The sequence below is a fragment of the Callithrix jacchus genome, chromosome 3 (assembly GCF_049354715.1).
Source record: "Callithrix jacchus isolate 240 chromosome 3, calJac240_pri, whole genome shotgun sequence".
Classification (NCBI taxonomy): domain Eukaryota; kingdom Metazoa; phylum Chordata; class Mammalia; order Primates; family Cebidae; genus Callithrix; species Callithrix jacchus.
In genome coordinates, this window is record NC_133504.1 from 145391744 (window position 1) to 145495141 (window position 103398).

The following is a 103398-nucleotide window of genomic DNA, read 5'->3' on the forward strand; positions in this document are numbered from 1 at the left end:
TTGTAACAGCTGCCTTAAACTGTTAAGTCCAACATCTGGATTATTGGTGTTGACATCTTTTTTCTTGAGAATGTATCACGTTTTCCTGGTTCTTTGTATGCCAGGTAATTTTGGATTAAATGCTGCACATTCTGAATATAACTTTAGACTCTAGGTCTTGTTAAAATATTCTGGAGAATAATTTTTGTTTAACAACAAACCCATATAGGTTCAGACTGAAAGTTTTCTGCCATTTTCTGTGGCTGTGGTTTCCAGTTGTTTTCCAAAGGGTTTGCTACATTGGATCAATCTTATGCACTGCTCAGTAATCTGTGTCTTGGCTGGTGGTTTAAATTGTACTTTAGTTTCTAAAGCCTTTACTGTGCTGCCTTTACTGGTCTGTCCTGAGTATGTAAGCTTAATTAACACATACAATAAAGGGATTACTTCTCCAGCTTTGTTCTCTCTGGTTCCCTGCTCATGCCCTAAGACTGCCCATTTTTCCTGTCCTCTGGCAAAAAAACAGGGTTTATTTTTTTTCTTGGAATTTTAGTTCCACCACTAAACTATCAGTTCCTACAACTCAGAGCACCCTCAGAACAGAGTAGAGAAAAATGCAGATTACCTCCAGTCTTCAAGACTGCAAAGGCTCTTTTCCCACTTCCTTTGTCTAGAGAGAGTGCTTCTGTCAATTTTACCTGCTGGCACTTGCTAGCACAGCTTACTTGAGGGCTTACCCATGAGAAGCCATGAGAGAAAAGATAAAAACCTGGGATTTCCCCTGGCGTGCTCTAGCTTCAAGAACTCCCTTTTCTGACCTTTTGGGTTTTTCCTCTAAGTTTAATCTGCCAAAGGTGCCTCTGTGACAGACAGCTCTTCTGGGTGCCCTCACTTAGCTCAGGGTCAAGAAAGAAGAGGGGACAAATGAGTAGTTTACCCTTGTATGGATCTTTTCTCCAGGGTTGACTCTGTCCTCAATTCTACTGCTAACCCCTACTCCACCCCAACCCCGGTGTTCTCAGTTGCCTTTTACATTTTGTACATAATTTTTAGTAAGTGGGAGAGGCTTCAGTAGGCTTATGCCATTTTGACTATACTGAAATCCCAAACTGCATTATTTTAAGAGCTCCAAACTGGAAACAATACAACTGTCCTTGACATTAGAATGGACAAATTGTGATATATTTACACAATGGCATGTAACAGCAGCAATGAAAATGAACAGATTACAATGACGTAAGCGACATGGGTGAATCTCACATTATTTTTATTTAGTGGCTGAGAAAATAATTTTTTAGCTTTCAAAGAAAAAAATTAGTCTTCAAAGAAGAAAATATAAATTGTATGGTTCTACTTTAATATAAAGTTCTACTTACATAAAAGTAGGAAAACTGAATTAGTCATGTATCACTTGACAGGGATACATTCTGAGAAATGTATTATTAAGTGAGTTCACCCTTGTGGGAACATCAGAGTGTACTTACACAAACCTAGATGATTGCCCACTACACACCTAGGCAATATGATATAGCCCTAGGCTACAAACCTGTACAGCATGTTGCTGCACTGAATTTTGCAGGCAACTGTAACACAGAGGTAAGTATTAGCATATCTAAACATAGAAAAGGTACAGGGAAAATATCGTATAAAAGATACCCGTAAAGGGCATTTAACATGAACGAAGTTTGCAGAACTGCAAGTTGCTTTACATGGGTCAGTGAGTGGTGAATGAATGTGAACATTATTCTACTTACAAACACTGTACTTAGGCTACACTAGATTTATTTAAAATTTTTTGCTTTAACAATTAACCTTAGCTTACTGCAAAGATTTTATCATCTTACAGTTTTCACTTTTTGGCTCTTTCATAATACTTAGCTTAAAACACATTGTACAGCTGTTCAAAAATATTTTCTCTATCTCATTCTATATTTTTCCTTAAAAATTTTTTTTTTGGTAAACTAAAATGCACACACACATTAGCTTAAGCCTGTACAGGGTCAAAATCAGTATCACTGTCATCCATCTCCACATCTGTCCCATTGGAAGGTCTTCAGGGGCAATAAAACACATGGGGCAGTCATCTCCTATTGTAACAATGTCTTCTAGAATACCTCATGAAGGACCTAAGGCTGTTTTACAGTTCACTTAAAAAAAAAGGAAATAAAAAAATACATATATATATAAGGAGTGCATGCTAACAATAAAGTATGGTAAACATATAAACCAGTATCAAAGTTGTTTATTATCAAGTATTATGTGCTATACTTCTATATGGCCAGCAGTGCAGCAGGCTTGTTGATACTGGCACCACAAACATGTGAGTAATGCGTTGGGCTATGTCACTAGGTGATAGAAATATTTCAGTTCCATTACAATTTTACTGGAGTATTGACCTATAGGCAGACTATGTTGACTGAGATGTTATATAGTGCACTGACACTGTACAATGTAAAAAGAGCTGTTATCTTTTTTCTGAGAGAGCGGGATCTCGATATGTTGCCCAGGATGGTCTTTAACTCCTGGGCTAATTGACTGTGGCTAGAGGATTGGGGTTATGGCAGAACACCAGCTATGGTTTTCTGCTGTGAAAACCATATGGATGGAATGAGGAAAGACCATTTTCCTTGAGGGTGGTGCTGTCCCCAGGAAATAGGCCAGGTCTTGAGCAAACAAAACAGTAGGTGCACATCACAAATGTCTCAGTGCATATTATATAAAATGATTATGCCATGTCTGTGGTCACTGAACTGGAGGAAACATTTGTAGTAAAAAGAGAATCGTAGTATTTGAGCTCCTGGCTCAATTGTTCATGAGGCCCTGTAACTCCTGGACTCATGTGATCCTCCCACCTCAGTCTCCCAAAGTGCCAGAATTACAGGCATGAGTCACTCCACCCAGTAAGTAACTGTTATCTTTGTTGAGGAGGAAGGAAGTAGGGATTGGTAGATGACATTAGGAGAGTTTTTAGGGTGCTGTGAACATTCTATTTCTTGTCTACATGGTGGTTAGTCTTAAACATGTAATTTAGTCATAATTCTTTGGGCTGAACATTTCAGTTGAACAAACTTCTGTACATATTTTAAGTATCAATTTTAAAAACATTTGAAAAATTACCTCTTCCTTCTGTTTGCAAATGACAGAACCTTAGCTTAAATTGGCCTATGTATTAAGGCGAACGAACTTACAATGAGCATACCAAGATGCCTAGTGGAATCCACGGACGGGAGTTAATACAGGGCCTCATGAACAATTGAGCCCAGAGCTCAAATACTACGATTCTCTTCTTACTACAAATGTTTCCTCCAGGTCAGTGATCACAGACATGGTATAATCATTTTATATAATATGCACTGAGACATTTATGATGTGCACCTACTGTTTTGTTTGCTCAAGACCTGGCCTATTTCCTGGGGACAGCACCACCCTCAAGGAAAATGGTCTTTCCCCATTCCATCCATATGGTTTTCACAGCAGAAAACCATAGCTGGTGTTCTGCCATAACCCCAATCCTCTAGCCACAGTCAATTAGCCCAGCAATGTGCACCTGACCTGTGCTGGGAACCGTATCCCTAGAATTTTTGGACTTCGAAATTCTTGGGAGTATGGTGCAGAAATCTGTTTTAATAGCCCTTCAGGTGATCAAGTTTAAGAACTCTACTGGAGACTATCTTAACTCTTTATTTGGTTGTGTCTATTCCTTTAAAGGTATTTTAAAACTGGCACTGTATTCAATCAACATTGTCAATTCACAGTAGATGGGAGCGGGGGTCGTGGTGTAGGCATTCAAGTATCCATAAAGGATACAATACGAAGGACTCTAATAATATAGTTTGGTAAAGTTTTAGAATATTTGTATACATTTTTTTTTTTTAAGAGACAGGGTTTCACCATGTTGGTCAGACTGATCTGGAACTCCTGACCTAAGGTAATCCACCCACCTCAGCCTCCCAAAGTGCTGGGATTACAGGCGTGAGCCACCTCTCCCGGCATTTGTATACTCTTGATAGAACCAAATGATTTTCCTGTAGCAGCAGAATCCATCTAAATCATGGTAATTATGAATTCAGACTTAAGAAAAAGTTACTGTCAAGCATAAATGATTACAATTTTAGAAGGAAAAAGACAGTATCTTTAAATTTAAATGGCTATTAAGTACTTTTTCTTCATTATAATTTATTATGTATTTCTCAAATTTCAATATGTATAGAGGCTGGGTGTGATGGTGCAAGTCTGTAATCCCAGCACTTTGGAAGGCTGAAGTGGGAGAATCACGTGAGCCCAGTTTGAGACTATCTGGGGCCATAAAGTGAGACCCCCCCATCTCTAAAAAGTTTTTCTCTGTAGGAAACAAAGTCAATAGTCTGTGGTAGTACAGCAGCGGGTAAAAATAAAACAGCAGGTATAATAGCGGGTGGATCACATGGAGTCAGGAGTTTTGAGACCAGCCTGATGGGACAAACCCCATCTCTACTAAAAATACAAAAATTAGCTGGGCATGGTGGCATGCACCTGTAGTCCTAGCAACTTGGGAGGCTTAGAGAGAACTGCTTAAACCCGGGAGGAGAGGTTGCAATGAGCTGAGATCACGCCACTGCACTCCACCAGCCTGGGCAACAGAACAAGGCTCTGTCTAACAAAAAAAGAAGTATAAATTGTAAAAAACCAATTAATATTTTAACAACACAAATAATACATATGATTTTATCAAGAAATAGCTGCAATCAGGAATTAAAATATATGCCAAGCTTTCAATAGCAGTTAATGTATACTTCTGTGAAAAGCAAACTCACATCAACATTTTAAGTAAAAAACATTTTCTCATTGGGAAAAAAAAAAAGATAGCTTTCCACTTAACATTTTATAACCATGTTTTCAGTACTTCAATATTTCCTGATGGGACTGCAGACAACTATCACTTTTCACCTTTATGCTTTTTAATATTTGTAGTTTTTGTTGTACAGCAATGAATTTCTATTACTTGTGAAATTCGAAGAAACATTTTCTTTTCTCACTTTTGAAATCAGAAGAAATTTTCTTACTTTTAAAGAGAAAACATTAAGATGACTCAATGTAGATCATTTGTTTGAAACTGGCATTCAGTTAACATAATTTTAACTAATTTGTATTATAGTAAATAAGGCCCATGAGTATTTTCATTTTCAGCCTGGTAAGCAGAGGGCCATTTAGCTACCCTAGATTTATATTTAGGATCATTCAAAATTCATTAGTGGTTGAACCTCCATATGGGTTTTTCTGTTGTGCTGAGTATATAACAGGTTTAGACTTCTCATGTATTGATTTATAATACAAGTATAGTGACATTTAATTTTAAATGGCTGTTCAAGTTTTTAGACTGGCTTAAGAGAAAAAAAACACAAGGGTGTCTTTTTCTCCCCTCTTCAGTATTAATCTAATTGTAACATGTAATATTATTTTAACTGTAATTTTTCTAATTATAACATGTAATTGCAAAGCAAATATCCCCTAAAGGAATATGGTGATCTAATTAAACAATGTACAATCCTTGATTTTTCCATCCATAAAAGAAAAGACGCACATGATCACCTAAATATTTGCATTTGCTATGAAAATGCATTAATTGTTCTCCTGGAAACTCATAATAGCTTTTCGCTTGTTTTTTTCTAACTAGATATCATATCTAGCTATGTCCTAGTCATATGCTAGCTTTTCCTAACTAGATATTAATTCACAACAGGTGAAAAAGTTCCAAGAACAAATTAATTTATAATAAACTATAAATTTCCTCCAAGTAATCCACATATGAAATAACTGTGACAGGGAAAATATAAGATATAATCCAACCCCATGAAGGCTAAGTCTGAAAGGGCAATATGATTTGGGTTTGCATGTTTAAAGAAAAACTCAATTAAGTAATTTATTAAAACCAAGTGTAGGCAACTGAGAGGAAAAAAAGGAATCTTACCATATCCAGAGATTCAACACTTAAAAAACAAATATAAATTTAATAATAAACATTATGGTCAGGCTGTTTATTAAGGAGGCAACCACATATACAACTTCGGCTATAGAAATGTTTGCAAATCAAACGTCATGTGATCTAAAAGGACCATGCGTAACGTCAAAAATGGATACCTGTACATTCAATAAAAAGTTCAACATACATAGTCTAGATCATTCTAGAGTTATACAAACATCTGGGGCCACATCATATGTATCGAAGTTTCTTTCAAAAAAACTTTTTATAAAAGTGATGTATTGAGATAATTTTAAAAAGTATCTGACAATTATGAATGGTCCCCAGTTTTACAAAATGTGATTTCCAGGATACGAAACTGAAAAAAAAGTCAACTCTTCAGAGTGTTTTATATTATACAAACAAGTTTTGTAGAAAAATGATCCAGCAAATGCTTGAGTTAAGAATATTTATATTTTTTCCAATTCATTACACTTTTATTAACACACTTACAAAAAATAACATTCAAACACTGAGAAAATTAAATAACTTTGGAAGCAGAGCTCATTGTTTTCTGCTTACATATAAGTGACAATTCTGGGCTGTTGGCACAAAATAATCAACATTCATAAAACCCTTACTACTATATATCAAACATAAGTTAAAATCATAGGCACTAGTTTATCAAATCTACATTTCTTCTGTAAGACTAACCACAGTAAATCCTTAGATTTTCCCAAACAGAAAAACTGCGATACACAAAGGCTTTCTAGTAAAAAGGCAATTTTTCTCTTTAGGAAACTAAAAGTCAATAGTCTGTGGTAGTACAACAGCAGGTAAAATAATACTTTACCAAACTCAGATCCAAAATAAGTTTTAACAAGTGATGAAATATTTTAATAAAAAAAAATAGACATTTTTTCTGATGCAGCCATTTAAAAACAAAGTTAAATAACCTGAATACTCCTTTTGAAACTGATTATCTAACTTAAAAAATGTAATGTTTCATAATAGAGTTAAAATTCCTTTTAATTATTAGATTGCAGCATATATATTTTTTTGAAATGTTGCACTGAAAACTGAGACTTGCTCTGTTTTGTATGTGGTTAAGAGACAGTAGCTAGTTCTTTCTTTTAATTACTTAGACATGAGATACCCCCTCCCAAAAGAAGATGCTTTATCTTCCTCTGAAAAGCAACATTTTTTGAGTTCATTATCATGTAGAATTCTGGTGCCATCCTTTCCTGACCCACCCCATTACCGTCAAATTCAAGGAAAAAGTTTCTTCCTTGCGTTATACACCAAATACATAGTACTGACAGTTTAAATCTCCAGCTGCTTGTGCTAAATAAATGATTCCCCACTGGTCAAGCTGATAAGACTACCATGGTGTCAGTCATGACAGAATGGAGGTCCTGGTTTTTTCATCATTCTCTCAACCTATTATCCTTAATGCTGTTCTGAATACCAAACCTTCCATTTCTCTCTCCCAGTTTCTTTTGCCAACTTACGGAATGTCTTTGATTAACAGGAAATGAACTTATGTTCAAACCTCTAAAAGCTTTTAGATGACCTAACTGCCAATATCTTAGAGCTATTCAAATTAGGTATTTAAAAACAGACCTCATAATAAAAAAATGAGAGGCCTGCCACAGAAGGAAGTTTTACTCTGCTAATAGTCTGATAAAACTGAAATAGGCGACTTCAAGATATATTGTAATATATCTTGAGATATAATACCGTTAGAGAACGAGTATTTATCAGGTTAGAGTTATATGTAGTAGGTTTGTTACCAAAAATGCAAAAAATTGATGTAAGGCAGAATCTAAGTCAAAAGGGAAAGAATTTTCAATAGATGTTGTTTATACAGTTACTCAGTTTCAAGTGGATCAACTCAAGTAGCATTTAGCAGGCTATATTTTCCTACCACATAATAGACCGTTATGTCATGTAATAGCAACAATACAACTGTCATCACCAGAGATTCTGTAGGTTAAGTGCATAGATTTTTTCCCCCTCTCTCATTGTATGGTTTTGTTCCAGGTTGTAAGCACTGAGGTGGTGTTGTATCAAGAATAAAGACACAGATTACTTGTTCTTTCCTATCGTGAAAACCTGCTAATAGAAACAGGATCTCTTAATTCTGTAAAGATAACAGCATGTGAAGAAGTTGGCTTCAATAGCAAAGGCCATCTTTCCTGAGCCAGGAACTATAAAGTTTAGAAAGATTGTACAACTGATATTAAGCCCTTTTGGCAATCAAAACAAACACACAGAAAGTTCGATGTGTCAATGCAACAAGATGGATGCATGCTGTAACACTATCTGATGGTGGTGATATGTGAGCTACATCCAAAACTTAAGATTAAATGACAATTTTTCTAATGAATCTGAAAAAATAATTTCTGAAATTCTACCAAATTTAGGGATGTTTTAAATCTCTAGCCCAGCCTTCTTTCCTCCCACCCCCCAATCTCAATCTGTAGTTTCCTGGTGTACTAGTGAAACACTTTAGATCATTAGTCAGAATATTAGTTCTCATTAACACAAATATTTATTGATACTATTTATACAGTAAATTAGTTAAATGTGAAGTTTTGGATAGCTTGAATTCACCATTTTCTTATGCACAAATGGGCATTTCTCTTTGGCATCCATTAAGTATTTGCCCAGATATTGGCCTCTGTCAAATATTTAAAAAATCATCCTAGTTTCTACTAAACAAAACTAAAAGTGATTCTATGGAGAGTGATTGTGTGATTACCAAACACATCTGATGTTAAATGTCATTAAAGTGCTGTTTGATGATCTCTGTCAGTTTGTGCTAATTAAGACAGAGAGGGCTGGGATTTTATAAATCCCAAGAGTCTTATCTGAACAGTCTGCATATAAAAGTTGTTTTTAGCCTTGTGAAGGGTATCCATGAAGCCGTGGACTTCTGCATTCTTGTCTTTGCTGGTCAATAACAGCCATCTTTCCAACTGTCATCTTTCATGCTACCATAGGTTTTAGGAGCTGGCAAGGATCTGAAATAAAGCAATTTTGTAATTTAAATTTGATAAATGTCTTTATGAAATATTACCATACTATCTCATACATATATTAATTACTCTTTAGGTGGCATCATGATCCCATGAAGACTGTTCTGGAGGATTACCAACACAAAAGCTCTAAACAGGTACTAGTACAACCTCCCCACATGTGGCATTTTCACAACTTTACTGGACACCAGATGATTCTTCCATTGTGTTAACATAGCCACTAGATCAAAGAATGGAAAAGATGGTCTCACCTTTTCCAAGCACATGGATAACCAATCTTATTATTTACTTATTATTTTGAGAGGCAGAATAATGAATGTGATAGTAGAAGCTCAGCGTCATCACTAGAAATGCAGTATGGGATAGTGACTAAAGTCAGACTTCCTTGGAACTGACAGTTTAGTTATGTGGCTTTAGGCAAATTACTTAATTTCATTAAATTTCAATATCCTCTTTTGAAAAACATAAATAAGAAAACCTACTCATTTAATGTTATTATGAAGATTAAACAAAGCAAACATTTACTTATTTAGCACAGTGATAAATACTTCCAGTTTAATTATAGTTGACGTCAAAGTTTACTGATGATGGTAATCCCATTCTTGAAAGGTTACAGATGCAACATTCCTAACCTGTCTGATTCAGAATCATCTCAAGATCAAACAAACAAACACACAACAACAAAAAACAGCACATTGGCTGGGGGCAGTGGCTCGCACTTGTAATCCCAGCATTTTGGGAGGCCGAGGTGGGCAGATCATTTGAACTCAGGAGTTTGATACCAGCATGGGCAACATGGTGAAACCCCATCACTACAAAAATTAGCTGAGCATGGTAGTGCGCATCTGTAGTCCCCACTATATGGGGGGCTGAGGTGAAAAGATTGCTTAAGCCAAGGAGGTCAAGGCTGCAGTGAGCCAAGATTGCACCATGGCACTCCAGCCTGGGAGACAGAGCAAGATGCTGTCTCAAAAAACAACCACCACCACCATCCCAGCACAATCACAGATTCTGGGCCTCATACCAGATCCACTAAATTAGACTCTCTAAGGGTAAAACTTAAGCACCTACATTTATATAAATTTCACAGATAATTCTAAATTGTAGAATAAGGGTTTGAAAACCATGCTTAGAGATTATACTCAGACTTGGTAGCTAGAAGTTTTATCTTAAATATAACTCTATATTCTAATATACGTTTATAATATTTATTGAATATAATTATATTCTAAATGAACAAATATCACAAATTAAGTGGTTCTAGCAATATTTTCCTAGGAGTCCTCTGAGATGCTTAATCATATTAGGAAACTGGACAAATTTAATCTGAACCAAACTGGTAAATGTCTCAAATGAGGATTTCTTCAAAACAACGTAGTAATGTTTTATTCAAATTGTACTAAAACTCTGGTGGCGATCTACCATGACTTTCTGTTTACTATCAAACATAGCATGAAGCTAATTAATTCCAGTCTATCCATTTTCAGGTACTCAAGAATGCTGAAACAGAACATTTGCCACTTACCTGCGAACAGGTTGTGCAAGTTTGCTGCGAGGCACTGGTATGCCCCCAGCAGAAGGGGCACTGGGTCTGGGCAAGCCACTTCTCATTGCAGTTGTCCCTGCAGGTCTGGTTAGAGTAGTGCTGTTGATATTGCTGGGAGGATTTGCTGAGACTGTGTTCTGAACCATAGGAGGCCCAGGTGAGGAGGTGGTTTGTGCGAGCTGTGTTATTTCTTGGCTACCAGGAGAACCAGAGCCATGATTACTAAATGCTTTCACTGGTTGCCGAAGAGCCAAAGGAGATGGTGCTGCAGGGGAACGGAATTTGCCTGGAGAAGGTACTGTGAAGTGGTGAAGAAAAACCAATTTTTGAGTGGAAATCATATATAAATGAAACCATGACTTTAAATTACAACTGATGATTAGGTACTAGTATATTTTATTCAGAAAACATCACAGCAATGTAAAGAATAAAAGATATTCCTGGGCTACTATAAGAATAAAGGTAACTGTGAGCTGTAAATTACCAAGTACTTAATTAGAGGATTACAACTCTCTTTAGCAACAGTATTTTAAATCTGCTGAGCATGGTAGCATGCACCCATAATCCCAGCTACTTGAGGCTGAGGCAGAACTGCCTGAATCCAGGAGGAAAAGGCTGCAGTCAGCCCCAAAGATGCCACTGCACTCCAGCCTGGGTGACAGAGCAAGACTCTGTTTCACAAAGAAAAAAGGCCGGGCACAGTGGCTCACACCTATAATCCCAGCACTTTGGGAGGCCGACGCAGGCAGATCATCTGAGGTGAGGAGTTCTGGACCAGCCTGGCTGACATGGTAAAAACCTGTCTCTAATAAAATACAAAAATTAGCCAGGCATGGTGGTGTGCCCCTATAGTCCCAGCTACTCAGAATCTGAGGGAGGAGAATTGCTTGAATACAGGAGGTAGAGGTTGCAGTCAGCAGAGATCATGCTATTGCATTCCAGCCTGGGCGACAGAGCAAGACTCTGTCTCAAAAAAAAAATAAATAAGTAAAGGAAAACAGAAAAAAAGCTTATGTCCACACAAAGACTTGACTACAACTTTATGACAGCCAAAGATTGAACAAAGCTCAAATGTACATCAACATGTGAATGGATAAACAAATTGCGGCATAACCATACAACAGAATACCACTCAGCAATAAAAAGGAGCAAACTACTGATACATACAACAAAGATGAAACTTGGAAATTATGCTGAATGAAATGAGTATCCAACACAAAACAGCCTGTGCATGTGTATATACACATACACACATTGTAGAATGTTGTTATAAAAAATTTGAGGAAAGTCCAATCTAATTTATGGTAAAAAGAAGTAGGTCAGATGTTTGTTAGAGGTTGGGAGCAACCTTGGGAAATTCTACCAAATGTTTAAATAAAGAATGAACACAAATTCAACATAATCTCCATCACAAAATAAGAGAGAAGATGTCCCAGTTCATTTTATGAAGCTAGTATTACCCAGATACCAAAAAGGACAATGCCAAAAAAGAAAACTACAGCTCAATACTGTTTACAAACCTAGATGTAAAAACCCTTAAGAACACATTAGAAAATAGAATATAGCAATATATAGATTTATATGCCATGACAAAGTAGAATTTATTCCAAGATTCGAAGTTTGTTCAATATTTGAAAATCAGTCAGTGTAATCCACTACAGTAATAGGATAAAGAAGAAAAATCACACAATTGTTAACAGCGAACTCAAAAAAAGCATCTAACAAAATTTAACACAGTCATGAAAAAAATTCTCCAAAAAAAGAAATACGAAAAATTTCCTCAACCTCATAAAGAACATCTACAAAAGCTCTACAGTTAACATTAAACTTAATGAAGAAAGAGTGATGCTTCTCCCCTAAGACCAGGAACAAGACAAGAACATACAGTCTATCCACTGGAAATTCTAGCCAGTGCAATAAGCAAGAAAAAGGGGGGAAAAAAAGAAAAAGAAGACAGAAAAACAGAAAGAAAGAGAAGAAAACAAGAAAGAAAGAAAAGAAAGTAAAAGGCCCATAGGTTATAAAGAAACTGTCCCCATGATAGTCTACATAGAAAATCCCAATGAATACTCTCTCTCTCTCTCCTAGAAATAAGTGAACTCAGTAAGGTCACAGGACTGGATAGAAATACAAACATGGATTACATTTCTATATGCCAGCAATGAACATTAGAAATCAAGATTAAAAATATTGTAGCAATTGCACTGCTCGAAAAGAAAACCACTTATGTATAAATCTAATAAAAATCTCAGTCAATGTAAGTTTGCTGTGAAGAGAAAATGAGTAGTAAGTGTGTAAACTGTTAGTAAAATGTAAAATATTAAAAAATTGTAAGGCATTCTTATCTATGGCTTTCTTATCTAAAGAATAGGGCTCCTTCAGCCTGTCACAGATGAGTTTTCTGGAAAGATATTCAACAATGCCATTCAGAAAAGTCTCCTAGGCTTTCCTTAGAAATTAACTCAAACCTAAGTATTAAGCTATTACTCAAAATGTATTACCCAAGTTGATAATGACAAGTTACAATTTCTCTTTATATATATTTTTTGAATACCAAGAATTACACTCAAGTCAGGTATAAAATGAAGGAGAGTCATCTGCTCTGAGCAAGAATTAGAACTCTATTTATAAAAATGACATGATTAAGAATGCTAACCTTAGTGTCTAAGTTATCTCCAAAATGGAATGATGGGTAACAGAATTTGTGTTTAAAAATATCTTTTATTTTAATAAGTATTTAATAATTGTGCTAAGTTTGTTTTCTAATTAAGGTTTCTATAATTCAGGCATGGACTTAACCCTAAAATGAAAAAACTGAATAAATTATATATCTTTTTAGCTTGATATTCACTGAATATAAAATGTTTTATAAAAATATATACATTTGCCTAGCAATACAAAAGTTAGATATTCCAAGTTGTATTCACAGAACAGTCTTCCTTCAAACTACAACTTCCATTGTAAAAACTATAAATGCCCATTAAGTATATAGTAATAAAAATAAATACATTGCCAAACACTGGTCATCATGACCATGAAAGAAGTGATTTATTAAAACATATATGAATTCCATTAAAACAAATAAAATACAAAAATATCTCCTTGTCAACTATTCTTTACTATACTATCATTTCAATTATTCAATGGTCTATACACCATTAATGATAATCACAATTTTACATACTGACACAGTATGTAAAAATAAGTTCTGGCTGCTAAAGAACAAAAAGATGAACTAAATATGATTCTCTCACTAGAAAGTTAAAGAATACTTGTAAAAAGCTATTACTGATCATGTACTCTAACACCCTCACTTCACAGACAAGGGAAATTACCACAATCACAGAAGTTAATTGAGCAAATAAATAGGAAGTCAAGAACTGAACCCAGGTCTCCTGATCCCAAGATCAGTATTCTTTTCCAGGAACCAAAAGAGAAACATATCTGGGGGTGGAAATTAAAGTGCCATTATCATTTCTTTTTTTTTTTTTTTGTATTTTTTTTTTCCTTTAGAAAGGAAAGAAGAGAAAAAAAGGAGTGAGGGAGAGGAAGAAAAAGATATTCCCATATTGCTTTATTCTAAAAATGGGTATTAATAATGGCCAATCAATATTTTGTGTATTTAAAGTGAAGAATGTATATTTTGTGTATTTAAAATGGAGAGCTTTATAAATATTTATTAAGTTTACTTGTTCCAGATCTGAGTTCAAGTTCTGGCTGTCCTCATCAATTTTCTGTCTCATTGAGTCTAAATCTCTTTATGGGTCTTATGTATCTGGGTGTTAGGATCGTTAGCTCTTATTGTTGCATTGATCCTTTTACCACTATATCTTTGTTGCTTTGAAATCTATTTTATCAGATGCGAGAATCGCAACTCCTGCTTTTTATTTATTTATTTATTTTTGCTCTCCATTTGGTTGGTAAATCTTTCTCCATCCCTTTGTTTGGAGTCTTTGTGTATCCTTGGATGTGAAATGGGTCTGCTTGCAGCATACCGTTAGGTTTTGGCTGTATCTTTTGATTGGGGGATTTAGTCGACTTAAATTTAGGGTTACTGCCATTTGATGTTAACTGGCTATTTTATCCATTCATTTATATAAATTCTTTATGTTGATGCTCTTTACTTTTTGGTATATTTTTAGAAAGGCTCATAGTGATTGTTCCTTTCTATGTATAATGCTTCTTTCAGAAGCTCTTGCAAAGCAGGCTTGGTGGTAATAAAATATCTGAGTACTTGCTTGTTCATAAAATATTTTATTTTTCCTTCAATTGTGAAGCTTAGTTTGGCTGGATATGAAATTCTGGGCTGAAAGTTCTGTTCTTTATGGATGTTGAATATTGGCCCCCACTCTCTTCTGGCTTGTAGGGTTTCTGCTGAGAGATCTGCTGTAAGTCTAACAGGCTTCCCTTTGCGGGTAACCTGACCTTTCTCTCTGGCTGCCCTTAGTATTTTCTCCTTTGTTTCAACCCTGGTGAATCTGATGATTATGTGCCTTGGGGTTGTTCTTCTTGAGAAATATCTTTGCGGTGTTCTCTGTATTACCAGGAGTTGAATATTGCCCTGCTTTGCTATATTGGGAAAGTTTTCCTGAGTAATATCCTGAAGAGTATTTTCCAGCTTGGATTCATTCTCTCCATCACATTCAGGTACACCTATCAAACGTAAATTAGGTCTTTTCACATAGTCCCATATTTCTTGGAGACTTTGCTCATTTCTTATTATCCTTTTTTCTCTATTCTTGTCTTCTCATTTTATTTCATTCATTAAGTTGGTCTTCAACCTCTGATATCCTTTCTTCTGCTTGATCAATTCGGCTATTCAAACTTGTGCATATTTTGCTAAGCTCTTGTGTTGTGTTTTTCAACTCTGTTAGTTCATTTATATTCCTCTCTATATTGTCTATTCTTGTTAGCATTTCGTCAAACCTTTTTTCAAAGTTCTTAGCTTCTTATTTCTCTCTTTTATCTTTTTTTTTTTTTTTTTTTTTGAGAGAGAGTCTCACTCTATTGCCCAGGATAGAGTGCAGTGGCACAATCTTGGCTCACTGCAACCTCTGCCTCCCAGGTTCAAGCAACTCTCGTGCCTTGCCTCCCAAGTAGCTGGGACTACAGGCGCATGCCATCACATCTGTATAATTTTTTGTATTTTTGGTAGAGATAGGGTTTTGCCATGATGATCAGACTGGTCTCAAACTCCTGGCCTTAAGAGATCAGCCTTTCTTGGTTTTCCAAAGTGCTGGGGTTGTAGGCGAGCCACCACGTCCAGCCAAAGTGTCATCATCAACATTTTAACTTTCAACCAGACTCAATTTACTTGTGGGGGTCACTATCCTAGGCAGGTTTTATAAGGTATGACTCCAAAGCCTATTAAAACGGCAACTGCTGACAAGTAACCATTAAAAAAAAAAAAATGACACAGAAGCCTTTGATTTCTTCTTCCATTATTGTACATGACTATTATTTTTGTAAGCATAGAAAAATTGCTAGTTATTACAAAAGATGTATTAAACATTATAGGCAGTAAAAGCCCCAGGAATGGGGCTTCAATAGCTTTTCTTCCATAAATACAAAAATTAGAGGATTGATTAGGTATCAAAACATCTGCTATCAAGATTTGTTGAGACACATATTAATTTTAGTATACAGAATATAAACAGTTGCACATCTATACCTATATAACTTACTGTATTTTAGTTTAATAAATTATCTAACATTTAACTAACCTTAGAGTATCTAGTGAGTAAAGGGGAAAAATGTTGATGTCAAGATTAAGAAACATAATTATGGGGATTCTTGAAAGATGGTACTGGTGTAATTTACAAATTTCCTCAAATCTCTCCATAAAAACATACAGAGCAACCAGGAAGGTCAAACCAAAACCCATTTACAACAGCTACAATAAAACCAGGTGGTGAAAAGATCTTCAAGAGCCCCAAAATACAAATGGGTAGGGAGAAGCCGCTGACAAATACAAGACCACATGAATTATCAGCATCTGTGCAGAAGGAAGCAAAAGAATATCTCAACGTCCTGAAAATTCCAAAATAACCAACAAGTACTCATAGAAAAAAAATGCTAAACAGCAGCTGAAGTGGGAGGGGTTTGCACACTCCAACAGTGGGAAAGTACAAGAGGTTTACTGTAAGGTCTAGAAGGAATCTGAGTGGCTATGAATTCTTAAAACTCACCAGTCAAACCCCTCTTCTAGGTAAACACTTCATGTTAAGGAAAAAAAAAAAAAAACTCAGAAGATAATCCAAACAGAGCAGAACAGGGACATTCCACATAAAGGAAAATGAAGTCCAGATAAAAGCAGGGAATAGTTCAAAATGCTACTACAACTGGATACCCATGTATAAAAGAATGAAGTTGGACCCCTATGCTTCATACTAAAAAAAATTCAAAATGGATCACAGACTAAGTCCTATAAAGTTCTTAGAAGAAAACGTAGGAGTTAATTATTATTTTTTGCACCATAAATTTTATTCCTGTTGTGGTACAGATTTCTTCCATCCCCAAAATGAATGACATGCTGCCTTGGAAAGACCTAGGAAACTCTCCCACTATCTTTAGGGAAGTAGTGAGAAAGGCAGATGCTGAGGACTAGGAAGGCTTTGAAGTTTCCCAGCCTACTTATCCTCCCCTTCCTAAAAGAGGAGAGCAGTTCTCTATTATTCCTCTCATCCAGTCACCACACACACACACACACACACACACACACACCCCTAGTTAAAACAACAACAACAAAACACCCGCCAAACAAAACTGCTTCAAGTATTCACAGTCGGGGTTCGTAGGCTGGGACTGGGGTTATGGGTCACCAATGGAAGAGGGAAGGGAAGAGGAGGAAGAGCCATCACTGTTTCTGCTGTAGGGCATTCTTCTTTGCTGCATTCTGCAGCAACTGTGTTGACCTTGTTGGCTGGCAACTGCACATATTGGACCACTAAGCCCCGAATGAAGATGTGAGAGTATTTCTCAGGGTGACACTGATGTTAGTTAATTTGATGCTGAGATACTGATCCACAGAATGGAGGGTTCCACAGATATGCAGGTCACTCTCGAGTTCCATGACCACATCCTTGCCCACAAGGGATTGAAAAAGGAATAGAAGAGCATGGTCCTGGTGCTGTGCTGCAGGCCAGAAAGAGAGGAGGGTAGGATACCTCAAGCCCAGCTGGATTTGGGGAAGGGAAGGGCCACTGAAAGCTCCAAGTACTGAAGGGGAAAGCGCAGGATTTGTGTCTGGGAAGGGCAAGCGGGGTAGAGCAGAGGGGACAGGAGTAATAACTAGGGTTAGGCACTGGTTTCTTATGACACCAAAAGCATGATCCCTAAGATCAAAATTTGATAAATGATACTTCATCAAAATTAAAATCTTTTGTGCTTCAAAGGATACCATAAAGTAAGTGAAGAGTAAATCCACGGAATAGGAGAAAATATTTACAAATCATGGATCTGAGACTTGAATCCAGAATATACAAAGGAATGTCACAACTCAATTAAAAACTAAAAAAGCAGAGACAAAGAATTTGAATAGACATTTCTCCAAAGATAAACAAATGGCCAATAAGCACATGAAAAGATGCTCAACGTTAGTCATGCAAAATAAAAACCACAAAGAGATTCCACTTCACAACACTTCACCAGAATGGCTAAAATAAAAGACAATAAACAAGTGTTACTAAGGAGATGGAGAAACTGGAACCCTCACACAGTGCTGGTGACATTGTAAAATGTTGTAGCCACTCTGGAAAACATTTTAGCAGATTCTTAATATGTTAAACATAAAGCTACTATATGATCCAGTAATACCATTAAGTACATAACCAAGAGAACCAAAAACACATCTATGTAAACACTTGTACATGAATGTTCACAGCATTATTATCATTACTATTACTATTTGAGATGGAGTCTCGCTCTGTTGTCCAGGCTGGAGTGCAGTGCCATGATCTCAGCTCACTGTAACCTCCGCCTCGTGGGTTCAAGCAATTCTTCTACCTCAGCCTCCTGAGTAGCAGAGATTATAGGCATCCACAATCACATCCAGCTAATTTTTGTATTTTTAGTAGAGATGAGGTTTTACCATGTTGGCCAGGCTGGTCTCTAACTCCTATCCTCAGGTGATTTGCCTGCCTCAGCCTCCCAAAGTGCTGGGATTACAGGTGTGAGCCACCGTGCCCAGCCGCAGCACTATTCACAATAGGCAAAAGTATCCACCAAGTGATCAATGGATAAACAAAATGTGGTGCATCCACACAATGGAATATTTGGCAATAAAAAGGAACAAAGTACAGTTATGTATCACTTTACGATGGGGATATGTTCTCAGAAATGAACTGTTAGGCAAGTTTGTCCATGCAGGAACATCAGAGTGTACTTATGCAAACCTAGGTGACTTACACTACTACACACCTAGGATATAAGAAATACCTGATGGCAGGGTTGGGGGAGGTGGAGATGGTTAATGGGTACCAAAAAAAATTGAGAAAGCACAACCAGATGATGGTAGTCAACAGTAACTTAATTGTATATTCTAAAGTATTTTAAAGAATGTAACTGAATTGTCTGTAACACAAAGAATAAATGCTTGAGGGGCTGGGTACCTGATTCTCTATGATGTTATTTCACATTGCTTGCCTATATCAAAATATTTCATGTGCTCCATAAATACACACACCTACTATGTATCCACAAAATATTTTTAAAAACAACCTATGGCTCCTAGGCTAAAACCGATATAGCATATTACTGTACTGAATACTGTAGGCAACTGTAATAAGGGCATCTGCATATCCAAACATACCTAAACATAGAAAAAGTACAGTAAAAATGTTATAAAAGACAATATACAGTACATCTGAGGACACTTGCCCTGAATGGAGCTCATAGGACTGAAGTTCAGTGAGTGGTATGTGAATGTGAAAGTTACTGTACCCTACTGCAGACTTTATATAAACACTGTACACTTATACTGAATTTATTTTTCTTCAATAATACATTAACCTTAGCTTGCTGTAACTATTTTACTTTATATGCTTTAACTTAAAAACTTTTTGACTCTTTTGTAATAACTCATAGCTTGTAACACAAACATGTTGTCCAACTGTCCAAAACTACTTTCTTTCTTTATTCCCTTAATCTATAAGCTTTTTTTTAAATTTTTGTTTACTTTTTTTTTGTTTTGCTAAAAACAAACAGAAACACACACATAAGCCTAAGCCTATACAGAGTTAAGATCATCAATATCACCCCATCTACCACCTCCACATCTTGTCCCATTGAAAGGTCTATGACATTACTAGGTGATAGAAATTGCATCATTGTATACGTGATCCATTGTTGACTGAAATGTGGGTTTTTTTGTTTTAGATTTTTTGAGATAGGGTCTTGTTCTGTTGCCCAGGCTGGCAGTGGTACGATCACATCTCACCACAGCCTCAACCTCTCAAGTTCAAGCAATCCTCTGACCTCAGCCTCCTCAGTGGCTGGGACCACAGTTGCAAGCCACCATGTCTGGCTAATTATTTTATTTTTTCTGATCCAGTCTTACTATGTTGCCCAGGCTGGTCTCAAACTCCTGGGCTCAAATGATCCTCCTACCTCAGCCTCCCAAAGTGGCATAACAGGCATGAGCCTCTGTGCCTGGCCCTGAAACACTGTTATGCAGCAAGTAACCATACTGATATATGCTACAAAATGAACTTAGAAAACATTATGCTAAGTAGAGGCAGCCAGTAACAAAAGATCACGTATTCATTATTCCACTTATATGAAATGTCCAACACAGCAAACTAGAGACAGAGAGGGTAGATTACTGGGAGGCAGGGGCTTGAAGAAGTGAGGAATGAGGAGTTCTATTAATAAGTATGGTGTTTCTTGTGGGGGTGATAAACATCTTCTAAAATAAGATAGTGGTAATGGTTTCTCCCTCTGTGAATATACTAAAAAACACTGAATTGTACATTTTAAGAGGGTACATTTTGAAAGTGGAGGAAGGAAATAAAGGAAAGAAATCTCAGAAAATAAGCAGCCATGTTTTTGAACACTTCCAAAAACAAGAGATGGTTCGATAATTTTTGAACAATAAAATTATTAAGTTTTAAATCAAGCTAAGTGTTTAGAAAAATCAATTTCATTGAAAAAAGAGCAATAGAAAAGGACTGAAGTCAAATCACACATAAAATAATTTTAAGAAAAAAAGAATAAAAAAGGAGTAGAATAACACTTCTACAGGAAGTGAAACCTTAACAGAAATCATGGTAAGAAATCATACACACAAAGATAAAAGTATCTAGTATTTCAAATTTTAGAAACATTTTAATATTGCTACAAGATAGGAAAGAATAGCATAAATCAGAGTGAGAAACACTCAGAAATGAGTTGATGGAACTCAGGAAGGAATTAGCTATAAAATGAATCATTTTAAATGAAGTCTAAGGAGGAACATTAAGAGTCAATACACAGCAGATAATGTTCTAAGAGAAACAGACAAAGAAAATAAGTTCAGTCGGGCGCGGTGGCTCACACCTATAATTCCAGCACTTTGGGAGGCCAAGGCGGGTGGATCACGAGGTCAAGAGATCGAGACCATCCTGTCAACAAGGTGAAACCCCATCTCTACTAAAAAAATACAAAAAAATTAGCTGGGCGTGGTGGTGCGTGCCTGTAGTCCCAGCTACTCGGGAGACTGAGACAGGATAATTGTTTGAACCAAGGAGGTGGAGGTCGCGGTGAGCAGAGATCGTGCCATTGCACTCCAGTCTGGGTAACAACAGCGAAACTCCATCTCAAAAAAAAAAAAAAAAAAAAAAAAAAAGGAAATAAAATAAACTTGTATAAAAGAAAGAAAAAAATGATTCAAGAGAAGGCAACAAATATAGAAACAAGAAATGAACCTCCAATACGTGTACAACAGGAGTCCCCACAAAAAAGAAAACCAAAGCAAACGAACAGAATATGAAAAACTATAATTCAATAAAACTTTTCTGAAAAACAGAAAAAAGTTTGCTACTCTATATTGAAAGAACACACCCGAATCTGAGAAAATCGGCTCAGAATGACCAATAGATACATTCTAGTAAATTATTATAAAGAAAAGAAAAATATCCATTGTACATCCAGATAAAGACCAAATGATTATAAGGAAACAATTCTTTATTCTTGCAGAAAGTGGAGTAATATAAATTACTTAAAGAAAATGTGAGCCAAAGATTTCATATCTAGACAACGACTTTCAAGTATGAAAACAACAGACAAGCTATCATCAACATGTAACAGTTATACTGTTCCCATAACTGCTTCTTAAGGAATCTACTAGAGAATAAGCTTCAGACAAGAAAAATGACTGATGAGAGACAATGACATATAAACTGGCATTAAGCATCAAATACATATTTAAATGGAGAGCCTAAACTAAATGAGGCATATAAAAAAGAAAACAGTATCTAACAGGTATCTGATAATGTGAATATAACTTAAAGGAAAAAAAAAAAAAAGGAGCAAGCATAACCAAAAGTTTTAAAAACTGTTTTCAGTAATCATAGTGTATGTTATGTTAATGTTATCCCAAGAACACTTTGTGTGTAATATGGGACAAAACAAATTATGATATTCTAATTCTATGTGTTGCTAAGAAATAAGATTCTCAGGATGGGAGAACGCTAGAAGAGGTTAAATAATCGCTCCTCCACCTCCGAAAGAAATACTCTAACAAAGTTAATATATAAGTGGAGGGAAAACTAGAGAGGATCTGAAGAGGTATACTAAGCTGTAGTTAAGCTATTGCAAAAAATGTTTCATGGCAGCAGCATTTTGGCTCATCTATAAACATGTGGGCCAGGAAATCATAAAAATATAATGAGGTTAATTGGACATAAGTCACCTTCAAAGACCTTATAGTTGTAATTTTCACATTCTACAAGGCAGTCAGCATTTAATTAGGAAAATTAAGGCACAAATTTCAGACAGAAGAAAATTCTGACATATGACTCTTGCAGCAAAGAAAATTGATAGATGTAATTGAGATTTAACTACAGATTAAAAAAAGGTATTAGAAAACCATAAAAGCATTATTAAGTCTAATATTCAGTTATCATTCCAAAAATAGCATGAAATGGCCTAACGGGAATTTGTGTTTGGAGGGAACCTCAAGAGAACAGCGTCCATGCTTTCTTCTCTCATTCTCCCAGTTTTACATATCAAAATCATAGTAAACAACTCCTATCATTTTAATTGTTTCTAAGAAGTCTGTGTATGTCAGAAGAGATTTTGAATACAACTATACTAGAGAAGCAAATACAGGCTAGAATAGAGAAGAAAATAGGAAAGGATATAATGAGTGTTATCTTGTTTATGATACAGATTCAATATCTGTATGTCAGTTTTCAATTCAATATGTCAGCTGATAGAAAAGAACACAAATTTTTAATTTTGAATCCTACATAATCACAAAGTTCTTTGGTTCTCCATTTTCAGGTAGTCTAATATCAAAAGGCATTTTAGTCATTAGAAATGCAAAAGTTGGAGGGGTGAGCCAAGATGGTCAATTGGAAGTAGCAGTGGTCTGTGGCTCTCACAGAGAGGAATGAAAAGAGGAAAGAGTAGAGCGAGTGAACTCTGTACCTTCAACTGAGATTTCCAGGTTCTCACATTAGGACTAACTAGGCGAACAGCCTGACCCATGGAGAGTGACAAAAAGCAGCAGGGTGAGGCAATGGCCTGGGTGCAGTGTGGGGCCAGGAGAGCCCTAACTGCCAGCCAAGAAAGGCAGTGAGTGATTGTGCAACCCTGTCCTGACCTGGGAGACCACACTTCTCCCACAGATCTTTGTAACCAGTAGATCAGGAGATTCTCTCATAAGCCCACGCCACAACAGCCTAGGGTCCAAAGCACAAAGCTGTGTGGAGTCTTGGCAGAATGGCCACTCAAGCACTCATGGCGACCCAGTAGTTTTGCATACTTCAGTTCCGGGAATTTTTGCAAGGCAGGAGATCCCTCAAGCACTAAATATGAAAGGGAAACTACAAAAACACACTGAAGTACATAGACCAGTGACCCTGTGAAGCAACCACATAAATAAGTCTGCAAAATTATCAGCTAGCATCATGACAGGATCAAATTCACACCTAACAATATTAACTTTAAATGTAAATGGGCTAAATACTCCAATTAAAAGACACAGAATGGCAAGCTGGATAAAGAGGCAAGGCCCATGGGTGTACTGTCTTCAAGAGACCCATCTCACAGGCAAAGACACATATAGGCTCTAAATAAAGGGATGAAAAAATATTTACCAAGCAAATGAAAAACAGAAAAATAGCAGGAGTCACAATTCTACTTTCTGACAAAACAGACTTTAAACCAACAAAGACTGAAAAAGACAAAGAAGGGCATAAAATAATGGTAAAGGGTTTTAAATTCAACAAGAAGAGTGAACTATCCTAAATATGTATGTCCCCAATACAGGAGCACCCAGATTCATAAAGTTCTTAGAGACCTACAAAGAGACGTAGACTCCCACATGATAGTGAGAGATTTTAACACCCCTCTGACAATACTAGACAGATCATCGAGACAGAAGATTAATAAAGATATTCAGGACTTGAACTCAGCTCTGAATTAAGTGGACCTGAGAGATGTCTTCTGATCACCACACAACACTTACTCTAAAATTGATCATGTAATAGGAAGTAAAACACTCCTCAGCAAATGCAAAAGAACTGAAATCGTAACAGTCTCTCAGACCTCAGCACAATCAAATTAGAACTCAAGATTAAGAAATCCACTCAAAACCACATAACCACATGGTAACTGAACAACCTGTTTCTGAATGACTCTAGGATAAATAATGAAATTAAGACAAAAATCAACTTTCTTTGAAGCTAATGAGAACAAAGAGACAACATATCAGAATCTCTAGGATGCAGCTAAGACAGTGTTAAGAGGGAAATTTACAGTACTAAATGCCAACATCAAAAGCTAGAAAGATCTCAAATCAACAACCTATCGCGACAACTAAAAGAATTAGAACCAGAGCAAACAAAACCCAAAGCTGGCAGAAGGTAAGAAATAACCAAGATCATGAGGCTTCAGATCTTTGTGGGAAAAAAAAACAACAACAAAATAACCAAGATCAAAGAGGAATTGAAGGAGACAAGAAAAACCCTTCAATAAATAAATAAGTGAATGAATGAATGAATGAATGAATCTAGAAGCTGTTTTTTCTTTTTAATTAATAAAATAGATAGCTACCTAGAGTAGTAAAGAAGAAAAGAGGCCAGGCACAGTGGCTCACACCTGTAATCCCAACATTTTGTGAGACAAAGATAGGTGGATCACTTAAGGACAGGAGTTCGAGACAAGTGTGGCCAACATAGTAAAACTCTGTGTCTACTAAAAACACAAAAAAATTAGCTGGGTGTGGTGGCACATGCCTGTAATCCCAGCTATGTGGGTGGCTGAAGCATGAGAACTGTTTGAACCTGGGAGGCAGAAGAGCTTGCAGTGAGAGCCTGGACAACAGAGAGAACCTATGCCTCCAAAAAAAAAAAAAAAAAGAAAGAAAAAGAGAAGAATCAAATAGACACAATCAGAAATTATAAGGAGAGTATCGCCATTGACTTCACAGAAATATAAACAACCATCAGAGAATACTATAAACACTGCTATACACAGAAACTAGAAAATCGAGAAGAAACTGATAAATTCCTGAACACTGACACCATCCCAAGACTGAACCAGGAAGAATCTGAATCGCTGAACAAACCAATAATGAATTCTGAAATTGAGAAAGTAATAAATAGCCTGCCAACCAATGAAAGCCCAATACCACATGTATTCTACCAGAGGTACAAAGAACAGATAGCACAATTTCTACTGAAACTACTCCAAACAATTGAAAAGGCTACTAAAACTACTCTAAACAATTAAAAAGGAGGGAATCCTCTCTAACTTATTCTATGAGGCCAGCCACATCCTGATACCAAAACCTGGCAGAGATACAACAACAACAAAAAAAACATCAGGCCAGTATCCCTGAAGAATACTGATGCAAAAATCCTCAGTATAATACTGGCAAACCGAACCCAGCAGCACATCAAAAAGCTTATCCACCAAGATCAAGTAGGCTTTATGCCCAGGATATAAGGTTGGTTCAACATACGCAAATCAACAAATATAATTCATTACATCAACAGAACTAAAGACCAAAAATACATGATTATCTCAATAGATGCAGAAAAGGTCTTTGATAAAATTCAACATCTCCTCACATTAAAAACTCTCAATAAAGTACGTATTGAAGGAATTTACCTCAAAATAAAAAAAGCCAAATATGACAAACCCCAGCCAGTATCATAATGAATGGGCAAAAGCTGGAAGCATTACCCTTGAAAAGCAGCATGAGACCACAATGCTCTCTCTCACCACTCCTATTCAACATAGTATTGGAGGTCTGGTGAGGGCAATCAGGCAAGAGAAAGAAATAAAGAATATTCAAACAGGAAAAGAGGAAGTCAAATTATCTTGGTTTGCAGATGATGTCCAAAAAACTCCATCATTTCAGCCCAATAGCATCTTAAGCTGATAAGCAACTTTAGTAAAATCCCAAGATATAAAGTCAATGTGCAAAAATTGCTAGCATTCTTATACACCAACAATGGGCAAGCAGACAGCCAAATCATGAATGGTCTCCCATTCACAATGCTACAAAAAGAATAAAATACCTAGGAATACAGCTAACAAGGGAAAAATAAAGGGCCTCTTCAAGGAGAACTACAAACCACTGCTTAAGGAAATCAAAGAGGAAACAAACAAATGGAAAAACATTTCATGTTCATGGATAGCAAGAATCAATATCGTAATAGTGCAAAAGTGGTTGTACTGCCTAAAGTAATTTATAAATTCAATGCTATTCCTGTTAAACTACCATTGACATTCTTCACAGAAATAGAAAAAAAATATTTTAAAATTTGTATGGAACAAAAAAATAGCATAAATATCAAAGATAATCCTAAGCAAAAGAACAAAGCTGGAGGCATCATGCTACCTGACTTCAAACTATACTACAAGGCTACAGTAACCAAAATAGCACTGTACTAGTACAAGAACAGACACATAGACCAATAGAACAGATCAGAGAAATCAGAAATAAGACTGCACATCTACAACTATCTGATCTTTGACAAACATGAAAAGAGCAAAAGGGAAAGGACTCCCTATTTAATACATGGTGCTAGGAGAACTGGTTAGCCATATGCAGAATATTGAAACTAGACCCCTTCCTTATACCTTATACAAAAATTAACTCAAGATAGATTAATGACTTTAATGTAAAACCCCACTCTATAAAAACCGTAGAAGAAAACTAGGCAATATCATTCAGGACATAGGCTTGGGTAAACACTGCATGAGAAAATGCGGAAAGCAATTGCAACAAAAGCAAAAACTGACAAACGGGATCTAATTAAAAAGCTTCTGCACAGCAAAAGAAACCATTAGCATGAACAGGCAACCTACAGAATGGGAGAAAATTTTTGCAATCTATCCATCTGACAAAGGTCTAATATCCAGAGTCTACAAGGAACTTAAACAAATTTACAAGAAAAAAACAACCCTATTTAAAAAGCGAATAAAGAACATAAACAGACACTTGTCAAAGTAAGACATTCATGGGGCCAACAAACATACAAAGAGGCTAAACATTATTAATCATTAGAGAAATGCAAATCAAAACCACAGTGAGATAATGAGATAATAATGACAATTATTAAAAAGTCAAGAAACAACAGATGCTGACAAGGCTGCAGAAAAAAAGGAACACTTTAACACTGTTGGTGGGAAGACAGTGTGGTGATTCCTCAAAGACCTAAAAGCAGAAATACCATTTGAGCCAGCAAGTCCATTACTGTGTATATACTCAAAGGAATATTAATCATTCTTTTATAAAGATGTATGCATGTGAGGCCGGGCGCGGTGGCTCAAGCCTGTAATCCCAGCACTTTGGGAGGCCGAGGTGGGTGGATCACGACATCAAGAGATCGAGACCATCCTGGTCAACATGGTGAAACCCCATATCTACTAAAAATACAAAAAATTAGCTGGGCATGGTGGTGCGTGCCTGTAATCCCAGCTACTCAGGAGGCTGAGGCAGGAGAATTGCCTGAACCCAGGAGGCAGAGGTTGCGGTGAGCCGAGATCGCGCCATTGCACTCCAGCCTGGGTAACAAGAGCGAAACTGTCTCAAAAAAAAAAAAAAAGATGTATGCATGTGTATGGTCACTACAGCACTATTCACAATAGCAAGGACATAGAATCAACCCAAATACCCATTAATGATAGACTGGATAAAGAAAATGTGGTACATATACACCACAAAAAACAATGCAGCCACAAAAAACAATGAGTTCATGTCCTTTGCAGGGACACAGATGGAGTTGGAAGCCATCATCCTCAGCAAACTAATGCAGGAACAGAGAACTAAACACCACATGTTCTGACGTATAAGTGGGAATTGAACAATAAGAATATATGGACACACTGAGGAAAACAACACACACTGGGAGCTGTCAGGGGCGGCAGGGGAAGGGACAGCATCAGGAAAAATAGCTAACGAATGCTGGGTTTAACACCTAGGTGATGGGTCGATCTGTGCAGCAAACCACCATGGTACACATTTACCTATGTAACAAACATGCACATGTACCCCAAAACTTAAAATAAAAATTGAAGGAAAAAGACAAATCTTATAATTAAGGTCTTCTATAAATATGGTTTATTTCAACTTGAATATGTCAAAATATAATTAAAAAAGTATTAAACAATTACTATTATTCCTTCTTAGTTACCTCTTTCTTTCTAAATAACTATAAAACAGGCAAAATATGAATTTCCTTCAAAATACAGAAGAGGCAAGAACTTTCATATGTTTGTTGGCTGCATGAATGTCTTCTTTTGAGAAGTGTCTGTTCATGTCCTTTGCCCACTTTTTCATGGGGTATTTAGAAGGAAAGAGGCAACTAAAAGGGAATTAATATCATCATATTTCTGCATTCACTTTGTCTAGTTAGTCTTCATTTTTCCCCACGGCTTGGTGAGGTCTCTGCCCTATTTACCTCTACTTCACTCAGTGCCTAACAACAGGGAATGAATAAATGAATAAAATCTTTCCCAAAGCAGTTTAAATAGTCACTCCCATGAAATCTTAAAAAACATACACTGGATTGTTTTCCTCAGAGTAGGATGGGCTGAAGAAACAAAAAAAACTTGCAAAAAGGAAATGCAAAGAAGAACATATCCAACCTTTTACGACTTTAGCAGCATGACTATATTCGTTCAAGAAATATTTATGGAGTGACTGTGCCAAGCAACACAGTTCTGACTTTCCATCTTCAAACACCTGCTACTACTAAATGCAATTAAAATCAAAGTGACTTTATTTCCAATTGTTAAGTAATCTTTTTCCTCTTCCCATGATCCTGTTAGCCTACGATATACTAGCTCTCTAGAAAATCGTACAGGTTCACCCCCAGGATGGATGAATTGATTTGTGTGCCGATTTGTCACTTTTGGTCCATGTTTCTCAATTGGACATGTTTAATATGCCAAATATACCTGTGAACAGATGGCCTCTGTCTCCTGTGTGCCTCACATCCCTACAAGAGAAGAGAATTCTACCAGTCAATGCAGGCCCCCTCCCTCCCAAAGTCTCCATATGAGGGAAAACCAGAAAATCAATTTTGGCCTTGGATCCAAAAGATATTCTCCATTTCAGCTTCATCAATAATTAAGGTAATATCTTAAATCTTACCTTATTCCTGTGTCCATTTCTCAACTGGTTTAAAATTTATAGAGAAGAGGTAGGTAATGATAATGCCCATGTCCCAATACCAACCAGAAAATGTAAAAGTCTGGATCAAGTTAAATAAGGGATTGAACAAAACAGAACAGCATACCCTGTGCCCCGTCCCCCAACCCCCTACTTCTTTCCCTTTACTAAGTCAACAAGACAGCTACAGATACCAAGAATTCCAGGTTTGGGCTTTCCTATCATCTTATCATAGAGGTGGCTAGTTTGATGGCTTAGAGTGATAATATAACCCCTATAGGCAAATTTTTAAAGATTCAGCCAGAAGTTATGGTCTTAATCTGATCAACAGAGCAACATGAAATCTTTAGGTAAAAGTTTTAAATTATGTAAACCTACTTGATTCCAAAAACCATGATGAAGCAGCTTAAGGAGACAACCAACCAATAAAATTTATATAAACTTAAAATCTTCTACTTTTTTATTATGGTATAGTGTGATCTCTTGACCTAGTTTAGATACCACAATGTTTTCAGGTTCATGTTTTTATATGACTCTCACCCCTAGCCATGGAAGTACTCAAAAATATTGAGACATCTCAAAAAAAAAAAAAAAAAAAAAAAAGAAGCCTACGGTTCCCAAATAAGTTCATAAAAACCCCTTTCTATAATGGCCCCTATTAATTCACCGTCTTCCCCATCAAATATAATCTATCCAGTCCATTATTAATACACCTGAAAATGGCACCAAAAAACGTTCACTAAAGGCCTATGATCAACTTCTGATATTCAAAACACAAACATTCATACATCCTACTTTTTTATTTCCCTATTTGACTTTCCTTCAAATTCTATTATCTAGAACAATTCCTTAAGTTATACTTAATCCAAGAAATCACTGTGAAAACATTTACAGTAATAAATTTCCCAAAACATCTATTATAGCACTTTTGTAACCATAACCAAATCTTTTTTTTCAAAAAAATGTAATTTCTTCTTCCGGCGTAATTTTCTTTAGTGCTTTACCTCTGTTACATGCTTTTGTTATTTATTGAAGTCTGAAGCTATCAGAAAACCTACATATTCTGGATTGGAAAAATATTTTTCCACATTGTATTTGTTTCATACCATTTCCTCTAAGGCCTCTGTTCTTATTGCTGTTGGTCTATCCAATCCCACTATTTTCTCTTAATTCTACTTCCGTCTAGCTGCTCTGTCTAGCTGCCCACACATTGAGTGTCTTGGAACCAATACTGGATAGTTTTGATGTCCAACCTTCATGTATTTCTTCAACTCTCTATTATTATAAAAGCTACCACTCCATAAACATTCCAAACATATCAGTTAACCAAAACTTGTGATTTAACTTCAATTACCTTCTAATGTGGAAGTGCTCCCATTTTATCATACAGATAGATAAGTAAAACCAAAAATAGAAGTCTGCGGAAAAAACATCAGCATACAGAACGTCTGACATTTGGTTCATTTTAAAGCACTTATGAAGTTCGGTTGGCATAAAGTTGAAACAATGACCTTTCATTTAAGATGGTAAGAAAATTAAATTCTCTATATATCATTTACTCCTTTCAGAAAAGCAACCCAATACATACCTCTGCAGAAAATGTTTCTTCTGAATTTATCTAAATAACAGAATAAATCCTCATTATTTTATTTTATTTTTTTAAAAAAAGACTAAAACGTACCTTACAGACACTACTGACTCAGTATGCCAAAAGGCTTAAGATTTAACTAGATAATGTTGAAATTTTAAACTGAGTAAGAGGCTGTAGTTACCTCTTTTTGTAGATGAAGTTTGAAGCAACTGTTTGGCTTTGAGGGAAGTACGAGGCAAATTTTTCAGCCTTTGCGAAGCTGTTGAAAAATAAGGAACTGTAATATTTGCCTGGAAGTACAAGATAAAGGCTATAGCGTCTGTAAACTTGAATGTTTTCATACAAACTTGAAAATTTATCAAAGAGCAGAAGCCAAAGATACAAATATGTTAGAATCCTAGAAGCAAAAGAATTTTAAAGTGATGCTTAGTGCATTAAGTTGGAAAGAAAAGGGAATAGAACATAAACTTTAAAAAATAGTTTCTTATAGATGAGAAAATATCTAATATGTCAATGGGTCAAAATATCAAAGAGAAAACAAACCACCACAAACATGCTAGGGATACAAAGATAAAAGTGATGAACACAAGCACACAGTATAGAATAAAGTGCAGCACTTGCTCAAAGCAAAAAAAAAAAAAAAGCATTTTGGCAAAGCAGTTATTGTTAGATGAATTGCCCTAATGTCAAACCATAATCTCCATACTCAAAAAGGAGAAGAAAACTCAGAACCCAGCAGGTCCTTGGGAAGTCGTAGCTTTAATATATTCAATATCATCTTGTACAGTACAACTAATTTTTTACTTCACACTTTGGATAGTGCCATATCTACGCTGTGCACATCTGTATGTACATGGGGGGCATTGCATGCAATGTTGGTATGGGTTGAGGGGTTTGGAGGAGTCAGATTGTCTACCTTTGAAAGTTTTCAATGAGGAAAGCTAAGCTTTCTTCCAAACTCATAATCTGCTAATTGCACTGAAACTCAAAATTAGTAGGTAAGCAGGCAGCCCAGGGTCAGCCAGAGATAAAGTGGTTCCAATTTCTCCAATACACAATTACTATGGTTCTGACAGACTGATGAGTCTTGCACCTACCAGTGTATTTAAGTGGCTCTAAAATATTTTACTCTATTGATTTGAAAGTCAGACTTCCTATACCTTTAGGGTTTATGTGCAAAAAAAAAAGAGCTCTCATCACTATAAATCTAGCCAGATTGCATAAACATTACTGGGCTGATAAAGGGATACTTGATATATTATGAGAAAGAATGAAGATTTCTTGGCCAGGTGAGGTGGCTCACGCCTGTAATTCCAGCACTTACAGGCCTTTGGGAGGTCAAGGCAGGAAGATTCACTTGAGCCTAAGCGTTTAAGACCAGCCTGGGCAACACGGGGAGACTGTCTACACAAAAAATAAAAATAAAATAAAATAATAAGCCAGGGATGGTGATGTGCCTGTGGTACTAGCTACACAGGAGGCTGAAGTGAGAGGAGTGCTTGAGCCCAGGAGGTTGAGGCTGCAGGAGCTGTGACTGTACCACAGCAGTCCATTCAGCACGGTTGATGAAGCAAGGCTCTATCTTAAAAAAAATACAAAAATCTGTTCCCTGTATTGCTTAACTCTATCAAAACTGGAAAGCCATTCTTTCCTTACAGGTAATAAACTTTTAAAAAAGTAACAAATGTATTGATTTCAAATTTTATAGCACTCCAAACATTACTGTAGCTAAATAACATTTGATATCAACTTAAATATTGCTAGACAAAAAAGCAAAAACTTACCCCTATCTAAAAAAATCAATTTTATAATGGGTTAATTTTTCTTTTTTTTTTTTTTTGAGACGGAATTTTGCTCTTGTCACCCAGGCTGGAGTGCAGTGGTGTGATCTTCACTCACTGCTATCTTTGCCTCTTGGGTTCAAGTAATTCTCCTGCCTCAGCCTCCCAAGTAGTTGAGATCACAGATGCCTGCCACCACTCCTGACTAATCTTTCTAATTTTAGTAGAGACAGAGTTTCCCACATTGGCTAGGCTGGTTTGGAACTGCTGATCTCAAGTGATCCATCCACCGCAGCCTCTGCTAGAATTATAGTCAGGAGCCACTGTGCCTGGCCAATGGGTTATCTTATTTCTACTGCACAAAAATACAGGTAACTATCAGAGTACTTTTCATTTAAATTATTTACTCATACATGTTTTTAACCATTTATATTTTATTCATTCATTCACTCACTCGTTCCTATCTTTTTTTTCAATTCATTCAAATAGTTTAATATCTGCTTTATTCCAGGTACTGTTTAGGTATAATGTATTCAGGAGGCAACTAGATACAGTTCCTACTCACATAAAACTAATATTCTAGGGAAGGGGAGATAGACAATGAGGCAGTAAAATATATGGCCTGCCAGATAGTGATAGCTGCTAAGGAGAAAAGTAGAAAAGAGGGACAGGAAGGCGATTTAAGTTGCAATTATAAATAGAGTGATCAGGAAAGATTTCCCTGAGATGACATGTGCACAGAGATCTGAAAGAAGATAGGAAGTAAGCTACATAGATATGAAAGGAAACTATTCCAGATAGAGGGAAAAACAATTGTAAAAGATAACCAAGATAGGAGCATGCCTTGTATGTTTGAAGAACAGATTGTAGGCCAGTTGTTGGGTGGAATAAATGAGGGCAAAAGGTAACCTACTGAAAATACACTACAGTCCACAATATCTATTAACTACTGAAAAAAATTTTAATAAGAATTCAATGTTAAATAACATCTATAATAAACTCATCTGGAAGGATCCTATTTGAATTAACAGCTATGGTGACTCCAATGGAACCTACCCTATTATCCCTCAAGTTTCACATGTGATTGTAATAACAACAGTATCTAAAGACAAGCAAAAACTGTGCTGGGAATCTGAAGAATCAGATTACACACAGAATCAGGCAGTAAACTCTAAATTCACCTGATACAGAAATAATGAAATGAATGATTTTCCTAAAATACCAGAGTCATATAATGTAACTCCAATCACAAAATCCAGTGTTTCAGTTTTCTAAAGACAAAATCATTTTTAAATGACAAAGTGTAGTAGTTTAAGTGAAACTCCAAATCTTTTTAATAATAAGAGTTCAGTGTGTTAGCTGTTTGAAAATATTTACGGTTTAAAACTTTCCTTGGTTATTTTAATATTTATATAATTCCACTTCGCCAATACCCTACTGTGAGAAGCAAAGATGCTAGTGCAAAATAATTGTTTCACGCTACCATTATAATGTCTTCCTCCACAAACCAGCTTAAAACATCTCTGTCAAAATACCATTTTCCAAGTCATTCTAGCTCAAAGCTTTCTTACTTTAAATTCCATTTATTAATCTCTGGTCATTTCTTAAATCTATTGCTTCCTTTACATTCCTGTTGTCTCCTAAATAACCAAATTCAGGACTTCATCACATACTATTTTTGGATTCCAATCGGTGTCTTTTGTGGCCTCCTTATATTTAATTCTTTTCACTCTATTCACATACATCAAGGGAAGGGTGGTGAAAGCGCTGCCCATCTCCCCAGGTGTGTACTGTCTGTATGCAATTTACAAACAAAAATCAAATCAAGTTGGCATGCTTTCTATTATCATCATGCCCCAGCAATAATAATCAAATTTGTTAAAAAAGCACTCCTCCCTGAAAAAAGTTGGTCCAAGCGATAAACAACTGTTGAATTTTAATGACATACATGTAAGCTTTAAATTAGCACATTTTGTGACTTATCCTGTAATAAATACCATACTTCACACAACAGTTAATTATGAAAATTCCCAATTATAGTCTTCTACTTATAGTCTTCTCTGATATAGGTGGATTCAGCTATATATGTTCCTTTCAAGAGAAAGTTGGTAGCAATCTGAAATTATTCAAAATTACTTCAGCAAAGTGTGCCTCCAATTCTGTAGTACAATATATTTAAGCACATGAGAAATAACAATGGTACAGTGATTTTAAAATCAATGAAAGGATTTTAAGTTGCCTCAATTCTGTCATTATATGGGACTATGAGCTTGTGTTTAAAATATTTTAACTGGCCAGGTGCGGTGGCTCACACCTATAATCTCAGCACTTTGGGAGGCCGAGGCGGGTGGATCATGAGGTCAAGATCGAGACTATCCTGGTCAACAAGGTGAAACCCCGTCTCTACTAAAAATACAAAAACTAGCTGGGCATGGTGGTGCGTGCCTGTAGTCCCAGCTACTCGGGAGGCTGAGGCAGGAGAATAGCTTGAACCCAGGAGGCGGAGGTTGCGGTGAATTGAGATCGTGCCATTGCACTCCAGTCTGGGTAACAACAGTGAAACTCCATCTCAAAAAAAAGAAAAAAAATATTTTAACTGTGAAGACACTGAAAAATTAGACTTGATCCCTGAAAAACAAAGGCGTGGAAAGTAGGGGAATTTCTGGAATTTATTGTAAAATGAAATTTTAAGAATCTTTGCTGAACTTATTTTCTCTGTAGCAGTTGCTTCATGAAAAAACTTTCAAAATTAAAATTTAAAGATAGTTTTCTTCCATCAAGTATGAGTAGAGATAGAGTGATAAATCTGGCTATGGTGTACTGAATCTCAATATAAAAGATGAATTTGAAGAAATTATTACGTTTTCAAAAATGAAAGCTATACTATTCACCACTGTGACAGATCAATATATAAAAACATTTTTCCTTTTTAAAAAAATGATCAATATAACTTCAAATTATTAACCCACTATCTTTTTTTGTATTGCAGTGTTGATTTTATCATTTACTTTTTACTGACAGTTATAAAATACAGTTTCAATAGAAGAATATTTTCACTGCCTGCTTTTTTTCCTGGCCATTAGTACTATTAACTCATTTCATTTCATGATTATTAAAAATAATATTTTCATATATAGGAGGATGTTAAAATCTAGCTTCTCCAGGTGCTAAATACTAAGTAAGTAAGCATAGCCTCTGTGAATGAAGATTAATTACTGCTTGGTAAAATACCCCACTGTCTCATATCCTCATTTTTATTTAAATCTTTTATTGCATACAAGTTTTAATTTAGAGTCATTTGGGAGGCAGAGGTTGCAGTGAGCTGAGATTGTGCCACTGCATTCCAGCCTGGGAGACAGAGAGAGACTCTGTCTCAAAAAAAAAAAAAAAAAAAATCATCCAGATCTCATCACTTCCTCATTTGTGTCTGTGTCTTCAAATCTTCATTTCTTGCCTAAATTATGCAATAATAGCCTAAGTGGTTTCTGGTCTCACTTCATTGAATCTATTCTCCACACTGATATGAGAGTGAACTTTCTAAGAAACCACCTTGATTAAAAACCTGCTATGGTTCCTCCCACTTATAGGATGAAATTCAAACTCCTATGATATTTTAAAACTCTTACAGCTTGTCCTCTCTCTATAGCTCTCATCCCTCATCACTGCACCTGCTCCCTCACCCATCATGCACCCTACACTTTAATTATACAAAACACTATATTCAGGCTGCCATTCTCAAGACTTTTCATTATTGATCCCACTGTTGGGAAAACCGGTACCTCCTCTCTTTGTTGGCAACTCATATAAGCTCCTTCTGAGCTGGCTGAGTTATCTTTTAATATCTTTCCTGAAAATTCCTTCACACTGCTGGATTTAATGTCTCTCTTCTCTTCCCAGAGAGGTTCCTGCTTATCACTCCCTGCTACTGGAAGAAATGGGCCGTCTTATTAACATTTATATTCCCAGTGCTGGAAATATAACATATACCCAATAATATCTACTGAATAATTAAGGAACACATAAGTAAGTGACTGACAATTAGATAAAATCCAGAGCTCTACACTAAGCATTCAAGGTCCACCACAGTCAGGAGTCAGGGTCTAACTCACTGGTTCTCAAATTTGAATGTGCCCCAGAACCAGCTGAAATGCTTCTAAAATACAGAATCTGGGTCTCTATCCAAAGTGCATTCAATCAAAATTTCCAGGGGTAAAGGCCAGAAAAACTGCATTTATAAAGTGTCGTTGTGATTAGATAACTGAGCTAACATCATTATACTACTTAAATAGATGTTCTATAAATGTTTCATTTATCCTTAGATTAGCACATTACACATATTAATCATAACTTATTTCAATTTGTGTTTCAAAATTATATATAATTCAAGTGTCATCTAATGTTGTGGTAGTAAGTGAAATCTGCATGGGAATTCCTTCTTCTTGGGTCTCATAACAGGCTAGCTATGCATAAGCTGACAATTGCCCTGGATCATCTCCTTCTTTCTTCAGTAAGAGGTCCAAAGTAGAATGTTGATTCTATATGCCTTTTCTCTGGGGTATACTCTGTATTCCATGCAAAAATATTCTTCTGTTTAGCTAAATGTAAGCAAATGGATATTACACTGAATTACTTTACTCTTCTGTGGTAATTCACAAAATAGTTACAGTTCGATCTCAAATCATGCTCTGATAGTCATTCAAGAATGTTTTCCCAAATGTGCTCATTTACAGTTAGGTCAGCATGATGTCATCCAAACAATGAGGAGGAAATAGGAGACTCAGGGAGGAGCTGGGAAAACGGAGGAATCTGGCCTTGCTTTTACCACTTTCCTAGTTATATGGCCTTGTACAATTCATATAAATTATACGAATCTCTGCTCCCTTTCTATAAAATAAATGATTTGTGAGGTTTAAATGAGATAATATGTATGAAAGTACCTTAAACATTTCCAAAAAAATAACAAAATTTGGGTATTATTTTTAAAATCAGTAGATTGTGTTCAGGTTTTCTCCCTTCCCTTATTTCTCAACCAATTATTCCTATGATGTTCTGAAAACTAAACTTTCTGCTAAACCTGTGCTCTAACAGTCTTAGAAAGCAAGGCATTATTAGCCTTTTGAAAAACTGCTTCTGGCAAACATTACTTCCTTTAATATGAAACTAAGAAACTGACGCGTATCCATGACCTCTGCAATGCTCTGGTTTTCTTAAACTTTTTAAGTTATATTTTCCAGATATAAAAGTCAAAAACGCCTGGCAATAGTTATAAAAATGAAAATATGTTAGAACTCTCATAAAACTCATATTTGAATGCCAGCATCCACAATAATGCAGCCACAGCAAATAAGCATATAAAAACAGTGATTGGCATAGTAACAAGGCAAAAGAAGTGATCCCTTAGGTGGAAGTAACAGCAACCTTGCAAAGTTAGGTTCATGCAGACCAGCAAGTAAGAACCAAAGTTTTACCACTTAAGAGCTGAAAAAGTAAATACTTAAAACAAAATGCAACATCTATTACACTAACAACTGAAATTTACCCCAAAAAAAACAAAATAGCAATTCATGTATAAAGTATATAAAGCTTATTGTAATTGTACATAATTACATATCAAAATTAAAAGGTTATTATGAAAAGTATGTATACTAATTAAAAGAATGCTTACATATTTTCATGTACCAATTATATTTATGAAATTTCAAGATAAATCAATAACACTTTTTTGTTTCATGTTAACTTTCAACAAGGTTTTAAACATTTTAAAGTAAACTTTACTAAGTTTTAAACTTGCTAATATTTTGAATTTACTACTTTCCAAATACATTTTTAAGAATAGTACACCAAATAAATGTGACATTTTAAGTTTTACTATAGCTACAAATATAAATAAGTACATACAATTGAAAAAAAGATGGTACCTTACTTTCTCTTCTGCCTATATGTTCAAATATTTAAATACACCAGTATGAAACTGCTCATGCATTTTCCACTTAAAAGTAAATCAATTATTAGAATCCCATTGTGTTTTCCCTATATATAATCCTTAATTATCAACTTTCAGGGGAAAAAGGAAAAGTAATTCACCTCCAGAAAAAAATTATAGGATATCAGCAGACGATTATAATTACACAATGTTAATTCTACCACTAGAGAAGGCAAGCAATCAGTGTGAAGTTTAAGACACAGCCAATGAATTATTTCTATTAAGGTTTTTATTCTAGGTTCCCAACCTTTTCTTTTTTCTTCTATTTTTGAGCAGAATTATTTTTCACTGTTTGGACATGTATCATGTCAAGTTTTGAGAAACTGAGAACATAACAATTCAAACTAAATATGAAGGAATCTTTGAAAGCCAAGTATAAATACTGTTTTATATAATTTGTTCATATGCTGGAAAAGCATGGCTTATAATATATGTAAATTTTATTACTTAACCTTCTTACTGATTTACAATTTTTCTTTCCTGTTACATTAACATTGTGGGTATCTTTTTGCATCAACCAAATGTGTCAGGGGGAAAAAGAGGCCAGAAACAGGATATCCTCAAGTGTCAAATTAATTTGAAGGCACAAAACGTATCACTTACCATTTCAAAGATAAAACTCAAATTCCATCCTTCCTTTCATTTCGAGTGTTTTGAGAATTCCTGTTTTCTGTACGATTTGTTAGTACCACAATGAGTATTATAATGGCACTCTTAATTACAGAGTTCACAATATCAGATAAGCCTTGGAGTACTAAGTTTAAAATGTAATTTGCTACAAAAACAGGTTTTAGCATATATCTAGCTGAATAAATGTGGTATACAAATCTCTAGGTAACAATTTTCCACAATGCTTTAAATGTCAGAATTTTAAGTATTAGGAAAAATGGAAATTATACTTCCAGATAATTTTTATACTGTGGTCTAAACCAGAGATGTGGCAAATGTCACTAAATTTGGACTCTCACCTAGTGACATACAGTGCTCAAGCTGAATCAACATGTGTTTAAATTCTAACTTGCTGCTTATAAGCTGTATGATCAGAGATAGGTTATTTAGCCATTCAAAGATTCAATTTCTAATCTGTAAAACGTGGTAATTGTACCTCCTTCATAGACTTAGTAAGGATCAAATAAGATTACGCAACTAAATACAGTATAATATAAATTTCTGTTATATAAGTAATATATTCACAACTGATATATAAGGAAAATTTGTCAATATATCACAGAAGTCATTCTGATTCAAATACGGTTTTTCTCCTAGCTTGATTTTTTTTTTTTTTTCAACAGACTGGAGTGCAGCAGCATAATCGTGGCTCACAGCAGCTTCAAACTCCTGGGCTCAAGCAATCCTTCCACCTTGGCCTCTTAAGTAGCTGGGACTATAGACATGTGACACCATGCCCGGCTAATTTTTTTAAAAAAGGTTTTTTTAAAAGACGGGGGTCTTGTGTTGCTCAGGTTGGTCTCAAACTCCTGTTAGTCTGTTGATTTTTGAGCCATAAGAAACAGCAGCTTAACATGAAGTATCTGAAGTCAACTAAACACAACAGGGCCAAGGAAGAATGCAAAGAAATTAAATTAGCTAGGCATGGTGGCAGGCACACGCCTGTGGTCCCAGCTACTTGGGAGGCTGAGAAAGCAGGATCACTTGAGCTCAAGAAGGTGAGGCTGCAGTGAGCCATGATTGTGCCACTTCACTCCAGCCTGGTGACAGAGTGAGACCCTGTCTCAATTTAAAAAAAGGAAAAAAAAAGATAAACATGAAAAAAGGATTAAATACCTTCAAATTTTTAATTGCTTAATAAACAAGTTATAAGTGAACAGTCAATAAACTCGTTTGTTATCAATTCTTCTTCAAAGCCTTGAGAAAATGAAAGAACATAACACAGCTATCACTTCAACCACTGATAGTAATATGCCACAAGGATTTGAGAGAATATGCATCCACTGTGTCCCTACAAAGATCTGAGTGAATAAGCATCCCTTGTGTCCCTACAAGGGTCGAGTGAATATGCATCCTTTGTGTTTCACAGCTCATATACAGGACTGATGTGAGCTGTGAAACACATGGGATGAATACTGAGTGTTTATAAGATCATAAAAATAACAGTATTCATTTATTTAAAACTGTTTTGACTACATGCTCAAATCTATCCTAGTTAAAAAGCAGTGATTTTTTTTTTTTTTTTTTTTGGAGACAGAGTCTCAGTCTGTCACCAGGCTGGAGTATAGTGGCACAATCTCGACTCACTGCAACCTCTGCCTCCCAGGTTAAAGCAATTCTCCTGCCTTAGCCTCCCGAGTAGCTGGGACTACAGGTGGGTACCACCATGGCCAGGTAATTTTTGTATTTGTAGTAGAGATGGGGTTTTACCATATTGGCCAGGATGGTCTTGGTCTCCTGACCTCATGATCCGCCTGCCTTGGCCTCCCAAAATCCTGGGATTACAGGTGTGCGCCACCGCGCCCGGCCAAAAAGCAGTAATTTTTTGAAAATGTTCCAGTCTTTTAAAATCACCTTGTACATTTATATACACAATACCCATTTACCTTCACATCACTACTTCTTGGCTCAGTTTGGCTATTTTGTCCTGGACGTTCTTACTGTATGATTCTCTCTAACCTTTGTCTATGTTGCAAATGTTTCCTTAATTCAAGTGTCAACCTTTCCTTTCCATCACATTACCTTCAAATCTTTCCTTAAAAATGAAGTTCTGTATCTCCTAGGGTATTTATTAAGGATTTAACATGCCTTTAACTGTGCTCATTACTGTTTTTATTAATGCTTTCAAAGAAAGCTGCTTGGGTTTTCAGTGGTATGCACCAGCACTATTGCCCCCATCCCCCACCATCTATCACTGTTGTTGTGTAATACTGCAGAATGTGAGGTTTTTAAATAATGTATATTTTGTTCTACAGCAGATGTGCCTGTATTCACTTAACGTACTACTTGCCACAAAAGAACAACTCAAGTATTTATTACAAACCATAACTGAATAAAAACACTGTCACATTCAGGGGTTAGTTTCCATCCAATGACCAAAACTTATTAAAAATTATGATCTACATGTGTTTTTTCTACTATAGTTCTAAAATTGACCTTCTCTGTTTAAGAGTTTAAACTCTAAGTATTTGTTTTCTCAAAGATAATTTAAATAAAAAAGTCCTGATCAATTCTTAAAAAGTGATGGTTTCTGGCAATTTATCTCAAATTTTAATCTATGTTATAAGTAGGATGAGGTTATGGATTGATATACATATTGATTCAATATTGTATTTTTCATTAAAATAGCCTTAGCAGACACAGAAAATTAAAACAAAACTAGAAAGTTTATCTCAACAGACGTAGAAATAAAATGAGAGCATCCAAGAGTTCTCCTGGTATATTTCTGTTCTGGAAAGAAAAGAACAACTTCAACAATCCAACTTCGATAACAGATTTAATACACTGCAGGTTTGAACAATGAATTATTTTGAGTATGACTCTAAAAATTATGTAGTAATCAAACTTTAAGGTATTTTTAAAGTGGAGGTTATTAAAGAAAATTTAAGTACTTGCTAAGGAACACAGATTTTGGATACTATACTGGTTATTATTTCCTCTTCTAATATCTATATGCAGAAGCTACTTTTTTAATAGTTACACTTTGCTTATTTTAAAATTCTGGAGAGAACTAAGCTTTTTATAGATATACGTACTGGCAGAATCAAGTATCCTACATAGAAAATTTAAAACTGTAATATAACTTTATCATCCAGCAACTAATAAACACTAAATTTTACTACAGCTATAGTTTAAAAAATTTTTCAGCACAAAACAAGTATCTAAAAATTTCATTTCTCTTTAAATAATTGATACATGAAAGCATAAGAAGGATACTTACTGGCTGAAGCCTGAGGTTGCATGCGAGGTATTCCTCCATTTGGCACTTGAAAATTTGAGTCACTTCTGCTGCTTTTCACTGAGTCAACTTGTGTATTAGATGTTCGGGACAGGTTTGGAAGACTGCGCCTTAGTTTTTCTGCAATAGAATTTTAATTAAAAATTTTTTTAAAAATCAAATCATTCTTTAGATAAAGTTAAAATATTAATTAGCATTCAAAAATTATATTGTTTATCTAACATTTTGATTTTTTTTTTGAGATGTAGTCTCTGTTGCCAGGCTGAAGTGCAGTGGTACAATCTTGGCTTACTACAACCTCTGCCTCCCAGGTTCAAGCAATTCTCCTCCATCAGCCTTCGGAGTAGCTGGGACTATAGGCGTGCACTACCAAGCTCAACTAATTTTTGTATTCTTAGTATACACAGGGTTTCAACATGTTGGCTAGGACAATCTCAATCTCTTGCCCTTGTGATCCACCCGCCTCGGCCTCCCACAAGTGCTGGGATTATTGATATGAGCCACCACGCCAGGCCAAATATTCTGTTTATTTTACATGTGAAAACAAGTAGGACTTGTCTTTAAAAAAAAAAACAAAAAAAACTCAACCTAGGATCCGTAAGTGGGTAAATTAAGAGAACCCTTAAAGATAACCACAAATCGTATAGCAAGTAAAATGAAATTCACTTTCTCCTTTATTCTTGTAATGATTTACTATTAATAAAATAGTAAACTTGACTAAACTCTTGATTTACTTATCTGAAATACAAAAGCTTGGCAAAAATTGTATTACTTTCATAACAAAACATAAAGGACACTTCAAAATGAAAACAGGGTGTCGCTCTGTTGCCCAGATTGGAGTGCAGTGGTGTGATCATAGCTCACTATAGCTTCAAACTCCTGAGCTCAACCAATTCTCCAGCCTCAGCCTCCTAAGTTGTTAGGACTATGGATGTACATCACCATGCCTAGCTAATTAATATTTTCCTGGAGATGGGTTCTTGCTATGTTGTTGCACAGACTAGCAGAAACTGTCTAATTAACAGTAAAATCTGCTGATTTACCTTCATTTTTTACATTACTTGTCTGTAAATCTGTGGGATGGCCTTGAAGTGAAAGGCGAGGTTGCTGTAAGCGGCTAATCATAGGCTGTGGAGACACTCTACTATATTCTATTCCTCGAGCAGGAGATCGTGAACGAGGTGAATTTCTGGGTGACTGCTTAGGTGACGGTCGAGGTGAATTGCGTGGTGATGGTGAAAACCTGTTAACAGCAGGGTATACTGCATGATGCATATTGTCATCTTCATCATCTAAACTTTGTGCATCAAGTTCCTGATCACTAAAAGTACCCCGTCTTGTAGAATTGCAAGAAGAACCAGAACTGCGCCGAGACGTGGTGGCTGCATATTCTTGCCGGAGACCTGGCAACAATGAATGTTATTTATTTAAATTATATTTTTAAACATTTAAATATTTTTAAAGTAAAAGATTATCACTGAGCAATTCGAATAGGGTGTAAAGTGTAAAAAAAAAACAAAAACAAAAACAAAACTCTCTTTCTGCTTTTAGACATCCTCCCATACAAGGATGCATAAATCACATCTGAAGGTTATTTTAAAATTAAACAAAATCCCATAAACCACTGCCCAATTTCCAGATTTCTTCTTAAATCTGAAATCTGTCTCACATGGTAGAATCATACATTTAAAAAAATGTCTACCCCTAAAGATAGTAATCCAAATTTGAGAGTAATATCAAAGGAATATTTAGGGGAAACAATTACCATCCAACCAGTGGAAAAGAATACATATGTGAGTAAATAAAACTCCTTGGATACTTAATTATTGAAGTAATCTTACTCATGAAAAGGATAAAGTACCAAACAAACACCTAACCCACATTTAGGGATTCAGTACTTGGGCACAAAGGAAATCTTGATTGCTTCATTACTCAAGAGACTTCAATTTCTATTGTTTTAAGCTTGTTTTCAAGCTTAAATTCTAAGTCTTCAAGTAAGAATTTTGAAAGAATTATCCTATATAGCTTGATACCTTCAAAAATACCCAAGCAATCTTGGGAGTACTTCAAGGAGTATAGATGCTTCTAGAACCAGAGAAAAAAAGTTCGTATGTAACATATTCAATGAGGAAACAAACTGCAATGCAGAAGTATAGAATTTAGGTAATACTCTCAGCACGTCCTGCTAACTATTGGCACTCTAGTCAAAAAATCTGTTATAAAGTGGTATTCAAATCCTCAAGTCCTGCATTCGCACACAGAAAGTGCTATTACTAACATGGTTCATCAAACTAGTAGATGAGAATCACCCTAGGGTATCTTTAAAACTATAAATTCCTAGAGTCCACTTAGTCCTTCATTCAGTTTGGGAACCAAAATAGCAACCAACAAGTTACTTAGTGTCTAGTTATAGCCAATATGGCACTAAAGTCACCTAACAAAAGACAACAGACCAGTGAAAAGAGCACCATTAGAAAAGAAAAATCCAGTTCCCAATGTAGGCTCTCCTAACAAGTGGATCCTAAGGAAGTCACAATCACTATAGGATCTTGCATTTTTCATCTTAAAAATGAATGACCTTGACCAGGCAACTGCCTAACTCTGTAATTCTACATTTCTAAGTTTTACAAAAAACAACGCTGTAAAAAGGAAAATCATCTCTAAGGGGTGGGTAGGGGAAGCTGCAGTTTTCAAAGAAGTATCACATATATTTTTATTATTATTTTTATTCACCAGGAAAATAAATATTCATGCATGTGAATGGCTTAGAAAAATTGTTAAAGCAAGACTAATATTTCTATTGTTACCAAAACACAATACAAAACCAAGAGCAAAGAGATGGCTGAGCTTGTAACAAAATACTGGAATCTAAAAAGCCAGGGTTCGAAGAAATAAGAGAATTATCCTAAGGTATAGAGCTAGGCAGCATTCTTTATTTTTTCACATCCACAACAATAACCAGCCCCTAACCAGCTGACAATACCACGGTCTCAGTGAGGAGTTAATTAAAATTACAGAAGAAAAGAGTACTATGCTATTGGGTTGTAGGGTTAAATAAAGCAAGCACTAAGTCCTTCTATTTTTCTAGGGGAAGTAAATCAGCAGAGTAAGAAACACTCTAGTTTCTTAATAAATGCTACAGCTTGATAAAGCTTACTATATTTAAAGAGAACCTATTATATACACAGACAACAGAAAGTTTTTGAACTAAATCATAGCAATGCTTCATTACCCTCAGCCAACTGTCAAGACTCTAAAATATGTATTTCAAGGATTCTTTCATTGTAAAGGTTGAAGAGTTTACTTTACAGAAATGTCTTACTTCATAGTTAAGCAGATGGTATCTCCTAATGAAATGCATAGACAAGAATAACTACTTTCAGATGATGACCAGGGCAAGTAGCCATGAACCCTCTAAAAAGTATTAAAAATTCTGTGCATGTGTACATTTTGGTGATAACAGGAGTCATAATTTTTACAGGAGTCTCAAAGGTATCTGTGGCCTAAAAAGTTTTCATGGTTCACTCTGCAACGTACCATCACATGCTTCATTTAATTTAATGTCACAATTCCAATTTTCTCCTAAAGGTCTTTTTTATAGTTTATACCATGTATTCTCAAGTGAGGAGATATTTATTCCCAAGAGGGCAAAAATTGGTTCTTGGGGTGCGAAAAAATTCTTAGATGTCATAATTGTATATGGCCCTCATAGTACTTAAACATATATAGAGTATATCTTGTGGCATTAAGATTTTATAGGGAGTGGGGGTGAAAAGGAAAAAAAGTTTTTTAAAAGGCTCCTTAGGGGAACAACTAAAAAGAAAAAATTGAGAAAGGCTGGTTTACACTAAAGAACACAGGGTAATAGATAACAATTACAAGAGTGAGTACCAGTGCAGAGTAACATGCAGAGAATGAAGACCAGTCACAGAAGCAGAGCAGCATAAATACTATTCTTTGCCCCTCACACAGCATAACTGCTCTATGTAAAAATGGACTCTGAAAACAAGTTAATGAATAAACATGTACATATGCTGACTAAGCCTCTGCAATGCCTACTGCAACATTTCTACTTTCACTACATTACTATCCCCACGACACTTTAAGACATTTTTAATACACAACAAAATTAAGCAATAGTAAAAAAAAAAAAAAAATCAACTCTCAACAATTAATTAGAATACTTACTTTCTTCCTGCATCCGGGCTAGAATCTGTACATCAGTTACATCATTTAGCTTATAATTGGATCCAATTGAATCTTCATCTAATTCTGAAGCACTTAACTCACTATCTATAGAGGACTGAGGACTGAGTGGAGGATTTCTGTCTGACGAGCTTTTCAAGTTACCTTTAAAAAAAGAAAAAAATTCAAACTTTGGTAGAGCAATTATTGAATAAACGCCTAATGCAATTAACTTGGTATTATATCCTTTGATTTAATTCATTCTTATTCTGCCTGTTCTCCTTAAAAAATTCCCCTGAAATTAGAAATTGACCTCAAGAAAAATGAGGTTTATTGAGAACCTATTATATACACTACTACATACCACTTTACATGCTATGGCATAAATACCAAACATATTTTCATCTAAGTGTAACTTATCTATGCTCTTATTTAACAATTCAGCTTTCAACACAGTGCCTGGGAAGTAACTGGTGTTCAGTAACTATATGTTAAGGATTTCAACTTGCACAAGATAGCCAATCAAACTGTTCAATAAATAGATGAGTTGGTGATGTAGTGTTTTCTTCTCCCAAATTCAGTCATTAACAAACACCATCATCTTTTCCCTGAATAAAAGCATCTACTTTTTTTAAACAAGAAAACTATAATTTGAAGAAAATGAGATTCCTTAGAGATTTAGGAACAAAGACCATGAGGCTTGTTTCTCCTATGTTATGCCATGTTTACAAAATTCCTTTGCCAAATTACTAATGAGGATCTAAGGAGTTCTCTAAAGTTTAGTAGTGATGCACAAAACATGGGATGGAAAAAAAAAAGACTAGATTTATAAAAAGTACTTTATCATTCTATGCAACAATCCTGCATGTTCCTTACATGTACCCCAGAACCTAAAATGCAATAAAAAAATATATATATTTTTAAAAGTACTTTATCATTATAAACCAAAAGGAAGACAGAAAACAGGCCAGAGAAATAAAGAATACACTCATCCAAAAAAAGTCTAACTTGTTTTTAATGAAATACTTTCATCAGTTCATCGACTTTTACTAAATAATAAAATCCCAACACTGGCACTAATATTTCTAATACAGCTTTATTTGAAACACTTGTTTTCCAGGATTCTTCACCATAACAGCCAGCTCCAACATGAAAAGCATGTAAGGAGATCAAGAAAAATAAAAAATAATTCATCTTTATACTACTAATGAAAGAAGAGCAGAGTACACATGATAGGAAAAGTTCTACAAGGTCAGGTTCAAATAATGCCCAAACCAAATTACTTAAACAAATATTGCAGGTTAAACTTTTTAACATATCGTCATAGGCGAAGTAAGTGGCAAATAACAACCTATATACTAAGCAAAGAGCAGGATCATTAGACTACAGAGTGCACAGGTCAAAATTTGAGATGGTTAACCTTAAGTTTTAAGGAAGTTATAATTGTCATAAAAACAGCTGCAGCGATAATAAGAGTAAATTTATGGGTCAGTTCTTGAAGAGTAAGCTACACAGTAACAGTCTCACACAAAGAACCAGAGCAGAACATTCTTTCCCTGGTTTACAGCAATCTGGTGTTCCCACATCATTTACTGCCCCTCCTACTTTTTTGGTACATTCACATCTAACCTTATACTATTATTTAGCTGCAGTATCCACGTTTATTAAAATTCCTAAAAAGAGGTTTTAACTCTAGTTTTTACAACCCAAGAAGGCTGCTCAATAAGGATCTATTGATTAAAAGAATCACATTTGTAGCCCCATTTAATTAAGCCAGACTTACAAACTTTCAGATACAAGCTAAAGAAAATTTATGTATTTAACACACTGGCTTACGTTTATACCCTTGGTGCCTAATATAGTACCTGGTGTAAAGTTCCTCCTCAATAATATTTTCTTTAACCAGTTAAAAGTTTCATAAATAAAATGAACTTGAACTGCAGATGAATGTTATTTTCCTGTACAGTACAGTAAGTTGAAAAACATTCCTTAGTAACTCTATATCATTTCCTCCTTACCTGAATTTCCAGGAAGTATAAGCTGTTTGACTATAGGAGGTCGCACTGGGGTTGAGGATGGAGAATTGAAGCCACTGCTGTATGGGCTACTGGCATTTGGACTGTAAGGACTTGTGTAACTCACAGAGTTGAAAGGATTATTATATAAATTCTGCCTCTTGAGAGCTGCATTAATGAGAAGGAGGAAATAAAATTTAATAACTGAGAAAAAGTTAACATTTCATTTCTAAAGTTTTCCTATTAGAAAAATCAAATCATTATCTATCTGAATTTAAATGAAGAAATATTCTTATGGTAGTGAGGGAAAAATATAATAATCCCAACAAATTGCTTCCATTAACTTAAATTGGGTATGCAAATAAAATGGTAGTCACACCAAACAACAAAAATAATACACAAAGAGTAACTTCTAAGCAAATTATTGGTCACTTAATTCACTTCTACCATGTTGGAAAGCTTATTCTTTGATACTTGCTGTATTAATCCTGAATGACCTTTAAAAATAAATCGAATATAAAAGCATACTTATGTTTTCTCATTTTCCTGTAACAAATGTATTACTTTTTATTTAAAAAAATAGTTTTTGGGCCAGGCACGGTGACTCACACCTGTAATTCCAGCACTCTGGCAGGCTGAGGTGGGCAGATCACTTGACATCAGGAGCTTGATACCAGCCTGGCTCCATCTCTACTTAAAAAAAAATACAAAAATTAGCCAGGCATGGTGGCACATGCCTGTAATCCCAGCTACTCAGGAAGCTGAGGCAAGAGAATCACTAGCACCTGGGAGGCAGAGGCTGTAGTGGGTGACAGAGTGAGACTAGTCTCGAAAATATATATATATATTTTTTGTAGAGATGAGGTCTCACCATGTTGCCCAGACTGGTCTCAAACTCCTGGCCTCAAGTGATCCTCCTATCTTGGCCTCCCAAAGTGCTAGGATTATAGGGATGAGACACTGCACCCAACCTATTACTTTTTTAAAAAGCTATGAAATAAGTTGTTTAAATAGCCTTTTCAAAGTGTGGAAGTTTACTGTTTTTTTTTTTTTAAACAAAGACAGGGTTTCATCAAGCTGGTCAGGCTGGTCTTAAACTCCTGACCTCAGGTGATCTGCCCGCCTTGGCCTCCAAAGTGCTTGGATTACAGGCATGAGCCACCACGCCTAGCCAGTTTGGAGTTTTTTTTAAAGCAATACTATTATTAAGCCAGTTTAAGGTCAAGACCTGGGAAATCCTTTAAAAAAAAAAAAAGCCAACATGAATACTTCCATGAAAAAAAAAAGAAAAAAATTGTGCTATGCATATAAAATAAAATAAATAGTACAACAGTAGGACTAAGATATGAAATGCAATTATGGGTTTTAAAAATTAACACTTAAAATACTATTTGTTCCTTCAATCTTTTTTTTGAGACAAAGTCTTGCTGTCTCCCAGGATGGAGTGCAGTGGCATGATCTCAGTTCGCTGCAACTTCTGCCTCCTGAGCTCAAGCGATTCTCATGCCTCAGCCTCCCAAATGGCTGGAATTACAGGCATGTGCCACTATGCCTGGCTAACTTTTTTTATTTTTAGTAGAGACAAGGTTTTGCCATGTTTCCCAGGCTGGTCTTGAAATCCTGAGCTCAGGTGATCTGCCTGCCCTGGCTTCCCAAAGTGCTAGGATTACAGGTGTGAGCCACTGTGCCCAGCCTCTTCCTTCATATTCCAATATCTACAGCTTGTTCAATATTTACAAGTATTGAAAACAACACTTTGCAGAATATATACAGAAATATGATATGGTACTCCCTCTCTTAAGAGGCTTGCTGCCAAGTAGCACATGCAGAAACAACAATGATTGCAAGGCAAAATGAAATGAGTACTATCATAAAGGTGCAAAGGGCAATGGAAAGGAAACGTCAGGAGTAATTCAGTACAACTGAGAGAAACTGGGTAAGTATTTTTGGAAGGAGAGGCACTGAAACAGTCTTGAGAGGATGAGTAATAACTTGATAGGATGCTAAAAGTATGGAAGGTCTGTGCTTTCATGGGTGTTTATAAGATGAATGAAAGCAGTATCTCGGAAATGCAAAGCATGTTCAGATAAGCATGGTAAAGAACAGGGGAGGGACAAAATAGATAAAACCAGTTAGAGCCAGGTCATGGAAGGCCTGAAACACTACACTCAGAAGTCTGAAACCTATTTAGTAGCAGCGATAAAACTATCAGTGATTTTGAGCAAGGGTGATATGATTGGATCAGTGTAAGGAGAAAAAATGATGGAAATCTTGATGTTGAAAAAGCTAGAATGAACTAGGCAGTATATGGTGACTAGAAAAAAAGGGGGGAAAAAAGGATGGATACTAAAAACTGGAAAGGATTGCTAAAGAAATCAGCTGACTGAAATGTCTGGCTTGCCTACTGGTAAAGTATTGGTTTTGGGTAGGAGAAACATATGTTTTCTGTTTAGACAGTGTAGTAATTTAGACCATGTATAGCTTTGTACATATTCACCATGAGACAAGACACAAGACAAAACAATATTATATATACTTAGTATGAGGTATACAGTATGAACTTAGAACTATCAACCTGTGCAGAAATACAGTTGCTAAATTCTATCCTTTTCCTCCTCCTCCATATGCTCTAGAGTTTATTCTCTTTTACTTAGTTGTTAATCACTGGCATTTCAAGTTCTAAGCCTTTTTATCTTCTCTTGCCATATTCTTTCTCCTAAGGAATCTCAATCATACTCACAACATCAATTATTATCTATATGCTAAATACTCTTCATTATTTATATTTCGAGTCCTAAGTCATCCTCTGAGCTTCAGACCTATATATACCACCCATTTAATGTCTCTCCCCTTGGATATGGGAAATGTATCTAAGTCATATATCAGATCAACTCATAATCTTTGCACTAACTTCTAATTCTCTTCCAAGGGTCCCTCTTTCAGAATGATCCCAATATTTATCCTGTCGCAGAAGCTGGCAACTTAGAAATCACTACTGATATTCTTGTCCACCATTTCCTCATATTTGGCTCAGTCCTTTTTATTGTCATATCTTTTCATCTTTACTACTACACTTTCCTTTCAGCACACAGAGCCTAGCTATCATAATCAACTCTCCTCAAAAGCATCGTACATTTTTGCCCTTCTCCAACCTACTTTCCTTACTACTACTACTACTACTAGAATAACCTTTCCAAAATAAAATTGATGTCATCCTTCCTGTCCATACATACTACACCCTTGCAGAAAACCCTTCGATATTTTCCTAGTGCTCTTCAAGTCCACAATTGGCCGGGCGGGTGGATTATGTAAGCTCAGGAGTTTGAAACCAGTCCGGGCAACATGGTGAAACCCCATCTCTACTAAAAATACAAAAAACAAATTAGCCTGGCATGTTAACAGGCACCTGTAATCCCAGCTACTCAGGAGGCTGAGGCAGGAGAATCACTTGAACCCAGGAGGTGGAGGTTACAGTGAGCCAAGATCATGCCACTATACCCCAGGCCTGGGCAACAGAGCAAGACTCTGTCTCAAAAAAAAAAAAAAAGAAAGAAAAAGAAAAAGAAAAGAATAAAGTCCACAACATTTAACATGGACTATGAGGCTTTACAGAGTCTGGCTCCTGCGTATTTTTCTGGCCTCATCTCACATCTCTCCCTTCCTTACTCTTCTCCAGCAACTTCTTCATAGATGTCATGCTTCGTCCCACATGAAGCCTTTGCACATGGCTTTCTCTTAACCTGGAATGCTCGATTCCATCTCTTTCTTAGCACACTTAAACTGTTCTCAGTCTTTAGGTTTCAGGTCAAACATCATTTCATAAGGGAAAATTCCTATTTCTCAAAGCACTATACCTTTATTCTTTTCTTATACATCACTAGTTACAAAGATTATTTGTATTGTTTCCCCTATGAGATAAAAACTCCATGAGTACCAGGACAGTGTCCATTTTTGTTCATAATGTACCCCACCTCCACCCTTTTCCCAAAGCCTGATACTTAAAAGAGATTTGCATTAAAAATTATTTGAATATATGCATGAATAAATGTGATTCAATAGAGGTGATACTAGACACCACATAAACAGATGAAAACACCAAAACAGGGAAAGAGATGAAGCAAAAGACAGACGTGGGGCAACCTAAACTTAAAAGACAGGCAGAGAGGAAGCAAAGGGAATGGTAAGTTACTGGTTAACATGAGTATAGAATTTCAGTATGGGATGATGAAAAAGTTTAGTTTAGTATAGGATGATTAAAAGTTCTGTTCATCTGGATATGGTAGTGACAGCCGCACAGTAACATGAATGTACTTAATGTGACAGAACTGCATATTTTTAAAGGGTGAAAATAGGTAATTTTGTATTATATAATTTTATGACCATTTTAAAAATGGGCAGAAAAGAAAGAACCTTCAAAGAAGGCTGAAAAGAAAAGAGCAGTGAGAGTAAATGAGGGTTAAAAAGACAATACAGTATCATAAGAAATAAAGAAAATTTTATGAATGAATGGTAGTGCACTGCAGAGAAGCTGAGTGTGAAGGAGTAGAAAACGTTCTGCTGCAATGCAGTACTTCAGTTCCAAAATGGTGTATTTTTTAAAAAACAATCTCCTTGGGAAAAGGGGGATTTACAACTACGAAGTTCAAACTTGTAAAAGCCAAATTTTTTTTCCTTAAAAAATTTTAAACATATTTGTATTTCTAATATACACTGTATTTATAGTTGTAGCTATTGTTCTATGAATACAGCTATAAAATTTAAACAATCTTAAACAGATGCAGTACTTAATTACACCTAGTTATAGTTCAAGAGTAACTGCCTTTCTTACACACTCCTACTAATACCCTCCTTACAATAAAGCAAAAAGCCACTTGTTCAAAATTGCTATTTTTGAGGTGCAGCAGCTCTGCTTTTATCCCTCAAGTCCAAGCTGCTAGTCCCAATTGCTAATAATCTGTACTCCTTAGGACGTTTTAAACCAGGGGTTGGTTAAAAAAAAAAAAAAAAAAAATATATATATATATATATATATATATATATACACACACACACACACAGCCTTCAGGCCAAATCTAGTCCACCACCTGTTTCTGTAAGTAGTTTTACTGGAACACAGCCATGCCCGCTCATTTATGTATTGTCAATGGCTGCTTGCATGTTACAAGTGCAAAGTTGAGTAACTGCAACAGAGATCTTAGACAGGCAACAAAGACTAAAATTGTTATCTGGCTCTTTGCAGAAAAAGTTTGCCAGAGTTTTATTTATTTGCTTACTGTCTGACTCCTCTGATAAGAATATAAGCTCCGAAAAGTAGGTGATTTTTTGGTCTATTATATTCATTGCCATATCTTCAGAGTTGAGAACATGCCTATTATAGCAGATTCTTGACATATATTGTTGGATGATCAAAATTCCTAATTAAATTATAAATGATATTATTTTTAAGGTGGAGTACTGAAAAACACTTTCTAGGGACACTTTTTTTTTTGGCAACAGAATCTTGCTCTGTCACCCAAGCTAGAGTGTAGTGGTGCAAACACGCCTCACCGCAACCTGAATTTCTTGGGCTCAAGGGATCCTCCTGCCTCAGTCTCCTGAATAGCTGGGACCACAGGCACACACCACCATGCCTGGCTATTTTTTAAAATATATTTTGTAGAGGCAAGGTCTCACTGTGTTGCCCAGGCTGGTCCTGAACTCCTGGGCTCACCCAAAGTGCTGGGATTACAGGTGTGAGCCACCGCACCCAGCCCTCTAGGAATATTCTTCTTTTTTCTTTCAATTATGCGCCTTCTGTAGGAATATTTCTCAATATATGGTCAGACAGTTTCTATACTTAATGTTCTGGAGCATTAAGTATTAATGTCAGAAATTGGTCAGAAAATTTGTAGTTATTTTAAAATTTAAAATAACTTGTCTACATATTTCTAATAATCTCTTATAAATATAACTTAAATCAAACTTCAGGGTATAATTCAAACAAACAAGCTGTTAGTCATACTAAATATTTTTTAAAATCACATAAAGGCTATTGCTTTTTCAAAAAGGCTTCTTTGGTCAGGTACGGTGGCTCACACTGGTAATCCCAGCACTTTGGGAGGCTGAGGCAAGCAGATCACCTGAGGTCAGGAGTTTGAGACCAGTCTGGCCAACATGGTGAAACCCTGTCACTACTAGAAATACAAAAATTACCCGGGTATGGTGGTGGATGCCCGCAGTCCCAGCTACTAAGAAGGCTAAGATAGCAGAATTGCTTGAACCTGGGAGGCAGAAGTTGCAGTGAGCCAACCTCTGCACTCCAGCCTGGGTGACAGAGCAAGACTCCATCTCAAAAACAAAAACAAAACAAACAAAAGGGCTTCTTTTCACTGAGGAAAAGTAATACTTTAGTGTCAAAACTGACCCAGATTCAGAAGCTGTGTAATAACACCCCATAAGTTATTTGCATATAATAACCACTACCCCTTACAGCCAAATAACTTCACCTTACTGTATGCCATTAACTGTTCAGCTAGTCTCCCCTCTGCTTCCTCTGTTCATTTTCAGCTTAAACTCTAACCACAAAGCACATATTGTTTTCTATAATAAAGCCAAAATAAGTAATTTTAAGTATATAGCTGCCAAGTAAATATAAAGCAAAAAAAAAAAAAAAACTAATCATGCATCAATCCTTTACTATCTGAGCATTTCATAAAACAGTAAGTCATAAAACAGATTGAGAGAAATGCAAGAAGAAATCAACAATATTTTTCCTACATTTCTGCCCACACTGGCATGCTACATTAAATGTCATAAATAGCCACAGACACATTTTGTCAGCTTTGTGACTGCTATTAAACAAAAGAGCATAAAAACAATTTAAACCTAAAATGCCAAATAGAAAAACATAACGAGGGAAATAAATACATTCACTCAGCACTTACTGTTAGCCGGAAAACATGCTAGGGTCTTTCATATCACAACTCTTAAAATTACCTTTCAAGACTCATTATTCTTATGAGATAACTGAGCTCACGGTAGTTAAATAAAGTTATATAATGTAGTGACAGAGCAATTAAGGGCTAGAATGAGAACAAGGTCTCTGTTGTTCTCCACTTTTATCTTTCTACCACATCAGTTTCTCCAAAGAGTGGAATGTGAGATGACTTTATATACTAGACATTTTACATTTTAATAGTTATTTAACTTGTCTTAGAAAAAAGTTTATCATGTAAAATTCATTATTTCATGGATATCATTCTTTGGGATGAGGCTAAATAAAAACACTATTTTTAAGAAAAGCTATTAAGTAAATGATAGAACAGGGTTATGTGCACAGGGGAAAAACTGTCATGATGGTATGAACAATGAGTTTGAAAAACGCTCCAAGCAAAGAATTGCTTCCTAACAACACATTGCTTGACATTTATTGCTTTTGACTAAAGAAAGTAAAGAGATAAATTTGCAAGTAAAATTATAGACATACCTGACATAGTTTGATCAAGTTTGTGGATAAGAGACTTTTTAGCACACTCAACATCAGGACTTGGGTAATCCAAAACTTGCCTGCACCAAACTAATGGACTAACCGATTTCTGCATTGGTGTAAGTTTTTTCTTTGGTGATGAATACAGCCTAGAAAAAGACAACAAAAAACAAAAAAAAAAATTCCTTATTAAGCACACAGTTATAAAACAGAGATCCTTTTGGATAGATTTAAATTGGGGAGAAGGGAGTAAAAGTGATGAAGTAAATTTTAAATCACCCACATTAATTACTGCACAGAAAATTATAGTAAATCAATCAACATAAATCCAAATTTCAAATATTAAGTGAACCCAAATGAGGCATTCCTAAAGTATGTCTTTTACTAAGACTAAGAGAAAACACCTGTCTTTCTGTTTATTCTGTTTTCAACAGTACTTGACTAACTCCCCAATATAGTTGTATTATTAACTCTAGCTAGGAAGCAGAAGGAGGAGCTAAATTCCTTGCTCTCCACCTGTTTTCCTTCCCACCACATATACAAACATCTACCATTAGGGATTCATTCCTTTTAGTTAAGCAGTATCCAATTTGTAGTCTTCTTTTCAAATGACAGTGTTGGAGAAAAGCAAAACTTTAAACCCTAAATAACTAAATGTGAATCAATTACTAAATTGCTTCAGTTTCAGAAAAGAATCAAGAGACAGTATTTTATAAGCTAATAGGGAAGGGAAAAGGTGAACAGAAAATATGGAGGCATGTACATATATTTTCTACTTTGTGTTTTTTCTCAGATCAGTCCAGATTATGTCAGGTGCTATTAATTTATTTCAAGCGTGACTCCATGTGAAAAATGCAAATAGTTATTGATTTCTAACCAGGGTGATTTTCAAATTAAGACACTAAGTGGAATTTATGAAGCAGACAAACTTGGGCTTTGATACTGTATGTCTAGATACTGAAAGGTTTTGATAAGGAGTTAAAAATTTCACATTTACATTAATCAAGTTAATGCAACAATATGAAGTGTTGTTTCACTGTTAATATTTAAATAAATGCATATCTACAGAACTAGAACAGACAAACTATTTTTAGTGGCAACAGCACCTTTTCCATCATTTGTCTCTTTCCACCTATCTATACCTTAGGTCTGTCACTCACATGCATTATTTTAGTTTTGATCAAGATCATCAAGGCTAATGGGGTAGATGACCATTTCTTTACAATCCACATTCATTTAAAAAAATAGTAAAATAAAAATCTCAATTTATAGAATAACTAAAAACTCAAAATGAAACTAATTGGGTTCATTCTCTTTCCAACTTAAATACTGCAAAGTTTCCTTAACAAATCTCTACCTCAGCAACTCACTTTAAAGATTATGGTAAATATTATATACTGATATCCTATGTCAGCAAATGTTTAGCAAGGTAAATCTCTATAGATGAATAAACAATAAAAAACAAATTTTTCTTTTTTTTAAAGATGGGGTTTCACCATGTTGGTCAGGCTGGTCTTGAACTCCCGACCTCAGGTGATCCGCCCACCTTGGATCCAAAGTGCTTGGATTACAGGCGTGAGCCACCATGGCTGGCCAAAAAAAAAAAATTTTATGGTATTATCACTACTCTTTCCATATGTACCTTTTTCCTACACTGACGGGATTTGTATAATTTACCCACGGCTCATACATACTAAGTACAGAGTTCCCCTACTGCTAGCTATAAAACTCCTTTTTAAAAAGTGCAAAACAAGGCTGGGTGAAGCGGCTCCTTTGGGTGGCCGAGGTGGGCAGATCACCTGAGGTCAGGAGTTCGAGACTAGCCTGGACAACATGGCAAAACCCCATCTCTACTAAAAATACAAAAAATTAGCTGACCGTGGTGGCAGGTGCCTGTAATCCCAGCTACTCCGGAGGCTGAGGCAGAAGAATCGCTGGAACCTGGGAGGTGGAGGTTGCAGTGAGCCAAGATCACGCTACTGCACTCCAGCCTGGGCAACAAGAGCAAAACTCTGTCTCAAAAAAACAAAAAAGTGCAAAGCACAAAAATTAGCCAACTGTGAGGGAGCACATCTATAATCCCACCTATTCAGGAAGCTGAGGCAAGAGAATTGTTTGAACCCAGGCGACAGAGGTTGTAGTGAGCAGAGATCACAATCATACCACTGCAGTCCAGGCTGGGCAACAGATCAAGACTGTCTTAAAAAAGAAAAAAAAAGCACAAACATGGATGGCCTCAAAAATATTATGTTCAGTGAGTGAAGCCAAATACAAAAGAACACATATTGACACATAAGAACGCATTTACACAAAATGTCAACAAAAGTATATAGAGCAGAAAGGAGATTCATGGTTGCCTAGGGCTAAAGGTAGGAATGGGAATGAGGTTTCTTTTTAGAGTGATATAGATGTTCTGAAATTATATGGTAGTGATAGTTACGGTAACAGTTGGGTCAATGTAAACATACTATATTCACTAACATACAATAACTTTTATATGTTGATTATAAGCTATGAGTAAACTGTATGCTATATAAAATATCTTGATAAAGCTGTTTTTAAAAAGATGCAAGGTATTGTTAACATCTTTAAAAATACAGAAACTACTACCAACTAAATGAATATAACAACATCACAACCGCCCCCTACCCCCAAATTCCTTATTTCTTTCCTATTTTGTTAATAGCATTACAACTCTTATACTTTTTATAAGTATAAGAGTTGTAATGCTATATAAAGACTACAAACTTGTAATTTAGGATTTCTCCATCTTTTTTATTTTCTACCCTTTATTGATAATCTGTCACCAAGACCTGCTGATCCTACCTTTATAAACGACTTTTTTCTCCCATTCCACTTGCTCCCTTAATAGAGAGTACAGAATGCTCCTTCCTTCCATTAGCAGATAAAAGCAATTTGTCCATACTTAGAGTGATGAAAAGGGAGAAAACATAATTCAATCAGTCGTGGTTATACCAACTTTCTATATCACTCTTCTTTTTTTTTTATTATTACATTTGAGGTTTTGGGGTACATGTGAAGAACATGCAAGATAGTTGCATAGGTACACACGTGGCAGTGTGATTTGCTGCCTCCCTCCCCTTCACCCATATCTGACATTTCTCCCCATGCTATCTCTCCCCAGCTCCCCACCCCCTGCTGTCTCTCCCCTAATCCCCCTAACAGACCCCAGTATCTAGTGCTCCCCTCCCTGTGTCCATGTGTTCTCATTGTTCAACACCCTCCTATGAGTGAGAACATGCGGTATTTCCTTTTCTTCTGTCAGTTTGCTGAGAATGATGGTCTCCAGGTTCATCCATGTCCCTACTAAAGACATGAACTCATCGTTTTTGATGGCTGCATAATATTCCATGGTGTATATGTGCCACATTTTCCCTGTCCATTCTATCATCGATGGGCATTTAAGTTGGTTCCAGGTCTTTGCTATTGTAAACAGTGCTACAGTGAACATTCGTGTGCATATGTCCTTATAATAGAATGATTTATAATCCTTCGGATATATACGCAGTAACGGGATTGCTGGGTCAAATGGAATTTCTATTTCTGGGTCCTTGAGGAATCACCACACTGTCTTCCACAATGGTTGAACTAATTTACACTCCCATCAGCAGTGTAAAAGTGTTCCTATTTCTTGACATCCTCTCCAGCATCTGTTGTCTCCAGATTTTTTTTTTTTTTGAGATGGAGTTTCTCTCTTGTTACCCAGGCTGGAGTGCAATGGCGCAATCTCGGCTCACCGTAACCTCCGCCTCCTGGGTTCAGACAATTCTCCTGCCTCAGCCTCCTGAATAGCTGGGATTACAGGTGTGAGCCACCGCACCCAGCCCTGTCTGCAGATTTTTAAATGATTGCCATTCTAACTGGTGTGAGATGGTATCTCAATGTAGTTTTGATTTGCATTTCTCTAATGACCAGTGATGGTGAGCATTTTTTCATATGTTTGTTGGCCTCATGTATGTCTTCTTTGGTAAAGTGTCTGTTCATATCCTTTGCCCACTTTTGAATGGGCTTGTTTTTTTCTTGTACATCTGTTTTAGTTCCTTGTAGATTCTGGATATCAGCCCTTTATCAGATGGGTAAACTGCAAAAATGTTTTCCCATTCTCTTGGTTGCCAATTCACTCTAATGACTGTTTCTTTTGCCATGCAGAAGCTGTGGAGTTTGATCAGGTCCCATTTGTCTATTTTGGCTTTTGTTGCCAGTGCTTTTGCTGTTTTGGTCATGAAGTCCTTGCCTACTCCTATGTCCTGAATGGTTTTGCCTAGATTTTCTTCTAGGGTTTTTATGGTGCCAGGTCTTATGTTTAAGTCTTTAATCCATCTGGAGTTAATTTTAGTGTAAGGTGTCAGGAAGGGGTCCAGTTTCTGCTTTCTGCACATAGCTAGCCAGTTTTCCCAACACCGTTTATTAAACAGGGAATCCTTTCCCCATTGCTTGTTTTTGTCAGGTCTGTCAAAGACCAGATGGTTGTAGATATGTTGTGTTGCCTCCGAGGCCTCTGTTCTGTTCCATTGGTCAATATCTCTGTTATGGTACCAGTACCATGCTGTTTTGATTACTGTAGCCTTGTAGTACAGTTTGAAGTCTGGTAGTGTGATGCCTCCCGCTGTGCTCTTTTTGCTTAGAATTGACTTGGCTATGCGGGCTCTCTTTCGGTTTCATATAAAGCTTAAGGCGATTTTTTCCAGTTCTGTGAAGAAGGTCATAGGTAGCTTGATGGGGATAGCGTTGAATCTAAAAGTTACTTTGGGCAGTATGGCGATTTTCAAGATATTGATTCTGCCTAACCATGAACATAGAATGTTTCTCCATGTTTGTGTCCTCTCTTATTTCGTTAAGCAGTGGCTTGTAGTTCTCCTCAAAGAGGTCCTTTATGTTCCTTGTTAGTTGTATTCCTAGGTATTTTATTGTCTTTGCAGCAGTTGTGAATGGCAGTTCATTCTTGACTTGGCTCTCTTTTAAGTCTGCTATTGGTGTATAGGAAGGCTTGTGATTTTTGCACATTGATTTTGTATCCTGAGGCTTTGCTGAAGTTGCTTATCAGTTGCAGGAGATTTAGGACTGAGACGATGGGATCTTCTAGATGTACAATCGTCATCTGCAAACAGAGACAATTTGGCTTCCTCCTTTCCTATCTGACTACCCTTTATTTCTTTTTCTTGCCTGATTGCTCTGGCTAGAACTTCCAGTACTATATTGAATAGTAGCGGTGAGAGAGGGCATCCTAGTCTAGTGCCAGAGTTCAAAGAGAATGCTTCCAGTTTCAGCCCATTCAGTATGATATATGCTGTTGGTTTGTTATAAATAGCGTTTATTATTTTGAGATATGTTCCATCAAAACCCATTGAGGGTTTTTAGCATAAAGGGCTGTTGAATTTTGTCAAAGGCCTTCTCTGCATCAATTGAGATCATGTGGTTTTTGTCTTTGGTTCTGTTTATGTGGTGAATTACGTTCACAGATTTGCATATGTTGAACCAGCCTTGCATCCCCGGGATGAATCCTACTTGATCATGGTGGATAAGCTTTTAAATGTGCTGTTGCAATTTGCTTGCCAGTAGTTTATTGAAGATTTTTGTGTCTATGTTCATCATGGATATTGGCCTGAAGTTTTCTTTTCTTGTTGAGTCTCTGCCGAGTTTTGGTATCAGGATGCTGTTGGTCTCATAAAATGATTTGGGAAGAATCCCCTCTTTCTGGATTGTCTGGAATAGTTTCAGAAGGAATGGTACCAGCTCCTCTTTGTGTCTCTGGTAGAATTCAGCTGTGAACCCATCTGGACCTGGGCTTTTTTTGTGTGGTAGGCTCTTAACTGCTGCCTCAACTTCAGATCTTGTTATTGGTCTATTCAGGGTTTCGACTTCTTCCTGGTTTAGGCTTGGGAGGACGCAAGTGTCCACCATTTCTTCCAGATTTATTAGTTTATGTGCATAGAGTTGTTTGTAATAATCTCTGATGATGGTTTGAATTTCTGTGGAATCTGTGGTGATATCCCCTTTATCGTTTTTTATTCCATCTATTTGGTTATTCTCTTTTCTTTTTTATTAATCTGGCTAGTGATCTATTTTGTTGATCTTTTCGAAAAACAAGCTCCTGAATTTACTGATTTTTTGAAGGGTTTTTCGTGTCTCTATCTCCTTCAGTTCTGCTCTGACTTTAGTTATTTCTTGTCTTCTGCTACGTTTTGAGTTTTTTTTATCTTGCTCCTCTAGCTCTTTCCATTTTGACGATAGGGTGGATCTCTCCACTCTTCTTGTGTGGGCACTTATTGCTATATATTTTCCTCTAGAGACTGCTTTAAATGTGTCCCAGAGATTCTGGTATGTTGCGTCTTTGTTCTCGTTGGTTTCGAAGAACTTCTTTATTTCTGCCTTCATTTCATTGTTTAACCAGTCAACATTCAAGAGCCAGTTGTTCAGTTTCCATGAAGCTGTGTGGTTCTGAGTTAGTTTCTCAATTCTGAGTTCTAACTTGATTTCACTGTGGTCTGAGAGACTATTTGTTATGATTTCCATTCTTCTGCATTTGCTGAGGAGTGGTTTACTTCCAATTAGGTGGTCAATTTTAGAGTAGGTGTGATGTGGTGCTGAGAAGAATGTATATTCTGTGGATTTGGGGTGGAGAGTTCTGTAAATGTCTATTAGGTTTGCTTGTTCCAGGTCTGAATTCAAGTCCTAGATGTCCTTGTTAATTTTCTGTCTGGTTGATCTAATACTGACAATGGGGTGTTAAAGTCTCCCACTATTATTGTGTGGGAGTCTAAGTCTCTTTGTAAGTCATTAAGAACTTGCCTTATGTATCTGGGTATTCCTGTATTGGGTGCGTATATATTTAGGATCGTTAGCTCTTCTTGTTGTATCAATCCTTTTACCATTATTTAATGACCTTCTTTATCTCTTTTGATCTTTGTGGCTTTAAAGTCTATTTTATCAGAGACGAGAATTGCAACTCCTGCTTTTTTTTGCTCTCCATTTGCTTGGTAAATCTTCCTCCATCCCTTTATTTTGAGCCTTTGTGTATCCCTGCATGTGAGATGGGTTTCCTGAATACAGCACACCGATGGGTTTTGGCTTTTTATCCAATTTGCCAGTCTGTGTCTTTTGATTGGGGCATTTAGTCCATTTACATTTAGGGTTAATATGTTATGTGTGACTCTGATACTGCCATTTAACGCTAGCTGGCTGTTTTGCCCATTAGTTGATGCAGATGCTTCATTCTGTTGATGCTCTATACTATTTGGTACGTTTTTGGAGTGGCTGGTACTAGTTGTTCCTTTCTATGTGTAGTGCCTCTTTTAGGAGCTCTTGTAAAGCAGGCCTGGTGATGACAAAACCTCTGAGTACTTGCTTGTTCGCAAAGGATTTTATTTTTCCTTCACTTATGAAGCTTAATTTGGCTGGATATGAAATTCTGGGTTGAAAGTTCTCTTCTTTAACGATGTTGAATATTGGTCCCCACTCTCTTCTGCCTTGTAGGGTTTCCACTGAGAGATCTGCTCTAAGTCTGATGGGCTTCCCTTTGTGGGTAACCCGACCTTTATCTCTGGCTGCCCTTAGCATTTTCTCCTTCATTTCAACCCTGATGAATCTGAAAATTATGTGCCTTGGGGTTGCTCTTCTTGGGGAATATCTTTGTGATGTTCTCTGTATTTCCTGGACTTGAATACTGGCCTGCCTTGCTAGGTTGGGGACGTTTTCCTGGATAATATCCTGAAGCGTATCTTCCAGCTTGGATTCATTCTCTTTGTCACATTCAGATACACCTACCAAATGTAGATTAGGTCTTTTCACATAGTCCCGCATTTCCTGAGACTTTGTTCATTCCTTTTTATGCTTTTTTTCTCTAATCTTGCCTTCTCGTCTTATTTCATTGAGTTGATCTTCGACCTCTGATATCCTTTCTTCTGCTTGGTCAATTCGGCTGCTGAAACTTGTGCATGCTTCGCTAAGTTCCCGTGTTGTGTTTTTCAGCTCCATCAATTCACTTATATTCCTCTCTAAGTTGTCCATTCTTGTTAGCATTTGATCTAATCTTTTCTCAAGGTTCTTAGTTTCTTTGCCTTGGGTTAGAACATGTTCTTTTAGCTCACAAAAGTTTCTCATTACCTACCTTCTGAAGTCTGATTCTGTCATTTCATCACACTCTTTCTCCATCCAGCCTTGTTCCCTTGCTGGTGAGGAATTGTGATCCCTTGCAGGAGGACAGGTGTTCTGGTTTTGGGTGTTTTCCTCCTTTTTGTGCTGGTTTCTTCCCACTGTTGTGGATTTATCCACCTGTGTTTGTAGTTGCTGATTTTCAATTTGGGTCTCTGAGTGGACGTCCAGTTTGTTGATGATAAAGTTATTTCTGTTTCTTAGTTTTCCTTCTAACAGTCTGGCCCCTCTGCTGTAGGACTGCTGAGGTCCACTCCAGGCCGTGCTTGCCTGGGGATCACCTGAAGCAGCTGCAGAACAGTAAGGGTTACTACCAGTTTCTTCTTCTGCTATCTTTGTCCCAGAATGATGCCTGCCAAATGTCTGCCTGATCTGTCCTTTGTGAGGTGACTCTGGATATATGGGAGTCAGGGAGCTGCTTGAGGAGACCAGTCTGTCCTTTATACAAGCTCAAGTGCTGAGCTGTGAGCTCCATTGTTCATTCAGAGCTGCTGGGCAGGTATGTTTAAGTATGCTGCAGCAGAACTCATAAACCCCCTTTTTTTCCCCAAGTGCTCTGTCCTGGGGAATTAGGGCTTTATTTATGAGTTTCCATTGTGCTGCTGCCTTTGTTTTTCAGGGCTGCCCTGTCCAGCAAGGAGGCAGCCCAGTCACTGTCTCCCTGCAGAGGCTTTGCTGAGCTGCTGTGGGCTCCTCCCTGCTGCCATGTGAACTTCCCTGCAGTCCTGTTTATATGGGTGTGATTAGAACTGCCTCGGCAATGGTGGCCCACTTCTGTAATGGCGGGTTGCCTCGGCAACGGCAGGCTGCCGCAGCAATGGTGGACTACCTCCGTAGGGGTGGAGTGCCTCGGTAATGGCGGATGCCCCTCTGACACACAGCTGGACCATCCCGGGTTCAGCTGTGCTTGCTGTGAAACTCTCAACCCAGAGTGTTTCCAATTGCTGGAAATTTGAATATTTTTTTTTTTGTGGGGGTGGGACCTGCCGAGCCTTGATCACCTGGCTCCCTGCCTCAGAGCCTTTTTTTTAAGTTGAATGGTTGACTCTATCCCAGGTGTTCCAGTCACCTGCTGAAAAGGCACCAGGATCTGTGTGATTTCTTGTGCGGTGACCCACTGAGCCAGTTGAAACAACAGCGCTGAGATATGTGGCGCTTTTTCGCTTGGGAATCTCCTGGCCTGGCTCCATTTCAGTCCCCTGTTTAAACAGATGAATGGGCGACTCTGCCTTCCCGGAGCTGCAATCGCCAGCTTAAAAGGGCAACCAAACCAGTATATATTGTACAGAGAACCGCCACACTGGGGTGCCAGCAAAACAGCCGCGTGGGCCAAAACAGCCGCACTGGCAACCCGTGGGGCTTCTCCGCCTGGGAATCTCCTGGTCTGTGGGCAATAAACATCCATCTGGAAATGCGGCATCCACTCACCCTCTGCGCTTACAGTGGGAGCTGCAATCCTGGAGCTGCTCCTAAACGGCCATCTTGGATCGTCTCTACATTCTATCACTCTATCTTATTTCAGTGTCCCTATATACAACTACCTGAAATCTAGAAACAAAGGGCTTTGGCCCATATGATATTGGCACAAAATTCCTTGCTCAGGTAACCTTTGGTTAGGTTTCAAAGTACATATTTCTAAATCCGCCAAAGGACACATGAGCTGAGTTGTATGACATAACTGAATCCATCTTTAGCAGGATTGAGTTGTTTAAGCCCCTAAATTTTAAAGGAAATCCTAAATAAACTCTCATTAGAAATAAATGTATTTGTAGTAACTAAACATATTCTTTGCTTATTTCTTAGAAACACATGGACTTGTTCAAAATAACTTTTTCCCACTATAACTTTTTTTTCTCTTTGACGCTTTAGAATTTCTTAAATCAAAGAACATGGTTTAATCAAGAGGAACACAATTCCAATGAACATAGTGAGTTTATTGACAGTTAATGCAACCTAAAACAGGCTGAGATTTAACAAGTTTGTACTAGCTTAAAACAAACAAACATTGCTCATTATCCTATTACTACTAAAATTAACTCATGAAGGCCCAATGGGGAGCTGAGCCTCCAACCAGGCAAAACAAGGCACTGGGACATCCTACTCAAATGCAGATAGAATGGATGAAAAAATAAGACACAACAATATGCTGTCTAAAAAAGAAATACCTTAGATTCAAATTTGTAAAATAGGCTGAAAGTAAAATAATGGGGGAAAAACAGACCATGCAAGAGTAACTACAAGAGCTGGAGTGACTACTGTTAGAAAATAGACTTTAAGATTAAAAAAAAATTACTAGAAACAAAAAGCAACATTTCAATACATCAGGAAGATACAACATTATAAATTTAAACATACCTAACAAAAGCAGTAGAACCGAAAAAAAATTAAACAATTCAGAAATTTTGTTTTAGGGTTTCAATAGCCAACTCGTAATAACTGAAAAAAAAAAGAACTAGATGGAGACTCCGAAAAAACAGAAGACTTCAGCAACATTATCAACCAACTTTACTTAACCATTTATGGGACATTCCATCCAACAATAACAGAAAACACATTCTTTTTAATTACACATGGAACATTCTCCAGGACAGACCATTGGCTAGGACATAAAACAAGTCTTACTATATTTTTAAAAACTGAAATTCTTTAAAGTATGGTTTCTAACCACAATGGATTTAAATCAAAAATCGGCAAAAGCCAGAGCAATCAGGCAAGAAAAAGAAATAAAGGGTATTCAAATAAGAAAGGAGAAAGTCAAATTGTCTGTTTGCAGACGACATGATTGTGTATCTAGAAGACGCTATCGTCTCAGCCCAAAATCTCCTGAAACTCATAAGCAACTTCAGCAGTCTCAGGATACAAAATCAATGTGCAAAAATAGCAAGCATTCCTATATACCAATAACAGACTTAAAGAGAGTCACATCAAGAATGAACTGCCATTCACAATTGCTACAAAGAGAATAAAATACCTGGGAATACAACTAACAAGGATGTAAAGGACCTCTTCAAGGAGAACTACAAACTACTGCTCAATGAAATAAGAGAGGACACAAACATATGGAGAAACATTCCATCTTCATGGTTAGGAAGAATCAAGATCGTGAAAATGACCATGCTCTTCAAAGTAATTTACAGATTCAATGCTGTCTCCATCAAGCTATCAATGACCTTCTTCACAGAACTAAAAAAAACACATTAAACTTCATATGGAACCAAAAGAGAGCCTGCATAGCCAAGTCAATTCTAAGCAAAAATAACAAAGGAAGAAGCATCACACTACCAGACTTCAAACTATACTACAAGGCTACAGTAATCAAAACAGCATGGTACTGGTACCAAAACAGAGATATAGACCAATGGAACAAAACAGAGGCCTCGGAGGCAACACAACATATCTACAACCATCTTATCTTTGACAAACCTGACAAAAACAAGCAATGGGGAAAGGATTCCCTATTTAATAAATGATGTTGGGAAAACTGGCTAGCTATGTGCAGAAAGCAGAAACTGGACCCCTTCCTGACACCTTACACTAAATTAACTCCAGATGGATTAAAGACTTAAACATAAGACCTAACACCACAAACACCCTAGAAGAAAATCTAGGCAAAACCATTCAGGACATAGGAGTAGTCAAGGACTTCATCAACAAAACACCAAAAGCACTGGCAACAAAAGCCAAAATAGACAAATGGGACCTAATCAAACTCCACAGCTTCTGCACGGCAAGAGAAACAGACATTAGAATGAATCGGCAACCAAGAGAATGGGAAAACATTTTTGCAGTTTACCCATCTGACAAAGGGCTGATATCCAGAATCTACAAGGAACTAAAACAGATGTACAAGAAAAAAACAAACAAGACCATTCAAAAGTGGGCAAAGGATATGAACAGACACTTTACCAAAGAAGACATACACGAGGCCAACAATCATATGAAAAAATGCTCATCGTCACTGGTCATCAGAGAGATGCAAATCAAAACCACATTGAGATACCATCTCACGCCAGTTAGAATGGCGAGCATTAAAAAATCTGGAGACAATAGATGCTGGAGAGGATGTGGAGAAATAACACTTTTACACTGCTGGTGGGAGTGTAAATTAGTTCAACCATTGTGGAAGACAGTGTGGTGATTCCTCAAGAACCTAGAAATAGAAATTCCATTTGACCCAGCAATCCCGTTACTGCATATATATCCAAAGGATTATAAATCGTTCTATTGTAAGGACATATGCACACGAATGTTCACTGTAGCACTGTTTACAATAGCAAAGACCTGGAACCAACTTAAATGCCCATCGATGATAGAATGGACAGGGAAAATGTGGCACATATACACCATGGAATATTATGCAGCCATCAAAAACGATGAGTTCATGTCTTTAGTAGGGACATGGATGAACCTGGACCATCATTCTCAGCAAACTGACAGAAGAAAAGGAAATACCGCATGTTCTCACTCATAGGAGGGTGTTGAACAATGAGAACACATGGACACAGGGAGGGGAGCACTAGATACTGGGGTCTGTTGGGGGGAATAGGGGAGGGACAGCAGGGGATGGGGAGTTGGGGAGAGATAGCATGGGGAGAAATGTCAGATATGGGTGAAGGGGAGGAAGGCAGCAAATCATACTGCCATGTGTGTACCTATGCAACTATCTTGCATGTTCTTCACATGTACCCCAAAATCTAAAATGCAATTAAAAAAATGCAAAGGGCAAAGAATGGATATGGATAAAACCATTTTGAAAAAAAATTTTAATTTTGAAAATCTCTGGTCTTGCCTACTCTTCAAATTCATCTTGTACACTGCAGCTAGTGTTTTCTGAAATACAAAACTGACTTTACTAGTATTCTTTTGCTAAAAATTCTGTGCCAGCTTCCCTCTGCCTTTAGGATGGAGTTTTTTCCAAAAATGATCCCTACCACCTTGAGACCTAACCAATGATTTAACGGTTATAGTACTTCTTTAGCTTCATTTCTCACCTTCCTCTACCGTACAAATTTAAATAGCAACCATATGGAATTAATGTCTATGCCTGGAAAGCCCAACACTTTTGCCAGGTCATTTGTGCATATTGTTCCCCTTGCAACAAGTCTTATTCCACTTTTTGTTTACCCTGCCTCCCTTGTTCATCTTCACCCAGCTCTTCTCTGTTTTCTACTGGATATCAGCTTAAATGTCAATTCTTCAGGAAAACTTTCCTGAAACATCTCTAGTAGGATTGTATTAGGTGTCCCCACTATGTACAACATTGATGCAAAATGTTTTAAGAAAGTATCTTTCTGGACATTTAGATACATCCTATCAAAAAGGAAATTCTGCCCCTTACTCCCATTATTATTATTTTTGAGATGGAGTCTCTCCGTGGCTCAGGCTGGAGTGTGGTCATGTGATCTTGGCTCACTGCAACCTTTGCCTCCTGGTTTCAAGTGATTCTACTGTCTCTGCCTCCCAAGTAGCTAGGATTATAGGCTCATGCCACCACGCCTGGCTAATCTCGGAATTTTTAGTAGAGACAGGGGTTCACCATATTTGGCCAGGCTATTCTCAAACTCCTGACCTCATGATCTGCCCACCTCGGCCTCCTGTGAGCCACTGTGCCCGGCCCCCTTACCCCCATTCTAATAAGAGACTTACTTTATATGTCATTCGTTTTTGTCCTGTTTGAATTTTTTTGACTTGGTATTTATAATTTGAAATGAGACATTTAAAAAAATGTGTTGGAGGCAATAAAAATGCTACAACATGAACTTCAAACATTATGCTAAGTAAAAGAAGCCAGTCACAAACACCACAGATTGTATGATACCATTTATAAGGAACGTCTAGAATAGGCAAATCTGAGACAAGTTGATCAGCAGTTGCCTGGAGATGGATGAGGGGGTAGAGAGAAGGAATGGCAAATGACTACTAATGAGTACACAGTTTCTTTTGGGTATGCTGGAAATATACTAAAACTAAATTATGGTGATGGCTGTACAATTCTGTGAATATATTGAAAACCACCAAACACTGAAAACCACAGTATACTTTCTTATTTTTATCTATTTATTAATTTATTTGGAGACAGTCTCACTTCATCTCCCAGGCTGCAGTGTAGTGGCATGATCTCAGCTCACTGCAACCTCCGTCCCCCAAGTTCAAGCAAGTCTCATACCTCAGGCTCCTGAGTAGCTGGAATTACAGGCATGCACACCAGCCTGCTGGCTAATTTTTGTATTTTTAGTAGAGACTGGGTTTTGGCACATTGGCCAACCTGGTCTTGAACTCCTGACCTCAAGTGATCCACCTGCCTCAGCCTCCCAAAGTGGAATTAAAAGCATGAGACACTGTGCCCAGCCCATAGCACAGTTTAAACTGGTGCATTTTACGATATACAAATCACATCTCAATAAGACTGTTAAAATCTGATAGAAATAAACTGGCCTTTTGAGATCCCATTTTTTTTCCTTAGAACAATCATTACAAAGGACCTAAACACCATTAAATACAATTTAAATACACTGTTAAATACTGAGAGTTGTTATAAATGTAATTTGGCCCATATGTCACACATACCTGTATAATATGGTGATTAAAGACAACTAAGAATATAACTATTTTTAAGTGTATACAAATACAGAAGTATACAAATATAAAAAATAATCTCCCTTTTTCTATCAAAATTACACCCCAAAATTATTTACAATTTGGCGTATGTCTCTCTAGAAGTATACAAATATAAAAAATAATCTCCCTTTTTCTATCAAAATTACACCCCAAAATTATTTACAATTTGGCGTATGTCTCTCTAGACTTTCCTTCACATTATTAATGTATGTCTACACATGGTAGACATACATTAATAATTAAATAATAGTGAGAGGAAAGGAGACAGTAGTTACTTTGCTGAATATTTGGTAACCATAGTAATCATTTTTCATATTGTAGCTAGCTGAAAGTAGGCTACTGAAGGCAAGGACAAAAATGATTTAAATTTAAGATAAAAATAAATGTTATGCTAAAAGTATTACTGAAATAAATTTCTTTAGATGCAAATTTTTTATAGGCTGAGGGAAATAATCAGACTTCTACTACCTCAAAACCATCCCCCTCTACCTATTCACTGAGTAAGCTACATTCAATGCAGAACAGTCTTCACGACATCCAAAGCATAATCCCCAACACAGACACTACATATGTACAAATATTTGGATCTGAATTAACAGTGAATAGAAAACCATGTCTATGTTTTAAAAAGCAATATGAAAAGAGATAAAGGGAGCACACCAAAGTAAATTAGATCAAAGTGGCCACTTTGAGACTAATCTTGTTTCCATTTTTATACATCTATCATTAAAAAAACCTTCATTAATAAAAGTTTATCTTATCTTTGGGCTGGGCAAGGTGGCTCATGCCTGTAATCCCAGCTCTTTGGGAGGACAAGACAGGTCGATCACCTGAGGTCAGGAGTTCAAGACCAGCCTTGACAACATGGTGAAACCCCGTCTCTACTAAAAATACAAAAATTGTCTGGGCGTGGTGGTAGGTGCCTGTAATCCCAGCTACTTGGGAGGCTGAGTGAGGAGAATGGCTTGAACTTGGGAGGCGGAGGTACTGAGCTGAGATCGCACTATTGTACTGCAGCCTGGACGACAAGAATAAAACTCTGTCTCAAAAAATAAAAACAAAAAAATACAAGTATCTTTGGTTTTACTCCCAAGCAAATATAATTTAGTAATTCTAAACCATTAGGATACATTGCTTATAATGCTTTAATAAGCTTTCTTAGTCAATGTGGTAATAGCAATTACTATAATTTATACTGTATCAAATGCTCATTAAATGTTGGGCATTGTTTCAGTATTTTAAATATAGTAGCTCTCTTAATCTTCATTACAAAATTATAAAATAGGTATTATTATAATCTCCATTTTAAAGATGAGGTCACTGAGACAAGTGAGATAAGTAACTTGTCCAAAGTGGCATAGCTATTAAATGGCAAAACCAAAATTCTCTGGGCGTGGTGAAGTAGTACTCTTAAATATTATACTTTACTGCCTAATAGCATTGCTTAAGAGAATATAAAAGATTCCTAAATTAAAGAATTTAATAGGGCCAGGCATGGTGACTCACATCTGTAATCCCAATACTGTAAAAGGCTGAGGTAGGAGGATCACTAGAGGCCAGGAGTTCAAGACCAACTTGGGCAACATAATGAGACACTGTCTGTACAAAAGTTTTTAAAAAATTATCAGTGAACCATGGTGGCAAGAGCCTGTAGTCCCAGCTACTTGGGAGGCTGAGGTGGGAGGACTGCTTGAGCCCATGAGTTCAAGGCTGCAGTGAGCTATGACCATGCCACTGCACTCCAGCCTGGGCAACAGAGAGAAACACTGTCTCTCGAAACAGAAACAAACAAACAAGAGACTTCAATATAGCAATCATTCTAATAGCCACAATGTTCCCTGCTCTTTTCTCTTAAGCCTCACCAACTATAAAATATAAAGCTTTAATCAATCCCACCTACTATTATAACCAAAAATCACAATTAAATTGAAGAAAAACATTCAATTCAAATATATAATGTCTTTTTGAATTTCTAGATTGATCATAGTGCTATTTTACTATTATATTTGACCCATCAGGTGAGTAAAAGACATATAATACTATATTTATATAAATATATATAACATGTTCTTCTGGTTTTTAGAGAAATATCAAAAATATTATCAATAATACTAATAATTATTAGCAAGGCAAACTCAATAAAGTTTTAGAATAGAGCTATTTCCAAGCACTGAAGCAATGTTAGTTGTAGGGAAGGATATACATGTATATAAACAGTTATGTATGATGGAACACAAAACAGCATGGTTCAAAAAACAGTGCAAAGCAAGCAGAGTAAAGTGAAGAAAGGCTTTTAAAGAAGTGAATTTCAAACTTTTAGAAATAGCAATTAAGCTTCCATTTTCATTTCATGACTCACTTTATTCCCATTCCAGTATGACATGGGTTGTTTTAATTTTAAGAGAATCAAAACAATTTTGATATTCCTTGCCGTGTCACTAAACTTGAGGTTGAGAATTAAGTCTTTAAAGAACAAACCTTCTAGTGCTGAGCCATAAGCACCTGGGAATGCTGGGAAACACTAGCTACAGTGAGACCAACCTAGACTGCATCAATCAGAAATTGAGTTGCTTCTTTTTGAGAGAAGACATCTGAAAGACCTGGAGTCTCAAATTATTCCAGACTCTGCAATTTGTGGCAATAGCTGCAAGACAGTCTTATGTATATTAATACAGATCTTTTCAGCTACAATTGCATATATAGATAGCAATTACTAACACAAGAAGTTTTTAGTTCACAGAAAACATACATGGGTATATGTATGGATATGTACATATATAATATATACAATCATTACATACATATGTAATCCACGCAATTTCTTTTAGAATGCTTTGCTTTTTAATGGCTAAAACAGGACCTTATCCATAGAAACCACACGTTAGTTCTGGCCAGGCATGGTGGCTCACGCCTGTCATCCAAGCACTTTGGAGGCCAAGGTGGGCGGATCACCTCAGGTCAGGAGTTCAAAACCAGCCTGACCAACATGGTGAAACCTTGTCTTCAAAAAAAAAAAGGGGGGAAAAAAAAGAGAAACCACATTAGTTCCTCGCTAAAACGTCATACTTTTAGCAAATGATATATTCTTCAAATCCAAGATAGTACTAATGCATACTGCTATAATATAGCAACTTAATTTTTTTGTCAACTTAATAATTTAGGTTTTAAAAATTAACACTTTTTCATACTGTTGATAAAGCATCTACAAATAAATTATCTTGGAAAAGATACAGGAACATAAAGTTTGAATCCACAAAACATGAAAAATGAAGGTTTATTAATACAGTAAAAATTTAAAAATTGTCACCTCAGAGAATTTTCTATCTGCAGTATTCCTATAGATTCTAAAATTAGTTTGAGTCATAATAAAATTAAAATATTTTACCTACTTTGTGATATTATGAACCAGATGAGAAAAATTTAAATATATGTAATTAGATATAATCTACATTTATATATTTATAAATATATAAAATATATGTATATTAAATGTGTTTAACCTCAACAACTTAAAGTGCTAAACAATGTTAAACAATATTTTTATGTTACATGCCAGAGTAAGAGGTAAGACAGACAGTGAATTAGTAGAATTCACAGTCCTAGAGAAAACCTAATCTAATCCTCCATTGTTAGAATTTGTAATTCTGTGTATATACACAATTTGCATATAATTTTATAACTGTTTTCACATGGGATTCTAAGCTTCTCAAGAACAGGAATAAGAATATTTCACATCATCCCTTATGCCTCCTTATTTGCAAAGAAAACTTCCTGGCACACAATAAAAAAGGAACTCAAGGAAATAAGTATAAAGAATTCAAAATTCAAAAAAGCATGGCATTTTTTCCCTGAAATACTGTAACAATGAAAATCTTACATTTTTTTCTTGGTCCTAACCATTTGGTTATCAGTTGTAAGATCGGCTAAATTAAATTTTTCCTATTTTAATTCATAATCATTTCATCATTTGTTCCTTTCAAAATATCCACAACAGGCCGGGCACAGTGGCTCATGCCTATAATGCCAGCACTTTGGGAGGCCAAGGAAGGCAAATCACCTGAGGTCAGGAATTTGAGACCAGCCTGGCCAAGATGGCAAAGCCCCGTCTCTACCAAAAAGACAAAAGTTAGCCAGGCATGGTGGTGGGCAACTGTAATCCCAGCTACTTAGGAGGCTGAGGCAAGAAATTGCTTGAACCAGGGTGGCAAAAATTGCAGTTAGCCGAGATTGTGCCAGAGTACTCCAGCCTGGGCAACAGAGTGAGATTCAGCCTTAAGAAACAAAAAACGCATAACCATTAACCAGGATCTCTCTCCAAAGTGAAAATAATCAAAGTATCCCAATTTCTGTAAGAGGCTAAATTTAACCTACTCTCTAATCCCTTAACTTTTTCCCTTTCCCATCAGTTTTTCTATATCACTTGTTTAATTACAAAAGCTAGAAGTTGATTTGAGGGTCTGAAAATGCATATATAGTATAAAAAATGAGCTCTTCTATTTCTTCACTTTATATAGCCCACAATGTTTTTGTTATTCTATCAACTGTTGCCTCTCAAGATACAACTCAATACTTCTTCCTACTATTTAATTCTATGTTTATCAGGTAACTTTTTTCTTTTTTCTTTTTTGAGACAGAGTTTCACTCTTGTTACCCAGGCTGGAGTGCAATGGCGCGATCTCAGCTCACCGCAACCTCCGCCTCCTGGGTTCAGGCAATTCTCCTTCCTCAACCTCCTGAGTAGCTGGGATTACAGGCACACGCCACCGTGCCCAGCTAATTTTTTGTATTTTTAGTAGAGACGGGGTTTCACCATGTTGACCAGGATGGTCTCGAACTCTTGACCTCGTGATTCACCCGCCTCGGCCTCCCAAAGGGCTGGGATTACAGGCTTGAGCCACCACGCCCGGCCAACTTTTTTCTTATTGGAAAGTTTTTGGTGCTGTTTTGCCATAATCAACTATTGGGTTTTGGACATACATAATTTTCTAATACTACTAGTTCTAATCTTTCTCCTCAGTGCCAATCACAGAGCTCTAAACTGCTTCCTATGGACATCCCCCAAAAAACCCTCAAAACAGTAACCTCTTTTGCAGTCAATAAATGAAACTGTCTGAGCTAATACTGACTGTATCTCTTTATATTCAATTGACATAGCATATTGATTCACTAATGCTTCTTAAATCCATCCCTTCCTTTTCATTTCCACTGACCTTGCTCTAGTCTAGGCCCCATCTTATCAAATACGGACTGTTAGAATAATCTTAACTGTTTTCTCCATACCTAGCAGACTTTCATACTTCCAATCTATCAACACTCTACCACTAACATTCTAAAACACAGATCTATGTAACACTGTTTCACAGCTTAAAAACTTTCTAATCAGACATACTCCACAGCTTAGTTTTCAAAATCCTGTGTTCAGATTCAAAGCTATGTCCTTTGAGCTTGACTCCAGTAAAAAAAAAAAAACCTGTGTTCAGCGAAACTGACCAAATAAATGTTTGTTTCATACAGCATGGAGAGTTTCATCTATGGATTCTTTGTTCACAGTTCTTTTCACTATAAGGGAAAAAAAAGAATTTCCTTTTTTAATTTAACCCAGCCTTACTTTAAGGAGAGTTCAAGACTGACCATGAAGTCTTTTTTGAAGACTTTAATGAATCTTTCCAACCATCAAAGTTCTTATGCCTATTTCCTCTCATTACAGACAGTGTTCACCCCCACCCCACCCCTGACTCAATAAATATTTAATTACTTCTCGGGTAACCATTCATTTCAGTTTCCCCAAGGCAGTTCTAATTTAAATCTACTGTTCTGGCACCTCATCTGGTTAGCACTCCATTGACCCTCAAGTAGTACCCAATCACTTCAGTTATTCCTAATTTTCAGAACAGCACTATATTAGTCAGTTTTCATGCTGCTGATCAAGACATTCCTGGGAATGGGAAATTTACAAAAGAGGCTTAATTGGACTTACAGTTCCACATGGCTGGGGAAGCCTCACAATCATGGCAGAAGACAAGGAGGAGCAAGTCACATCTTACATGGATGGCAGCAGGCAAAGAGAGAATGAGGGAGACACAAAAGTGAAAACCCCTGATAAAACCATCAGCTCTTGTGACGAAACCCTTGATAAAACCATCAGATCTTGTGAGACTTATTTACTACAATGAGAACAGCATAGGGGAAACTGCCCCCATGATTCAATTATCTCCCACAACATATGGGGATTATGGGAGTATAATTCAAGAAGAGATTTGGGTAGGGACATAGTCAAACCATATCAAGCACTATTTTTGACACAGAAAATGTAAATGGAGCAAAGTAATCAGAAGATGAAACTTACTACTGCAATGTAGTACTTGATGTTTCTGGTCACGTTAACACCATACCATAAGCATCCTTTAAGGCAAGCATTCTTTTTTTTCCTCAAAGACAGGGTTTCACTATGTTGGTCAGGCTGGTCTTGAACTCCCAACCTCAGGTAATCCGCCCACCTTGGCCTCCAAAGTGCTTGGATTACAGGTATGAGCCACTACACCCGGCCAAGGCAATCATCCTTAACTTGTGGCAATTTTGCCACTAAAGGACACCTGGCAATGTCTGGAGTCACTCCTGGTTGGCCAGGGATGCTGCTAGACATCCTACAATGCACAGAACAGCACCCACAACAAAGAGTTATCTGACCCAAACGTCAAGGTTACAAAATTCTGCTTTGAGAATATCCTTATAATAGTATTAATAAGATCAAAATGACAGTTTTTAACACAGTGAATGTTTTTTAAGAGAAACTAAATCTTGAAACCAAAATGATATCTATTATGTCCTTCTTAGGTAAATGACCTAATCTTTAGTCATTTAGCTTGATGTGATGGTTTTCATGCAACATATGTTAAGTGGTTGGTAGGAAATGGATATAGTATCACAGTGGCCTCAATACTCTGGTTTGAATTCAATGCTTTGGTTTGAATACTTCAGGGCACAAGAGGTGGACATCAACCTCAGAGGCTGTTTTCTAGCCAATAAAGGTAGCTATGACTTGTGTTCTCACCTACATACTATTGCCACACTAACCTCTCCAAAATGCTTTTGTTAAGAGCATTCCAATATTCAAAAACTCTCTTCCTAGCTTTCACAGGTCATTCACAGTATGATCTCCAACTCAATGACTCAACTTTATTTCTCACTTGTTTCCTAACAAATGTCCCTTTAGTTAAGTATCTTCATAGGTCTTTTCTCTACCCTAGTCAAATGTATCACTTGCTCTTTTCCCTATGCTTGATTTTCACACACAGCAAAAAATACCTTTCCATCTGTACCCAAATCCAAAGTCCCAGCTCTCACATTCAAGCCCACATAAACATTTCTTTTAGAAAATATTATTAGTTTCAGAGAGAACAGAATTGAGTCCATTCTGTCTCCTAGCCAAACTTTGAACACCTTGAAAGCTTATGCTCCACTCAGTAATTTAAACAAATATTTATACAGCAGTTATCACTGGACAGACATGATGTTCAACAGAAATTTCAAGATGAATTAAGATAAAACTAGATTATTATACCTCACATAAATGTTGTTAGTCTCTCACTCACAGGCTGCGCTACTACGAAGACTTATGGTGCCTGCTCATCAAGTTCCAAACCTCCAGATTCAGGTTTCTAGGATTCATCAGTTTTTTTGGGTTTTGCTTTTTAATCTACTCCAGATCCATCCTAAGTATAACCAATGGCAAATAAGAATTTCACTGTACAAGATTCATCATCTCCCACTCAGAGAAGAAATGAGTAGGCCCACTCAAAAGATATAAGCATTCACAGCCTAAAATTACTAAAGTACTCTTTTTGTATCTACTAAATAGGTATTAGCAAAACCACACAAGTTAGTCTGATTATCACTATAAAAAATAGCACTGATTAGTTATTAAATGCATACTAAAAGCCTAACTTGGTAGCATCTATTAAATCCCATTCCTCAAACTACTGGAGTCGAGAGTCACAGACTTAGCTTGGCCCACTCCTGTTTCTCATTCACACTTTTCAAATAAAATAAGCCTCAACAGCCACACATAATTGGTATTTTCTTACTCTTTCTCAGAGAGAGGAACAGTAGCTCCTCTCTGGAGTAGTGGAGGGATTTGTGGGGGAGCAGTTTCAGTTCTAGTACACCGCAGAAGTGGGACAATGTTTGATTCATCCTCATTAATTCTAAATCTGATTTTTAACTAAATACAACTTCCTTGGTCTTATCTTTCCAAATATTTTCAAAAATTTCAGAAGGAGGACTCAAGATGGTGCTGTGAGAACAACCCAGGATTGGAGCTCTTCTCGTTGAATCTGCAAACGGTGAGTCAGTGCTGCATTTCCAGACTGATCTTTGTTGCCCACAGAATGGGGAAACTCCCAAGTATAAAAAAGACACGGGACGCCAGGCAGTAGGTCTGCCTGGCGAAGCCGGCAGCCGGGGCGGCGGCGGCCGGCCCTACCCAGCAATCCCCACAGGGCGCTCTTGTCCGGGTGCCCTGTTGAACCGGCAACCTGAGACTTGAGAGGGCTGGACTTGAGACTGAATGAGACTTGGACAGTAGCCCAGCCCAGGGGATTGCAGGAATTGGGATACCCAGTGGGACGAACAAAACCGCGATTTCAAACTATCCCGAATAGACGGTCCGAGACGCTCTGTGGGGGAGGGGCGTCCACCACTACCGAGGCAACCCGCCCCAACTGAGATACACGCCCACTGCTGACGCAGCCAAGCTGGAAAATACTCTTCAGGACATCATCCAGGAAAATTTCCCCCACCTAGCAAGACAAGCCAACACTCAATTGCAGGAAATACAGAGAACACCACAAAGATTTTCCGCAAGAAGAGCAACCCCAAGGCACATAATCGTCAGATTCAACAGGGTTGAAATAAAGGAGAGAATACTAAGGGCAGCCAGAGAGAAAGGTCGGGTCACCCACAAAGGGAAGCCCATCAGACTCACAGCAGATCTCTCGGCAGAAACACTACAAGCCAGAAGAGAGTGGGGGCCAATATTCAACATTCTTAAAGAAAAGAACTTTCAACCCAGAATTTCATATCCAGCCAAACTGAGCTTCAGAAGTGAAGGAAGAATAAAATCCTTTGCGAACAAGCAAGTACTCAGAGATTTTGTCACCACCAGGCCTGCTTTACAAGAGCTCCTAAAAGAGGCACTACACATAGAAAGGATCAACCAGTACCAGCCATTCCAAAATCACACTGAATGCTAAAGAGCTTCAACATAATGAAGAATCTACAACAACTAACAGGCAAAACAGCCACTTAGCATCAAAATGGCAGTATCAAATTCACACATAACAATATTAACCCTAAATGTAAATGGACTAAATGCACCAATCAAAAGACACAGACTGGCAAATTGGATAAAAAGCCAAAACCCATCAGTGTGCTGTATACAGGAAACCCATCTCACATGCAAGGATACAAAGGCTCAAAATAAAGGGATGGAGGAAGATTTACCAAGCTAATGGAAAGCAAAAAAAAGCAGGAGTTGCAATTCTCATCTCTGATAAAATAGACCTTAAAGTAACAAAGATCAAAAGAGACAAAGAAGGCCATTACATAATGGTAAAAGGATCGATACAACAAGAAGAGCTAACGATCCTAAACATATATGGACCCAACACAGGAGCACCCAGATACATAAGGCAAGTTCTTAATGACTTACAAAAGGACTTAGACTCCCACACAATAATAGTGGGAGACTTTAACACTCCACTGTCAATACTAGACAGATCAACCAGACAGAAAATCAACAAGGATACCCAGGGCTTGAACTCAGACCTGGAGCAAGCAAACCTGGTGGACATTTACAGAACTCTCCACCCCAAATCCACAGAATACACATTCTTCTCAGCACCACATCACACCTACTCTAAAATTGACCACATAATTGGAAGTAAAGCACTGCTCAACAAATGCAAAACAACTGAAATCATAACAAACAGCCTCTCAGACCATAGTGCAATCAAGTTAGAACTCAGAATTCAGAAACCGACCCAGAACCGCACAGCTTCATGGAAACTGAACAACTGGCTCTTGAATGTTGACTGGGTAAACAACGAAATGAAGGCAGAAATAAAGAAGTTCTTCGAAACCAATGAGAACGAAGACACAACGTGCCAGAACCTCTGGGACACATTTAAAGCAGTCTCTAGAGGAAAGTATATAGCAATAAGTGCCCATATGAGGAGAATGGAGAGATCCAAAATTGACACCCTATCGTCAAAATTGAAAGAGCTAGAGGAGCAAGATCAAAAAAACTCAAAACCCAGCAGAAGACAAGAAATTACTAAGATCAGAGCTGAGCTGAAGGAGATTGAGACACGAAAAACCCTTCAAAAAATCAATAAATCCAAGAGCTGGTTTTTTGAAAAGATCAACAAAATAGACAGACCACTAGCCAGATTGATTAAAAATAAAAGAGAGAACAACCAAATAGATGCAATAAAAAATGATAAAGGGGAAATCACCACAGATTCCACAGAAATTCAAACCATCATCAGAGAATATTACAAACAACTATATGCGCATAAACTAGTAAACCTGGAAGAAATGGATAAATTCCTGGACTCCTGTGTCCTCCCAAGCCTAAACCAGGAGGAAGCTGAAACTATGAATAGACCAATAACAAGGTCTGAAGTTGAGGCAGCAATTAAGAGCCTACCACACAAAAAAAGCCCAGGTCCAGACGGGTTCACAGCCGAATTCTACCAGACACACAAGGAGGAGCTGGTACCATTCCTTCTAAAACTATTTCAAACAATCCAAAAAGAGGGAATCCTTCCCAAATCATTTTATGAGACCAACATCATCCTGATACCAAAACCCGGCAGAGACCCAACGAGAAAAGAAAACTTCAGGCCAATATCCATGATGAACATAGATGCAAAAATCTTCGATAAAATATTGGCAAGCCGATTGCAACAGCAAATCAAAAAACTTATTCATCATGATCAAGTAGGATTCATCCCGGGGATGGAAGGCTGGTTCAACATACGCAAGTCTATCAACGTAATTCACCACATAAACAGAACCAAAAACAAAAACCACATGATTATCTCAATTGATGCAGAGAAGGCATTTGACAAAATTCAACAGCCCTTTATGCTAAAAACCCTCAATAAACTCGGTATTGATGGAACGTATCTCGAAGTAATAAAAGCTATTTATGACAAACCAACAGCCAATATCATACTGAATGGGCAAAAACTGGAAGCATTCCCTTTGAAATCTGGCACTAGACATGGATGCCCTCTCTCACCACTCCTATTCAATATAGTACTGGAAGTTCTAGCCAGAGCAATCAGGCAAGAAAAAGAAATAAAGGGTATTCAAATAGGAAAGGTGGAAGCCAAATTGTCTCTATTTGCAGACAACATGATAGTATACCTAGAAGACCCCATTGCCTCAGCCCAAAAACTCCTGAAACTGATAAACAACTTCAGCAAAGTCTCAGGATATAAAATCAATGTGCAAAAATCACAAGCATTCGTCTACACCAATAACAGACTTAAAGAAAGCCAAATCAAGAGCGAACTGCCATTCGCAATTGCTACAAAAAGAATAAAATACCTTGGAATACAACTCACAAGGAACGTAAGGGACCTCTTCAAGGAGAACTACAAACCACTGCTCAACGAAATCAGAGAGGACATAAACACATGGAGAAACATTCCATGTTCATGGTTAGGAAGAATTAATATCGTGAAAATGGCTATACTGCCCAAAGTAATTTACAGAATCAACGCTATCCCCATCAAGCTACCATTGACTTTCTTCACAGAACTGGAAAAAACCACCATGAACTTCATATGGAACCAAAAGAGAGCCCGCATAGCCAAGTCAATTCTAAGCAAAAAGAACACAGCGGGGGGCATCACACTACCGGATTTCAAACTATACTACAAGGCTACAGTAATCAAAACAGCATGGTACTGGTACCAAAACAGAGATATAGACCAATGGAACAAAACAGAGGCACCGGAGGCAACACAACATACATACAACTATACAATCTTTGATAAACCTGACAAAAACAAGCAATGGGGCAAGGATTCCATGTTTAACAAATGGTGTTGGGAAAACTGGCTAGCCATGTGCAGAAAGCAGAAACTGGACCCCTTCCTGACACCTTACACTAAAATTAACTCCAGATGGATTAAAGACTTAAACATAAGACCTGGCACCATAAAAACCCTAGAAGGAAATCTAGGCAAAACTATCCAGGACATAGGAGTAGGCAAGGACTTCATGAACAAAACACCAAAAGCATTGGCAACAAAAGCCAAAATAGACAAATGGGACCTAATGAAACTCCACAGCTTCTGCACGGCAAAAGAAACAGTCACTAGAGTGGATCGGCAACCAACAGAATGGGAAAAAATTTTCGCAGTCTACCCATCTGACAAAGGGCTGATATCCAGAATTTACAAAGAACTCAAACAGATTTACAGGAAAAAAACAAACAAGCCCATTCAAAAGTGGGCAAAGGATATGAACAGATACTTTACGAAAGAAGACATATATGAGGCCAACAGTCATATGAAAAAATGCTCATCGTCACTGGTCATCAGAGAGATGCAAATCCAAACCACATTGAGATACCATCTCACGCCAGTTAGAATGGCGATCATTAAAAAATCTGGAGACAACAGATGCTGGAGAGGATGTGGAGAAAAAGGAACACTTTTACACTGTTGGTGGGAGTGTAAATTAGTTCAACCATTGTGGAAGACAGTGTGGCGATTCCTCAAGGCCTTAGAAATAGAAATTCCATTTGACCCCGCAATCCCATTACTGGGTATATATCCAAAAGACTATAAATCGTTCTACTATAAGGACACATGTACACGAATGTTCATTGCAGCACTGTTTACAATAGCAAAGACCTGGAATCAACCCAAATGCCCATTGATAATAGACTGGATTGGAAAAATGTGGCACATATACACCATGGAATATTATGCAGCAATCAGAAATGATGAGTTCGTGTCGTTTGTAGGGACCTGGATGAATCTGGAGAACATCATCCTCAGCAAACTGACACAAGAACAGAAAATGAAACACCGCATATTCTCACTCATAGGTGGGTGATGAAAAATGGGAACACATGGACACAGAAAGGGGAGTACTAAACACTGGGGTCTATTGGGGGGAAAAGGGGAGGGCCAGTGGGAGGGGGAGGTGGGGAGGGATAGCCTGGGGAGAAATGCCAAATGTGGGTGAAGGGGAGAAGAAAAGCAAAGCACACTGCCATGTGTGTACCTACGCAACTGTCTTGCATGCTCTGCTCATGTACCCCAAAACCTATAATCCAATAAAAAATTAAAAAAAAAAAAAATTTCATATCTAATACTGTGATACTATATTATCTTGCATCTATTATTCTTCACATTTCAAGGAGATATAATCAATATTTTTTCCTCTGGTCTTTAATTTCTATTTTATTCCAGAATTTGAGACCTTTCCCAGACCAAAGTAAACCATGTTTTGCATTTTTTGAGCCACTCCTAAACACCTAATTTAAAACCTTCCTCTTAAGCTAGTTTGTCCTAAAGTTGTTCATTTCCTCCATAATTTGGATACCAATATGAAAGATCCCAGAAGACATGACTTTGAGTAAATAAAAGAGGTGAAATAACTTATTATTAACAAAGCCTTAAAACCTACATTCTTTTACAAATTCATCTTTGCTACAGAAAATTAGCCCAACAGGAGTCACAAACAATGTGCTCTGGCTAGTACAGATCATTACTATAAGGAATAGTGTATTCAGGTAACGCAAAACATTTATATTAAGAAACTCCTTAATTTTGCTATTTACTGCCCAAATTCTCTTTTTAAAATATCGTGTCAAAATTACGTTAATTTATATCATTATGGGTATGTTCCTAGTGGAAGGGTAAGGAGGCAAGGGTCTGCATTAAGTGGAGGTAGAAGGCAAGTAGTCTTTTTGGGCTACCAGGGTATCAGCATCAGGTTCCCTGGGCAATTTAGCATAGGAATTTGAATACAGGGTGGCCTCGAAGATGGGACTGAGGAGCATTAGCAGCATCAGTGATCCAGAAGGCTCACAGGATGTGAGCTATACAATTTTGGGTTCCTTATCTGATATTCCTAAAACCAAAGTTGTGTTTTCCATGAAAACAGATTACACGATTTATTTAGGTAGATCTGATAAATATTTTAATAGTTACACTGTGGAATTTAATTTTTTAAATGCAAAGTTAAGAACAGGAATAAGAAGCATTCAAAAGCACTTTCAGTCCCGGGTGCTATCCAGTTCAATAAATGTTTTTTTGACCAATTATATTGTTAAATTTAAAACAAACAATAATAATAGATCATAAGATCATTTACGTGTCTTGGGTTCCAATTCTATCAAAAATATGCTATCATTATAGCATAGTGCTCCACCTATGGGAGGTACTCAATAAATGAAACCGTATTTATTGAAGCCAAAATTTATCCATCTTTGATATATAATCTTGCTATCACTAAATAACAAGGAAAACTACCACTAACAAGGCTTTTAATAAATCATGTTATGATCCCTACATGATCACAGAGTAATGAAACTGACTTAAATTTTATCAACAGGATTTTTTAAATTATAAAAGCAATTCATGTTCCTATCAGAAAACTTGGAAATTGCAAAAAGTACAAAGAAGTCTAAAACAAAGTGCTTCTGTAATCCTATGAAACAGAGCCATGCCAGTATTTTGGTTAATTTTAAAACTTATTTTATCCAGTTAAATTGGCAAGCAAAAAAAAAAAAAAAAAGAAAAAAAATTTATTTTGAAAATCAGACACTATATCTAGACCGTGTTTTCTTCTTTAATTCGTCATGGGAAAGTACAAATTTGATACTGTCATTATTCAGAATCTGTGTGAAATATCTCATCGGTAACTGGCGTAAAGACCATGTAAGAAATTTGATCTCATTATTTTATAGTTTCACCTCGTGTTAACCTAACATCACTGAAACTGATTTTTATTTTAAGAGACAGAGTTTATTTATTTATTTTAAAGAGACAAGGTTACACCATATTGGTCAGGCTGGTCTCTGAACCTCAGGTGATCCGCCCACCTCGGCCTCCCAAAGTGCTGAGATTACAGGAGTGAGCCACCGCGCCTGGCCCCGATATTGATTTCATTTAAATTAAATTAATGTAACTGAACTCTTACTATACTGTGGTCCTGTTCAGAAACATAAAAATGAATTATGATACTATCCTCCTGCTTACATTGCTCATAATCTAGACTATACAGACAAAAGTACAAGGTGGTTGTGTTAAATATACTCTAAAAAAGAATAAACAAACAGTGATAGGTTAACATTGAAGAGGAAGTAAACCAAGTTAAAAATTCTGGAGAATTTCACAAAGGAAAGAAAATCTGCATTGTGCCTGAAGAATAAGTAAAATTTTGGTAAGAGAAGTAGAAAAAAGTGATGAACATCAAAAGCCAAAGGGCATTAAATGTTCAGGAAGCTTCTGACAAAAAGCAAGTAAATCTAGGAAAAAGGTAAATTAGCACTGGACTGCTGAGAACTTTTAAGTATCCCGCTAACTCATTTTTATTCACCAGGCATGATAATGACTTCTAATAGTTTTCAAAATTCAAACCTACCCTCAAGAGGAAAACAACTGGCCATTACTGAGGCTATTCAGAGAAATGTGCCACAGACTTAAAGGAGAAACATCGATGCTCCCATTGCTAAAGATCTCCTCACACTTAAGCATAGCCCTTTGTCTTGAAGGTATCCTTTTTTTTTTGAGAGGGAGTCTTGCTCTGTCATCCAGGCTGGAATGCAATGGCATGATCTTGGCTCACTGCAACTTCCACCTCCCAGGTTCAAGCAATTCTCCTGCCCCAGCCTCCCAAGTAGCTGAGATCAGAGGCAACCACTATCAGGCCCAGCTACTTTTTTTGTATTTTTAGTAGAGATGGGGTTTCACCATGTTGAACTAGTTTCAAACTCCTAACCTCAAGTGATCTGCCTGCCTTGGCCTCTGAAAATGCTAGGATTACAGCAGTGGCAGGCTAGGCGTGAGCCACTGTGCCCGGCCTGCCTTGAAGGTTTGCTCCCATGCAGACTGCCAAAGAATTAACATTTAGAATTCACCAATTTTAACTTTTGTACTTCTTTGTAATATCGTCTGTCACAGGAGCATTCAGCAGTCTTTGGAAGGTTATTTCCAACAATTTTAGGGTAGTCCGTATCATCTAAAAAAAGGTCTATTAGAAAATTATTCCTTCTACTAAATCAAAATTTGCCTGCCTCTAATTTATACCTATTAGTCTAGTGAAGAGTTATGTAAGTAATAATTTTTATTACAGTTCTTCAAATATTCAAAAAGTTCTCTTCCTCAAGCTAAGTATCTACAGTCTAAATAAATCAAGATCAATCGTTCTTCATCAGACTTGACTTTTAGAGTTGGTGTCAATCTCAATTTTACTTTATTAGCTATATGACTTTGGGTTTAGCTTCTTTTACTGTAAAATGGAAATAACATGATACATTCTACCACACGGATGTACTGTGAAGACATAATGCTAAATGAAATAAGCCAGACACAAAAAGACAAATATTGTAAGATTTTACTTATACAAGTAGCTAGAGTGGTCAGATTCACAGACACAAAGTAGAATGGTAGTAAACAGGGGCTGGGGTCCATGGGAACAGGGAATTACTGTTTAATGGGTACACAGTTTAAACTGAGGAAGATTAAAGTTCTAGAGATGAATGGTGGTGATGACTGCACAACAATGTGAATGTACTTAATGCCACTGAACTGTACACGTGAATTTTGTATGCGTATTTTACAATAAAAAGAATAACAATTACAACTTCAAATTGTACATATTAGATGATTTAACATGTGTAAAGGAGCTGGGCATGATGGCTCACACCTGTAATCCCAACACTTTGGGAGGGTGAAGCAGGTGGATCACCTGATCCCAGGAGTTCCAGACCAGCCTGGGCAACACAGTGAGACCCTGTCTCTACAAAATATAAAAAAAAAATTAGCCAGGCATGGTGTCACGTGTCTGTGGTCCTAGCGACTCAAGAGGCTGAGGTAAGACAATCATTTGAGCCTGGGGAGGGTGGGGGCGGGGGTCAAAGTTGCAGTGAGCTGTGGATTGTACCCCCACAGAAAAATTGTTTTCCATGACATCGGTCCCTGGTGCCAAAAAGATTGGGGACAGCTGTCTTGCGCAATGCTTGGCATATAAAACATGGGTACACCATCATGACTGTAATATACTTTTATCAACCATGGAGCCCTGCTTGGCCAAATTCTATTTTTTAAGAACTTGGCACTATCATGTTTCTCAGTGTTCCCAACACTGTGTTGCACACAGGTACACTAAGTATTTGTTTCATTAAAGAAAAAAAATTTGGCCAGGCACAGTGGCTCATGCCTGTAATCCCAGCACTTTGGGAGGCCAAGGTGGGCGGATCACCTGAGGTCAGGAGTTCGAGACCAGCCTGGCCAACATGGTGAAACCCCACCTCTATAAAAAAAAAAAAAAAAAGAAAAAAAATGTAAAGCCATTTTATAATGACGGGAAAACCACTGCTAACAAGGGAATAGAGGGCGAGGGAAGATGGCTCCTGCCTGTAATCCTAGCACTTTGGGATGCTGTGGTGGGCAGATTGCTTGATCCCATGAGTTTGAGACCAGCCTAGGAAACATGGCAAGACCCCATCTCTTTAAAAAAACAAAAGGGGCTGTAAAAAAAAAGTAAAAAAAAAAAAGTGGGGGGAATGGAAAGCTTGTTTGATGTATAACTTCTGATTCATCTAACACACACACATATGCAAACCACATTACTTTAAAGTAACATCTCCTTGGTACTGAAGAGTCTAGAAAACATGAAACTTCTCAAGATGTTAGTATGTTAATCAGTGAATGCCTGTCAAACTATTCAGATAAGTGATGATAATTACACAAACTGCTTTATTAACTTAGGCTTATCAAATCAAATTGCTGACAAATTTTACCAATGGCCCTCTACAAAAAGCATTAGGTAATGTAATAAATTAACTCTCAGCAGTGAAGAGCCATGTGACAAAAAAGAATAAAAACCACATAACTACCTAGCTCTGAATTGGAACATTTATCAACAAATGTTATAGATGAGAAGTCAGTATAAGGTTTCTTTTAATTTTTTTTTCTTTATTTTTATTTTTTTTTTAGAGACAGGGTTTTACTATGTTGGGGTCTCCACCTCTTGACTTCGTGATCTACCCACCTCGGCCTCCCAGAGTGCTGGGATTACAGGTGTGAGCCACCGCGCCCGGCCCAGTACGAGTTTAAAGTGTCTCCATAAACCTAAGATAAAATTGATCTAGTGAACCAGAATGTAGCTTGAAATGGGCTTAGGTACATCACTCCAAATTTTGAAAAAACAGAGAAATTTTATCACTAATATCATGGTGAACACGGGCATGATCAAAAGTCTGGATATATAATAATTTCTAAAGAGAAAAATAAGCAGTATCTACAAAGTCCAAACCAAATTAATTTTGCAAAATTCAAAATTGGATTAAAAAAAGTTTGTGAAGTTAAGAAAGGAAAAGTGGATAAATGAAATGCTAGCTAGAAGACTGACCATGAACAAGTCCAACCAAATGAACTGCAGTGGCTATTTTAATAGGTTAGTAATAGCAATGTAGTATTCTTCACTGTAGGTCAGAATCTTGTAGGCACACAAAATCTTTCATAGTAACCCCCAAAAATGTCATATGGGCCTAACAATGATAGAATTAGTAGTTACTCGACAACCATAATGTGTGCTGATTAATGGACTGGCGTTCATACAGTCTAGTTGACGTGCACAATTCAGGGTAATTTACTGCCAATTTAATACTTTTATCGACAAGGTGAATGAAGACAGTAGGTATGCCTACCAAATGTAAAGATCAAATAAATCAGAAAGGATAATATTAAATGTCTAAACAAAAACAAAAGGGGCTGGGCGTGGTGGCTCACGCCCGTAATCCCAGCACTTTGGGAGGCCAAGGCGGGAGGATCATGAGGTCAAGAGATCGAGACCATCCTGGCCAACATGGTGAAACCCCGTCTCTACTAAAAACACAAAAATTAGCCGGGCATGGTGGCACATGCCTGTGGTCCCAGCTACTTGGAAGGCTGAGGGGGAAGAACTGCTTGAACCCAGGAGGTGGTGGAGGTTGCAGTGAGCCGAGATTGCACCACTGCACTCCAGCCTGGCGACACAGCAAGACTCTGTCTCAAAAACAAAAAAGGAAATTTAAAAGCCCATATTTAATCTAAGCACATCTAAAAAAATAAAAATAAATAAAATAAAAGCCTTATATTTAAGCTTAAAAATATCCACCACACAAAAACAAGGTTAGGAAGACTCAGTATAACATCCTATGTATAAAATATACAGGAGAGAAGTTGATACTTCGGGCTCATATATTAAGCATAAGTAACAGAGGTTAAGACTGTCAATGAAGTATTTGGTTTAAAAAAACCAGCATTTGGCTCATACCCACCACACTCTCCATCTGGTCAAATATCATCTAAAATGCTGGGTACAACTCTGGGAACCATGTATAATGACAATGAGCACTTTAGAGTTAATTTAAAAAATAACCATGATTGATCAGAGAATTACATTATCTAAGGAATGATAAAACAAACTGGGATTATTTACTCTGAAGAAGAGAAGGGAATGCTCACAGTATATGGCAGGGAGAAAGGATCAGCAGTGACACTACAGTAGTCTTCAAATATGTGAAGAGGCCATTCATGTGAAAAGATTATACTTGGAAAAAGCAAAATACAGTGGGAACAGCACAGGCTATGATATATAAAGACCTGGATTCAAATCCTGATGCTATCATTTACTGTGTGTTATTTGATGCTCGGAGAGAGATTAGTGTTCTTACCTAGAAAATAATACCCATCTCATAAATGTATAAAATTAGAGGCAAAAAATACTTACAAGCTGCGTGGCACAGACTGACACACTGTGATACAGAATGATGTTAGTTCTCGTCCCTAGACTTTGCTGAGTTATTCTAGAACAGTGTTTTTCAAAGTGAGAATTGCAACTTGTTAATGGGTTACAAAATCAGCTTAGCTGGGTAATAACCAGGATTTTTTTCTAATGAAACAGAACAGAATGGAAAATATCAAAGCATATCACTTGTAAGAGTAATCATACTTTTGTGAAACTTTTGCTTCAGTTATTCATATACATGTAAATTCCAGATGATGAGTTAAATTTTATTTCTTATCATGAAGCTGAGTCCAAAAAAACAAAAGTGTGAAAGTGACTGCTGTAGAGCACTGTTTTCTATGTGTGTTCTGTAAGATACTAGCTCCTTGGGAGCTCATTAAGTTTACGACCAAACCATACTCTCTAGAGATTTACTATGTTCAAAACACACTAACATCTCCAAGAGCCTAGCATTAAAGAAAACTGTTTATTTTTGTTGAACCCAGTTTTTCTTGCATTTATTCAACCCCCGGAACCCATCCACTTTTTTTCTACATGGCACTTATGGACATCTTCAGAACTAGCACTTTGTGGCACACACACTTGGGAGGAATTCTACATCCAAGGAATTTCATTCCTCTAGATCAAAAAGAAAGTGCAACAACTAGAAGTTACAGAAGGTAGATTTTTAGCTTGCTAAGAAAAAAATCTACTTTGAATCTTCCTGCCACTGACAACCTCCCCCTACAACTTTTACCCTAAACACATACCCCAGTGCATTTTAAATGATTTATCCAACTTTCAGTTCACATAAATCTCAGGAAAAATATATGACATCTATAATATCAAGATATGAAACTAGGATCAAAACAGTAAGCAGGAATCATCTAGTCAAAAGAAACTCCAGGTATAGTATTTAAGAAAGACTTTCTTTACCTTAACAAAGCTCATGTTCAGGAACCAAAGCAGCCAAAGATTTAATCGGCTTCTCCAAGTAGACTCCATGTGTTCTAATAATACATAATCTAAAATGGGCTGATGAGTGCAGCTAATCCTCATTATTATGAGCATCATTATTATCATCACTTGCAAGAGCCATGTGACAATATTTACATAATTCTGGGTTCTTTTCAAGTGCATACATACCCAGGATTCCTCTGGGAGAATGCAATTTCACATTTATATCAAAAACTGTCACTACCATAGTCAGCTCTAATAACATTTGATATCACGTGGTAATAAAATAAAGGCTTGTCATTATATACTTAAGAATACCTCTGTTACTCAAATCTTCTAACTGGGAGTTACAAATACCTCCGACTGTGCCCTTGTAGCTGTCAGAGCATAAAATGCCCTTCCCGCTCTTTCGTCACTTACAGACTCCAAAGTCACCTCCTTAAGTCTGGTCCAACTACTTTGGACTACTATTTTCTTCCCAGTTACAGAGCACCGTCAGTACTTTTTGTTTTATCACTCTTTCCAGTTTATTAACTGCACAAAATTACAACCTCCCCCTACAACTTTTACCCTAAACACATACCCCAGTGCATTTTAAATGATTTATCCAACTTTCAGTTCACACAAATCTCAGGAAGAATATATGACATCTATAATATCAAGATATGAAGCTAGGATCAAAACAGTAAGCAGGAGTCAAACATGAGCTTTGTTAAGGTAAAGAAAGCAAGTCTTTCTTAGGTGGTAATTCACTGTACACTTTCCAGTTTACTTAACTGCACAAAACTTAGTTCTCAATAAACTATAATTGCCTTATGAACACGTATCAACACAATCTTCAGCATCTCCTACATCATCATGTAAAAGCTCACAAAATATTTCTTGATTTAAATAACTAGGCTTGAAAACAAATACTAGTTTTAGAGTTTACTATGTGCCAGATCCAGTGCTAAATGCCTACATGGATTATCTTACTAAATTTTCATTAACTCTATAGAGGTAAGTGCTATTATTTTCTCCATCAAATAGAAGAACAAAGTGAGGCTCAGAGTGCTCAAGGTCATAAAGTTAGTAAGTGGCAAAACCAGGGCCTGAATCCAGGAAAGCTCTTAAATAACCTCAGAAGACTGCAAAGTTCCAACCCTGAAATACCAGAGTATTTCACTAAATCAGAAGTTTTAATTTTAACAGAGCAGAGACATTTTAACTAAAAGTTAAAACTTAAGAGAAGGAATTTCCCACAGACATCTTTATAATAAAATGAGGGGGAAAGCCTCCCATGTCCTTTCTATTTACGAAAGTGATTATTAAGGTGTGGATCACAATTTCATAAAGAAGTAGCTTATGACAATACAGCTTTGGTTTAGAGTTTAAAATAGGACTCTTTTTCTCTGCCCCTAGGAGGACGTGGAAATGAAAGATGGATGTGATAACTCAATACAGACCTATGCAAAACGCCAGACTCAATTCTTGTTTTAGAAAATAAGAGCCAGGGCTCTTGTTCCACCCTTGACTTTTCACACAAAGCAGCACCATCCTCTGCCCTCTTCACACAAAGCAAGCTTTACCCCACTACCCAAAGCGGGGGTGCTGATCCACACGGTCTCCCCATACCCGACAGAAATGGGTCCCACACACTAACCACTGCATAGACGTAGACGACTTCGTACTGCCCCCGACCCCCAGCACCTGGTGATACCTCATCAAGCAGACCCCTCCCCTACATCCAAAATGTCCAGGGCCACCATCCGAAAGCCAGTATCTTACACAAAGCAGGATCCCTGCCTACAAAGCAGTTTCCCAATTCCGACTCCTCCCCAGGCGAACAGCCCTTCTCAACCTGCGCCAACCGACAGACCCCAATAGGATCCAGCACCCAGAGAGTCCACAAGCCAAAGAACGAGCTAAAACCCTGTTACTTGCGCACGCCTCGAACCCCCAACTCCAGCTGACCTTCCCTCTGCCAAAGCAAAAAAACCGTGAGTCCCCCACCACAGAGCGAACCTGGTTACACAAAGCGAGGCGCAGGACCAGAGGGACCCTCAGAGGACGCTCTCCGCCCCCGGGCCCGTCTCCGCCCAGCTCCGGCCCCGCGCCCCGCGCCCCGCGCTCACCAGCTCTCCTCCTCCTCCTCCCAGCCTGACAAACGCTCCAGCTCGTCGGGCCGCAGCGGCTCCACCTCGTCCAGCAAGCTGCCCTCGCCCGCCGCGAACAAGGAGGTGGCGTCCCGCAGCTCTTCGTTACTCGTCCGCCTCGGGCCCGACCCGGCCCCGCCGCCCGACTTGGCGCTGAGGCCCAAGGGAAAGCCCCGAGGAGACGCCGCTCCAGAGGAGGGAGTGGAGGCGCCGGCTCGAACCGGGCTGCCAGGCCCGATAGAGCCGGCACCCTGCACGGCCCCCGAGCGGCTTCTCAGCTGTTCGTTCTGTTTCTCCAGCTTCTTCACCAGCTCCTGCAGCTTCCGCACCTCCTGGTCCGCGTTCACGTTGGAGTTAACGTCCTCCATCCCGGCCCCGCCGCCTCAGCCGCCCGCTCGCTCTCGCAGAGACAGGGAAAGAGCCGGAGGAAAGAGGCGTCGCCGCCGCTCACTCTAGCCGAGGCGCCGGCATATAGCAGGACCAGGCCCCACCGCCAGGGTACCCCCAGCTCGGGTTCCAAAGCGCCGCTGGCCCCAGCCAAGCTGCCTCATCTGCGCCGGCTCCGGGATTGGGGGAGGCGGCGCCAATATCCGGCCTCTGCCGCCATCTTCCCTCCGTCCCTCCGCCCCCCCGCAGTCCGGCCCAGTCAGTGACCTCAGAGCGTCGGGGGTGGACGCGACCGCCCGCGATCGCTGAGAGGACCCGGCGCCGGCTCGCGGCGGGGCGGGGCCACGGACGGGGCCTATGGGGCGGGGCGGGCCCGTGACGGGGCGGGGTTTAGGCCGGAAGGGGCGTGCCGGCGGATGTGGGACGCGGCCGGGCTGGCTAGGGAGGGTCTCTGCAGGCCTGTAGGCGAACCGAAGGCTCGGCGCGGGCGGGGCTGAGGTGGCGCACACGGTCCTCGATCAGCCCCGCCTATTGGTCTCGGCGTTTCGGACCGTTCCGGGCGGGATATCAGTGGGCGCTCAGCCCAGCCGTAGAGAGACGATTTACTTTGTTCAGCAACTATCTAATCGATGCCTGTTTTTAATTGGAAATTGTCTCGGCTGACGGGAGCCTGAGAGACTGCCTGTGTCCTGTTTCTTTTCCTGAAAATAAGAAACCCCAGTTTCAGACAGTTAAGAGAGGTCCAAGGTCAAATAATCATAATTTCTTGAGTGCTTCCTACTGGCCAGACACCGTGCTAAGCACTTTTAAAGGCATTATCTCATCCGTTTAAACACAGTTTTCCCGACTTGAAGTTTACAGCATACTGGCGCAGAATTGGGCGATAGAAACCACTTATTTACTGCCTTTCTCCGTTTATTGACTCACAGGCTGCTCTTTGGATCAAGTGTGTCTTGACTTTTTAAAAAGTTGTTATAATCCCAGCACTTTGGGAGGCTGAGGCGGGTGGATCACGAGGTCAACGGATCAAGACCATCCTGGTCAACAAGGTGAAACACCGTCTCTACTAAAAATACAAAAATTAGCTGAGCATGGTTGCGCGCGCCTGTAGTCCCAGCTACTCGGGAGGCTGAGGCAGAATTGCTTGAACCCAGGAGGCGGAGGTTGCAGTGAGCTGAGATCGTGCATTGCACTCCAGCCTGGGTAACAACAGCGAAACTCCGTCTCCAAACAAACAAACAAAAGTTGTGTATGAAAAGCACTTAAGCACGGTGACAGATACTGAAGAATACAGAAAATAGTATGAATGTGAAGTCTGCCTTTATAATGTGGCAGCAAACCCAAATAAAACTTAAATGCTTTGTTTTGATCACATTCGTTGGTCTTCAGATTTCGGTTGTGAACTGCTTTGGCTTGTGTTTGCAGCTTTTCTTCAGTTGCCATCTCCATCCTTAGCTTAATAACAATGATCCAGTCCTATTACACCTGGGTGTGGACGCAAGCCATGACTGACCTGCCTCTACCCTTTAGTTCTTCTAGTGTCATATTTTCCTAGCGAGGAATATCCTGCCTGCCATAGCTGATTCCTTATCTTAAAACCCATACTCACTCATTCGGGAAAGCTATTCCCTACAATTCCACAAAAATCTAATTATTCTAGCGTATTCTAGCACTACCTGATCAATAGTTCTCAACAGGTGTTTGCACTTTTTTTAAATTGCATTTTTTCTACGAATTACTTTTTGTTTGTTTTTGTCAGTTTACTTGATTTGAGGAGACTGTTCATTTTTTCTTACCATGCCTAGTACACTGATACAGTGGACACTCAATACTTGGTTTGTTGAAAGTTAAGTAGACTGAAAGTTCTACTAAAACCAAGTAGCTATTTATTCATAGCAAAAAACTTACCGTGTTAAAAGTTTGCTGGCTAACTATAAGTCGAGTATTTTTCTAGCTATACAGGCCTAGTCAAAGAATGTGATTGTTTGCTAGCATAATTGTCAAGTAATATTTATTATCTATGTAGTGAACATCTAAATATCATTGCTGTTTCTGACCAGTCTATGACCTTTTCTGCCGGAGGATTAAAAATCATGACTACTTCATGTATAGCAGTTTTCACTTGCATTCAATGCTTTGTAAAATAGATTCCAACTAGTCAGTTTCTCTAATGGGAACGCTTTAAATATACTCCTTGAAAAGAATAGTTCACCGGACATTATGAAGTGAGCACTAACGTTTGTGGGGAAAGAAAAGCTTGTTGTAGTGTGAAACAATGAATTAAGAATCAGAAAGCCTGATGTGAGGTGCTAGCTCTAGCATAAATGCACTTGACCTTCATCACTGGTCTCTTAATCTCTGGTCCTTAATTTACTTTGGGATTTGTAAGTTGTAGATCTCCAATTATCTCTTCCAGGACCAAAAAGTAAAGGATTCTGTTGCGTCCTCATGGTTGCAAAACATAAGAGTAAATATATTTAGATATGTAGAGAAGTTCATAGTAGATAGATATACTTGGATTTTTAAATTCTATTGCCTTACTCAATGTCTTCCCTTTTTCATTCAATAGATATTGAGTATCGACTATGTGGCAGAATCAATCTAGGTATTTGGATGTTTAATAGGCCTCTTGAGTATAAGACAACTTTCAGTTCATACATACACGTACACACTGCACAATATGTACACACCCTTAAATCTGCTTGTCTTATAGTCATCACCGTTCCAATAAATGACAGCTCTTTTCTTCTAGATACTCAAACCAAAAACCTTAGGATAATCCCTACTCCTCGCTTTCTTTCACCCAGAAGATCCAATCTTTAAGCAGGTCATGCTGGCTCTACATTCAAAATATGTCTGATTACTTCCCAGCACCATCCGCTGCTCTAATTCAAGTTGCCATCTTCTCTTGTCTAGATTACAGTGGTACTCTTTTTTGTTTTTTGTTTGTTTACAGTGGTACTCTTTTAATGAGTTATTCCACTTTGCTGCTTACAGTCTCTTGTCTGCACGGCAACCAGATGATCCTTTGTGTAAGTCACATCATGTTATTCTCCTGCTCAGAATCCTCAGAAGTAACTGACTTCCCATCGTACTTCAAAGTCCTTTCCCTGGCCTATAAGGCTCTAGATATCTGGCAACTTCTGCCAAGTATCTCATTAACTACCACCCTTCCCCCCTCACTCTGTCGCACTGGCCTTTCTGATGGTCTTCAAAGAAGCCAAGCATGTTTCTACTTCAGGAATTTTACACTTGCTTTTCCATCTGTCTAGGATCTAGTCTTCCTTCATGTTGTTATGTGACTGACTCCCTCCATTCAGGTCTCTGCTCAAATAGCACCTAAATTCACTATCCTCATTATGACAATTCTCCATAAAATAGCATCTATCATTCCCCATCCTCTTAATCCCGTTTCATTTTTCCTCAGACACATCTTCCTTTCTTTCTTTACTGCCTGTCTCTCCCCCGTGGAATGTGAACTGCATGGGAACAGAGTTCACTATTGTATCTCCAGTGCCTAGTACATGGTAAGTGCTCAACACATGTTTTTTGAATGAGTGAATGGATTTAGGCTAAGTGAAGCCTCCTGCTTATGTCTCAAATCACTGAAGTGGAAATTTGTAATTGTTTTGAATGGTTGACTTTTAAAATTATATTTTCTCCTTCCAGAAGAGCAACATGTCATACTGTATATGTCATCCTCAAAACTAGGTCACTCTCCACCTCCTGAGAGCCAACAGCCCTTAAGAATTGTTGAGGAGAGAGTTTTAAGTTCTCGCGGAGAAGCATAAGGATAAGAATATTTCCTTTCTATCCTTTACCTTGCCAGGATCTTCCTCTTTCAGGTTAGCTGTGATATCCTGTCTTCTCTGGTGACTCAGAAGTGTTAGAGCATGTTTTTTTTAAAAAGTCACTCTAAAAGTGACTTTTATATAGATAACAAGGAGCAGAGCTAGTAGGTGTCTGAAGTATGCATCACAATTAGCCCAACTAGCTTTTCAGGTGTTGTGTTTTATGATAAGCTTGCTTTGTTGCTGGAAGGAGAACTTGCTTCTTTTCTAAGCAGGTGTGGCCCATTTTCGTAACTTGCTCCTACACGCATTTTAGCTCTTAGTGAAACTCATGACAAAGTGGAAAATATTACAAACCACTAAAAGTACTTGGAATGAAAAACTGTTACCCAATGGCTTATAGATATTTACATCCTAAAATCCTAAATCAAGGGGTGGTGTGTGTGTGTGTGTGTGTGTGTGTGTGTGTCTATATAAGCACGTGCTAAAAAGTAGTTTAGAAATTACTAGACACAGAAATATTTGCATTTCCTTAGAAAATTCTCAGATTATTTGACAAAACCTTTGCTATCCAATCCATTCATTTTTTAACATAACAATCATTTCACTAAACAGTCCATCCATTTAATCTTCAGAGGTACACATGGTCAGTTATGTTCTACTTACCTTCTTTCATCTATTCCTCACCAGCATCCCTCCTCCAGATGTGCCTCCCTTTGGTCTATGAAGTGGCCTCTTCACTGTCTTGGTACAATGCAATTTTACAAAGGAATCCCAGGAACCTTAAAGGTTAGGTATATAAGAAATTTTGAATTGAAAGCTTGGTGGCAAAATGAAGGGGGACTTTTTTAGGGAGATTCCTGTCTAGAGGGTGGTTCCCTATCACACTGTTGGGGGCATATATTACATAGATGTAGGAGTGACTTATATAAAGTTCGTGATCAGGTTCTTGAACTGTTAGGAAGCTGTCATCTTACACAAAAGGAAACAATACCTTGTCTTTCACCCTTTTTCTGGCAGCAGATGGGAAAATAAGATCTTAAATAACATTTTTTTTTTTTCTTTAAGTGGTATATCAGTCAGACAGTGAAGTTGGAAGAGTGGACTATGAACCGCTTCTGAATCTGTTTGGTATTCTAGGGAAACTACTATTCAAAGATGGAAGAAAACTTACTAGGAATACTCTATATTTAGAGTAAATCAATAAGTCTCAATAATCTGCCCTAGGATTTAAAATACGTTATTCTGAGTACTGATTTACAGATGCAATGGAGAAAGTAGATTATAAATAGATACTTGTATCAAGTAAAAGTAAAATAAGCTGCCATTGAGATACATAATTGGTCTTCTAGGAAGTTGTAGAGAATTCCATTATCTGTGTCTTTGGGATACTCTTGGAGTATTGTTGTACTGGAAGCATAGGAGCATAGGAAGTCAACACCAAGACAAAAGTATGCCAAATTGCAGGGTCTTTATTGCCGGCGGCCATGGAGGACTCAACGTCTCTCCAACCCGTGGCCCTGAAAGGAGGGTGTCAAGACCTCTTTTTTTTTTTTTTTTAAGATGGAGTTTCGCTCTTGTTACCCAGGTTGGAGTGCAATGGTGCGATCTCGGCTCACTGCAACCTCTGCCTCCTGGGTTCAGGCAATTCTCCTGCCTCAGCCTCCTGAGTAGCTGGGATTACAGGCACGCGCCACTGTGCCCAGCTAATTTTTTGTATTTTTAGTAGAGACGGTGTTTCACCATGTTGACCAGGATGGTCTTAATCTCTTGACCTTGTGATCCACCGGCCTCTGCCTCCCAAAGTGCTGGGATTACAGGCGTGAGCCACCGTGCCCGGCCTGGTGTCAAGTCCTTTTATGCCCGTAAACCACCTCAGGGGTGAGGGTGAGGAGTGGTGGGGGTGAGGGTCTTCAGACATTCCAAGGACCACTGGACTTTGGACATTTCATAAATCACCTCCTCGGTGGAGATGAGGGTGAGGGGCTTCGGACATTCCAGTTGTTACTTAAGTGGTTCACAGAAGTCAAGATAAGTGTTAGTTTACACATTGCCTGGGTGGGGTGGAAATTACAGACCTTAGTTACTTATTACAAGTCGCATGGTTGGGCTCGGTGGCTCACGCCCATAATCCCAGCACTTTGGGAGGCCAAGGTGGGTGGATCATGAGGTCAAGAGATCAAGACGATCCTGGTCAACATAGGAAACCCCGTCTCTACTAAAAATGCAAAAATTAGCTGGGCATGGTGGTGTGTGCCTGTAGTCCCAGCTACTAGGGAGGCTGAGGCAGAAGAATTGCTTGAACCAAGGAGGTGGAGGTTGCGGTGGGCCAAGATCGTGCCATTGCACTCCAGTCTGGGTAACAAGAGTGAAACTCCGTCTCAAAAAAAAAAAAAAAAGCGAGTCCCAGGGGCCAAGATGGTGTGGGTTGGGACTGCTTGCCTGTCACATTAGGGTTACAGAGAGCAGTTTCAACAGAAAGCCGAGGTTTGGTTGAGGTATGCAGTTTTATGGGGCTTTTACCATGTCACAGTATTACACAGACTGAAGGAAATCATTAACTATTCAATTTGCCCAAATATGTCTACAGAGTTACTGTCTTTCTTTCTTTTTTTTTTTTTGAGACAGAGTTTCGCTCTTGTTACCCAAGCTGGAGTGCAATGGTGCGATCTCGGCTCACTGTAACATCCGCCTCCTGGGTTCAGGCAATTCTCCTGCCTCAGCCTCCTGAGTAGCTGGGATTACAGGTGCACACCACCATACCCAGCTAATTTTTGTATTTTTAGTAGAGACGGGGTTTCACCATGTTGACCAGGATGGTCTTGATCTCTTGAACTCGTGATCCACCGGCCTCAGCTTCCCAAAGTGCTGGGATTAGAGGCGTGAGCCACCGGGCCGGCCGCAATCAGTTCTTTAGAGAGGGAGGTATTTCAGCCAGGCACAGTGGTGGGTGTCTGTAATCCCACCTACTCCAGAGGCTGAGGCAGGAGAATAGCTTAAACCCAGGAGGCGAAGGTTACAGTGAGCTGAGATCATGCCACTTCACTCCAGCCTGAGCATAAAAGAAAATTGTCTGGAAAGAGAGAGAGAGAGAGAGTGTTCCTGGATCTCTTGCTCAAAATTTGGCTGTGTACTTAGGCAGTACTCCAGATACCGGAGAGAAGGTAGGAATGGCTGAAGATCCATCAGTCAGCAGTTTGCTAAAATAAAGCTTCATCATCTGAGCTTTTCATTGGAAAGGCGGGTAAACTAGCCTAGCCTGTAAGAGTTTTATGGGGGCAGAAGTTAGCAGGAGTCTTTTACCCAGGGCAGGAGTAACACCACAATCAACAAAGGAAGAAGATCTGAGAGTCAGAATTTAGCGATAAGAGTCCTGGGCCTATACAACAGAGAAGAAAAATTTGAATGGGTCCCAATATAAGGAAGAATAGAAGCAGAATGAAAAGCCGAAGTATAGAGCCTGGGAAACAGATGAGAGCCAGATATACTGGGTTCAATGCTAGATAAGACGGTGATTCTTTCTGAATGCCAAAACAAAGTGGTTGCAGGCAGTTGTAACCTTTGTTTCCATGCCCTTTGTAAAGGGCATGTGGAAGAAACAGTTGCATTAAAGGGTTAGGGATTCTGTGCCGTGGCAGGGTTGTGAGTTTCCAGCATTGAGACAAATTGGTAACCAGATCTGCTGGACTAGAGCCCAATCTGCAAAGCTCCTTAATACAGTAGAGTCCACTGTCATGTAAACAGATTCTGTCTTCCCATAGTTTCTGGAAACCAGATAGCCTTCATCTCACATCGTCACCCTATTCTAGAGAAATGAGGGTAAGGTGTTGGGCAGGGCAGGGTAAAGATGAATAGTTGGGTGTGGCACAGGTGGCTCCCTGTTATCAGTGGGTATGGTTTACTTCACATGGGGCACCTAAACATGAAGCAGTGGCCAACAAAACTACTTTGTCCGTGGGCATGGTTGTCTACCTGCATTACTGGAGGGCTTTTCCTCTTCCCTACCAGGACAATACTCCCAAGTTCTTTGAGTTTTTTCTGGCTAGTTTTGCAGCCCAGGTCAGTTGATCAGGAGGTATGCCCTTGTATTTAGTCCATCTTGAGTCAGATGCAGCTAACAGCAGCTCTGCTAACGGAGTATTTGAATATTGGACTCAAATCATGATATGGAATCATTTGTAGACAGCTCATGAGTAAACTATCAACAATCTGCTGTGCAGTGCACAGGGCAGATCATCCCCAACCTCTCCAACAGCCAAGATAAAAGATATGCCAGCTGGCCGCGGTGGCTCACACCTGTAATCCCAGCACTTTGGGAGGCTGAGGCAGGTGGATCACGAGGTCAAGGGATCGAGACCATCCTGGCCAACATGGTGAAACACCGTTTCTACTAAAATTACAAAAATTAGCCAGGCGTTTGGCACACGCCTGTAGTCCCAGCTACTCGGGAGGCTGAGGTGTAAGAATCGCTTGAACCCGGAGGCAGAGGTTGCAGTGAGCCGAGCCTGTGCCACTGTGCTCCAGCCTGGCGACAGAGCGAGACTTCATCTCCAAAAAAAAAAAAAGTATATATATATATGCCTTTCTATCTTTTCACCTCTGATGAATTCATAGCTATATCATCATGTTGCACAAGGTCCCCTTGAAGAGTCGGTATAGCCTTTTAGACTCCAGGCAGGGCATATGAACATAGAACAAGTAACTCCTCCTACGCTCAGTCGAAAGGCCGCAACCTCCACATGGATGTATCAGTGGGCTTGACTCTGGAGCCTTACATCTGGGAAAGAACATTTAACCATCCCTTGAAGGGCCACCGGCTAGGATTGTTACCATGAGAGAATATGGGCAGGAGCTACTTAAGAGGATCCAAAATGATGTGCTGGAGGGCTCCAGGCTCATTTTATTGTGTCAGTCTTATTTAAAGTATAAGTTTCACAAAGCAGTGACTAGTTCAGGGAAAAAGAAAAAAACAAAGGCTCAAACGTTTCACTGACCTCTAAGCAAATAATAAATATCATTTCTTTTTTCCCATAGTTTATTGTATTTTTTACCT

General features: G+C 37.7%; 1 protein-coding gene and 1 pseudogene across 4 annotated transcripts; both read right to left on the reverse strand.

Moving 5' to 3' along the window:
- Window positions 1-5964: 5964 nt before the first annotated feature.
- On the reverse strand, window positions 5965-94791 carry SLAIN2 (SLAIN motif family member 2). Of its 4 annotated transcripts, XM_078367255.1 has the most exons (10): window positions 94147-94791; window positions 77028-77089; window positions 56261-56409; window positions 48799-48963; window positions 46784-46945; window positions 43639-43998; window positions 42578-42715; window positions 31106-31183; window positions 10484-10802; window positions 5965-8943 (listed from the first exon to the last, which is right to left on the reverse strand). In XM_078367255.1, exons 3-10 carry the CDS (start codon window positions 56373-56375, stop codon window positions 8877-8879), a joined length of 1404 nt encoding a protein of 467 aa, XP_078223381.1. In that variant the 5' UTR covers window positions 56376-56409; window positions 77028-77089; window positions 94147-94791; the 3' UTR covers window positions 5965-8876. The 4 variants fall into 4 exon arrangements, with proteins under 4 accessions (XP_078223381.1, XP_008991625.2, XP_002745910.2 ...); XM_008993377.5 differs by lacking the exon at window positions 77028-77089; XM_002745864.6 differs by lacking the exons at window positions 31106-31183; window positions 77028-77089.
- On the reverse strand, window positions 17223-17760 carry LOC144581823 (U6 snRNA-associated Sm-like protein LSm2 pseudogene; annotated as a pseudogene).
- Window positions 94792-103398: the final 8607 nt, after the last annotated feature.

Coding starts and splice junctions, on each gene's coding strand:
- SLAIN2 (XM_008993377.5), bottom strand. CDS start 94,535: ATGGAGGACGTTAACTCCAACGTGAACGCGGACCAGGAGGTGCGGAAG. Junction 42,716..43,638: donor AAGTAATGTAAAAAATGAAG/GTAAATCAGCAG, acceptor ATTCTATTGCAG/AAAAACTAAGGCGCAGTCTT. Junction 8,944..10,483: donor CTTGCACAACCTGTTCGCAG/GTAAGTGGCAAA, acceptor GCTTTATTTCAG/ATCCTTGCCAGCTCCTAAAA.